This window comes from Rattus norvegicus, chromosome 8, assembly GCF_036323735.1.
Source record: "Rattus norvegicus strain BN/NHsdMcwi chromosome 8, GRCr8, whole genome shotgun sequence".
Taxonomy (NCBI): Eukaryota; Metazoa; Chordata; class Mammalia; order Rodentia; family Muridae; genus Rattus; species Rattus norvegicus.
In genome coordinates this window covers 86126609-86270787 of record NC_086026.1, presented here as the reverse complement: position 1 = coordinate 86270787, position 144179 = coordinate 86126609, and the positions used below count along the sequence as shown (strand labels likewise).

Genomic DNA, 144179 nt, shown 5'->3' with positions numbered 1-144179 from the left:
CTAAAGGTGGAGAGGTGACTTTGCTCTGAACCGGTAACATTCCAACTCTCATCCACGGTGGAGCTCCAACCCAATACTGTAGAGTCCTTCTTGTCAGGGTAGTTTGTTTGCTGTTATCGTCAGTTCACATTGCTTTGCTGACTGATGCAAGTCACTCTGAATGTTTGTGTTTATAAGCAATATCATTGGTGAATGTGAGGAATTTATAGAAGTCAATTTTGCTGAGCTGTGGAATGTGAGAAGCTCAATGTCCTACCCAAGACAGGCCAACTGATCAGCAAGTTTTCAAGGTGTTTTTCCCCCTTGCTTGTTTTGCTTTGTTTAATTCCACATGTTTAGATTACAGAAGCAACTATTCAGGAAGGGTCTGTCAGGAACCCCTAAAAATAATAACTATCCTGGCATGTAGAAAGGGGAGATTCTTATGTATAGTGTCACAAGACAGAAATAGTTCTGAGTGAAAGAAAAAAATAGCCGGCTCTAGTTGTAAGAATATAATTTCTATAATGAGGTAGGAATAGTTTAGACTGCTTGATAGTGATGGAAGATCATGAGTGTGAGGCACAAAGGAGTAATCAATCAACTACTCTGGTGATTTCCCTATGATTTATATATTTACATCACAGGAAGATGTATTAGAGCTAGGTGACGAGAGTCCCTCCTCACATTGATCCAGCACAAAGTCTGGCCATAAATTCCACAGACAGAGATGTCTCTGTTAGGCAGCATGATTGCAAAAGCAAGCTTAGCTATGGCCAGTCTTCCTGGTGCCCCGTCATCTTTCTTGTCATTGAATAGGAGAGACACGAAACCACCCGAGTGAGACCGTGAAGTTTTATAATGGATGGAGGCAATCAAGAATACAGGCAGCTGAGACAAGGAAGGAAGACGCTGGGACTCTATCTGCCAGACAATAAATATTTTCTTGTAATAAAAAAGTAATTTAAACTAATAGCATTTGAGAAAATGAGTAAAACATTAGTGTCCAGCCTCACCTATAACCACACATGTCTACTCTAGTCTAAAGCTCAACACACTTATGTTCCATCTATAGTCATTCCCTCAAAACTTGAAATATTATAACTATTACACCTCAATGATTTCAGCCAATAAATCAATCTAATTTCTTCCTCTTTACCTCTAGATCCTGGCCAACCACACTCAAATATAAAACTTTCCCTAAATTTCTCAGAAATGATTTATTATTTTGTATATTCTGCCCCCAAAAATGTTTTGAAAAATCCCTCTAGAACTAAGTTTATCCTATGAAATTCTAATTAATTTACTGTTTTTATTACTTCTTTGAGAAAAATGTGGAAGGAGTGTAAATTCATTGACAAATTCTTACAAATGATAAAAGATCTAAGTCAGAAGATGTGGTTTTGCACTCACTTAAATATATTGTACAGGAGTTCAAGAATCCATTTCTGAAGCTCTTGAAAAAAATTCAAGGCTAGCATCAAGGCTAAACATCTACGTTCAACATTTATCTATATCTTATAAATAATGAAATCTAATAATTTGTCACTTCATTTCCGATAGTTTGTTTGATACCAGCCACATGGAAGGTCTCACTGCTGCATATCAGAAAAGAATTCAACCCAATGGCTTTGTCTCCTTGAACTTTCATTCAATTAAAGACTGAAATGGTGAGACTGAATTCTCTGAGGCAGAGTGCTACTTTCAAAGCACATGCCCTAACATGGGGAATCCTCAAATGGAGGAGGAGGGGGAGGAGGAGGGGGAGGAGGAGGAAGAGGAGGAAAAGGGGGAGGAGGAGGAGGAAGAGGAGGAGGAGGGAGAGGAGGGAGAGGAGGAAGAGGAGGAGGAGGAGGAAGAGGAAGAGGAGGAGGAGGAGGAAGAGGAGGAGGAGGAAGAGGAGGAGGAGGAGGGAGAGGAGGAAGAGGAGGAGGAGGGAGAGGAGGAAGAGGAAGAGGAGGAGGAGGAAGAGGAGGAGGAGGAGGAGGTAAGGAAGGTTATAATGAAAATGGAAAGCATAAAACAGAAATACTACAGCTTGTAAGTAGTTCTTTCAATCTAAATAAAGTTAAATATAATTTTGCTATATCTGTGTAAGAGGTTCTGATTCTTCTTTTTCTTCTCAGTTCACTTGTTCAGGTTTCTACAAATTAAAAACTCATTTTGGAGGCAATGTAGGTTTTGTGGGTGGGCTTATGTTCCCCTCCCTCCACTAGAAATCCCACCAGGGTACAGGAAATGGTTGCTTCAGTGTCTATATCCTCAGTTGCTAGGAGTCTAAACTAGGGTCACCCGATAGACTCCCCATAGTCTCCAAGTCCCAAGTTTACAACTAGACCCCAAAATGCCCTCACCAATTTCTCTTCTCACTCCCAGCCCTCTCCTGACCTTCCCCACATCCCTTCCTGTCTCTATTCTCCTCCTCACCCCTTCTCCCACCCAATTCCCTTACTCCATCCACCTCCTGTGACTATTTTGTTTTTCCTTCTGGGTGAGATTCGTATCCATGCATCCTCCCTTAGGCCCTCCTTATGACTTAGTTTCTTTGGGTCTGTGGATTGTAGCATGGTTATCCAACTTTATGACTAACTTCTGATTACACGTAAGAACATACCATGCACGTCTTTCTGGGTCTGGGTTTCTTCACTCAGGATGATATTTTCCAGTTCCACTAATTTCCTTGCAAATTTCATGATGTCTTTGTTTTTAACAGCTGAATAGTATTCTACTGTGTAGATGTACCACATTTTCTTTATCCATTCTTCAGATGAGGGACATCTAGGTTGCTTCCAGTTTCTGGCTATTATGAATAAAGACTCTACCGACACAGTTTGAAGCGTCCTTGTGGGATGGTGGAGCTTCTTTTGGGTATATGCCCAGGAGTGGCATAGTTAAGTCATGGGGTACAACTATTCCCCATTTTCTGGAAAACAGCAAAATTGATTTCCAAAGTGGTTGTACGAGTTTGCACTCCCACCTGCAATGAAGGAACGTTTCCCTTGATAGCATGTGCTGTCTGTCACTTGAGCTTTTCATCTTAGCCACTGAGAAGGATGTAAGATCAAATCTCAGAGCCAGGTGGGACCTCAATCAGAGGTAGGAGGACATCAACCCACTCACAAAATCTTCAACTTAAAATGTGTCCTCCCGGGGCTGGGGATTTAGCTCAGTGGTAGAGCGCTTACCTAGGAAGCGCAAGGCCCTGGGTTCGGTCCCCAGCTCCGAAAAAAAGAACCAAAAAAAAAAAATGTGTCCTCCCTACAAAATGAGCAGGGATAAAGATGGCCCAGAAATTCAGGGAAAGGACAACCAATGACTGTCCCAACTTGAGACCCATACTATGGAAGAGAACCAGCCCCTGACACTATTAATGATACTCAGCTGTGCTTGCAGACAAGAACCTAGCAAAAATGTCTCCTGAGAGTCTTCATCCAGCAGCTGATGGAAACAGATACAGAGACCTACAGCCAAACATTAGTCAGAGCTTTGGAAGTTTTGTGGAACAGTGGGGGATGGGGATAGGACTGGGAGAGGAGGAGTCAAGGACACCATAAGAACACCTACAGAGTCAACTAACCTGGGCCCTGGGGACTCACAGAGACGGAACCATCAACCAAAGAGCATGCAGGGCTGGACCTAAGTCCCCTACACATTTGTAGTAGATGTGCAGCTCGGTCTTCATGTAGATCTTGTACCAATTGGAGCATAAGCTGTCTCTGGCTGGACTTCCTGGTTTGGCCTCATTGTGAGAGGGGGCACTTACTACTGCTGCGAATGGATGACCAGGGCAGGGTGGTACCAAAAGGGGGCTTCCCCTTCTCTGAGAAGAGGAGGCGGTAATGGGAGGAGAGATCTTTAAGGGTGGAGCTGGGAGGAGATGGGGAGAGGGAGAACTGTGATCAAAATGCAAAGTGAATAAATAAATTAACGAAGAAAAAAGAAATAAGAAATCCTGGGGTTTGTATATATTTCTATTCTGTGCTAATTCTCTATACTTATTCTCTATAAGTAGAGGCTTTCCCAAGCTGGCAGCTCTGGGTGAGCATTAAAAATGTGCTATTGAATCCATGTGAGAGCATTTAGATGTTTGCTTAACCAAGTGCTGGAAACTTTTCATGCAAGAACTATATTCTAAACTAACAGTCTCTAGATAGAACATATGAGGTACATAATTTGTTGATCTCAAGCAAGACAAAAAGGTTGATCTCCTTGTTCAAAAGCATTTCAAGAGGGGCAAACATCGTGTATTCACAGCAGCAACTGTGGGCACATCTGACTGCACAGACTATGTCCTTGTGTAAACACTTAACAAAAACTCAACAGAAATCAACAACTAATATAAAAGACAGTCTGAAGGACAACCAGTCCAGCAACCAGACCCTCAACAGTTTGTTTATATTAAATTAGGAAAACTGAGAACTTATTTCCAAGTAGGGTTCACAGATAAAATAAAGCAAACTCAGTTCAATTATTTTATGCATTTATTATATACATTATTTCATGCATTTAATGTAAGCATATTTCATGTAATATTTATGTTAAAAATATTCTGAAGCTATGTTAAAAACAATCTGAAATTCAAATGAAGTGAGGACGCCTGAATCTTGGTATATTTCTGAAAATTAACTGTAAATGTATATCATTTATAAAGATTTATATTAAGGTGCCTTGTGAGAAAATAGTCTTATTGAATGTGATGTGATAATTTTTATAGTGTTATTACTGAAAATATCATTCTTGCTACCAAGAACTGCTCTCTTAGAATCCAAGCACAAGAAAACTCTCTGATCTTATTTTTACATGTACTTATATCTCACCAGTGTGGTAATAATTGAGGCATTGGTCGTTCTTATATTTCTCTTTGCCTTGGCTTCTTAAATGGAACTGTAGAATGCATACTATATATATACATATATATATATATGCATAGATGTTTTGTGTAATATTGTTTACCTTATTTTTGGTTGTACATTTTTTATTATCTCTCAGTCACTTCCTATCTTCGTCTAAACATCTTCATGTGTATTTTGTTTTATATTTTCACTCCAACCTATTACCTTATAAATATTTTTCAGAGCAGCCTTTTTAGAGAGTGAAAATAATGAGCAATGTGCAAATCATCTCCCACCTGCCTGACAAATTTGCACGCCATCCGTAAGGTCAAGTTGCTTACTAACGCTAATGATCCCTACATTCAATAATTTAAACTTATTCAGACTAAAAGTAAATGCACAAAAATGCTATTATTAATCAAATTGAAATTTAAGGAAAGGACTTAGAACAAAACAAGGTGAATTTCATGGAGTCACTAACCACAAACAGAAGAGTAAACGCAACTTTTTAAAGAGGCTGTTACCATGAAGCCCAGGTGTCTGAATAGCATTTTAAATTTATAAAACAGAACCTGAATACACATATTCATCTAGTAAATGTTGTGGTAAATATCTTAAAAGGCAGAACCTTTTATCCTGCACTGGCGCAGGCACCAGCACTGTTGGACCAGAGGGCATTGCAGGGTACTTTTATCTTAGTGGCTCCATGCTGCCCCAAGTACTCTCAGACCCAGGCTGTCTGGGAGTCGTTCCAGCGTGGCACCTTGCCATGGTGGTCCCTAGAGTTAGTTCTGGCACTGGTGGGCCATATGGAACTAACCATAATTTATGTCTGGTTAGTATCTCTTCCGGTGGTTCTCTATCAGCCACGAGCTTTTTAGTTCCAGCTACAGTAAAATCAGAGCTCATGGGGCTTGGCTATCACAGCTCCCTGCCAAGGACTTTGCCCACACTCCCTGCAACCACCCCCTGATAATTAAGGTATAAACTCCCAGCTACCCAATGAAATCATGACTCAATAAACTGTAATTTAACAATAAGAATTATGTGTTAAATTCTCAATCCACAATATATCTACACAATAAACCCACAGCCAACTGATAACGATATAAGCCACCTACCTAGATAAGATAAACTGACCTACAGAAATTCATCCCTTAAGAAATATCCATAACAACCTGTATCTATGTAAAGATGCATGGCGATGGATCATTTACGTCTGTCTCCATGTTGCCTCCCCTTTTTCCTCTCCTTCTAAAACCTCTGTTCCCGCCTCCCTTCCTTCTTGTCCAATCACAGGCCTCATTTTATCTTGCGTCTGCCTTTACCTGCATAACGACCTCAACCTACAAGTGAATATTTTATTTAAAAATTGATGGTGTAAAGAAAAGCATATCAAATAAATGATGTAATTAAATTAAAGGCATTCAATATTGTAATAATTTTATTGTTGAGCATATAAAATTGTCTAAATTCAAAGCCTTGGGCTCATTTGTTATGTGAAACAAAAACAGCTCTTTGGGCCAAGTGATTTATTACCTTGTCTCAATAAGATTGGTGAAAATCATTAACTTTTTAATGGAGTTTTCCTTTATTTGTCTCCCTACAAGAGACAAATACTAACTTGCATATATTGACCCATTTATAACAAATACCGTGAACAAGTGTGTTCACTCATCAAGCACATTTTTTACAGTAATTAATACATTTTGTTAATTTCATTACTAAAGAATGTTACCATCTGAGAGGATGATACATAAAACTTCTCAAGGATAAAAATCAAACCTTCATTTTAAGTGAGATAATGGATATCTTGTCATAGAGTTGCAATATGTTAACGGAGTTTCAATACACCATTAATTACTGGTTAAGAAAATTTTAGCCATTAATACTTATTATTTTCAAATGCGTTAGAAGCAGAAAGGTTTTCTAGTTTCAATACACACAGTCAGGTTTTATAAAGTGAAGGCTTTCTTCTCCTTTTTTTTTTTTTTTTTTAGACGCATTCAAACCAGGGCAATGCTCACAACATTATTTCCAATAAGAGTAAGTCAGTTTCCTAGTTTCCTAGTTTACAGGTATTCTCCAAGGGAATTTCAGCTCACCTTCCAGAAATTCTGCTCTGTAAACACAAACTTTACTTTAAAAATCATGTTTTTACTGCAGAAACCAAGATGTTTCTGTACAAAAATCTTATAAATTAACAGTGTTTCAAATAAGATATTCTGATCAACTGTATAGATCCCTTCCTTACAAATAGTATTAAAGTGTATTAGCAATTTTATGTAAAATTCAATTTCTGCACATTTCTTCTTGAAAATATGGGAATTTTTTTTAAATTCTCTCCCATTACACAATGGCAAGGACCATATCCATCGTTCAAGCTAAGTGACAGATTTTTTTATTGGATACTTTTTAATTTACATTTCAAATGTTATCCCCTTTCCTGTCCGTAAATCCCCTATCCCATTCCCCTTCCCTCTTCTTCTATGAGGGTGTTCCCTACCCATCCAACCACCCCTTCCCGACCTGACATTCCCTTGCACTGGGGAGTTCAAGCCATGGCAGGGCTTCCCCTCCCATTGGTGCCCAACAAAGCCATCCTCTGCTACATATTGCAGCTGGAGCCATGGGTCTGTCCACTCTTTGGATGGTGGTTTAGTCCCTGAGAACTCTTGTTGGTTGGTATTGTTGCTCTTATGGTCTTGTAAACCCCTTCAGCTCCTTCAATCCTTTCTCCAATTCCTCCAACAGGGACCCTGTTCTCAGTTCAATGGTTTGCTGTTAGCATTCGCCTCTGTATTTGTCAGACTCTGGCAAAGCCTCTCTGGAGACAGCTATATCAGGCTCCTGTCAGCATGCACTTCTTGGCTTCATCAATATTGTCTAGTTTTGGTAGCTGTAGATAGATAGATAGATAGATAGATAGATAGATAGATAGATAGATAGATAGATAGATAATAGATAGAGAGAGATATAGATATATATAGATAGATATGGGCTGGATCCCCAGGTGGCCCAGGCTCTGAATGGCCATTCCTTCAGCCTCTACTCCAAACTTTGTCTCCATATCCCCTCCTATGAATATTTTTGTTCCCCCTTTTAAGGAGGACCAAAGTATCTGCACTTTGGTCATCCTTCTTGAGCTTCATGTGGTCTGTGGATTGTATCTTGGGTAATTTGAGCTTTTGGGCTAATATCCACTTATCAGTGATCATACTGTGTGTGTGTGTGTGCGTGTGTGTGCGTGTGTGTGTGTGTGTGTGTGTGTGTGTGTGTGTGTGTGTTTTGTGATTGGTTTACCTCACTCAACATGCTATTTTCTAGTTCCATCCATTTGCCTATGACTTTCATGAAGTCATTGTTTTTGATCACTGAGTAGCTGATAGCTCCATTGTGTAGATGTACCACATTTTCTGCATCCATTCCTCTGATGAAGGACATCTGGGTTCTTTCCAGCTTCTGACTGTTATAAATAAGGCTGCTATGAACATAGTGGAGCACGTGTCTTTATTATATATTGGAGCATCTTTTGGGCATATGTCCTGGAGTGGTATAGCTGGGTCCTCAGGTAATCCAATGTCCAATTTTCTGAGGAAACTCCAAACTGATTTCCAGAGTGGTTGCAACAGCTTACATCGCTAACCCTAACCCTAACAATGAAGGAGTGTTCTTCTTTCCCCACATCCTTGTCAGCATCTGTTGTCACCTGAATTGTTCATCTTAGCCATTCTGACTGGTGTGAGGTGGACTCTCAGGATTGTTTTTTGCATTTCCCTGATGACTAAGGATGCTGAACATTTCTTTAGGTGCTTTTCAGCCATTCTGTATTTCTCAGTTGAGAATTCTTTGTTTAGCTCTGTACCCCAATTTTTAATAGGATTATTTGGCTCCCTGGAGTTTAACTTCTTGAGTTATTTGTATATATTAGATATTAGCCCTCTATTGGTTGTAGGATTGGTAAAGATCTTTGCCTAATCATTTTTGTACATCCTATAGGGAACTGAAGTGAGTATCTGAAAGAAGTGTAGGTAAAAAAAGGGAGGGAGAGAGGAGAGGAGTGGGGGAGAGAAGGAGAAAGGGGTGGAGGGAAGGAGGAAGTGAGGGGAAGGAGGAGGAATGACAGGAGTGAGGAGGGGAGGAGGGAATAAAGGGGAGAGGAAGAGAGGGAAAGAGGAGAGAGGAAGGGGGAGGAGGAACTGAGGAAGAGAATGAGGGAGGAAGGGGAGGAAGGGAGGGAAGGAAGGAAGGAACAAAGAAAAAATATGGGACGAAGGTAGGAAAGAAGGAACCACTGTATGTGGTTCCCACTCTCAGCTGATCACTCCTACACCCTAAGATAGAAAGAACAGCATCCTGTTTTCTTAGCCTAGCCTTTTCATCCCTTTCTCAGCCAAGCAACACAAAGCTGCCAGGCCATTCGTCCAAAGCACTGCTTACATCATGTTTTTATTCTACCCTAGAACCTAAATGACTTCATAATCCTAACATGAACAAGTCCAAGCTACTCCCATCTGGCAGCGAAGAACCTTTGTGGGGTTTTGTTTTTTGTTTGGTTTATCTGTCATATTTACCTAATCATCTACTCCTCCCAAACACAGATCTCTAAAACCTTGATCTCATCCTTGACACTTTGTAACCCATCTCTTAGCAGTCGACACACTCTGTGGTCAGATCACACAAACCCAATCGGTTCATAACATGTCTCCTTCTACCCTGAAGTCAATACCTATCACAGCTTTTGAAACACTGATAGAGTTGCCTGACTGGCCCGACTGCTTCCACACTTGCCCTTAAATCATCTGAACGCCAGTTCAACACTGCATCAACCAGTAACCTGCTCTCTCAAATGCCTCTGCTATCTGCCTGTCTCATGTAGGGTAGAAGTACAATGGCTTTATCAGATACTGTATGGTATTATGTAATTAGGTCTCTTTCAAATCTAATTGTCTTTATCCCCTTACACCTTTCAGCTCTTTTTAGCCGCTTTGCACTAGCAACATTGGAATTTACCAGATGTGTTCAGTTACGGTGTCTAAAAATACAAATCATGTTCCTATATGAACCTCTGAAGCATGAAGAGAGAATTAGATGGAATCTTTTCTAATCAAAAAAAAAAAAAAAACCTGCATAGGGCTGGAGAGATGGCTCAGTGGTTAAGAGCACTGACTGCTCTTCCAGGGGTCCTGAGTTCAAATCTCAGCAACCACATGGTGGCTCACAACCATCTGTAATGGGATCCAATTCCCTCTTCTGGTGTGTTTGGTCCCTCTTATGTGTGTGAGTACAGCTACAGTGTACTCACATACATAAAATAAATGAATGATTAAAAAAACCTGCATATTTCCAAGGGGGGAAAAAGCATACACTCCTGTTTTGCAATAAGCAGAGATTAAAGGTTATTCTTACTGGTTTTGAAAAAATATATTTTAAGGTAGCCATATGTACCACTAATAAAGAACACAATATCAGAAATGTTGGTAAATTGACAATTTCTAAAGAGAAGCAGCTTAAGAATTTTAAAAAGAAAGTCCCTGAATTGTTTTTTGGTATAAGATTATCCAGTGTAAAATTTAGTAATATTTTATAAAGCATGACCCTTAAAGGTAGCCACCTCTTGCGTTTTTTTTCACAGTTAAATCGTTTTTATAACTAAGAAAAGTAAACTCTAAAGCAAGGGTTTTAACTAGTTAATAAAAAAGTTTACCTAAAACTACAAGGCCCAATATTCAATCTCTAGAAAAGTTCAATCAAAATAAATCAATTAATTAATTCAGCATTAAATGTGAAGCATGAGGAGGTAAGGACTAGTGTTATGGTCAATGGATTCTAGGTCAGCTGGGGAAGTATTAGATGCCAGATAATTATTCAGAGCAAACGGTAGAAAATGGAAATAGTGATTAGAAAATACATGTTTAGATTTACTAATTGTAGAGAGTTGATATTGGTAATGGCAAATTCAAGAGCAGTTACCTGAGGCATATTACAGGTTAAAATAAGGGTAAAAACAGAATTGGCATTCCCAGGATCCAGGAAGCTGAAATATCTTGTGATTTAAATCTGGATTAACCATAGTAGTCTTACAAACAGGAAAGGTGAATGATAAGTGTCCCACCTGTCTAAATTGACAGCACTGTTTGCGAGACCTAGGAAGTGGCTTTATTGAAGAACTCTGTCACTGGGGGTGGGGCTAAGAAGTTTCAAAGCCCTGTGTCATTTCTACTGTTCTCTCTCTGCTTCCTGCTTATGGTTTAAGATATAAGACCAGGATCCAAATAAAATTAGACCATCCTTACATTGATTTTTCTGAATTATATTGAGTGGATACAGAAGTTCATAAAACTCTGCATCTGCCCTGCCACCATGGACTTTAACCCTGTGGAACCATAAGCACAAATAAATTCTATTTTTTTTCCTTTTAAGTTCCTTTGGTTATGGTGTTTTATTACAGTAATATAAAATTGATTAATATGGGGGATGTTATTAAATAAGTGTTGGAAAGTTAATATACGTAGATACTGCACTGGCAAGAATTAAGAAGGAAATTAGGTATTAGCACGAAGGGATTAGAAGAGATGGATTTGAGAGCAATAGTGACTACAACACAGAAAGAAAACAGGTGCCCAAACCCTTCGTGTCTTTCATGAACTAATTTCTGTAACTGAATTACCAGAACCTTGAAAAATACTGATTAATATTTTGGTTAATTAAGTATTGATTAATTACTTTTTTAAAAGTCGCATTATAACATCCTACTTGGGTAAGAAAGATGAGTGAATAAATGTGTCGTCTTTTTAGATATGGAGGAAGTCAGTTTAATCATGCAGAAAGACACAGGGCACACAGTGATGGTGCAAATGGCTGTGAGACATCCATGAAAGTCAGCGAAGACAAGTCCTGAGTAAGAAACGGGTGGGAAAGAAAGCTTTCTGGACCGGATGTGAGGCATTCCTGAAGTCACAGTAATATCAGGTCCACTATGCACTGACTCTTCTGAAGATACCTAGTGGATAAAGGGTTCGTAAAACTGTTCAAAGTGCACTGGGAGTTTCAGTGGTAGAGTGTTTTCTAATTCTGTCCGTCGAGTTACATGATGATAAATCATGTCATAGGTAAGATTCCATGTGGTTAATATTTTTCTAGACATTCTGTTTGGACAGCCATGCAGAGCGTGTTCTGCTTGAGACAAAGTGGCTCTATCATGTTACACCAAGTTGTCTGCGTCATGTATGCATGTGTTTGAAGTTTAAAGCCATAGCTCTAGATGGAAAAAAAGTATCGGAAAACCAGAACACAGAGTGTACTTGCTGCTTTTTCTTTGTATTTATTCATAAGATTTACTCTAAGAACTTCAAACTGATAGTATTGTGATACTTTCTGAATGCTAAACCTCAGCTTTAAAATTAGACTTGTGTTATAATAAAATCATTTATACAGATGATTGATTATATTCTTGGTGAAGGTTTGTAGGAAAAAGTTGCTGAAAGTTTTGGCTAAATGGGTAACAATATATGATAACATTTACTTTTATCATATTTAAACAGAGAATAATGACACTGTGTCATGAGGTTATAATGAATGTTAAATGATTCCTGTAAACCTATAAAATACTCAATATATGTTAGCTACCATTATTAATTATTAGTTATATTAATTTTTTAAATATTAGTTATAAGAACTATTATACCTGCATGGTTGTTTTACTTCGAAACATCTTCTAAAGAAACAATACAGAGGGCCATAGTATAAGCATACAGGGAAATTTAACTGAACTCACAGAGGTAGAGAGTGGCCGAGAACTTGGATTTGGAACCTTGGAAGTCAACGGAACCAGAATGAGGAGGGCGTTCGGAACAGTCTTCCTACCTCTCTTGTGCATTGCTGCATATCTCATCTCAGTTTTTCATCTGTCTCATGATTCCTGCCTGACTATCCCTAAGGTGAAATGTTATTGTCACAGCCCCGGAATTTCCATGCTGTAGTATCTGTCACATGACACAACTAACGAGGTACTCTGTAAGAGAGACGTTCTCAGTTTCAATTTTAAGGTCTTAGAGTTTAATTTTGTTCAGTAATATTCTCCTGATCTAGTTCCACTGGGGGCAGGGGACATGGTTTTAAGCTGATTGCCATCCTTTTGACATAATACCTGTAACTGTTTCAGGAAAAAGGAATACTGCCGTATCTTCCTCCTGATTTCTCAGCAGTCTTTCTTTCCATAACTCTAAAGCCACCCTATCTATGACCTGTCTAATTTAGGCATAACAACAAACACAGTCAGAATCCTTTTACCTGGAGGAACTCTATCTTATTTTTGCAATAAGCCTATCCAGAGTCCACTCTTCTGTGGCCATACTTAAAGTGATCCCAGCTTTGGCTAAGCCTGTGCCAAGCACTTACATCTGTGTTTGGGGTTCACAGAGTGAAGTAAAAGTATGTCTCATGGCTGGTATTTCTTTTAGAAGTGTGTGAATAGATAAGGGTAACCCCACACTGGCGGAAGCACTGATAGACTGTTCTTCCTATCCATTGCAATATTTCAACCCCACAGTGCAGTGTCCAGTGTTTGTGTTTACATACTGAGTAGTTACTAAAGGTTTCCTCTGAACATTGGACAAGCACCACCCATGATAAGCTCAGTTCCATGGCAAAAGATAAGGTGTCAACATCATTTGTAGATGACACATCTGCTTATATGTGCCTGTGATCACATCCAGATGTGGTTCTCTATGATGTATTTATTCTCTTAGCTACTGAGAGTCCACCATGGATGTAGGTAGGGGAAATGGTAGCTATTGTGTGTCTGTTGTTTGTGCAGAGGTAAGAGGGGAGAGCCGAAAACACTTGTTTTAACCATTACATAAGTTATTTTCTACGAAAAGGAGCAGTTGGAATCTCCAGCCTGGCCACAGAGTAAATTCTAGCCCACATGTATGCTTTCAACTATTCTAAAAAGGGAATAACTCATGCCTTCTTTTCCCACACAGATATGTCTGAATGGAAGAAATGCCAGGATTCCTTCTGCGGAGCTATCTAATTACGTGCCTCATCTCCGTTTATGTGATTTGAATGAACTGGATGTTGAGTTAATGGTTCAGTAGTAATAGATACCTTTTTTTGTTACAGACTTGAGGGGTCTCGGACAGGTCAAGTAACCAGGGCTTTCCTTGTTTTTTCTTTCTGAGACTTTCACAATGTAATAATCTGGATTGTAAGTCTTGGATCAAAAGCAGTGAAACCCAATTGCTGTCTTTGCCAATAATGTCCTTTCCACCCTGCCAATCACTTCATGCCTCTCCTAACTGGCTTCCACTGGGGCAAAGACTGGTGACAGTTCTCTCTAACCTGTTGTGTAGCTTTCCAGTGGCTGGTCCTTTAAAATACCTGGACAGAGAATTATTGCTGTCAGGAGTAAATAGTAAGAAATATCTACATAAACTCTACGTCTTAACCTATATGGACATACCAGATTTTAAATATATATTTTTATTTTGGTTAACATATCATAATATTATTTAATGGAGGAAAATATACTACTTTAAAACATAGAGAGTATATGTACCTAACAAGTCAGAGTAATTTATATTTCCATCTCAATTATGATGAAAGTCTTAAAGCTCCTGGGTGATAGTTGCTCAGTATTATTAAATGCTATTATTAACTGGGTATCCCACTGTGTTGCACACTAAAATGTACTGCTTCAGTGTTTCGGTATCCATAATCTAATCTCCATCTATTTCTCTTCCCTCCCATTCTATGAGCCTCTAGTAGGCATCACTGTACTTTCAGACAGATCTTATGAGAGAAGGTTAGAAACATTTGTCTATCTGGGGATCCTTCCCGTACTTACATCCATTGCTCTGGGTGGCAATACACTGTTGCTTCCTGGAGCTGAGTGTCTTCTTCTTTCTGCATACGTACACCATTGCTTTATCCAGTCATCCACCGATGGGTGATTAGGTTGACTATGCATCTCACTTTTTGAAAATAATGTTGCAATAAATATGGGAATGTAGGCATCATTTTGTCTGGCTATTTATCAAGTCGTGGAATTGCTATGTTATTCAGTAGATCTATATAATTTTCTCTTTAAAATTATTTTACTTTTTAAATATTTCTTTAAAACAAAGGTATATCCCTTTGTGTTAGGAATAAAGAAACTGGAATGAGTGTGTAACCAGTTCCCATAATGAGCAAGTTTATTGTAGGCCACTCCCTGTCAGCTAGCCGGTAAATATTGTATCAACTGGTGGTACCAACTGATAATAGAAAGAAACCATACAAGTTATTTTCTTGACTAAGATATGATTTGTCTTAATCAATGACTTCCACTTCTTAAGAATTTTTAATGAGGAGAAAATGTCACCAGGGGAGAGCCAGAGTGGGAGGGAAACAGGAGGGATTTGTGTTGAGTCTCTCTGTCTTTAGGGACCATTTCGGACCAGGTAGATTTGTTGGCCTGGAGGCACTATTGTTTGAGGAGGGTACCAATCGCATCCTTAGTGGTAGTCAGCTTTGTTCATTTGAATTTTGGAGCAGTACAGCAGGGAAGGAGTCGAGCTGCTCCTGAAGGATGTGATCTGAGCTGCTGAGAGAGAAAGGTTGATTGATGCAAAGAAGGCTCAGTCCACTGTGTCAGTTCTGCATCCCAAAAATATGTTCAGAGTGGCAGGAAGAAGGATAAGTTAGATGGCTCATAGCTTGTTAGTTTCCTTTTAGAGGCCACCTGAATTGCTTTTAGGCATTTGGGAGTGCCTGTGTCTTGGTAACTGCTTCTAGGCTGACAGAAAGACAAAAAAGACAGTAGCCCTCAGAAAGACTTACAAAAGGTTCATCCAAGGGGCCGAGATAAAACTTAACAGTTGGAAAAGATCCAGAACATAAGTCAGGAGGTAATAACTGTGCGACTTTGTGGGGGAGCATTAAGACACAAAGTCACATGAGGAAAACTTTACATCGAGATTATCATGAGTCAATATATCCTAAAGTTAAATATATAATTACCATGAGGTCAGAGGTAATTGTACAACTGGCTGGACCCTGTACTGGAATTCTGTAAAAGACTGAGGTAATTGTAACCATCTGTTTGTTTACATCAGACTCCTGCATAAGGATCAGGCACTTGGAAGCTTTGTAGAAGTCAGTGAAAGTCAGCAGCCAAGCACTGAATCTGAACAGAAAGCATCTAAATGATATTTCTTGCTTTCATATATTATGAACTTCATATATTAGCTTTAAATATTTACAATACCAAGTATTATTTAATGCACAAAACAGAGGTAGCTCAAGTGAAACACAATATTGTTTAGAAATAATGTTTTAGGTTATTGTTTTTTAATTAGGACTGTCTCAATAGATCTATTTTAACACTGTGAGACCATTTGGTGGTAATTTTTATTGTAGAGGTCTTTTTGCTGCTTGATTATACTTATTTTACCTCATGGATTTAGAATACACACACACACACACACACACACACACACACACACACACACACACACACACGCGCGCGCGCGCGCACTGTAATTCACCGGTATTCTTATGAGCTGCCACCTTAGACTCCTGCACTGTGTTTTATCATCACAGTAAGATATTGTTCTCTTTCTCTTTTCAGTGAGCTGGCTTCTGTATTTCAGTAGGCCTCATTCTTACAACAGTTTCCTGGAGGCTGCTGAAAGCGAGCAAGGCATCATCATCCATTTATATGTGGTCCTCAAAATTACAAGTGAAGAAGGCATGTGATCTAAGTGCTAAGATACCGTGAGGATATAGCACAAACACTTGTGACCATATTGTGTCCAATATTCTCTGAAGCATGGAGAAATCTCCTTTTCTCTCTCCTGCATCTGCTAGGTTTTCCATGGGGACATGGAAGTCCTGCCTATTTCACCCAGCTCATTGGCTGCTAGCATCTTTACTGATGGATCAAGAACCAATCTCTGCTTGACACTTTATTTTTTCTTTTTCTTTTTTTCGGAGCTGCGGACCGAACCCAGGGCCTTGCGTTTGCTAGGCAAGTGCTCTACCACTGAGCTAAATCCCCAACCCCTCTGCTTGACACTTTTGAATCATTCGAGCACCCTAGTTTTCCATGTTTTTTCAAGTAAAACATGAAAGGTTAGGTCCATGCTGAACTCCATGAGTGGCAGTAAGATAAGCAAAGACTACAGTTTCTGGCTGCATTTCGCACAGGAGAAATGGGGAGATGTTGGGACTCTTAAGAAAAGCCTGTTTGTCAGACAGGATTAATCGAAGGCCCATTACATTCTCTGCTCATTTTCCCCTAGTGACCGTTATTCTGCCCCTTCTTCTTTCCTAGTCTCTTCATGTATGGATTCCCACCATCTTCTGTACTGTAGTTAGAGACCAAAGGATGGCAAGCACTGGATAGATAACAGTGGATAGCAGAAAGGATGACTTCTTCACGAGACAGAATTAAACTTTTCCTTATTCAGTGTCGTTCAAGACTACTAACTAAAACCGAACATAAGGGAGATTTTGCTCTCTCTCTCTCTCTCTCTCTCTCTCTCTCTCTCTCTCTGTCTCTCTCTCTCTCTCTCTCTCTCTCTCTCTCTCTGTGTGTGTGTGTGTGTGTGCTTGTGTGAAGTTATGAATATATTGCTTTACTTCTTTTGCGATGTGAGAGTTTAGATCTTTAGATGACCCAAAAGGCCACTACTATTCCCCCTCAAGGGCCACTGTTGCTCGGTTCTATACCGTCTTGAGACTCGTGATTCAGTTGGCAGGATTTTCCCCTCATAAAACACTGATTGCAAAGATTCCCTAACTCCTATTTTTACCCCGAAAGCTCCTCTGCCTGCGATGATAAACTTCTGCCAAATCCAATTCTAATTTTTCTGCTGATTGAACTTGGCCACAGATTGCAAATGGGTAACAATGGGGTGAGGAAGAAGCTTTTATTATCATGACTAACTGCACCCCTTCCTATTGCCAATCAAGAAATGGAACGTTCTTCATAAAGTAATGAAGAGACTTCTACTTTGGAGAATTAGTCTTTTATTGCTGTGATGAAACACCATGGTGAAAGGAACTTGGGGAGGAAAGGGTTTATTTGGCTTACACTTCCATATCGCAGTTCATCACTGAAGAAAATCAGAACAGGAACTCAAACAGGGCAGAAACCTGGAGGCAAGAGATGGTGCAGAGGCCATGGAGGAGTGCTTCTTACTGGTTTGCTTCCCCTGACTTGTTCAGTCTGATTTTTTGTAATAGTCCCCAGGACTACGATCTCAGGGGTGGTACTACCCACAATAGGCTGGACATCACCTGTCAATCACTAATTCTTTTTAACGCTCTACAGTCTTGCCTACAGCCTGATCTTATGGAGGCATTTTCTCACTTGACGTTTCCTCCTCCCACATGACAATAGCTTGTGTCAAGTGGACATAAAAAGAGCCAATAAAGGGAAGAAATGTTAGATGATTGTTTTGACACTGGAGTTTATTACTGAAGTTAGATGTAGAGAGAAGGACTGAGTTTGATAGCCGTGTAGTATTAGGATTCTCTATTAGGGTACTGTGTTGGTGTCACAATGTTTCCTGAATCTGCCTACTATGAATGATCTAATTCTTAGTTAATTCTCCTAACCAGATCTCAGATATTCCAAAGGTTTTTCTTATATACTTTCAATTCGGGTTCCAAGCAAGAAACTGAATTCCTGTAAAGCAACATGCTCCCACACATGCAGTTATTGTGATGCTTTCAATGTTGGTAATTAATCTGCCCAGGTCTCAAGACCCAACAGCAGGCTCACCAAAGACTTGTTTGTATTGTGGTAGGGAAGCATCATTTCTTTCTCTCTGGGGTGGGAAAGTCTGGACTTGCTCCTCACCTGGCGTAGCTGGTCTCTCTCACTCACTGAGGTTCTCTAACAACCTTTCAGATCATCAGCTGATACTAAAGTAGGTTAAAGCTAATGTTTTGGTTGAATCTGAGGTGTCCCCTTCTTGAGTGACATCTTCTGAATAGATGTGAACAAATATGTATTTATCCCAAATAAGATATCAGCAGCAGGTAAGAAATGAATTTCACCTGAGTCCACATTATTGATCCAAACAGTTTATTGAAACTACAGGCAGGGGCACCTTCTGAAGCTCTCTGTCCAACTTGTAGGCAACTCCAAGAAAATGTCTCCTCTTGTGTCAGGCATGGTGACACATGCCTTTAATCTCAGCACTCACAAGGCAGCAGCAGGTGGCTCTCAGTGAAGTAAAGGCAAACACGGTCTACAGGGTGAAATACATGCAGGCCATCCAGGCCTAGATAATTGGACTGTCTAGAAGGGGGGAGATCACTTCTCTTTCTTTCTAGCTGAAGTTTATGAGTGTCACCCTAGTCTCACAGCTTCCATTAGCTTTCCATTAGACACAGGAGCCACCTTCCTTCCTTTGTCTATGATTTCCAAGAAAGAATCTGATTGACTTGTGTCCAAGCAGATACCTTCCTTCAATTCATAGGTGGTGTTCTGTAAAAACCACACTAACCACAAAGATTTGCTCTGCAGCCCTCAACTACTTCTTTCATAAGCGAATGATTACATGCAATTAGCTGGCTAGTCCCACAGAGCACACAACATCTATTAGGACCTAAGGACACTTGGCCTGCCATACGTGAAAAATCTCAGACAATTCCAATTTTCGACTTTCTCCTCTTTCCAATCTTTGCTCTAATGCATGCATATAATCTGGTTTTGTGGTTCCCAACTCCCAGATTTAACGTGTCATTTTGGCTTTAAGCAAATTCTTTGTAACCTGCATTTATAAAACAGTGAAATCTATTGATAGTATATTTAACCTATGTCTATAATTTTGAAAAGTGCTATATCTCACATACATATACATATAATAACAGGATGACTGTTATTCATTAGCTTGTTGACAGTCAAGAGTTTTACATATTACTCCATATTGTTAAAAAAAAAACCTCTTGAAGTTGATTATTCATATTTATCCACAGAATGATAAAGAGTTAATGACTTCCTGAAAGTTTCATTTAATATTTTAGCACATATTTAAAGGGGGGACTTTTCAGAACATTTTAATAAAATAATAACAAATATTCTTCAAGTCAAACAATTAAAAGATTCACTGCTTTATATTAAATATCTTCCTAGTTTCACTCTAATTCTTGTCACTCCATCTAATTGCTTCATTATGGATTACACCAATAAATAGCGGCAGGATTCTAAAAGTGGTTTATCTGTACTATGAAAAATGTAAGCAATGTGATGTATTTGTGTGTTTGATCTCTTCCAGAGAGAGAAGACTGCATTCACAGGAACTAATGATTTAAGCTATTAAAAATAAATTATCATGATTTCTGTGGGCTTAATTAAGTCATTTTACCTTTTTCCTATAATAATTTGTTAATACTACTTAATCTTTTACAGATGTTTTACAGATCAAAAAAATAATTTCCCAGTGCCATATTATAAATATAAAAATTGGATGCAACTAAAACTAAAAAGTGTTTATTTTTTTTTCCCTAAAGAACTTTAGTGATGGGGGAAAACAAGAAAAGGCAGAAATCCTTTGTCTATATGCATACTTAATCCAACTTAATTGCATTTGATTCCATACCTTTCAGAAATATTTTGTACCGTATTTTTGAATTGTAAATGGTAATGTCGCTCAATGTTTACACAAATTTGAACAAACTTGCACAAATCAAGAAATCAGACAAGGATTAAATTCCTAGTGGTGTCATCTCAGGTTTTCTACTCTGCTGATTTTTCATCCTTACCCCAACCAAGCAGAATGCCTTGCCTATAGAAAATTCTCAATAATTTGCTGAATCAATATCACGTAATACTTTATGTAACAATTTAAATGTAAGAGATCCCCGAAGTGATTGTGACATTCATTTAAATAACCTTCCCAGAAGTCTCAGGATGAAGTGTAGTAACATTGTTAAACTTGTGTGGTGATTCACCCAGCAGTGGATTTTGCCAACACTGGTAGGAAATTTGCTTGCTAATCTCTCCCAAAGTATTTGTGATTTTGAAAAAAACAACATGTCTGTTTTTCCATTGTTAATACAACTCCTTTCTCTACTAATGGCTTTATCTGCCTGCCTACAAGGCATTGTCAGCACTTTTGTGCAAATAGTAACTGGGCCCTGGTAACAAACTGGAATAGCAATTTATTGCATATAGAAAGCTTTTTTAAAGGGTTTGTGTTTGTTGAAAACAAAATAATTAAAGCAGAAAATATTATTCAGAATATAATTTATTTCTTTCTCAATAAGCTTTGACTTACCTCTCCTATGGTTTCTTTCTGTTTTATTTACCTGTGTTTCATTGCTGTGATGACTGCTCCCTGGATTCTGATATTTTATCTGTACTTTTCTCAAAAAAAGTAAGTACTGTAGAGACAGAAAAATCTTAAATGCTGTTCTTCATCCCCCTGTGTCCTTAGCTCAATATAAGAAATCCATGAAGATGTGTCGAATGTGATAGTTTCGCTGATTTGGTATTAGATTTTAGACTGAGATTTATAGATCAGGTAAAGCTATTCATTAGACTTGCTCTTATTAGAAGTCTTCTTTTTGAAGCTCTCTAGTGGGGTTTCCAGACTTCTCAGTCAACCCTCGACTTTCTGAGTATAACTTGTTAAAGTCTAATTTTAGTTGTCTTCTATAATAACTGATTAGAAAAGAAACCAGGAGGAATTAATTATGAACAGTGTTTGCATGCAGAAATGTCCAAGGCCCTGTTCACTACCTGCAATTCCTTCTGCCTCTCACAATATTTTTTTGAGTGCTTACAGATTACAGAGGCTGTGCACTTTTGGCAGCTGGCACAGCCATGGCTGCTCTTCCCCTCCTTTTGCTCCAGCACAGAGTCAGACTCAGTCACAGTGGTCTCTCACTTCACTGGCTGGACATTCGTCTTTCTATTTCCCTTTATACTGCTGCCATGCTTCGGATGCTCTCTTCACTACAGATGGATATAAAGTTTGGTAACCCCTCCCCCTTTTTAAAGAATTTTTGCTGAAGGGTTTTAAATGTTGGAATATTCAGATTACTACCAGTAGACACTAGTTCATATTTTTCAGCTTGCAATTCAGATCCCTCACAACAAGACTCCCGTGTAACAGAAGTGGTAGTTTAGTATGTACTTACCACATACCTAAGGCCAGAAGGTTTTACATATACTATTTTTAATTCATTAATTCTCATCGTAATCTTAGGGAATAAGTAATATTGAGTGTGAGCAAACCATCTTTCTGAATTTGTCCATTGCATGGCCAAATTTGGTAATGGATTGATATAGTTCAGAATTTGTTTTTGTTTTCCTGTTTTGCTCTTAATTCTACCTCTTCAGGACCTGACCATGTGCCATCTGCATGGGCCACAGAGGTCTGTTCTTCATGAACCATCAACCTCAAAAAGCTATGTGAAGGTCTATGTGAAGATCTTTCAGTATCCCTTCCCTTTGTCCTTGATTTGAGTGAAGATGACCCCAGAGACTCATGCATTTAAATGCTTGGATCCCATTGTTTGGAAAGGATTAGGGCTGTGGCCTTGTTGGAGGAGGTATGCAGGTTGGAAGTTCCCCAAGACAGAACCAGTCTCTCTCCCCTCCCCTCCCCTCCCTTCCCCCTTCCCTTCCCCCCTCCCCCTTCACTTCTCCTCCCTTTCCCCTCCCCTCCCCTTCCCTTCCCCCCTTCTCTCCCTTCCTCTCCCTTCCCTCCCTGCCCCTCCTCTCCCTTCCCCTCCTCTGCTCTCCCCTCCTCCCCTCTGCTCCCCTCCCCTCTCCTTTTCCCCTGCCTGAAGATCAGAGGTAAGCTCTCACTAAAAGCTGCTGTTGCCTTGCTCCCTGGCATGACAGCCATGAACTCTAACCCTCTGGAACTGTAAGCCCCCAGTTAAAGGCTGCCTTTTATCAGTACTCTTGGTCATAATGTTATGTAATGGCAATAGAAAAGAGACGAAAACACCTACCTTGAAAGTTCTGCAGTCGCCAAGGCCAATTTTGTATATCTCCTATCCAATTAAAGATGGAGAACACTTGAAATGGAGCCACTATTTGTATTTCCCTGCTTTTAATTTTTTTGATAATTGATTTCCTTCCGTCTTTGTGAGTCTCTGGATTTATGCCTGTGTGCTTATTTAGTAAAACTGGACTCCCCACTGAATGACGGACCCATTTTAGTTTTTAGTCTGTATATTCTTGTTTTGAAAACAGGCTGTCTGCATTAGGTTTCTATTGCCCTGATAAACACCATGATGAAATATAAGTTGGGCAGGAACTGGTTTATTGGCTTATAGGTTACAGTCCACTGTAGGGGGAAGCCAAGGCAGAAACCTAGAGCAGAAAAAAGCAGAGAGCACAGAGGAACGCTGCGTTCTGGCTTCCTCTTCATGGCTTGTTGGACTATATTTCTCATATAACTCAAGACGACCTGCCCAGAGGTAACATCTCCCACAGGGCTGAGCTCTTCTACATCAGTCTTTAATCAAGAAAATATCAAAAGATTTTCCTACAGACAAACTAATGGAGGCATTTCCTCAGTTAAGTTTTGTTTACCCAGAAGACACTTATGTTAAGTTGACAAAAAAAAATCAAACAAACAACAACAAACATGTACCTCTGCTAAAAGAGTCTCAGTGTGCTTTCTCCATACACATGGGGTCTCCTCCCTAATAAGCAATGTAAAACAAAGTTGCATCTTTAAGGAGCACCTTGGCGCTTGCCATGTTTGCACAAGCTTGTAAGCCATTCTAGAGCAGAAACACTAAAGTCAACATTTCAAGGTTAGCCTTGGCTATAGGGAGTTCGAAGGGCTAGCTTGGGCTATATGAAACCCTGTCTCTAAACAAACCAACAATGAAAGTGGAGGGGGGAGGGAGAAAACTGACATCTTGGGGCTGAGAAGTAGCTAAGACCCTGGGTTCAATACCAACATGAGAAAAATCCGGAGTTGTATTTGAAGGCAGGGGACACATACTTGTCAGTGAGAACATAATTTGAGTAAAAGGCTAGTGTGCTGGGTCAATAAACAGACTGATATATATATATATGTATATATATATATATACATATATATATATGTGTGTGGTATACATACATATATAATACATATATATGCACATATATAACATATAATGTATGATATATGTAATATATAATATATTATATAACTATAATATAAATAAATAAAATATAAATATATAGACAAAAATAGCACAAACAAGAAAAAATTCAATGTGCTAAAGCAAGATAATTCTCTACATTCTTTTGAAGCAAAGAGACTAGAAGTCAGAGGTTAGGACCTATAACCCCTGATTTGTGCTAGAACCTGTTCTGACTTCGGCCTAGGTTGGCGTGCCTCACCTTTTTAGAGCATGTAAGTTTCCTCTTCCTGCCCAGTCCAGTTCATCAGTCCTAACCTAGCTCAAATTCTAACAGTTTAGTACTTTCCATAAAAGTGCTTTAAAGGTTAACTGCGTTTTGTGATAATGCAAGTGTCAATCTAGAAGCTGAAAGAGTGTTTGTCTTGGCCACAGACGTCATGCTCCTGAACTAGGTTGGCCACAGTGAAAAACTGTTTTTACTTTATGTGCGTGAGTATTTTGTCTGCATGTACATATGTACGTGTGTCATATTCATTCTTGCTGCCTGGAGAAGCCTTAGAGGGCACGGGATCCCCTCAGACTGGAGTTATGGATGGTTGTGAACTGCCTGTGGGTGCTGGGAATCAAACCCAGGTCTTCTGGAAGAGCAGCCACCACTCTTATGGTCAGAGCCACCTCTCCAGACTCAGGGGCTACAGTATTAACACTGTCTGAGACGGCTGGATCTTGACGGTTTCCTGAGTATACGGGTCACTCTTAACATGCATGATATTAATTGAAAGGGACAGAAATGAAATTTTACTGCTGCGCTTCTGTTAAAAATCGAATTGCAACTCTTCCCTAAGACTTCGAGGCGCCATCTAGCTGCTGGGTGGAGCTTCTCAGAGGACAGTTAGGTTAAATTCCTGTCTGCTAGCGTAACGAAGTATCATTGAGAGTGTCCTGGATTGGTTCTTGCCCATTGGATGGATCTCAAGTTGGGGCAGTCATCAGTGGCCATTATCTCAGATCCCACTCTACTTTGTCCTTGTACTTCTTGTAGGCAGGACACATTTTGGGTCCAAGGCTTTGTGGGTGGGCTGCTGTCTTTATCCTTCCGCTGGAAGTCCTGCCTGGCTACAGGAAGTGGCTCTTTCCTGCTAGGACTCTCAACTGGAGTTGCCCCCTTAGACCCTCTGAGGCCTCTCCCCATCTGAGGTCTCTGGCACATCTTAGAGATTGTCCCCATCCCCAAGCTGATTTTCTGTTTCTCTTCCCTGCTCTTCCTACACAATCCTCCTGCTCCCCTACTCCCCTCTCTCTCCCCTCTCCCACCCACTTCCTTCCATTCATAGCCTTGCGATAATCTATTTTGTTTCCTATTCTGAGAAAGATTAGCCGTCCTCCCTTGGGCTCTCTTGTTCTTTGTGTTCTTTGTCTGTTCTCTATGGCTAATATCCACTTTTAAGGGACTCCATAGCATGCATGACCTTTTCGGTCTGGGTTACTTCATTCAGGGAGAGATATGTTCTAGTTCCATCCATTTGCCTGCGAAGTTCATGATGTCCTTGTTTTAATGGCTGAGCGGTATTCCATTGTGTCGATATAACAGATTTACGATTGAGGGACCCGAAGAGGAGAGGGACTCCACAGGAAGACCAATGGAGTCATCTAGCCAGGAGTCTAGGGGGTCTCCCAGAGTATAAATTACCAACTTGAGTGAACAAGGCTGGGCCTAAGCCCTCTGTGCATACGTAGCTGATGAGCAGCCTGATCCCTCAAACAACGGGAGCAGGGGTTGTCCCTGAGTCTGATGCCTACCAGCCTGCTTGTGGATGCCACACTCTTATATGGACAGCCTTGTTTGGCCTCAGTGGGAGAGGATGTGCCTAGTCCTGCAGCAACTTAACGTGGGGGGTGGGGGGTGGGTAGGGTAGGGACGGGATGAGGGTGTGCATGAGGTGACACCTAGAAGGGGGCTTCCCTTCTAAGGGGGATGGGGGAGAGGACTTACTAGAGGGGGGATACTGGAAGGAGAGGAAGGGCTGATATTGGATTGTAGAGTGAATAAATAAATACATTTAATTTTAAAAAATCAAATTTCAGTCTCTGCTTCTTTCATTGTCCCCGGGAGTGAGCTGCTTGTATTGGTGCTTTCCTTCCAAGTAATCAAAACAGTCGAAAATCCATACCCAAGCTGATTTTTTTTTTTTTTAATTCTTCTTTCTTTCAACCTCTGTGTCTTTTTCAAACCGCCCATGGGTTTGGAAACCTGCGGGCTGTGGGTTGCGGGCTGCGGGACAGGAGGGTTCTAAGCCCAGTTGCAAAGCCTAGGACTCCCAAGTGCATCCTGGAGCCGAAGAGCCAGGCAGAAAGCACCCCTGTGAAGCTCAAAGGTCCACCTTCTTCCCAGGTGTGCTTGGCTTTTTCCGGGTCCCTGCTCCAGCGCGCAGGTGTCCGGACTTGCTCCCGCGTCCCAGCCCGGCGGGCGAGGAGGAAAAGAAAGAGTGCTGTGTGTAGGGCTGGGATTTTGAGTTCAGACAGGGCGCTGGCCTGTGTGCGCTGCTCTGTGTAGCGACTCGGAACCTGTTGTAACTCGCCGCCCCCTGGTGACACGCTCGGCACCGCCCGGGAGGTGCGGCCAGCTCCCGCCCGCGCAGGTGCGCCTCCCTCCTCCCGGCTTCCTGGGCGCCACCTTCGCAGCGGCGGCGGCGGCAGCGGAGGCAGTAGCTGCGGGTGAGTGGAGCGCGGGGACCGGACGCGGCCTGCAGAGCGCGGGGCTGCGCTCCAGGGCCCTTGGGACTTGGGGAGAGGGAGTTACAAAGTTTTGAAAGTGATGTCTCTGACTTTGGAGGTGCGGTCTAGAGGACAGGCGCCGCCCCCGGGATCGCTTGAGGAATTTCCTGCTGGCGAGAAGGACCCTCGGACAGGACTAGAAGGAAGAGGGTCTGGGGAGAGTGAGGAGAGAGGTTGGAAGTGTTGATCAGGGATACCAGGAAGCCCAGAGCTAGGCTGCAGAGAGCTCAAAGGCCAAGCAGAAGTTGAAGAGGAAGAGTTTTTTTTTTTTTTTTTTTTTTTTAAATAATCCACTTTCTTTCTGCTGGAAGAGTTTGGGTGCCTTGGGTCTGTGACCTCACTGAGCTCTCCAGATGATTCTGATCCCTTGGGAAACCGCTCCTATAGATTGTGACCTTAAGCACAGAGTGTGACTGCATGAAGGGGTTCCTGGAAGGGGTCTTGGAGACTTCAAGCCAGTTCTGTTTGATAGGTTTCCTGTGCGTGAGGGACAGGAGAGCTTGTGTTAGCTGCTAGATTCATGAGTGTGTAAAAAGACAATCGTGCGTTTTAAGGACAGACGGGAGGTTGTGGGAATGCTGGTGACCTGTTGGCTATGGTTAGTGTGATAAGGCTACAGATTACAAGGTCTCTCTGATCTAGAGGCGGAGACTAAATAAATACATACCAAGACATGCTGGTTGCAAGCAGTTGAAGCGAGATTATAATTTCTCACAGCCCATTTTCAGATTCAACCTACTAAAAGCATTCCAGGTTACTGGCAGGTCCCGCCCTTCTTTCCCTTTCTCATCCCAACAAGCCCAAGGGCCCAAGGACATCTGACTGATGCTGAATCAGCGCTGACAAGCCAGAGGGAAAGGAGGCAGATGATGAGAGGAGCTTGGGAGAGAAAGCAGTTTGGAGTTTTCCAAAGAACCAGTGGTGATTGCAAAGGAGAAGAGATCTGTCACTCTCCTACTTAGCTGTCACACTTAGTTCCAAGAAAGGTAGCTAGCTGTCCCTACACCATCAGATGGCTAATTCCACCCCTTTGCTTTAGAGGCAGGATATTAGGAGTGTTGTACTTCTACTAAGGGTGTTTAGTGCACCCTGCAGAGCCTGCCTGAGGGAATGGGTGGATCTCCTTCTTAAGCCTGGCAGGTGGAGACTGCAGCTGCTCAGAATTTACTGTGGGAAGGAGCTCAGTTGAATAGTTGGTGAAAGGGATTGCTTAGATGCAGAGACAGACCACACCCCTGGTGCTGACTCAGTGATGTCTCTGCGATTATGATTTTGACTTTACTTCATAACTGACAAGATTCTTGGGGTGGAATAAATAATATAGGTACATATGTATAATGATTACACTGTTAATTCCAATTATTAATTATATCGGTTAATTTTGAATTATAATTATTTTAAATATATTATAATTAATTATAGTAATTAATTATTAATGAATTACCTGCCTCTTTCTGCAGTTGTCACATGCCTTACAGTTTATAGTCACGCTTGTTCGAGAATACTTTTTTAAAGATATTTTATATTATTGGATTTGGGTGTGTGTGTGTGTGTGTGTGTGTGTGTGTGTGTGTGTGTGTGTGTGTGTTACAAAGTGTATGGAGAGAAAAGGACAACTCTGGGGAGGTAGTTCCCTCCCAATGTGGAATCCTGAATTAACCCGGGTAGTCAGACTTGCTGCACAAGGCTTTTGCTGGCAAAGACATATCTCAGCCCTTATTAGTATTTTCTCAAGCTGACTCTCTCACTGGGTTCAATTAGACTAAATCACAACAATTTATAACACACAACATTGTTCTACATTGTTCCAGAATACTGTGGTGAACCTGTGGTCTCAGTAAAGCAGAGGCCTCCAATGATCATAAACCCAGTTGTAGAATGCCTTTCAGAAAGGACCCACTTAGTTTCATTTGACTAATTGTTTGCAAAGTGACAAGCTATCCTTGTCTAGCTAGTTAGGTGAGTGTGCTTGTTTGCCCCTTTTGTAGCTTATGAGATGTTAATGTCTACAAATAATATCTCCTGACTGTAATGTCATTGTTAAATGTGAAGTGTACTTTTGTTCAGGTAAGGTCAATGTGTGAGTTGTGTTTTTGAGTTTTGTTGGTGACTATATCATTTGTAGGTCAGAATATATTCTCTCTTCAGCCCACAGTTCTAAACAGAAGACAAGACTTAAATATCCCAGGGATAAAGTTTTGTACAAATACCACTAAAATGACATTAAAATCAAAGTCAACATTTTTGTTTTTGAGAGTGTATCAGGGTTTCATAGGGAATGGAGAGAATGCCCTTCTTTATGAGAAGATGGTCACTGAATGAAGTGTCCCAGCCCCCACAAGTGGGGCACAGTTTGTAGGAAGGAAGGTACTGCCAGTCACAGTCAGCATGATTGCTGTGGTCACCTGAGACAGGAGTTGGTGAGATGGAGGGAGGCTCCAGTGGTGGGAGTATGTGTAGCAGCAGAGGGATGAGTTGTGAAGGATTGCATAAGGAAATCAGGAAGGCCAATATATAGAAGGAGACAAAATGGGGTTTGGGGAAGAAAAGGGGTTTTTGGTGACTGTGATTCTGTAGAATGTGAATGGGGTGAAATGATCTGTGTGTGTGTGTGTGTGTGTGTGTGTGTGTGTGTGTGTGTGGTGTAGTTGTATGTGGTGTGTGTGTGTGTGGTGTAGGTGTGTGTGTGGTATGTGTATGTATGTGGTATGTAGATATGTGTGTGGTATGTAGGTATGTGTGTGTGGTATAGGTGTGGTGTGTAGGTATGTGTGTGTGTGGTTGTGGTATGTGTGTGGTGTGTGTATGTGGTGTATGTGTGCAGTGTATATGTGTGTGTGGTGTATGTGTATGAGTGTAGTAGGTGTGTATGTGGTGTGTAGGTATGTGTGTATGTGTGGTGTGTATGTGGTGTGTAGGTATGTGTGGTGTGCGTGGTGTGTGTGTGTGTGTGTGTGTGTGTGTGTGTGTGTGTGTGGTGCCTGCTGCATTCTGCCTTGTGTGTTATATATTCAAGTGAAGGACAGTGTATGTTCAAGTGGAGGTAAATTTTAGGTATCTCCCTCTTAATTTGCAATTTATTTTTTCAGACAAGGTTTCTCACTTAACCTGAGGTTCACAAATTGTGCTAGGCTGCCCGACTCATAAGTTCCAAGGATCTAAAGTCCCAGCACTGGGATTTCAGGCACAGCACTACACCTGGCTTTTACTTTGCTGCTGAGAATCCCAACCTGGGACCTCAGTTTTGCTTGATGGCAGGGACTTCTCCCTAATCACTGGACAATCTTCATATTACCAGGTGGAAAGACACTAACAGAAGAGATAGTCACTGGACATGTCTATTCTGGGGAATTCTTTAATTACATGATTGTGGATGATTTGAAGAAAGTTTTCCTCTGGGGTCATCTAATAATCGTGTGACTTTTATTTTGTATTATTGTCTCATTGCCCTTAGAAGAAAGGTAAGATGTCCCCTGGGGTGCATGATCTTTATCGTCTGAGCTGTATACCCTATAATTTTTAGACTGCTCATCCCTGGTGAAAGTGAAATTGAAATCAATGATTAGCTTCTTTTGGATACTGGCATAGTGTCAAGTGTAGTCTCCTGTCCTGGCAGGAACCTATTTTCCGAGGTTTATACACACACACACACACACATGATGATGTCAAATGAGTAACATCTGGGCTCTTCATACTATCCATTCATTAAAATATCCATCACTCTTTTCCAAACGTGCTCTGTTCCCCCAGAGAACTGGAAACAAGACACCATTCTTGGACATCGGGAGGCTCCCAGTTGATAGACCTGAGAACGATGTTAAATACACACAGAAGAAGGCTTCAGGTCCTTGTGGATAGCGTATGGATTCCTTAGTCATTTGTTAAACTGAACATGAGCAGATCTGAGTTACTTAAAATTTGGATGGAGTACTTAATTCCACTGACTTTCAGGTTTTCCCACTGTTGTGAAATGTTTGTGCCAGGTGATAACTTCTTTATCCCACTCTGTCCTGAAATTTTCTGTGGTTGGTTCTCATTGTGAGCGCTCTAAGAGTTTTCGAACTCCCTCTCAGTGGAATATCTCTGGGAAGCCCACCATTTCTTCTCTTCTTGCTATATTTCCATTTCAAAAGGGTTTCGCTCTAATTAACATCAGGATGCATCTGTGATGGTGTAAAACTCACTCATTTGGGAAGGAAAGGGAATACTCACCCCGCCGAAGAGTGGCCTCCTCCCTCTCCCCAGTGGTTGTGATGGGATCTTCCACGTGGGGTTTTTATATGGGCTGTCAATTATATGCTCACACAAGTAATGATGACTTTAATTTTAACAGCACAATGCTCTGCCTAGTCACTCCAAATTGTCTAATCTGCCTCATTTAGCAGCTGTTCCTTGATGTTTTGAAAGAACTGTGTTTTCCTCAAATAAATATAATTTTTGATTTGTTGGCTAGAGAAATGTGTAGCATAGCTAAGTGGCTGTGTTCCCTGTGGTGTATGCTCAGTCCCTCCCCCCACCCCCTTCCTGGCTTTCCTTGCCATTTTCTGCTTCTACTGTTAAAAAAAAAAAGAAAAAAGAAAAAAACAAACGAGCTGGAAAACTGCCTCTTGTCTTTCTAGATTCTTTTATCCCTTTGTATTCTCTCTCCTCTTCTATACTTTTTCTTTTCTGTTTCTCTCATTTCTTTTCATCTACCCTATCTGGTATTTTTTTCCTCTTTGCTTCATCTGGGCACCTATTTATCTATCTATGCATTTCCTTTTTGATGGCTGTCTGCCATCTCTATCAGAAATTTTTACTTTAATAAACTCTAGGTTTCCAGAAATCTGTAACACTGTACAGAAGTCAAAAGCCAAGTGAGGTTTACAATGGATATTTTAGTGCCCAGTACCTATAATCTATTATAAAAAATTTTTTGACAGCCTCACTCCGAATGTTAAATAAACTATTTAACGGTATATTTCCAGCATTTTGCATCTTCAAAATGATTGCTTTCTCTCACAGCTGAAGGTATGACGATGGCCTTTGGTTTAGAATTAGGATGTTTTCCTTTGCTGTGGCCTGTTAATTCTCTCTACTTTAGTTGTACTTAACTGACGAGGTGAACATCACTAAAATATAGACTTTGGGTTTTTCCATTTCCCCACAATGTAGACGTTGGTCTTGCATGATAATACCCAGGTAATTGTGGAAGTAAGACAATGAAAGCAAAAGATAGCATAGAAACAACATGCCCAGCCTGCAGTCCAGTGTGCAGTGAGTTGAAATACTGGCCGTTTGATGGACGACGGTCTAGAATTATATGAATGATAAAGTATTTTGCATGCCAGTGTTTATGTGCAAGATGCCAGGCTATTCAAAGGCCATTTACTTAGGAACTAATGGCTGTTGATAGCTTCTGGGAAGGAAGAACCATTCTTTCTGGAATGTGTGGCTGCTGGTAGGTTTCCCATGCTCTGCCCCCATGCACTCGTAGATAGCACTAATTGGACTTAGTGGATTATCAAAAGAAAAGGAAAGCCAGAGGTCAAGAGGGGACATGTTGGAGATGATTTGGAGGGGGAGTTGGAGGTGGGAAATGGGGGGGAGTAGATCACATCGTCTTTCATTACATACATTTATGAAATTCTCAAGATAAAGGAAAAATAATGTGTATGTATTATAAGAGTCTGACAAATTGTAGGCAGAGATGTAAGGGCAGTTCATTTGTGTGTCTTGTTCAGTCTTCTTTGTAAAAAAAAAAAAAGCACAGTAGTAAAACAGCAATGAAGAAACTCAAAGTTGGAAGGAGGAAGCATCAGTCCATCCACCGGAAGTGTTATGAGAAGGGAGCTGATGGAGAGCTCTGTTCTTACAGCAGAGGTCCAGTTCTGAGGAACCAGTCACCTTGATTTAAATCAGAAACCAGGACTCAGTTCTGCTGTTCATATTAGATCTTCCAATAGCTTGACACCACATTCTTTGTGGAGTAGAGTCACTCTACATTGAGCATGTTAAATGTTGTGTGTCAAAGAGCTGCAATTAGAAATGCAAAAGAAATGAGTGAAACCTTTCCAAGGTCAAGTGGTACAAAAACGAGATTCCAAAATGTATGACCGGGAGCCTTGGGCATCCTAACTAGGTGTGTGTCCGTGCCATACACACATGAACTTGTTGCGAAGTCATAACTTTGAGGTGCAAATGAGTAAACAATAAAAGTAAGACTTTAAATATTTGCATAGAAACTGTAGGCACCTAGTCAAGCAGACAGCAAGGAGCCAGCACTAGAGAACTGGATGACCGTGCTGTCCCCTCCATCGCTGTCAGTCAGACCTGGGCCCTAAGATCAGATGAAAGTGAAGCAGACTCATTTCCTACTGTGGATGGTTTACATCCTGACGAGAGTCTATGAACACCAGCTTTGTTTCAGCATTATGTCCAAGGGTGGCACTGCTCTCTGGAACCCATAGGCCTAGACGTCCAAACCCAGCAACAGTCTGCACACTTAAAGATAATGCTTTGTTAACTAGCACTTATGTGTACAAGTAGACTCTAAGCAAAAGAAAGAAGCCAATAAGATTATTGAGAAAACAAGTCTGAAGTAGAAGAGGTGACTTTTCAGATTTTCATTGAAAGTATCTCGGGATAAAAGAAATTAAATACGTGAAATTATTTTTCTTTAGTTAAGGCACAGCTGCCTCAGTGAGCCAGATTAAAAGAGGGCCCTCAGGTCAGTGACTGAGGGAGGAGTAGACTCTGAGTGATAACCCTTTACATGCATGATTGTTCTCTCATGTTAAAGTCTTTCTATGGGAGATATGATATTAACATTTACACTTTTCTTAGCTTTCTAATTGCACAAATTTATCTTCATTGACGTAATTTCCACTAAATTTTGCCTATTTCAAGCTTCTTTTTAAGAGTCTGGGGGTGGGCTAGAGAAATAACTCAACAACAAAAGCACTGGCTGCTTTTCCAGAGTTTCAGGGTTCGGGTTCTAGCATCCATACAGTAGCTCACAATTGTCTGTAACTCTAGTTCCAGGAGATCCAGCACTCTCTTCTGAACTCTACATGCAACAGACACACATGCTGTACAGACATACATGCATGTAAAACACTCATACACATAACATAATGAAATAAAGACCTTAGAAAGAGCCTGCAGTTGCTTCTTTGGCTGTGCATTTTGACATGTCGTTTGCAAACTTTCGTTTCTTCATAGGTGAGGTGCACAGCTTTTGTTAAAATTACTTGAAACACCGTTTTAAGGTTCTTGGTAGGGAATATATTTGCTATGCCTCCTTAAATCATTTGTCTACAAATGCCAACATGTCCCCAGAACGACCTTTTGTTTCCTTAAGTAGATTCAAAAAGTGGGACAACAGTGCTCATGACACATGTCAAACATTTTGACAGCAAAGGCCACTTCTTGCCCGTGGTGTTTTGTCTAAATGTGTTGTAAGTTTGATGAAGTCTCTGGCATCTGGAGACTTGTAAAGGGTGTTGTAAAGTGAGGAGGAGAGCCAAGGCAAAACAAGATGGGAGATGCAAGGAACACTCCTCATTTCTCCTGTATAATTGCGCAGTGAATAGAATTATAAGTTGTTATGAACAGCCCTTATCTGAGACAGCTTTGCCAGCTCACCAGTAACACACACCCCTCAGAGGCTCTTAGACAGCTCCTGTCCTGGCGAGCTAATGCATGCCACAACTATTCCACACAGCGAGTGCTACTAAGTGAGTGAGGTGATAAAAGTAGGCATGGGATGAGGATGGGTCCCCTTTAAAACCAGTGGTCTAGGAGACCCCTCTTGGGAGATTGGTAAGAAAGCAGTATAAACAGGAAACATTCAAGGCTCATGAACAACTAATACAACAATGGTTGGGGGTGGAGGTAGAAGGGAGTAGACATTTATTGGATGTCTGGGAAAGTGTTCAGCAGAGGTAAGCCAAGCTCCTTCATCAATACTGACAACTAAGAAACAGGCCCCTCTGAGGATGAGCTGTGAGGGACTTCTATACCTTTCCCAGACCTGGCATCAGGGGTCAGGGTATGAGTCATCGGCTTTTGGAGAACTTTGGCATTCTTGGTTATCACTTTTTAAAAGTCATTTCCCTGTCCCTACAGTATCTTCAAGGAAAGGCTGTCCTTCTTCATCACCCTGTTCTCTCTTTTGCCTGTTTTCATTGGTGTGTGTGTGTGTGTGTGTGTGTGTGTGTGTGTGTGTGTGTGTGTGTGTGTAAGAGAGGGGAAGGGGGAGGGAGGGAAGGAGAGGGAGAGAGAGAGAGAGAGAGAGAGAGAGAGAGAGAGAGAGAGAGAGAGAGAGAGAGAGACTTCTCCACCCTCAAGTCTGGGTTCATAACTGGAGGATTGATTAATCGATATTAATTGATAACTTCACTTTGCTATTTCATCAAGTTGCAAAAGTCTTTTTTCTGTCTGACAGTTTCAGTGTATTTCGATTGCTTATGTTCGCTACCCGTGGCCTTCTGGCATTCTCCTTTCCCTCTGAACAAACCCCTGCCTACCTAGTATCCCGGGAACTACACCATTATAGACAGTGTCATTCCTTTCTCCAGCAACTGTCAATTGTCATACGATCCCGAGGAAGAAATGGGACTTAGTGGGCCACTGGTCTCTCAATAGTGGAAGAGTGGAGCCCCCCAATCCTGTGTAGATACCCATAGTTGCTATGTGTTCACGGCTGACAAACCATGCCAGTCTTCACAGTAGCTTTCAAATCACTCTACTCCGTCCTCTGACTCTTAAAGTCTTTCTGCCTCTGATGGGTGGTGTTCACTGGGCCTAGTACGTGGGTGAGAGGGAGGGGTGAGTAGTGATAGAGATGGGCTAGCCACTGAGCTTCCCTCGGTCTCTTCTTTGCACATCAATCAGGTTTCTGTATTGACCATCCTCTGCAGAAAGGACTCCTTCAGAATGAGGGATTTTCTGGTCTGTGAGTGTGCTCTTGTCCCTGCTGCACCAGCAGACATGCTCTGCCTGATTGTAACATCCTACAGCTATGCAAATCCTGCCCTCCCCCTCCGAACACTAGGCACAGCATCTTTAGCGCCATGAAAGCTAGCCTGTAGGAGGTTTCCAGCTCTGTTCCTTCTTAATTTCTCTGTGTCCTGTGGCTAAAGTGGAATCCAAACTCCATTCCAGTTTCCTCCAGTTTCATCTTAATGATATACCAAACAGCATAACTGTAATTAATTTTAATTCTCAGTCTTCCCGCTGAGATAGGTTTATATGGACACAAAACCCATTCAGGAAACAAGAAAAACGAGTCATGCTCCCATCTCATTGGCATCACTACTGGTGTTGAAAACACAGCTCAGAACCTTCGTTATGATTAACTTAAATGCACAAAAGCTGTTTGCGGAGTGACTAATGCAAATAAGAAATGGAAACACAGGGTTTCAGGAGAATCCCCCAAAGATAAGTGATATCTGTATTGCTTCCAGAAGGTTCCGCTGAAGCTAATACCTGCTCTTTGAGACCCCGAGTGCTCAGGGTGTTCTCCCTGTTCTTTTGGAAGTCATGTGCTTTGCGTTACCACAACACCTCCGCGTAATAGAAACAGTGGTGTGCTTGAATCTGAGCAAGTTCTGCATCAAGAATTTGAGTTTTAATTAGGCTGCAGTATTTTCTAATGCGTCATACCAGAGCTACTAAGGTAGTATACTCTTGTTGTGGTTGTTATTATTATCACTGTTATTGTTATTATGTCATTACCCAAGTATTTAACAGTTAGTAGTGAGCATTAAGAATTTTGCTAGACGGACAGTCGTCACCCTCACAAAGCACAGTGAAGAGAAGAGTTGGTCTATTGCTGACCTGTGGCCTGGGCCGGGAGCACTGTGACAACTCTGTGAGGGAGTTTCTGTTCTGTTCTTTCCTCCCCTCCCACCTTCCCTCCCTCCCTCCCTGGTTCCTGCCTTCTCTTCCTTTTTTCCTTTTATTCTTTTGGGGTTCACATATCCCATTAGCTTTTCCTTCTGAATACTCTGTACTGTTTGCACCACTGTATAAGGATTACTAAACAGTTTTTTCCCCTTTTTTATTGGATATTTTATGTATTTACATTTCAAATGTTATCCCCCTCCCCCTTTCTCATACTCCCCGCCCCCTCCCCCTGCTTCTATGAAGATGCTCCCACTCCTACCCACCCACTTCAATGCCCTGGCATTCCCCTACACTGGGGCATCAAGCCATCACAGGACCAAGGGCCTCTCCTCCCATTGATGCCAGATAAGGCCATCCTCTGCTACATGTGTGGCTGTAGCCATGGGTCCCTCCATGTGTACTCTTTGGTTGGTGGTTTAGTCCCTGGGAACTCTGTGGGGTCTGGTTGGTTGATGCTGTTATTCTTCCTATGGGGTTGAAAACCCCTTCAGCTCCTTCAGTCCTTTCTCTAACTCCTCCATTGCGGTCCCCATGCTCAGTCCAATGGTTAGCTGCAAGCATCCTCATCTGTATCAGTAAGGCTCTGGCAGAGCCTCTCAGGAGTCATCCATATAAGGCTTCTGTCAGCAAGCACTTCTTGGCATCAGCAATACTGACTGGGTTTGGTCCTGCATATGGGATGGATCCACAGGTGGGGCAGTCTCTGAATGGCCTTTCCCTCAGTCCCTGATCCATTCTTTGTCCCCGTATTTCCTCCTGTGAGTATTTTGTTCTCCCTTCTAAGAAGGACTGACTCAAACCTTCACAGAAGACCTAATACCAATACTAAACAGTTTGATGTGTAGAGTTCTGAATCACCAGTTGCCATCGGTTCAGTGCATGGATCAGCTAGGTCACTAAAGCTGAGAATAACTTCCAATGCACCTCTTTTAGAATTTATTTTTTTCTCCATGGCAAAATAGTATACATTCAGAAAGAGGTTTCACAAATTAAGCTCTTCTGTAGAAGAACCATTCACAGAAAAGCACCTCTGTGAGCTGGGTGTGCTGCTACAAGTCTTTAATTAGAATGGAGGAGGTAGCCAGCTGCTCATCAGCGGTTCCTAGATCACTGGGGGTGGGAGGCAGGGACTGGGGTAGGTGATGTCAGGTTTAGCTAAGGCTAAACAGCACATCTCCTCTGCCTTACAGCTATCAGCAGGCACCTTGCCAGGAATGTCTGTCAGTCTGAGGCAGGCTCCCAGGACAAAGGTACTTCTGGAAAGAAATGCTAACTCCCACAGGCCAGGTCGGTTTATCTCACCATCTCCAGCAGCTGGGCCTCATTGTTGTTTCTGGGATCTCTGCTCCTACTGGGAGAACAGTCCATCTGAATTTTTAAAGTAAACCCCTGATTCTTGGAGAATGTCAGGCACCCAGGAATTTAGAGGCCTCAGATGTCAAAGGGCTTCAGCTCATGTTTGGACTGTCTGGTGAACGCACCTAAGGAGTCCTTCCTGTGTACGTGCCTACGTGCGTACACGTGTTCCCCCATATAGGCTATTCCTTACTCACTTCCCACCGTCTTCTCAAATGCCTTAAGGTATGTGCCCTTTTCTGGGTGGTCCCAAATCTTTCTCCCTTCACAGCCTGCCACATTCTCTGGCAAGGATAAGCCTTGTCCCAGGGCTCACCCTCTGGCTCAGGACCCTCTACCTTATCCAACCCCTTTCACATGAGATTGGTCCTCAAAGACCAAATCAAAATGAAAATCTACTTCCAGTTTGGGAATCATTCATTTGTTGTTTTTTGTTTTTGTTTTTGTTTCTGTTTGTTTGTTGTTTTGTTTTTAAAACTTTTCTTCGATTATAATTTTACTCTCTTTCATACTCTTCAGTCCAATTATTATCTAGGATTAGTGCCGTGGCAAGCACTTCTGAATGTGATTAAAAGGAGTGTTTGTAGCTGTTGGCTTCTATGCTTTTTTTGTTGTTGTTATTTTTCATTTGGATGCTGTGATATTTGGTTAATATCCATAAAACACAACCAAACCGGAAGTGAAGCTTCTTCCTGGTTGGGAGGTGTTGACTTGCTAAGCACAGACAGGCCCCCTGGGCCAAGGAGTTCCTCTTCCCCTCTTTTCCTGTTCACCTCTCTGAGTATCTCTGCCCTTTGGCTGTTCCTAAATTGCATCATTGTGATAATCCGGTGTCAAATTTTTTAAGTTGATTTAAAAACTCTTATAAAAATCTAAAAGACCAGACCATACTAAGCAGTTTGGAAGGAGGGGGAAAACAGTAAGCATTTAGATAATTTGACTTTAAGCTACAGCATCCCAAAACTCTGAAACTGACATATAGATCCATGAAGAGATCCACGAAAGAGAAAAAGCAAACACGCAAACTCAGAAATAATGATCTTTTATGCAGTATGGAATTTTTCAATTGACAAATAAGCATTCTGTGCCTTGGCAAATATAATGGGAAACATGTCTTTTCAGTGAGCAGTCTCGAGACAAATGAATATGCATATGAGAAACAAATGCACTCTTACACTACGCAAGACGTTAATTCAAGATGAACTGCAGACCTAGAGTGTAGAAACGAAGGCTATCATCTGCTTAGACAATGTGTTCCACCCAGACCTAAAGCCCATTCTGTGTATTGCTACACACTTCCTCTCCTTTGATCCACTTCCCTTGTCCTTGGTGACCTTCAGTTTATACGGACGCCAGAGCGGCTCATGCAATGTGTTGGGTTTCTGATGCAGGACAAGTGGCTTAAGTGCATATTTAACCTACCAAAGCATCTTCCAGGTTCTCCCAACATCCCTCAGTCCCTTTCTGGACAGGAAGTAGCTGGCTCTACATGGAACTTTCCTGCCCAGAAGCTGTGCTTCCTCTCACCCAGTGACTCTTCACAATATAATTCGGTCATTTTGATTCTCTGTCTCTGTCTCTCTGTCTCTCTGTCTCTGTCTCTGTCTGTCTCTGTCTCTGTTTCTCTCTCTTTCGGGGTGTGTGTGTGTGTGTGTGTGTGTGTGTGTGTGGTGTGGTGTGTCTGTGTCTCTCTTTTTCTCTGTGTCTCTGTCTCTCTGTCTCTGTCTGTCTTTGTCTCTCTCTGTCTCTCTATCTCTCTGTCTCCCTCTCTCTCTCTCCCTCTGTGTGTGTCTCTCTCTGTGTCTCTCTCTGTGTGTCTCTGTCTCTCTCTCTGTCTCTCTCTCTGTCTCTCTCTGTCTCTCTCTGTCTCTCTCTCTCTCTCTCTTTCTGTATGTGATTTCTCTTTCTTCCCCCTTCTCTGCTTCCCTCTGCTCATTGACTTTACTGACGCCCTTCTGTGTGGTCAGTGAATTTTCCCAAGAGCTGCCTCCAATAAACCTTCCTCCATACTTTAATTTGGCTTGAATTGACTCATTTAAAAGACAAAAATTTTATTAGATGAGCAACTAACATTTCATTCTCTAATTTATATGGAAATATATAGAAGGGATCTTATAAAAAAATCCAATATTTATAAAATTCAAGGTAGTGGTAATCCACAAAACCATCACTTGGATTCTTCTGGCTGTAAATATTCTGTGCATTTGTAAAATGCTAGAGAAAGTTGCCGGCCTGGCAAAATGGCTAAGGTTTAGAAGCAGATGGCCTGGAATCTCATCTGAGGTCACAGGTTTAAGGCTGTTGGTCTAGATTACAGGCGTGCTGCATCCTGAACATTATGGACTGTGGAGAAGGAAACAGCTAGAAAAGGGATAACATAACATACCCATGGAGCAGCTTCACTGCACAACACACCCAGAGAACGGGGAGGATCCAGGTTCTACTCAAAGCTGGGCTCCAGGAGAACTCTACTCAAGGACAGTCCTGAGTTCTCACCTAGTCACTGAGTCAGTAGCCCCTCGCAGGTATAGGGAAATAGAAAAGAAAAGGCTTTGCTAAGAAAAAAGTGGAAAGTACCTCTTACAGATTTATTTTCTATTTAAAATTATTCACTGAATAAAACGATGAAATTTATTATGGGATTTTGCTTCCATGTATGCGTGTGTATACACATCCATATGTGTTTGCATGTGTATATGTGTGTATTTTCATAGAAAGTCTATTATTATTATTATTACCATTATTGTTATTAATTACTATACAAGATCTCACATCCAAAACTCTCCACAGGAGCTAGAATAGCTTTCAGGGAGTCTCAGTGACCTGCTAGTCTTCATCTCCCAGATGCTGAGACCATAAACACAGGTCATCTTGCCTAACATTTTTTAGCATCGGTTTCCAGACTGAACTCCAACTGGACTATCTCCCCATCCCCGACATTTTGCTTTCTTATTACATGAAATTTATTTCCTACATCAAAGCAGTATTTTATGGCAGGGAAAAAGGCGGGGCGTTGTATCTCATTTACTCTTTATGGAAATGCTCTGAGGAGCATTAAACTGTTAAATTTACCTATTTTCCTGGTGAGCACTTTGAGTCTTCAAGCCCTTACAACACCAAACTGAGGTCTCAGCAGAAGTCAGACCTAAGCCATGTTACTCACTGTCTCATCTATGCTTTTGCCTTTGGTCCCTACCCCAACTTGCTACTGCTAATGTTTATTATTTCATCCATGTCAGCACTTTTTTCTATTCAGTTGCAAATGTTCCATCACTATGTTTGTGTTTATCGATCCAAACATTTGCTTCACTTACGAAGGCCAGACCAAGAATGGGACACGTCAGCATAGCACAGCATACAATGGCATCAGAACGGTTATGTTCCGTTCATGGAGCTGGGGGAAATACCAAAAGTTGGCCAGTGGCAGTTCAGGAATAGTTTGGGACTTGGAAAAAGCTTGGCTTACCTTATTTTCATCCTAAGCATCAGGTAGAGAAATCATGTGTAATTGCTCATCTGACATAAGCTCCCTATACAAGAAGCTTGTTGCTATTCTTATGAATTATTTTGTGAAAATTCCTCAGAATGGGCTTCCAAATAATGTTTCTATTTTAATGTTATCAATATTGACTGGAATGTCCCCCAGTCCTCCCCCCATATCTGAAATCACTGTTAGATCAGGCATGGCAAACGTATTGAATAACAGCAAATATAAATACACCCTGAAATTATATTGATGTGAAAGTGATATTGCTACCCCGTCTTCTAATTTAAAAAGTTAAAGGAATTAAAAAATAATTAGTTATTGAGCAGCTGGAATTTGCTTTGAGGTTAATAAAGTGAATCTGAGATATTCTGGTTTGACCTTCCCATGACCTTAAAGAGATAAGGAATCGTGCTCACGGGGATGTCTGCTTTCGGCACCCATGGTGGAGTGGAGTCTGCGTGCAGTGGTGGCCTGTGCAGACTAGCCGCTTCATCCTAAGTGTAATGAAGCCTCTCTAAAATTCTAATGACAATGGATAGCAGGAGTAGATATTAACTTACACTTGACAACTTATTACTATAAGTTTGTAATTTAATTTTAGCATCTTGAATATCTTATCATTCTAAATTTCTACTAATCAAATTTGAAGGGAAACACAATCCTTATAAATAAAAATTTAAAGGTAGAAGGGTTATAAGATTACTTTTTATTTTCTGTTTATTTATTGAATAAAATAATATTGCTGGTGTTGGCCTGACAGAAAGATTGTCCCATGTGATTTTTCATTCAAGCAAAATATTTGTACAGAATTATATAATACCAGGAACCATGTTATATCTATTAATATAAACTTTCTCTAATTATAAGAAAATATTATTCAGTATTATACTTAGAATATGTTCATTGGCCTTAAGTTGCCAGAGGCATAAGTACTGATAGATGTACTTGTATTAATAGGTTTATATATTGATTATAAATAAACTTAAACATAAATGATTCTAAATTAAGCTAAATTGTTTTGCGATTGACTGGATTATGGTTAGATTCAGTCGGTAATTTGAATGTATGACTTTATCCAGCATTTTAGTCCATATAGATACTAATACACTTTCGAACCGCCTTGCAGAAATAGAGATAAAGTTGTCAAATCTCCTTACCTACAAGAGATGGGACAGTGTATTCAAGATTAAAAAGCACATGAGTTCATGGCCTTCCATTTCAGGGACAACCCTAACTTGAGGTCACCTTCGTGAGAGCGATGAAGAGCAGATGGACCACACTATGCTTCTTTCTGCGCTGTCTCACACCCTCTTCCTCGTTTAGCTATGCAGTGTTTTCCTAGGCCCTCCCTTCCAAATCTGAGTCCATACTTTACTGTGTTCTTCCTAACCGTGCATTTCCGTGGAGGTTTTAAGCGGTTTTATTTTACAGTTTATAGATCTTCATGGGTAGGACAGCATCTCAGAGCAGTACTATGGAAGTGAACACACGAGTGCCGTCTTCCCTTTCTGTCCATGTGTCTCTGTAGGAATTCTTCCTAGCGTGCTCCTGCAGACATCTGCATTTTCCTTATCCCTGTTTTCTCAGCCTACTTGAATGCCTACTTTCTTTTCACCCAATATGGCAGTCTTCATCAAAATGCTCCAGGAACCACAGAAAAGGATTAAGCCTTTGAACCTTTGAAAGATCAAGTCTGATTTCAACATTCATGTTATTCTGTATATTTTTGTTGAAAATTCATACCACTTATTCTGATCTTCATATAGTATATTCTGGTTTTCTCTCCCCCATTCTACCATATGCTCCCACCTCGCCAGCTATTCAACTTGTCTCTTTTTCTCTCTTTAGGGAAAAAAAGGGGGAACATAATGAAAAAAAAAAACCACAAGAAATGCACACACACACAATCAGAAATCATAATATACAAGCAAAAGACCAGTAAGATAAGAAGAAGTCCAAAACAAAGCCACATGAGACAAAATGTCTACCAGCATTCCTTTGAGTGGGTTTTCTGTTGGTCTTCTACTGGTTTTGGGGAATACCCTTAAGTGTGGTTAAGTGTGATGAGATTCCACTGGAGAAACCTTAAGTTTTCCTTTTCCAGGCAATGATCAGTTGGAGATAGCAACTTGGGTAAGGATGGACGATAATGGCCACTTCCTGCTCTCAGCACTGGGACCCTGTCTGTCTTATGTTTATGTGTGGACCTTGTGTATGCTGTCAGAGTCTCTGTGCGTTCCTCCGTGTGTCCGTGTGTCCGCCCACTTGTGTCTGCTGCCTTCCATCCCCTCTAGCTCTTGAAATCTTCCTTCCTTCCTCCTCTTGGGCAAAGTTCCCTGATCCCTGAAGGAAAGGATTGGATGGAGAAATCCACGTTAGAACTGGGTGTTCCAAGGTCTCTCGTGCTCTGTACATAGCTGTGAGTCTCTGTGTTGCTACCCATGTGACCCAGCAGGAAGACAACTCTGATGACGGCAGAGTGGGTTTCCCAGAACCACCTGCTAAGTCTGTCTCTCTGACTTATTTTATAGTTTACATTTGAAATTTCTGTGTACTTATCATAAATGACATTTCAAATTTGATATTTAGAGGGTTTTTTTTTTTTTTTTTGATGCATGGGCTTTCCTAGAATGGATCATTTCTCTAGCAGTGAATCCCAGAAGTCAGTTCAGATTTTCTGTCACACTGAGACTTAATTTTTCTTAACTCATTATTTCCATGTGAAAAGAATTCATGCTTCATAGCCATTTTAATTATTATTAATAAAACACTCTTTAGGTCTATGCAAAGAGCTACACCTAATTACTTTTGTTTCTCTAATAACCCTTTCTAAATGTTCAGGGAAACTCTAAAGACAGGCATCCTAAATCTGTAACTAAGCATAGATAGTCTTTTGTTTCAATATGCATTTGGGAAGTGATACTACTTTGCTATTCTGTTAAAACCTTGTGGCTTTTCCCTTCCCTTGTAAACACTTCTTGTAATAAAGCAGTGTCATTAGAGCCTATCTGAGTGTAGCTATTTCTAAACAAGGGTATAGAGTATATTGTTGTCCTAAGTCTTGTTTGTAATATCCAAACTCAGTACAAGTGGCCTTTGCACTTTCCCACAGTGGCCTCTCACATGGCATTTCACATTGACTATTAAATTAATCCCTCATATTTCACTTTCCAGACCAGTTTATAGGGCACTTTTGTTCCTTTATGACTAGCCTTTCATGTAGCATCATATTGTTCTTGTGATCACTGTCTGTCCTTTTAACCTATAAGACCTCTCGGTGCAGCAATTAATTTTGCACAATTGTAAAATTTTCATGTGCATAATAAAAACCAGAAACAAATGATGCTTTTAAAGAACTTTATGCAGTTTAGCCTCCAAATGGGTAACAGTCACCTATCATCAAGTATTATAAAGAGTCAAAAGTTAAACTTTAAGAGTTAAGAAAAAGGTACTCTCAAATCTAGATTTTTTTTTAATTAGGAAGTCGTTTACTACCACTTTTTACAATTAAGTGATAGCTAAGACTTCTCATACCACCACCAGGCACTTCTTTCTTCATGGAGGGGTTATCCAATGAGGACTGAAACTCAACAAGCCTTAGGAAACCATAGTTTAAACATTCATTTATTGTGTCATGTGAAAACAAACTTTATTTCTTTAAGTGTCATTTACCAAAAAGAATGTTTTGAATATTGAAAAAACTTAGGAGTTAGTAGGGTGTCTTGTTCATCTTTTCGTTGCTCTCACAAAATATCTGAACTAGAGTAATTCATAAAGACATGTATTTCCCTCACATTTCTGAAGGACAGAGAGCTTGGTTGCCCATTAGGGCCTCAAGCCTTGTCAGCTCTGAGGAAGGGAACCTATGGAAGGGGGAGGGTGTAGAAGGAGCAGCTGTGAAAGGTGGCCTGCCTTACAGCAACCCATTCTCATGGTGAAGAATTCAATTAAGTAGGAATTAAATTTATCTCCCTCCCTACATCCCTTAGCATTGGCTCAGTCTCCACAGAAAGTTTGTTCTTCCTTTCTTTGTTTGTTTTTGTTTTGGGGACAGGGCCTCTCTGTAGCTCTGGTCCTGCTGGAATTCACTCTGTAGACCAGATAATGACCTCAAACTCAACCTCTACTGGGATAAAAGACATGCACCACCACAGACCTGATGTAACAAAGGCTACACTTGAGAGTATCTTGGGACCTAATTACCGCTGACAGGCCCATCTCTTAAAGGTCCTCACGAACCTTAGGGGTTAGCCCTTCAACACTTGAAACTTGGAGGGGGACCATATTCAAACCACAGCCTTGCATTCTGTACCCTGTAGCTCCTTATGGTGGGTGTCAATTGTAGGATGCATAGAGGGAGCCTTGATCTCTCTTCCCATTAGATGCTAGTAGCCTCCCTTCCTGCAAGTGGTTTCATTTAAAAAAACTCTTTTCTATATTGTTCCCTGGTGCAAGTCTCTGTTAAATGGTGAACCTGAATGAAAAATGATCCGAAAAATAAAAGCAGATACTTACCATAATTGAGAAATGTATTAACATTTGCAATGTGTTCCTGGACCATAGCAGTAGATCGAGCCAATGTTAATTAAGTTGTAAAAGAAACACACTTTCTATCTCTATGTATAACCCTCATTCTGATAGTTGAGCTGAGACAGCTCTTAGTTATACCCAAATAGAAAGAGCATCTGCACAGTGATCCATCATAATAGCATCTGATGCAGGAGACTGTCTTTTATAGAGCTCAGTTGCTGGCTGCATCACAAAGCAAGGACCTAGGGATAATTCCTGTGCGCTAGCCTTGAGTTAAGGCCTTACTCAAGCCAAAGGGTCTCCAGGAAGCAGAAAGAGGAATGTCTTGTTTCTATCCCTTAACTCTGCCCTGAAGCTGAAGGCTGACAGTTGTACCCAGGGCTTTGCACAAACCCCTGAGCTGCTCCCAGCAGCAGCTGCTTCTTTGAGACAAGTTCTCACTGTGCCGCCTCATTTGACTTTAGATTCATGATCTGCCTGCCTTCTCCTCTTGAGCTCTAGAAATACAGACCTACATGAGCACGGTAATATGTTTTGTTGTTATTGTTTACTCCGTGATGTGATTAACCTGTACACTTTCAAGCTAGTTCCTTTGAAGAATTCCGAACCTAGGTTTGGGGACAGGATCAGTCTAGTAAATTGACAAAGGGAAGCTTCTCTCCATCTCTTTGTCTCTCTGTCTTTCTTTGTCTCTCTCTGTCTCTGTCTCTCTGTTTGCCTGTCTCTGTCTGTCTCTCTTTTTCTCGCTCTCTGTCTCTTTGTCTCTCTCTGTCTATGTCTCTCTCTGAGTCTCTGTGTGTCTCTCTGCCTGCCTCTCTCTCTCTCTCTCCCTCTCCTCACAGTGAAAGCCTCAATAGATGATGAATCTTCTGATCTCTGCTCATCAGCAGACTCTATTGTCTCTCCCCTCACAAGGTCTCTGTGTGTGTGGCAGGGTGAATGTCTCATGAGTATTGTGAGGAATGGTAATGGTTTCCAGGCTTGCCCTGTCACAGATTGAATTTGAATTGGAGTGGGAGGAAGACTGAAAAAGATCAGTTAGGTGCAGAATGTTAAAGTAGGTCAGAACTGCTGACAAATCAGCTTTGTAGTTCTCGTAACCCAGGATGCAGCTGTGTTGTGAGCCCCAGGATGGGTGTCAGGACTTCAAATTACCTAGAGGCCCCCACTCTGGCTGATATGAAGCCCCATCTCTTTCAGTGAAGCAGGGGACCAGGATTCAGATGTGACGCCTCCAGCTACAGCAGGACTATTTTTAACCTTCTTTTGGCTGAATTGCAGAAGTCTCCTGATCTCCACACCAGGCTCAATCTTATCTGCTTAGCTCAGTCCCTTCCTCCCAAAAGAAACCAGTTTTCCCGCATACCAGAGTTTTCTTCCCTGAGTCCTCAATACCCTCTTCATTTCTGGTATGTTCCTTTGCCTCGTCTGGAATAAAAGTATCTTCTGTAGCAGGATGACAGAAGAAGGCCTCCAACTCATGGCTGCCGAAGCTCATTTATTGTGCACAGATCTCTATTGGTTTTATTCTTAAACCAGTGAATATGGCGTGATTAATTAATGAGTGTGAATACTTACTCATTTGTCGCCTTGTAATACACGGCTTATGGCTCTGTTTAGAGTAATGACTGTCTTTCTACCCACTTCCACTAAATAGTAAATTCTCCGAAGACATGACACTTTTTGCCTTTTATATTTTATCCAGCATATTAGCGTATTTGTATTTATGGGTAGCCAGGCCTTAATCCTACTACAGTACTATTTTAATGTCAAAAATAGAACTGGCTTGTAGGAGTTCGTGCCTCATCAAGCACACTCTGTCCCCAGATTTAAGTTAAGTAGATGTCCTGTATCACTGGAGAAGACGAGGCCATTATGTCACGCGGAGTCCTCATTTAACTGACTGTGATGGGTATTGAGTTGCAGCTCTATTAATGGCATCTTGGATATGATTTGCGTCAGCTTGCGTCCATAGGCACTTAAAGGGTGGCGAATGCAAATGCTGTCAAGGTGATACGTGGTATGTATCCTAGGAATCTGCACGCAGAGTTCTAACTGACTTTCATTTTCTTATTCCACACTCAGGTACCACTTGCCTCTGCACAGATGAACATTTGAAAGCGCCCCCAACACCAGCAAGCATGGAGACTTCATCAATGCTTTCCTCACTAAATGATGAGTGCAGGTCTGACAACTATGTCGAGCCGCACTACAAGGAGTGGTACCGTGTGGCAGTTGATACTCTAATTGAACATGGGCTAGAAGCCTACCAAGAGTTCCTTGTCAAGGAGCGAGTCTCAGACTTCCTGGCTGAGGAAGAAATTAATTATATTTTGAAAAATGTCCAGAAGATTGCACAAAATACAGAACATGGCTCTGATAGTTCCTGTGATGACGGCTCGTCTTCAGGGACTTACTGGCCCATGCAGTCGGACGTGGAGGCTCCAAATCTTGATTTGGGATGGCCGTGTGTGATGCCCGGACTCTTAGGGAGCACCCATATAGACCTCCTCTTTCATCCACCCCGGGCACATCTACTTACAATAAAGGAAACTGTTCGGAAGATGATCAAAGACGCAAGAAAGGTAACAGTGTAGCAATATCGAAATGAAAAATATGAAATGTGGGGCAGTGCAGTGTGGTGTATGCTGGACAAAGTTCCCAAGTTAAGATTTTCAGGGTGTGGCTCATGCCTGTTATTTTCAGAAAATGTATTTACAGACATATATAGGAAGCTCACACTTTTTAACTCTTTTAAGATTTGTGTGCGTGCGTGAGTGTGTATGTGTGTGTGTATTTGTGAATGCACACACATGTACACATGTATGCAAGTGCTCCTAGAGACCAGAGAAGGTGTCAGATGTCCTGGAGCTAGAGTTACAGGTTGCTGTGAGCCTCTCAGTGTGGATACTAGGATCTAAACTTGGCTCCTCTGGAAGAGCAGCCAGTATTCTTAAATATCCAGCTATCTGTTTAGACTCTACCGTACCTTATGTGTATCTGAGACAGTAACAATAGGTCTCTACTGAAGGATGTATTATGGGAAATTTCCTTCCCTCATAATAGTCCCAAAAAATCTTTTGCTCTTGGACATGAAGGGGCATGGACTGGAATAAGATGACTTTTGAATGTATCTTTGTTTGCTGTAGAACCGAAAACATATTCTTGCTCTCAGAATGGTTCATGCTATTATGATGTAAACTAGAGTTCTACTTAGCTTTTTTCTGAATTATATATTAATAATATAAAATCAACATTAGGACTAGTTTTTCTGGTGAAGTTCTAAAGAAGCCATTTTGGGGCCTTCGTACTCTTTATCAAGTTCTTATATTGCCTTTAAAATCTTACAAAACTTATTTTAAAGTCCAAATAAAACTGCAGAAATATCCTTTTAGTCAATGAAAATTATTCCGAGGCTTTTGTGTCTTTTATCTGTTTTTGGGGGGCGGTTGTTTGTTTGGTTTTTTTTTTTTTATTTTTGGTTTTTGTTGTTGTTGTTTATTTTAAATAAGATGATCACCATGGAAGATGTTTTCACGACTCTGACATTTCTCAAGTTTAAAATATCTGGGCCAGTCTGGGCATGGTGGTTCATGTGTGTAATTGCTGTACTCAAAGAGAGAGCCAGCAGGACCTTGAGGCCATCTTTGGGGCCATCTTTGTCTATATAGTGAACTCTGGGCCAGAAAAAGTTAGTAAAACACTACCTCAAGGTTTAAAAAAAATAGAAAAAAACTGGACAAGAGTATGATTTTTACTTATTAGATCCATCCTGTACAGTAGAGGAATTCAGGACAGAAACACGCAAATGTGCTCTCCTTGATTCTCCATGTCAACAGGTCACCACAGCGCGCATGAAAGATACAGTTTTATGAAGTGTAAAAAAAATAAGGACGTCAGAGTCCTTAGTGGCATTACCATTTACAAGACACAAACAAAGGAGACACCATCGTCTTAGGTTCCTGCTGGATGTAGGCTTTGTGAAAGAAAGGCAACCCCCCTCCCCTTTGAATTCAGATGACAGCACTTTTAGGGGTGCTGACTCTGTGAGCAACTTTATGTTGTCCATAGTGCTTATCTGACACTAGACATTACTAAATAAAACACCAGCTATCAAATGAGGGCATAGTAGTGGGCCAAGCTTTTAGCGAATGAATTAAACAGCCAGTCAAAATTATTGAACTGGTATATTTTAAAAGCAACTCTCTTGTGCTGGGAACCAAATGATAGTTATATTTTATAAATCAACTGACAATGTAAAAAGCAGAATAGCAAGTGCCACTTACCAATTTTTGCTAATTTCTATCAGGGGACATAATAGGTCACATTGTTAAAAGAAAACCCAACTGTATCACAGTAGTTATATATGCATCAATGGGCCTCCTCCAACCTATGAGGAACCATAAACATAATGCAGGTAGGAGCACAATTTTTTTTTTAGCTAGTCCCCCATCATAGAAAATTAGTTTATGACCTTTTAATATATTACTCTTCCTAATGTATGTTTAATGAACCTCTGAAATAATATCTCTATCTGGAAATACTACTTGAATTAGAGCTTCCAGAAGAAATAAAACTATATACTATAAAACAAGGTTATATTCTGCTTCTTGTCCATACACTCAAAATGACATAAATTAAAAGCGTATCATCATATTATATACATGCTAAGGAGAATTATTTGATCTTATAAATTGCATATACTGCAGTTGAGTGTAAGTCCCAGAAGACAATGTTTGTTATTTCAGGAAATCAAATATTCTTATCTCTCTTCAGATGTAATGACTGTCAAGGTTTAATTGGCCGCATGCCCTAAGGGCTACTACATCTGGGGTACTGTATCTCAGTTTCAGGGTCAAAGCAGATATCAGTCAGTTATAGCACTACATATACATTATTCCCAAATTCTAAATACTGAGGCAGGAGTGTTATTAGGTTGAGATCAGCCTGGGTTCTCTAGTGTCATTACTGTCTCAAAAGGCCAACTGTACAATGAGAAAGAAAACACTAGAGAAGCTGGCACATAGATTTTTAAATGAGACTTGCGGTCTTCACGCCCGCCATCTGTACCCAGAAAGTCAGGTCCCGTTCTTACCCTTTACCTCCACAGACCCCGCTCATCAGTGATGAACTTTATGATTTGGATTGTTTTCAGAGGATTAATTTTCTTTATTATTAGCTCAGTATATTGTCATAACACTGCGTTGGGATGACTGTTTATCATAATATTCTTGAATAAGATAGATTTTTTTTTTTTGTGAGCAGAAACAAATTTCCTGCTTCAGAGGTTCTCAGGAGAGTCTTCCGGTAATCACCCCTGTAAACTTTTATAAAAATACAATGCTAAATAAATAAGGCCAGGACAAGGACAAGAGAGACAGAGTGTGATCCCAAAATAAGTTAAATCCATGTTCAGAACTCTGCTAGCATCTAAGCTAAGGCAGTTAAGAAAGTAAGTGCTTTGTTATGCAAAACTCATACATTGAGGAAGAGTGTGAATCCTGCTGCTGCTGTGTCCAGACAGCTGAGGGCTTTACTGGACAACAAGTTCACCTGCCCATTCTTGGACAAAGAGATGACACTTCCACTATATCTTGTCTATCTTTATTCAAAATAAATGTGGTGTGTGTGTGTGTGTGTGTGTGTGTGAGAGAGAGAGAGAGAGAGAGAGAGAGAGAGAGAGAGAGATTTACACATACCTTTTACATTTATTTTTATGCTTGGAATTAAAGCCAGGGTCTCACATGCACAGAGCATATACCATCTACCTGTGAATTATTGGTCCCAGAAAGATCCCTGGTTTTATTCTACTTGTTATACAATCTATGAATCAAGTTGCTTTTATAACTAGAATGTTATTTTTTAGCATTTAATTATCTAGGCATTGAAATTTTTATACATATAATTTTTGCCAGTTACTCCTTAGAAGTTGTTTTATGATCCCTTTTATGTATTTGCTTATTTTCTTCTCTTCTGAATTTTCAGTTTGGAAAAGCCAACTGTAGCTACTGTCACATATAGTCTCTAAAGTAATTTATTTCAACTTCCTAAACTCCTTTCTACGTTGTTCAGTGCTGTTTGCATTTGAACTGACTTCATAAGCTCTGATAGTGTCTAGCATGACTTTTCCCAGGCAATTACTAACATCTCAAGAGACATTCCCAAGATTACATATGCATATATGCTAATTACTGTGAACTCCTCTTAGGCGACACTCCTACTGATTACTTTAAAAAGTTACCTATTTCCTAGTTATTCTTTGGTTCATATTCAGGGAGTTGTTCCGTCTGATCGCATTGGATCTAAGCGCGTTCAGAATTCTGTTTGCGCCTCTACTTTCTGCTGGGTCTTCATGCTCTCACAGTACAGCTTATTTTGTGAAATGGAAATCTGACTCCTCAGAGTATGGAATCGGGAAGGCCCGTGAGCAGAAGTATAGTTTGAATTAGGGTGGAGTCATTTCTGCAGCAGCACATCCCTGTCCTTCAGGTCCCTGCTCCACCCTGAGTAGTCAGTGTTCCTGGGAGTGTTTGTTTAACCTTGTTGGTTGTTAGGAATACAGAAGAATGGTGCCCGTCAGTGGGCCCCTGGAATGCCGAGGGGAAGGTGAGCGGATAGATGATGGCTACTTTTCCTGGGAGTCAGCTGGTTGTAGAAAACTAGCACTAAACCAGTATCTTCATTATTTTGTACAGGATGTAAAGCAAGATCCTTTTGGTGCATTTTTAAAGTCTCCGATCCCTTCCTAAACCACTTGACAGTTCTCACCAGGGCAAGCTTATTACAATGTATCACTCTCCTGTCTGAGTTACTGCCTGATGTGAGTGAGCGAGCGTCATTGTGTCACAGAGTCACTCCCAGGTGCATCATTGTGCAAACATGTCTGTCTAGCTAAGAGATACTTAAGTATTTGTCACCACCGTCATTACACTAGAATCATCTCTCTCCTAGTGACCTCAGCCTTTATAAAGAATTTCCTCTCTATCTCATCTCTGTTCCGACTCTCAGTGTGAATCCTTCCATTGAAACTGACTCAAAATTAGTCCCTTCCTGGAAGGATATTTTGCTTCATCAGATTTAATGACGTCATTGTTCAGTGGCATGCAATTGAGTATCTTTTCCTGGGATGAGATACATTCAATGGTAGGGCATTATATTTGAGAATATGTGTGAGAGAAAAAGAGGAAGGGGAGGAAGGGAGAGACTTGAAGAAACTGAGAAGGAAAGAGAGGAGAGGGGTATAGATAGAGTGAGGGATATTAAGGAAGGGAGAACAGAAGAGGAGAGTGGGGAGGGGAAGAGAAAGAGGGGACATTGTTACAATAGTGCTGAGGACATGCTGGGCATGTAGCTTTGTGGTCTGCAGAGCCCTTGATAGCTACCACAGTTTGGGGGTTCACTTTCTAACAATCAAAAGCCAGTGAGTTTTATATTGACCTCAGCCTTTTGACTACTGATTTGTGTACCTGGGATACTTTTTTTTTATGCTAATCCCCTGGTGCTTTACTGCAAGATTAGGTGGCTTGTACTGTTACCAGTCCTTCCTCTGCTTGCTTCCTTCCCAACCACTAAGCCTGAGAGTGTGCTACCTTAGTTACTTAAGGGAGGTTCCTCTTGGAGAACTTTGCCATGGGGTGGTTTTGTGATTCATAGACTGACAGCACAGATAGATGGGCAAAGGTTCCCATCAGCTTTTTAATGGCTCTAATTTTGAAAAAAATACATTTTTGGGGGAAAATGCACCATGGGATGGGACACAGGCATAGAATCTCGGGATTGCCTTAAATCCCAGATCAGTTTGCTTTTACTTTTACTTGATATTGCAAATATTTCTTCTTAGTTTTTTGTTTTGTTTTTTGATTATGTTGTGTGTTTGTTTTTGTTGCTTCTTTTGTCTTGTTTTTGTGACATGGAAATGACCACACTTCAGGGGATGCCTGTGTGAACTATCTCCTGACAGGATGTTTTATGCATTTAGAATGACATGTGGTGCCAAGCAGTCCTCTCCCCTGGACTTTCAAGCAGTCCTCTCCCCTGGACTTTCGTTGCGTTGTTCCAAACTGCAATTTTGCCAGAAGTCACCAGCTTAGGTTTTGCATTGGTGATTTGGCATTTACACTTTCAAAATAAGAACAACCGTTAGCCAACCTCAGTGTTCAGTAAGAACACTTTGCTTGAAATATAAGCTGGGATCATTTGAGATAGGAAGATTGCTGGTATGTTTGAAGATTATGTTCACCACATTTGACATAGTACAACATAATGGCTTACAAATGGTAATACTAAGAGGTTTAAACTGACAACATACTGATTCAACCTAAGAATAATTGAATAATGTGTGGAGATCTTTTTTTTTTTATGCTTATCATACGTGTAAAGATATTTACCTGGGCGGAAAGCTGTAAGGATTTGGAGAAAAACATAAGATTTCTCTGCATCGGAAATGAAACTGAACTCAGAAGTAGTTAAGCAGAAAACCTTCTTGACTAGATCTTCACAAATGTGTCTAAGGTTCTAGATGAAAAAGAACTGCTTTTAAAATAACTCTCTGAAAGCCGTATTCATGATGGACTCATGGTCCTTGTGTGGAAAATTTTGTAGTCAGTAGGGGTCCCTTGAAATCTAGGAGCTCTAGTTTTCCTGGTGGATCTGTGACAGAACTACATACCAAGATTCACACTCTTAGCTTATCCCGTTACTTACAAAATGTTTAGAATTCAGTTTATAAGGCAATGGAGTATATGATCAAGGCCTACCAAAATCAGTCTTTTGTCTAATAATTACTTAATTGCTTTTGGACTACAGATATGGCGCAGTGGTAGAACATCTGTTTAGCTCCACATCTGCAAAATGGCCTTCCTCCAAAATTATATGTTAACACAGTGGTGCTGTCTTATGCTTTATGGAAACAAAATTTGGAATATATATGAAAATAATTGTTGTATGAGACCCTTCACGCTGACTAAACATCAAAAATCACCAGTAATTTAATTTTGGTGTTTTATTAGACAAATTCTAAAAATCATCCTTGAACTTATTTTTCAATGCATTTTGGCTGAAAACTGGCAATTGGAATGCAGGTCAAGGGTGAAGTGCTTGCCAAGTGTACTTGAGACTCCGAATTCAACTAACACTAAAATAAAACTAACTTAAAAATAATTGGTTTTATAAGGATCTTTCACAGTTGTCTGTACAGATAATTAAAGGGAATCTTTTTCCTCCCTAATAATGCACTGTTATGAATACTCGTGGATTTTACCATTGAGCTGCTTGGGACTCACATGGATGTGAGTTCTCCGACCACAGAAGAGGTTTTAAAAACCATTTTGCCTTAGTGGGTTACTAAAATGCCCTGTTTTACAATATAAGCTAGAGAGACGATTCATGTGGAGACTACACTGAGATATACAGCCATTCTCCTAGATTTCAAGGGACCCCTACTGACTACAAAATTTAGTTCTCTATGTTCTTGCAACTCAGAAGAAAAATGCCTCTTGTTTTGTGATTGTTTGTATTTGCTCATTTTATTTTCTGCCGTAGACTAAAATAAAGCCAGACTCTAAGTTACCTCTTGATTTGTGTGATGTTTCTTCTGACGACCTTTCTATGGTAGTTCCTCAGAATGGTAAGCAGTAATTGTCCTTATGAAATAGTATCATGAAAATGCCGAGTTTTCACAGGCCTAAGTAACAACTACACTTCATTTATTCGTTTAACATTTGCTGTTTTTAAGACACAGTTTCTCTGTGTAGCTCTGGCTGACTTTGGACCTCACTCTGTAGGCCAGGCTGGCCTCGAACTTGGAGATCCCCCTGCCTTTGCCACCTGAGGGCTGGAATTAAAGGTGTGTGCCATCACTACAACCACTTCTTATAGGAACACATTTCTAGCAGCCTTACAAAATTAGGTGATTTCATTACGATGATAGACAGACAGGCAGGCAGGCAGGCAGACAGACAGGCAGACAGACAGACAGGACAAAGAGGAAGGAGCAGGTGGCGTTCCACCAGGTAATGAAAGAACACGGACAAAGAAGAGATAACATTACCCTGGTTCTAGGCGTTCCCCATTTAAAACGCTATAGATTTGATAAGCTAAAGACCTTTGTAGACTGAGGCTTTTTATCAAAGGTTAACTTTCAGGCTGGGTATGGTAGAGCATACGTGTAATGGTAAGTAGAGGCCAAATATTAGCCCCGTCTCTAGTGTGAGTTCCAGACCAGCAGAGGCGACACGACTAGACGCTATTGCCCAAAACCACAACAACAGCAACACAAATAACCTTGTCACGTTTCTCAGTGCTACAGAAGCATTGCTTTACTTTGTCTGCTGTCTTCTCAACGAGCCTGAGTGACGTAGGTGTGCAAGGGAGCGTTGCTGGGATGAGGAATGTGCTACGTGGCATTTGTATTGCCGGATTCGGATTCTCAGCTTCATCATTCAGTGTATGCTTGCTTCCATGTCAGTTACTACAGTCCTTTAAGTAGTCACTCTGAAAATTCTAGAAACACCTGAGCTTTTACCATCAGGCGTGGAGAGGACCTGTTCTGAAAATTCAAAGTAGAGAACTATGGTATAGCTATGCGTGATAGCACACATCTTTAATCTTAGTACTCAGGAGGCCAAGGCATGTCAGGAACTCAGAAACCAAGTAGTGGACATGGTGAGTACCAGGCCATCCGGCGCTATTAAGACCTTTATCTCAAACATAAAAAAATAAGTAAAACCATTCAAAAATAGGTAAGAAAGAAAATTACAATACATAATTTATGTGATAACATGCCATTAACATAGATATTGGCGAGCATATTATTCTATAAATGTATATATTTAAGATTCACTCTTTAATTATTTTTCAGAATACTTATATCCTATATGGAAAAACACTGAAGTTAAGAGCAAATGAGATAAGAAAGCCAGTTGCTTGGTTGAGATAGCGAACACTGCTAACCTGAGAAAATTTCTTCCTCATTAGATAAATATGCAAACGAAAAGTATCTGGGGCCCGCAAATGAGTGTATCTTAATGCTGCTTGTAGGTCTAAAAACAGTGCTAATTCATTAAGCACTACGCACATGCCCATACTGTGAGTGATATAAAACCTTCACCTCTGCCATGTCTTATTTCTGATGTTCCATAATAAAATATAATAACACAGTACAACTTCTGCACAGTGATGTGATGACGTAATAGTGCAGAGCATCCTGGGTACGAGGGATAAGAGGTTCCCCATTGTGTGGAAATCTTAAAATCGCTGGTAATAAGGCTGTTTAGAAGGCCGCTGGCTTTTTACTACAGCGCAGCCGTGGCAATTGAGAACAGCATTAGTGAGAAGGAGTTACTGTCCTCTCTGTCCCTCTAGCCACTGGTCTCTCTCTCACTCATCAGCATCCCCAGGATCAAGGACAGTTCTGAGATGAGAGTCTCAAGGCAGGATCCCTTTAAGAATGAGGAAAGTCTCCTAAGTGTGCATAAATGTTTGGGGCTAAACAGTCACTGGCCCTTTGATGTTAAGAAGCTGAGAATTCGGCTTCCTTATCTCTTTTCACAAGGCAGAACTTTCCTTTAAACCTTACTAATTTCCTACTAATAATCATTTTGATTTTTGCCTCTTGGGTTCGGAGTGCGGGGAATATCCTAAACAGGCAAATAAACGTGACAGGCAAAAGCATTACCGTTTGGCTAAATATCATTCCGATATTCACGACTGAAAAGTCCATAATGGAAATCATCCGCAGCACGGGAGTCACATTTCAGCTCTCAGAAACGCTAGCACAGTTGATAGTGAGAGCAAACAGGAAGCTTCTGTTTTTACAAATGGGCAGGGAGAGCTAGAGAGAGTCCAAGGGTCCAAGTTAGCCAGCTATCAGTAACCCTAAGCACTCTGGGAGGTAGCCAGGCTCCCAGTTCTCCATCACTGTGCTTTGACTCCATTGAGGCTCGGCATGCGTAAGCCTTAAGATTCAGAAAAGGAACCTTTGATCACTGAGCCCCAGTAGTAAACTACTGGATTTTTTTCACGTTTTATTATTAGTTTTAGATTCATTTCATTCCGTGTGTGTGAGTGTGTTGCTGGCATGCATGTATGTGCATCATCTGAATGCTTATGAACAAGCATGTGGGTGCCAGGAACAGAACACAGGTCCTTCGCAAGAACTAAACCCTCTCTCCAGCCCTGTCCTTGGGACTTTTACTGGCTATGGTATAGGCCTTTGCAAGATGGTGCCTAGGCATCATCTGGCTGCGGGATCTACCAGAACATTACAGTTTACAGCTTAGTAATTGTGCCAGTGGCTGCTTGCTGTTTGTATGGAAGCTTTCATGTGTTTGTTTGTAAGCTCTCTGTTTTTGTTTTGTTTTGTTCCTTGTTTTATTTTTGTGGTTTTGTGTGTGTGTGTGTGTGTGTGTGTGTGTGTGTGTGTGTGTGTGTGTGTGTGTGTTTGCTTAGCTGTTAGTGATTTGGCTCAGTTTTCTTACATGCCTGGAAATGTGTAATGCTTTTGGGAACGTATGCTATGGGAAACATGAGGGATTTGGGAATTTAGAGAGGGCTTGACAGTTAGTACAGATCACCCCACTGTGGATAAGGATTGGGTTTGATGATGTCATCAGATAGTGGTCTATACCTTTTCACTGATCCCATGTGAATGCAATCCTTCTGAACGCTCATTAAAAGTCTGGGTCGTGGTGGCGCACATCTGTTATTTCATCATTTGGGAAGCAGGAAGATTTCTGTGAGTTCAATGCTAGCCTGGTCTACAGAGCAACTTCCGGGACAGCCAGTTATGCACAGGGAAATCCTGTCTCTAAAAAAATACAATACAAAACAAAACAGTCTACGTGTTTGCCAGGGTCTCCCTTTCCTTAGGAAAACTGTGACTCTGTCTTAGTTTCCTGCTGTTTATCCAAAGCCTTTTCAGGTTTTTGCCTTCTCAGCAGATCCCTTAGATCTCCAGCTTGCTCTGTGCTTGCCTGGGATCTGGTACACACCCTAATTTCCTAGGCACTGACTTCAAGTGGATTCTTTCTTCTCTGTGGTCAGGACTCCTGAGCTCTCTTTACTTTGGTAATTCTGAACTGACACTTTGTTTATCCTCTGAGATTGAGGGATATCTCTTGACCACAATGACTGTTAGACCTCAGTGTTTGCCCTGGGAACCAGCAAATGGGAGTCCGACATAGCAGGTGAAACGGATGGAATCTGCCTCGTCTGGATCTTGGTCCCACAAGCCCTGGCTGCCAATTTTATTCATTTTAAAAGTTGTTTTTCTGCACAGATCATTTTACTATCGGACAGCTGGTCTGATACAGACCATTATAGCTTACACCACATGTGAACTTAAGAAAAACATTTCTATTTTTGGTGTTATTAATGGGTTTAAAATACAAAAGTAAAATATCACTAGGAAAGATTCACAAGACAATTGTTTAAATTTATGTTCGTACTAAAATATAGATATTTCTCATCTGGGGAGTCATGAAATTTACATTCATTATACTCCCATGTTGAATGTAGATGGGAACCATTCTGCCTTTTGTCTTCCTCCTTCTATCTTGTGTCTGTGTGTCTGTCCATCTGTCTATCCACCTGCCTGTCTGTCTGTTTCTCTTTCTTTCTTTTCCTTTAAGTTAGGGTCTTGCTGTATAGCCTTTGCTGGTCTGGAGCTTACTATGTGAACCGAGCTGGCCTCAAACTCACAGGGAATGCACGCTGCCTCTGCCTTCCCAGTGCTGCAATCAAAGGGGTAGGGCTGCCTCTACTTTTCTAACATTTTCTTAGTGCGAGGCACATCAGGAAACACTATTTCCAAGGTCGTCTTAATGAAACTCTGTGAATCAAAACTGCCTATGACGTGCCCCTGCAGTTAAAGTGCCAGTGTTTAAAAGGGACGTTTGAATTTCTGGTCCTTGCTTCTAGAGTCTTAGAGAGCCAATCGGGTCCTTGAAACACACTGCAAATGTTTGACTCTGAGAAGCTTTACAGGGTTTGTGCACTTCCGAATCTAACGATTTATATTCATTCATTCATTCATTCATTCATTCATTCATTCATTGAGTATGTATGTGTGTGTGTGGGTGTCTGTATATGCATCAGTTTTGTGCAGAAGACTGAGGAGGTCAGAAGAGGGTTCTGGGTCCCATGGAACCGGATACAGGTGGTCTTTAACTGCCGTGTGGTTGTTGGGAACCAATCAAACCAAACCAGGAGCAATAAGGGCATAAGCTCATATAACCACGGAGCCGTCTCCCCAGCCCCATGCTTCTGCATCTAAGGCTAAAGTATATTTTCAAGTAATGCTATAAAATTAAGGAACCGTGTAAGATTTAGTAATGAAGTGTCCTGACATATGCATACATTTCACATTTAATCTGTTCATGTTAGACATGATTATTAAAAAGTACACAATCCCATCATTTTTAAAAAGTGTGAAAATCAAAATTTATGTCCACAAGTGAAACAAAATACCAGAATCTTATAACATCTTATTCATATAGTCTTTTTAAGAAATATTTTTTCTTTTGGGAAATTTGTATAAAAATTGTCATATTAACTTTTGGACTACCTATGGATTAATTTTTTTCTATTCACTTATCACATTAAAATTTAAAACCTGTTCATTAAGAGCCGAGCACATGCTCCTCTTTCCAGTCACACTTTTAAGTATTTATTTCAGCTGCTAACCTCCTGCTTTTAAAACCTCTGCAGCTCATTCCCAGAATGGAATATTGCTTTGTCTGCTGCCTCCCAACTGTTTTGTAAAATAGACTAATTTTGATTTAGTCAGAAGAGTTTTAGGATTTAGCAACATGGTTTCACATAGAGCGCAAAGCCACAGGTTTCCCTGGGCTGAGTGTCACACTATGCATATAGGTCTCCAGAGTTTAAGTTTTTAGAGTGCTGTCAAGAAATGGAGGCTCTTAACAATGTAACGTTGCAGAAACTGGGAGCCAAGGAGAGCACTCATCAGTGGCAGGTGTCCTCAGGCAATCGTTAAAATGTGGGGCCCCGGCTCTTCCGGTTTGTGAGGGTCAGGCTTGGAGACTTCTTTCCGGTGAGTAGAGCAGGGCACAAATGAGGGAGGCTTGGAGTACAAGGCATTATGATCCAGTTCACTCCTGCATTGCACTCTGGACGGATCCAGCAGCTACCTCGTGGTGTCACTGAGCAGCTCGTGCAGTGCTCCGTAGAACATGGAGCTGCGGTCACGTATCAGCTGCCGCGAGAATCATCTCATATCGGAAACAAAGTTTTCCTTCCCAGCAACTTCAGATGACTACGTCCTGGAGCCAACAGAGACTCTGAGCGAGCGCCTACCAGGTCTGCCCTCAGAGTCTTCATCCACCGGCACGATGAGATGACGATGCTAATGTTTTAAGTTTTATAGATAATTTGTCTTGCAATAAGAGATAGCAGATAAGGTACGTCTTCCAAGAAGTCTTGTCTTTCGTGGTGAGGTGATAAAATCCTGAGAATTCATGACTTTAATTACTTATTTTTATTATAGCCATAGTCTATTCATACTGTAGTAATTTTAACATAATTCATAATATGCTATATTAATATAACGACTTTACAACTGTAAGCTACCTAGTAAACCATGTAAATAACAGCATTTTAAAAGATGAGCAAAATTTTAGTTATCAGTTTCTTATTTTAATACCTTATATTTTAAAGTACTTGATGCTATAAAAGTTTATCATCATATCACAGCTAAACGCCATATATCTCATTCTCATAGATAAGACTATAAGTAGATATGTTATAGTATTACTAGTCCTTTCATATATGTGTTGTGTAGAGCCGGATTTTTCAATTAAACTTAAAGTCACAGAAATCACATTCCTCCTCTGGTATTCCACACAGCACAGTGTTTTCTGTCCCACTTTGTCACTTGTAGTCATCTCTAGAGACTTAAGTTTTAAATAGTGGAGAATCGTTCAGGACTTGTATTCAGCAGTGTGAATGTTACTTCAGTCGTGTATTAACTTGAGCCATGTAAATGTTGTATGTGGCATGACCAGCTGACTTACATGGCTTCCCAACTGTTCAATATCTGACATAGGAATAAAAATGTCATGAATTTGGAAGTGTAACCCTGACGTTTCTGGACCATGATCATCTGTTGATTTATGTAAAGTGACAACCCCACAGGTAAATTAGGGGAAGAAAATCAACTTCGTATAATTTTAACATATGTGTGTGCTGTCTGCCAAGAAGAATTTGCTCACACATGCCATGCTAGATGGAAAACTATAATCTGTTCTGTTCAGGTGTCATCTTTGAGAGGATTCACTTGAAATGATTTTAATTAAGAACCTAAGAAATAGAACTCTATGGGGGTTTGTTCTCAGCCATCTGGTGTTTAGTTTAATACCTTTGTGGTTTATTTTGCTGGAGTAGACTATGAAGCCTGTTCCTTAGGTGTTTTTATTTAATAAGTGGCTCAGGAAAGAGTAGCAAGTCCCTAGAAATCAGGATTAAAGTAAAAAATGATTTGTTTGGCCAGGATGTATTAGAAATGAGCAGATGCGAACTTGTTATGGTGCCTTTTAAAAGGAACTTCTTGCTCATACACATGAGTGAAACACCAATTCTAGGTAAGTTTACCTGATTATCTGTCTTAGGTCCACCCCCTACCTTCATTATATATCGGGGATGGTACTGTGAGCCTCAGTGAACATTTAAGTTCAAATATCAAATTGCTGTGGGACAGAAGTGTTATGCAAAAATAGAAGCTAACTCTCTGATTCCATAGGTTTAAATCAGCTATGGCTGCTGCCTTTAAAAATGTGCTTCGCTGTGTAGACCGTGACAGAGACGGGAAGTGAGGAAACACAAATGTCATCTGTGCTGGAAAGTTTTATGTCAACTTAAAACATCTACGTTCATCTAAGAGGAGAGAACCTCTACTGAATCAGCCTCAAACCTTATGCTTCCTTGAGATCAGGCTGTAGGCAAGCTTGTAGGGCATTTTCTTAAACAGGGATTGATAAGGGAGGGCCCAGTCCATTGTGGGAGGTGCCACTGTGGGCTGGTAGTCCTGGAGTCTATAAGAAAGCAGACTGAGCAAGTTATGAGGAGCAAGCCAGTAAGCAGCACTCCATGGCCTCTGCATCAGCTCCTGCCTCCAGATTTCTGCCATGTTTGAGCTCCTAACTTGACTTCCTTCAGTGATGACATGATAGGGAAGTGTAAGCCAAATAAACCCTTTCCTCCCCAAGTTGCTTTGTGGTCATGTTGATGGAACACCACCTTGGATATCACGATTAGCAATGTAAATCCTGATGAAGACAACATCCAAAGCTTCCTTAATGAGAGGAAGATTATAAAGAAATATTGCATAAATTATTACTCTTCAGCATATGGTGGAGTGAGGATGATTAAGCTGGAATAGTTGTGAACTGGGGACTGCAGAGTGATACGTCCATGATACTTTAAGTTTTCTCCATTCTTAGAAAGGTCCCATTATTCTCCTCCTTCTCTTTTGAGACTCATACATTCACGTTTATGTCTGCTTCTTCATATCCTTGGCTGGCTGTGTCAGTTTGTATTCTACTGTAATCTGTAGAAGTAGTGCGTGCTCGTGTGCTCAACACACTTGTTCCTTTGGGAAGTGTACAGCTACTCATTCTAAGAATAATCATCCAATGGTCGTGTTAAAAACTTCTGGTACTTCTGGTGTGTGTGTGTGTGTGTGTGTGTGTGTGTGTGTGTCTGTGTGTGTCTGTGTGTGTGTCTGTGTGTGTGTATGTGTGTGTTTGTGTGTGTGTTTGTGTGTGTGTCTGTGCATCTGTGTGTCTGTGTGTGTGTCTGTGTGTGTGTCTGTGTGTGTCTGTGTGTGTGTTTGTGTGTGTGTCTGTGCATCTGTGTGTCTGTGTGTGTATGTGTGTGTGTGTATGTGTGTGTTTGTGTGTCTGTGTGTGTCTGTGTGTGTGTATGTGTGTGTTTGTGCGTGTGTGTCTGTGTGTGTGTCTGTGCGTCTGTGTGTCTGTGTGTGTATGTGTCTGTGTGTGTTTGTGTGTGTCTGTGTGTGTTTGTGTGTGTCTTTGTGTATGTGTGTGTATGTGTGTGTGTGTCTGTGTTTGTATATGTGTCTGTGTGTGCATCTGTGTGTGTATATGTGTCTGTGTGTGTTTGTGTGTCTGTGTGTATGTGTGTGTGTGCGTCTGTGTGTGTGCATATGTGTCTGTGTGTGCGTGTGTATGTGTGTCTGTGTGTGTGCGTCTGTGTGTGTGTCTGTGTGTGTGCGTCTGTGTATGTGTGTGTGTCTGTGTGTGTGTATGTGTCTCTGTGTGTGTGTGTGTGTGTGTCTGTGTGTGTGTATGTGTGTATGTGTGTGTCTGTGTATGTTATGGATAATGGCTATTTCACTGAGGAAGGCCCAAGAATATATTGTCCGTCTCAAACATCTTACAACTGTCATTTTTGTAGTTCATTTACATGACTTCTGTTTGGTAGTTTCTAGATGTAGAACAGTACACAGTTACAAGCATTTTCCATTAAAGCTGACAGGATGAAAATGGAAAAATATTTTGTTACTTGAAGTCACATTTTTATTGCTGTCAGGAAAACTCACTAGGTTTGAGATTACACATGTCAGTCAAAGTCCTGGGAACTTGTTCAATACAAATCAATTTGCTGATTGAAAATAACTGAGCATCACAGCACTTCTAGGTTTTAGAGGTCAAAATAAGATAGCGGGAATTCAAAAGAGTGTGAAACCCATTTGACACAATGCTGACTATATTTTCCTGGAAGCCACTGTAGTTCATTACTGGGATCCTTTGTGTTGGTGTTATTATCACTGCCGCATCCTCTAAGTTATTTTACCTGAGACCCTTTAGGGAAATTGCTAATATCCAGCAGAGCTGGGACACTTTTCTGGCTGATTTTCTATTAGACTAGTATTGCTGTATCCAACGGCTTAACCTAATAGGGGAAAAACAAACACACAATATGATGTGCATGTGTAACCACACACATGCTATCTGAGTGGTGAATTCACAGATGGAGCACCTCCTTGGATATCACGATTAGTTACAGGTAGTCATAATCTCCTTGCTGATAACGAACATCTTCGCTTCTGTGGTTGTATGTTCTGGTATTTTAAATGTTACAAGCAAGGAAGCCAATAAATGAGATTAAGATTTCTACCATCCACTTATATGTTATTTTCTTCTCTAGAAACGGAGAGTGGGAACAGAGAACTCAAAAGAGTTTCTCAGAGTTTGACAGAAAGCCTGAAAACTGCTGGTGTCTGAGGGAAGACAAATAAGTAAACACCTGATTGTGTGTTTCCCTTTCGGGTGGAGTGTCTAACCTTTGGCAGATTTATTGTATGGGATTTCTTATCCTCTCTGTATTTGTCCCCCCGCCCCCAGAATAAGATACTATACCATTGAAAAAGAAATATAGGGTTGGGGATTTAGCTCAGCGGTAGAGCGCTTGCCTAGCAAGCACAAGGCCCTGGGTTCGGTCCCCAGCTCCGAAAAAAAGAAAAAGAAAAAGAAATATAAAAACTCAAAAATATCTAGAAGAAACAGTCCACATGCCAACCTCCTAAGTGCAGGTAGAGATTAGACAAGCATGAAATAGACAGATACAGCTCCATAACTACTTTGTAACCAGCAGCATTAGTAATAAAAGCAAAAAGTTATTAATTAAAAATGCACTGGAGTCAAAGAAAAGACACAAATAAAAAAAGACAGTTTCTAAATTATCATCACATACTTTTAACCTGCATTATCAGGTTAAAGATTTCAAAGACTATGAGAGTTGCTTTTGTTTGGTTATCTATAAATAACACTTGTCTATTTTACCTCCTCTGCTTAGGTTAGTGTTTCTTTTAAAGGCTGATAATATATTTCTCCCTTTTCTTCAGACAGTTTAGTGAATTTAAATAGGTACAATATATAGCTATACCTCTATATATTTAGCTAACTTAAATATATATTTATATTTACCATAGATTTATCTGTGTCCCCCTTGTACAGGAGACATTTGACATCCTTGATCCTGCCTGCATTACTGCTTTCTTGTGTTCTTCTCTTTCCAAGGTTTCTCTAGCTCAAACTGGATTCTCTGTGAGTCCTAGGGCAGTATATCAACAACTTCAACCCTAGAGAGTTATCACTACCTCTGATTATGTGCAAAATACCACTGGCCACTCCCTATGCTTCAGGGGAGTCAGAACCGGACAAAGCTGGTCTTCATAGCCAATTATCATGCACTGAGAATTCTGACTGGCCAGAAAGAATGAAGCACTGTCCACATCTCTGTTCAAGTCCAGTTCCTTCTATACATTCACACTGGAATGTTCCACGGACCCTAAACTTAACACATCTTCAACTGAGCTACTAACCTCTACCTCCTAACTAGAGATTGAATTTGTTTTCTCAGTAGGGTAATGTTATTACTATCTAACTACACATTCAAATTACTAACCATGAAGTCATTTGTTTAATGTTTTTTCTCTCTCCTTTATCTTCCCATAACCTCATGCAAAATTTTCTCAGAAGTAATTAATTCTATCACTCATGTACATCTAATTGGTTCTGTGTTCACAGCTCCTATCGGTGAAGTTAGATCCTGGACCCCAGTACTCCTAAAAAAAAGTAGGCTCATCTCACTGTCCTCAGGATACCACTTAAAAAACAAGTCTGGCAAAAATCAGAGAAGGGCGATTTATTTTATGTGGCCACACTAGGGCGAGGAATGAATATAGATGTTATTCTTTATCGATGTATACTGTTGCTCCTTGCTTGTTTTATTTCTTTCACAGTCCAGAAATTCTCAGGTGATTTTTGATAAGCCCTTGCTGTCAGGAAGTGCTCAAGGTGGGTGTCATGTTTTGAGCTTTATGACATATAAGCACAAAGTATAAGGACTTTTCACCCATTATCAAGTGGGTTCCCCTGTCTAGTACCACCAGCAGCACACAGAACCCCTGAGAAACATATTCTTGGACGCAGTCTTGGACTACCACACACCTTCAAAATCTAAAACCCTGTGGAGGATCACCAAGGCTGGCATCAGAGATCGGTATCTCAAATTCTTGAGAATCAAATGACATTAATTCAAAGTATTGTCCCCAACCAGTGGAGCTGACACCACCCAAAAACTTGTTAGAAACATGTAGCCTAGGCCGGCCCTGAACTTACTATGTAACCAACAATAGTTGTGAACTTTTTGTACTTCTCCCTCTTGAGTGCTGTGATTTTTTTTTTTTTTTTACCAGCTAGCTAGTGTTTATACAGGATTTTCACGAAATTTGGGACCAGTTGTGAGTCCCACTATAGCTGCACAGCAGGATCACGCTCCAAGCTTTTGAAATTGCTACTGCCTGTCCTCACCCTGACCATGAACAAGACTTCCAGGGGCCTCTTAGAGAGCTCTCAAAAGAATCCACTGTGGGACTCAGAGTTCGAACCAAGGGTCTCTTGCTACTGAACTTCAGTAAGGAAGTGTTTGAGGGAAGGGGTAACTGAGAGCCAGGATCATATGACACAAGAGTTCACTGGGGTGATCTGTATAGCCCTCCTGCAAGCAGCAGAATTGGTCAAGGATAGGAGACAGACTGTCACATGTCTATACAATCTAACATAGGAAACTCCAGCCATGGCTTGTAGTTGGCCATCTTCTTTCTGTACCCACTAATGGTAGAAGGAGCCAATGAACTGCCTGGTGCTAAAAATTCAAATTAGGAATGTACAGAATTATTACATTCATAATTTCATAGGCACCATTCTAATTGCAAAGGGAATACAAGATTGTTAACTCTGAACTCAAATCTGAGAGGTCATAGCCCAGGAAAGCTGATTCAGGTTGCCCCAAATGCAGTGTTCCAAAGTGGTTACAGTTTTGTTAGCTTTGTATCTTAATAGAACTAAGAAAGCCATAAACTAAAGTATTTAAAAGTGCATTAAAGAGTCAGATAGGCAAATGATAGCAGTGCAGAAAAGCTCCGATGTAGGCCTCAGGTATTAGCTGAATGTAATTTTAACTTTTGGATGACAGATGCTAGGGATCTGTCCGTACAGTCCAAAAAGAATTGTAGCCAATAATAGTGAGAGTTTTATGTCAGATACAAGAGGTGGACGACAAATGGGTATTCACTGAGCTAAATATGGCACAACAGAACAGTTGTTGCTCACTGGCTATGGACTTGTAACATTCTAGGTCTCCATAGTTGTAGAACTTCTAACTAGGCAACCAATCTTCTAAGACCTTTAACACAAAGCTTTTTACAATATGTATGAAGACATGAATGTAAATTACTGTTATAGTACGTCTACATTTATTGATGGGACTTTCCTTCAGTTATCTTTGTACACAAAGCACACAAGCGAGCAAGCGAGATGGCTTAATGATTAACAGCACGTGTTTCTTTCTCACGGGGTCAAGGTTTGGGTCCCATCCCCCACATCAAGTTTCTCACAACCACCTGTAACTCCTGCTCCAAAGGATCTAATGTCTCTGCCTCTCTGGGCACCTGCATGCATGTGATAAACAAACTCATGCAGGCATGCACATACACACATGCCGAAAAATGAATAAATCATTCTTTAAAAAGATTCTTGGAAACAAGAGCAAAGAGCCAATCTGGGTTTAGGCCAATGCCTTTCAGTGGAACGGAATGATGAAGGAAGGAGGGCGCCTTCCCAGCTTCATCTGACCCCAGCACATGACATGGGGGTCTCTGGGGATCTCTGTCAAACTGCTTCATCTCTTTGGACTCAGCGGGAAGACCAGTTGTAGTGTGGGCTTTGCTTGATGGGACTGTGCTCTTCCTCAAGATTACAGAGAGAGAGAGAGAGAGAGAGAGAGAGAGAGAGAGAGAGAGAGACAGAGAGAGACAGAGAGAGACAGAGAGACAGAGACAGAGACAGAGACAGAGAGACAGACAGAGAGATAGGGAGTGGGAGAAGGAGTATTATTGAAGGACAGTCATTAGTGTATCATTTATTTTATATCTATCAAGTATAAAATTACTGTTATGTTCACATACTTTCAGTGAATATTCCATCTTTGCTGTTAATTGTTGGTGACCAATGAGTTCGAAAGCTTTGCTACAGCTTCAAGAATGTCAGTGACGGAACGGGGGGAATGCATGCTTTCACACACACACACACACACACACACACACACACACACACAGCATATGCACATGTATGCATGTGCACACATGCATGAGCATCCAATTGCTATCGCCTGCCTTAGAGAGACCTAATAGACTCTTCAGAGACTCCATAGCACACAGCCGACGATGAGGTAATTGGAATATCTCCTTAAACAGGGAAGTGATGGATGCCTGCACAGATGGATGTGGTAGGCATTTCCTGCTTCCTACCGTGTGCTGCCAGTAAGAAAGGTTGGAGTATGTGATTGCTGAACTTCAAGAACCGTAACAAGAGCGTATGTAGCTAATAAGTACTTGCTGACATGGTAGGCTCAATATTGAATGCAACTACAGTTGTGTATTTGGACATTAAAAGGCAGCCATAGGTCAAAGTTTACATTTTTTCAATAGAACAAAACCATTCTTCGACACTGGAAAACTTTATTGACTTCATGGCCACCTTAGCTATTCTCCACCTATGGAGAAGAACAGGGCGTCTATCTACCCAGCCCAACTAGGGCTCTTGATTAATTTGAAAAGACCCTGAGGCTAAAGATAGGAGATATTTCAAAGTAGACTTTTATTGGCCCTAGTTTCAGCCTATCAACCTTGAATCCTGTTACCCACTCTCGGAATTCATTCTCCATGTGTGTGGCTACACTAGAACATCACTACCAGAGGGAACTCTAGTAAACACATGTGTTCATGTAAAATGTCAGTAAGTAAAATATCTAACTTAGCAACAGTATTCGTGTTTACAAATCTGCCTGTTATCTCCTTTTCAAAAGCTTGTCGTCAGTTATAATATGGCAGATAGAATTCAGTCTTATTCCCCATCATGTTAAAAAATTTTCTAATATGTAAACAATATGTAAATCAGTCAAATGTTGACAGAATCAAGCATTCTTAAGAGGTTGCGGTGACTCAGCAGTGTGGGATTCAGAAATGTTACGGAAAGGAATATGGGGGTTCTTCTTGAAGACAGCCTTGCTTTCTCTACTCATTCCTGTAAAACTGGAACAGAAAAGAAAACAAAAACAGCTCCTAACTGGCAGTGTGCCACAGAGATTCTAAGCCCTTCCTTGGCATGACCTGGAAGACAGTTGCATATTGAGCACGTAGGTGGTTTTTATTAGCCAGGTATATAGAGAAGTAATGAAGCTGAGTTTGTACTTTGAAAGATTGATATGCAACGGCAGGGATATTGTTTTATGACTAGTATATAACTTAAAGATTACAATTCTTTCCTTTAGCTTTGCTTTTCCTGAGCTGATTCTCTTCCCATCCCGGAATCTATTTACAGATAAAACCTTCTTTTGATTTTTATTCAGTTTGATTTTTTTTATGTATCTGAATCACTTTCAGAAGTAGCTTTTAATTTAACCACTAGAAAAGGAGTTGGATTTAAGAGCTTAGATGTATTACCTTTACCTCAGTGTTTTGTTTCCGATCAATGTCATGAGATTGACTCGAGAGACGTTGCTCATCTGAATACATCACCACAGACTGTCCAGATGCCATTTCAGTCTTCACCTCTGCTTTCACTAGAGTAAGTCTAACAGTTCTGCTCAGCTCCTTTTCTTCCTGGAAGGGTTCAGGTCCTTCCTTTGCTAATTTAAATTTAATGTTTTGAGAGTTTCTTATATAAATACTCTATTTGCATAACTTCTAACCTTTCATGACCCCAGCTCCTCCTGTGCCTTCCTACTCCTTGTCATTGTCATAAGTTCTTCTTCAACTATTGCTTATATCCATACCACATACAGCAATCTTGATAGATAGATAGATAGATAGATAGATAGATAGATAGATAGATAGATAGATAGATGATAGACAGATAGACAAACAGACAGACAGGCAGACAGTCGCTCATTTATACAAGAGTTTAGCACAGATTATATGGGATTAGAGAACCCGTCAGGGAATTTTTTCCCTAGAGAAAACTTACCCTCTTCCTCTCAGCAGCATTGGTCTCTTCATCTAGGGCTAGAGCCTTGTAAGCTTTCTCCATGCACATTTGCATTTTAACTGATGCCATTACCCAGGTCTTGCTTAGGTGACCATAATGTTGCTATGAGGGTAGCTCCCTGTTATTTCTAGATGATCCTATCTTGTTCCCAGTATCGAAGTCCTGCTCTTACAGTCTTCTCCTTTTCCCAGTATTCTCTGAGCCTTACTCCTGAGAGTTCACGTGACTTTGTATGTTTCACACCAGTTTCTGAAAGGGTAATTGGGAAATATGACAGCTTGTGATGCGGTCATTTTTCTGTTGAGGTTTTACACTATTATTCATTTTTTTAAAATAGCGACATGTATTGTTCTTCATCGGTTCTCTATGGGAGGGCTAGTCTTTATTTTATTATTTCTATTGTTGTAATATGTGTTATCTTAACCAAGGTGAAATCATCCTAATTAAAAATTATTTTTATCTAGGAGGGTTGTGACCCCTGCAGACTGATGCAGAAGAATTGCTATGAGTAGTCCAAATATAGCCTTGCTGAAGAATAGGATCCTGTGCAAAGAAAAAAAAAATTAAAAACATAAAAAAAATTTTTAAAAAATAAAAGAAAGGAAGAAAGAAAGAAAGAGAAAGAAAGAATGGATGGAAGGATCAGTAAGAAAACCCACACTGAGCGCGTGTTTTATTTACTCTACTTTTCTCCATTACTTTCTGCTCCTGTTCATTTCTCGTTCTTGCAGCATAAATTTCACTTTACACAATCCTTTTCAGTCAGGTTTCTCAGATGCTTTCTGTATATTCACACATGTTCTTCTCTGTGCAAATGTTAGACTGTTGCTTCATATGTTCATTCACCAGAAATGCCCACATGTTCTAAAATCACTCTGGACAAGCCTAGAGCATTTACGCCATCCACGCTCAGCCCTTATCTGTGGTGACTAGGGAGGGGCCCTTTATTATACTGGGAACTCTGCCAGACTGATTTTTTTTTTTCAGTCTACCAAGTTGAGACAGTTTTGATATACTTTAAGTCTCTTTTGTCCAACCCCAGGTAGTTTTAACTCTTTGTTTAGATTTTGGTCAATGACTGATTAAACAGTAGGTCATTTTTTTAAAAAAAATTACAAATGAAAGGCTGTTTCTTCTAAAACACTGTACAAACTGTTCATCCCCACAGATCTTCAGGAGTTTAGGAGGCACTGAAGGACCAAGGACGTGAGTGGACATGCAGTCAGTTATCAAAAAGTCTACCTTAGAATAAAGTCTGTTCAAAAGCAGGATATAAGGAACATCATTTTCAGTGAGCCCTGAGGTACACCGTAGACTAAATCCACCACTTCTTCCTTCCATTCAGGAGGACTGCTGTCCAGACATAAAGTGTTAGTCTAATGTAGATCATTGCTACCCTCAATGATAATATTTAAAATAAACACTTCTTTTCACATCTTTCCCTTGTCTCTAGCCCTGATCTCATACTTCTCACTCTGTCTGGCAAGCTCAGTACATACTTCAGGGTGGCCCTGCCTATGCCTAGTCTGGTTACCATTCTTCCTTCAGTGGATCACTGAATCGATTCTGAGAGTTCAGACATTAGAGGTCTGCAGTGTTATGACCCCTAGATCCACGAAGTCAAGAAGTTGTAAGAAGCTGGGTCTGGTTATGAATGCATGGCTCTTGGGAAAACCAAAGTTGACAAACTAGAATTGGATGACAGATAGGAAGAAATTTATGATCATGCAAAACAGCGAACAGTTGCAAAGAAAAGAAAATATCCGAAGGATTCCTAGATTCAAAAGCAGTGGTGTGAAGGCGGGGAGTAACCAGGCAGATGTGAGGAGTGGCAGCAGGCACCTGATAGTGACACACTGTTTCCTCAAGAGTAAAGTCCTTTCTGTTCTCTTCCAAGAGGGAGAGCTGACGAGAAGGGTGCTGGGTAACCAGGGAATGTTGACTTGCTGCAGGGAAAGGAAAACTATTGAGCTGATTAGAGCTACTCTTGACTTTCATGAATGCTCCTCAATAGCTTTCCTGTCAGCCAGGTGCTAGAGCACTCTAATGAAGTGAGGTCATCCGTGTGTTTCCGGTTGTGCTGTGGAGACATAAATAGAAACCTGGAACATTTTCAAACTGACAGATATTACATGTGTATATTTAAGGTGCCTAGGCATACATTGAAGCAAATGTTCATACACATAAAAGTTAAAAAAATCTCAAAAACAAAGTTATATAGTTTCAATGCACAATGGTTTAGGAAAATTAAAAAAAAAAATCTCCATTCCAAATGGAGAATAGGAGGGTGTGAGCAGAAGGAGCAAGACCAAAATCCAGCAGGGCAAACACTGAATTCCTACAGTCTCCAGCAACTGGAAGGAAGAATGGGATCCCTGAGTTCCAGAAGGCTTGGGTTATTCCTAGCCACCACCTCTAACTCCACACACAGCCTCTCTCTTGAGCCAGCTCCACTCCACACGTGCAGCTTTTCTTGGTAGACACCCTGCAATCCGGATGTCTCCAGCATCCCGAAGACTCGACTAAGTTCCACGTGTCGTGATCACAGCTTCCTAATTATCTTCTTAAGGCCAAAGTTTAATAGAGATTCCAATATATCTATACTTTGCCTGGCCTGGGAGACTATCTAGAATCGTAGTTTGGTGTTTATCTCCTACTGCCACAATTTTGCATCTTTTATAACTAAAAAAAACACTCAAAAAATACTGCAGGGGTGATGCTATCAACCTCTCTTGACAGTTTTGGACAGAGTCTGTGTACTTTGGGCCATAACTGTAGTGACTCAATATGTTGGTTGCCTGAATCAGAAAAAATCGGCTTCCTAAATGTTCGATCTTGATCAAGGAAAGTTTTAAACTACGTTCTGTATTTAGGCTCTCCTTTCAGATATATTTTTACTTTCAAACTGGAGTCCTTGTTGTGCTGTGTTTTGCTCTCAGGTAACTTTTCCTACTGTCCCCCATTTCCCCAGTGCAAAGCCGATCTCTTTAAATGGGAAAGTCTCTGTGAATCTTGGCCCTGTTTTCGGCAGCTGTGTGTCTGCAACTTTAACTTCGCCCTGCTCTATCCCTCCTCAAAATGAAAATGGAACTTTTTTTTTTAACCTTTCTGACACTCTTCTATATGGTAGACGTGAAGAAAAGTAACAAGTCATAACCATGCCCAACCCGAATACTGTCCTGTCTGGACACTTGTTCCAGTAAAGCCATTAGTTGATTAACTTAAATTTAAACTGTCTTTAACTTCATTCAATCACCCTCCATTCTGTAGTTTTCAAAGACTTTTGTCCTTGGAAACCCCACTAGAATGGCCCATTATGCTCTATTTTCAGAGCTTGAAGGCTGCCCTAGTCCAGTGTTCCAAGCTTTTGCACATTTACTCCACAAGCAAGTTCAAAGTGTTTATGAGCCTCATGGCCAGGTTTATCACAACTGCCCCATATCTGGCCCAATAGTCTATCTTAGTTCCTTTTCTCACTGCCTTTACCAATACCCGATGAGAAGCTTTATAAGAGAGGAACAGTTTATTTTGGTTCACAAGATACAGTACACTGTGGTGGGGAAGCATTGGGGCTAGAGTATGGGCAGATGCTCACATTGTACCCTAAATAGGGAAGTTCAGCAAGCAAGGAATGGATCCAAACTATGGAACGTCAAGGCCTCCCTCAGTGACTTCCTCCAGCAAGGCTCAACTTCCTAAAAAGGTTTCCCATCCTTTCTAGACACTGCCACTCCCTGGTGAATAAACATAGGAGTTTGTGGGAAAGAGTTCATATTCAGACTGCACCAGTATTAAATCGAGAGGAAAGGCATCTAGAATGTAGCAACTCTAAAAAGCAGTGAAAAACACTATTTTGTATGTTACTTTTAAATAGTCCATAGGTGAAAAATTTGGAGATCTCAGATTTGGATAGACATAATGCTCTGTGTTTTCTCTATAGTGAAAGTAGTAAAAAGGGTCAGAGAGATGTGGTTCAGACTACCTGCCAGGGGATCTGTCGCATTCATGCAGACATTCACACACACATACACACACACACACACACACACACGGAAAAACAACTTGATGTGCCATGAAATGGACAGCAGTGGGAGGCTGAAGAAGGGTAGGAGAAGGTGAGGAGGAGTAAACATCAATGTGTATCATACACATGTGTGAGAATATCATGATGAAACCTACTATTTTATGTAACATATGCTAAAATTATAACTAATTTTAAAAACCAAGGCTAACGGCTTTCCCCCTAATCCTGAGTAGCTCTAAGGACACATACCTATCTGGATCATAGATGGCTGAACTTTAACAGACTCAAAGCCAAGCTCGTTTCTCCCAGTGCTTAATCTGAATAGTTCTGACACCGACAGCTGCACAGTTGATTGACTTCTTACTCCAGCGATCTGTGCATTGTCTGGATGTGCATGCTCCTTGGAGGCCTCCTTCTCCCACTGACTGTCAAGATTTTACTATCTGGTTTTTAAAGATCACCGTTGCCTGTCACTTGCTCAGTCACTTGTCCACAACCATGTATGTTTCTCTACATCCTCTCCTCAGCCTCACCTCTACATCCTCTCCCAAGCCTCACATCCACATCCTTTCCTCAGCCTCACGTCTACATCCTCTCCTCAGCCTCACGTCCACATCCTCTCCTCAGCCTCACGTCCACATCCTCTCCTCAGCCTCACGTCTACATCCTCTCTTCAGCCTCATCTCTACATCCTCTCTTCAGCCTCACGTCCACATCCTCTCCTCAGCCTCACGTCCACATCCTCTCTTCAGCCTCATCTCTACATCCTCTCCTCAGCCTCACGTCTACATCCTCTCTTCAGCCTCATCTCTACATCCTCTCTTCAGCCTCACGTCTACATCCTCTCCTCAGCCTCACGTCCACATCCTCTCCTCAGCCTCACGTCTACATCCTCTCTTCAGCCTCACGTCTACATCCTCTCTTCAGCCTCATCTCTACATCCTCTCTTCAGCCTCACGTCTACATCCTCTCCTCAGCCTCACCTCTACATCCTCTCTTCAGCCTCACGTCTACATCCTCTCCTCAGCCTCACGTCCACATCCTCTCCTCAGCCTCACGTCTACATCCTCTTTTCAGCCTCATCTCTACATCCTCTCCTCAGCCTCACCTCTACATCCTCTCCCCAGCCTCACATCCACATCCTTTCCTCAGCCTCACGTCTACATCCTCTCCTCAGCCTCACGTCCACATCCTCTCCTCAGCCTCACGTCCACATCCTCTCCTCAGCCTCACGTCTACATCCTCTCTTCAGCCTCATCTCTACATCCTCTCTTCAGCCTCACGTCCACATCCTCTCCTCAGCCTCACGTCCACATCCTCTCTTCAGCCTCATCTCTACATCCTCTCCTCAGCCTCACGTCTACATCCTCTCTTCAGCCTCATCTCTACATCCTCTCTTCAGCCTCACGTCTACATCCTCTCCTCAGCCTCACGTCCACATCCTCTCCTCAGCCTCACGTCTACATCCTCTCTTCAGCCTCATCTCTACATCCTCTCTTCAGCCTCACGTCCACATCCTCTCCTCAGCCTCACGTCCACATCCTCTCTTCAGCCTCATCTCTACATCCTCTCCTCAGCCTCACGTCTACATCCTCTCTTCAGCCTCATCTCTACATCCTCTCTTCAGCCTCACGTCTACATCCTCTCCTCAGCCTCACGTCCACATCCTCTCCTCAGCCTCACGTCCACATCCTCTCTTCAGCCTCACGTCTACATCCTCTCTTCAGCCTCATCTCTACATCCTCTCTTCAGCCTCACGTCTACATCCTCTCCTCAGCCTCATCTCTACATCCTCTCTTCAGCCTCACGTCTACATCCTCTCCTCAGCCTCACGTCCACATCCTCTCCTCAGCCTCACGTCTACATCCTCTCTTCAGCCTCATCTCTACATCCTCTCCTCAGCCTCACCTCTACATCCTCTCCCCAGCCTCACATCCACATCCTTTCCTCAGCCTCACGTCTACATCCTCTCCTCAGCCTCACGTCCACATCCTCTCCTCAGCCTCACGTCCACATCCTCTCCTCAGCCTCACGTCCACATCCTCTCTTCAGCCTCATCTCTACATCCTCTCTTCAGCCTCACGTCCACATCCTCTCCTCAGCCTCACGTCCACATCCTCTCTTCAGCCTCATCTCTACATCCTCTCCTCAGCCTCACGTCTACATCCTCTCTTCAGCCTCATCTCTACATCCTCTCTTCAGCCTCACGTCTACATCCTCTCCTCAGCCTCATCTCTACATCCTCTCTTCAACCTCATGTCTACATCCTCTCCTCAGCCTCACGTCCACATCCTCTCCTCAGCCTCACGTCTACATCCTCTCCTCAGCCTCACGTCTACATCCTCTCTTCAGCCTCATCTCTACATCCTCTCTTCAGCCTCACGTCTACATCCTCTCCTCAGCCTCATCTCTACATCCTCTCTTCAGCCTCACGTCTACATCCTCTCCTCAGCCTCACGTCCACATCCTCTCCTCAGCCTCACGTCTACATCCTCTCTTCAGCCTCATCTCTACATCCTCTCTTCAGCTTCAGGTCTACATCCTCTCCTCAGCCTCACGTCCACATCCTCTCCTCAGCCTCACGTTTACATCCTCTCCCCAGCCTCATCTCTACATCCTCTCCTCAGCCTCATGTCCACATCCTCTCCTCAGCCTCATCTCTACATCTTCTCCTCAGCCTCACCTCTACATCCACTCTTCAGCCTCACGTCCACATCCTCTCCCCAGCCTCACGTCCACATCCTCTCCTCAGCCTCACGTCTACATCCTCTCCTCAGCCTCACGTCCACATCCTCTCTTCAGCCTCACATCTACATCCTCTCCTCAGCCTCATGTCCACATCCTCTCCTCAGCCTCACGTCTACATCCTCTCCTCAGCCTCACCTCTACATCCTCTCTTCAGCCTCACGTCCACATCCTCTCCCCAGCCTCACGTCCACATCCTCTCCTCAGCCTCATCTCTACATCCTCTCCTCAGCCTCACCTCTACATCCTCTCTTCAGCCTCACGTCCACATCCTCTCCCCAGCCTCACGTCCACATCCTCTCCCCAGCCTCACGTCTACATCCTCTCCTCAGCCTCACGTCTACATCCTCTCCTCAGCTTCACGTCTACATCCTCTCTTCAGCCTCATCTCTACATCCTCTCTTCAGCCTCATGTCTACATCCTCTCCCCAGCCTCACATCCACATCCTCTCCCCAGCCTCACGTCTACATCCTCTCCTCAGCCTCACATCCACATCCTCTCCTCAGCCTCACGTCTACATCCTCTCTTCAGCCTCATCTCTACATCCTCTCTTCAGCCTCACGTCCACATCCTCTCCTCAGCCTCACGTCTATATCCTCTCCCCAGCCTCATGTCCACATCCTCTCCTCAGCCTCACGTCTACATCCTCTCCTCAGCCTCATCTCTACATCCTCCCCTCAGCCTCACGTCTACATCCTCTCCCCAGCCTCACGTCCACATCCTCTCCTCAGCCTCACCTCTACATCCTCTCCTCAGCCTCACCTCTACATCCTCTCCTCAGCCTTACCTCTACATCCTCTCCTCAGCCTCACCTCTACATCCTCTCCTCAGCCTCATCTCTACATCCTCTCCTCAGCCTTATCTCTACATCCTCTCCTCAGCCTCATGTCCACATCCTCTCCTCAGCCTCACCTCTACATCCTCTCCTCAGCTCACCTCTACATCCTCTCTTCAGCCTCACGTCCACATCCTCTCCCCAGCCTCACGTCCACATCCTCTCCTCAGCCTCATCTCTACATCCTCTCCTCAGCCTCACCTCTACATCCTCTCTTCAGCCTCACGTCCACATCCTCTCCCCAGCCTCACGTCCACATCCTCTCCTCAGCCTCACGTCTACATCCTCTCCTCAGCCTCACGTCTACATCCTCTCTTCAGCTTCACGTCTACATCCTCTCTTCAGCCTCATCTCTACATCCTCTCTTCAGCCTCATGTCTACATCCTCTCTTCAGCCTCACATCCACATCCTCTCCCCAGCCTCACGTCTACATCCTCTCCTCAGCCTCACATCCACATCCTCTCCTCAGCCTCACGTCTACATCCTCTCTTCAGCCTCATCTCTACATCCTCTCTTCAGCCTCATCTCTACATCCTCTCCTCAGCCTTACCTCTACATCCTCTCCTCAGCCTCATGTCCACATCTTCTCCTCAGCCTCACCTCTACATCCTCTCCTCAGCTCACCTCTACATCCTCTCCTCAGCCTCACCTCTACATCCTCTCTTCAGCCTCACGTCCACATCCTCTCCCCAGCCTGGTGATGGGATCCGTGTCCTCTCTGCCTGCCTCTGCCCTTTGTGATATTGAAGCCCAGACATCCCTTTCCTTTGGGGCTTGTCTTCCTACTATGGAGGAACTTATCTGGTGGGAGGCACCAGCCAGAGAGTGAGAATTATATATTATTTAGACTTATTTAGCTTTACACTTATTTGTTTCCTTTTCTTTGCCCTCTTCCTGGTCAAGCAGCAGAGTTCTCTCCCAGGGCTTTGTTAATAATGCATGCACTTCTGTAGATGGGTTGTTTTTTTTTTTTTTTCATAAATGTCTCAACTATGAACGCTCTTAGAAAAGTTTGGATTTCTTCCAGAATGTCGAACAGCAGACTGTCCTGGGCCAATTAGGTTTAATGGTTAGTTCTGAGTATTTGCCACAGGCTTTGACTCATCTTTATCTGCAGACCGCATTCTTCACACTGCCGTGGAGGAAAGTCCTGACTACATGCGATCATTTCAGCAGTTTTTAATGAGAAGAAAATGTCTTATAACAATAAATACACATCATACACCATTATATAAAATGATTTTACCCAAATAAAAGTGAATGTATACCAAGATAAAAGCAAAAACCATTCTTTAAGAAATTAGAGATATGTTTCCCTCTTAAAAGTATTTTGCTCTTGATAGAATCTACATGAGAGGAAGGGAGGGGGAAGGACAGAGTGTGTGGTGAGTTTAGAAGTATGGTTTACGTTTTTCATGTCTTTAGAATGTTACTAGCACTTACATGGCTTTCTGGAGTTAGGAGAAATGCCTTGTCTTTTAAATGTGTGGTTTGCCTTCAATGTTAAAAATAAACAAAAAGCAATGTGACATAGTATTAGGTCTGTAACAGCGGTGAGAGTCTCTCTGAACTTTGTAATCACTTTATGAATGGAGGTGGAATCTTTTTTCTTACATGCTCATTAATTGTAATTTAGTTTAAAACTAAATTATTGAAAATGATCCAGCCCATTGGGTATTTAATTCTCCAGAGTTCTCAGGCTTACCTTGTATTTAGCAGCTGAATAATCTAAGCTGAAGGGTAGGTTTCTCCCCTCACTGCTTTACATTTCAATAATTCAAATAATTTTTCCTCTTTCCTGCCTTCTCAATGCTTTAAAGAATATCTATATACTGTCGTTGCACCTTCTGATTTATTTGCCAACAAAGTCTCAAATAACCTAAATTTCAGGCATATTATAATTGCCTCAAAAATTCTGCTTGACCAAATTGAGGTTTTAGAAAGAATAGATCTAGCTTCTGAAGTGGTATTTGTGAATATGTATGAAAATTGAAGTTATTCACCATTTGGGTTTTTCACTCAAATGTTAACTAAGTTCCCAAATTGCATTTTTTTTTATTGCTGAAGCAACCAGATTTGATTATTGCTGCAAGATAATTCTTGTCTAGATTTCCTTCTCCAGTCTGTCCTTATCATCTGCTCTCTTTAATAATCCGCCTCTGCCATTTTTGTGGCTGAACTGTGGCTCATCGTTGTTTATATGGATCATTTATTTCCCAATAACATAGATGTAGAATACCAATAGAGGGCAATGGATCTAGGCATACAATTTCTCTAATTGTTTTTAATGAAACAGTTTGATCTAATATAATGAAAACATTTGGAATGCATGTTATTTCACTTTTTCTCTTGGTATGGTTATTAATTGTAGAATAGGTAACAAACAAAAACAGCCTTTCAACCATAAACAGTTCTTATGAGCCAGTTTAAAGAAAGTAGTTCTACTTTATCATTTTCTCGGTGTGAAATACATTTCAGAGCTAGACAGTGAGATTTTAATTATAATCTTGAAGACCTGAGAGTAGAATACCTTCTAGCAGAGAACAAAACGCAGCTTTCATCTCAAGGCATTTGCTGTGTCCTGTGCCTGTGTACCTTTTACCTATAAAGTGACCATCGTTAAATACTCAAAATTCTTAAGAAACTGGAAATGGTATGAGGTATTCAGCTAATATTCTGTGTGGCGTGGAAAACCTTGTCCAGTTTAGTTTGATGGTCTCCTGAAAAGTGTTCCCTATATTTCCTAGCTTTGAAAACAACTGTCCCTTATCACCAGAGGCACACTGTCAAGGTGCAATCACGTGTGTCTTACGAAAGCTGACGCTGTGAACACAGGACAGGAGATAAGAGAGGAGTAAAGTAAAATACAGAGAAAATTAAGTGCACGTGTAGTTCTAGGAACTGATGCCTTATATAGCTATTCTCCTTGGGAAGAGGTGATATTTCTACCCTGCATCCCAGCAAAATCATCAGCATTTGGTATTTGTCAAGTATACTTACCTCAAAAGCTAGGTATATCTGAGCAAATGCAGTCTGGTCTTGGAAATGAATTATTACATAATCTAACATAAAAATTTTACACGGAAAGTTTTCACACAACTCTAAAATGATTTTTTAAGCTTTCTGCATTTAAATAATAACCTATTTATATATGTCACTTTAAATAATTTCTCACTGTAGTGCCATATTAATATACATGATTAATGAAATTTCAAATATTTGTTATATTCTTCCCACGTTGGTCACTATTTGAATAACTTTTCGTTTGTTTGTTCAGATTAAGGATTTAAAATAATGTTCATTACAATGGGTTTATTTTCTCCATAATAAGTTTCTTTTTAATATATCACCAGTGCAACTAAGCAACAAGCAATTAAGTAAAAAAAGTTTATTATTGTAAAAAATGGCTTCTAGTCTCTGAAAATAATCTGTTTTAACACATTAACTTACGTAGCTACTCTATGCCTTTTCTTCAAGTCTCATTGAAAAAAAATATAGTTAGTAGCCATGTTTATCAATTTTTATTCCAAATTTCAATTCCAAATCATGCTAAAATTTACAAAATTAAGTAAAATATAATATTAAAGAATATCGTTAGTAGATTACAAGTAGGTTCTTTCAGACTTCCTATGGGTTTGACAAATTTAATAATGAAATAAAAAGCAAAGTTTACAAAGCGATATATAAGGTTGGAACTGGAGTTCATGACCTCTGTGCTAGGGTGTTGCTGCTGAACGAAGGTGGCCTTGGCCATCTGGACACCTCGAAATATTAAAGTACAGTAATGGGTACAGGCTTTGAAGGGTCACAGGCATGTCATGGTTTAATGGTGGCACCAGTGATGGCTTTTGAGTGTGCAGACTCAGCTTTCTCCTTACGTTTCATGCCCCCAACTTTGGCTAAACATGGCTCTCCTTCTTTAGCACAGCACTTCTGAAAAGACGGCTTTAGCATTGTAGTTATTCAGCAACAGTCCTTACTTCTTAACGATTAAAACGATCCATTCGGACTGTTAGAGACAGACACGGGCATGCGCATCTTAACACATGATGTGCACATGATAATATCAAATTAAACCTAACATTGATTACTTCATCGTGATGGGAATATTAGAAATCCCTTCCTCTTGAGAATGTAGAGTACATAGTCACATCTGTAGTGACAGGACATGCAAGCGCAGTAGCAGTCCTCAGTCCTGGCTAAGCACAGCTTAATACCCACTGATCCTAGCTTCTCCATCTCTTCCTCTGCACCCCGAGGGGAGGGCAGCTCCCATTCCTCCCATTTCCAGGATGCCTGCTGCTCTAGACTCTGCATAGATTAGCTGCTTTTGGTGGCTGTGATGAAAGACCATGACCAAAACCAGTCTATAGAAGGAAGGGTTTGCCTTGGCTTGCTGTTTCTGAAGCAGTGGAGACGTGGAGGCAGCCAGCGGCAGCAGGAAGCTGAGACGTCCCATTTCTGCGCATACATAGGATACAGAAAGCCAGCTATAAGTGGGTCAAGGCTCTGGATTTTTAGTGTTCATCCCCAGTGACACATTTCCTCCAGCAAAGCTGTCTTCCCATAACCGCTGGAGACAATGCCACCAGCTGGGGATCAGGTGTCTGAGCAGATGGTGGTCATTTTTTATTTAAACCATTACACTGCCTATGAGTGAAACCCTGCAGTATTTTTGCCCTTTTGTCCCTGACTTACATACACTACTTCACATAGTGATCTCCAGTCCATTCATGTTTTATAAATAGGAGGATGTCATCTTTTTAGGGGCTAAGTAGTATTCCACTTTATATATGTACCAGCTTTTCTTTCTAACTTTATCAGTTATTGAACACTTAATTTGCACCATCCTAGGCTGTTATGAATAGTGTTACAATAAACATGGACGTACAAATTCCTGAGAAGCTGTTTTAGCTCTTCCTATGTGTGCATACCTGGTAGGAAGATTATTCAATGATGTGGGCTCCTGGTATTGGACTTAGGTCATCAGGTTAGGAGGCAAGCAACTTTGCCCACTGAGCCACCTCGCAAGCTCTGCTTTCACCTTTGTGGGTCTGGTGGTTGTTTTGCTTTCTAACTCAATGGATCCCATCTGTTGATGAGATAGAATCCTATGTGAGGAATGTCCATTAATATTTGAATCTGGATGGCCATGTCTTTGGAAAATATTCTTCTATAATTTTATTGAAAATACTTTCCAGGACCTTTGCATAAAATAAATCTCCTCCTCCTCCCCCTCCTCCTCCTCCTCCTCCTCTTCTTCCTTGTCCTTCTCTTTCCCTTCTTCCTTCCTCTTCTTCCTCCTCCCTTTTCCTCCTTTTCCTCTTTCTCCTCTTCATTTTCCTCCTCCTCCTCTTCCTCCTCTTCTTCCTTTCTCTTTTTCCTACTCTTTCTCCTCCTTCTCCTCTTCCTTTTCTTCTGTTCCTACAATCAAAGACTTGTTTCTTTCACATAGGTCCAAATTTCTCCTACATTTCACTCATATATTTTTAAATGTTCTCATTGGCTGAATGGCCCAGTTCCTCTGCTTTCTCTTCAAGCCCTGACATTTTGTTCTCTGCATGGTGTGTTCTGTTGGTGAGGCTTTTCACGGAGGTTTTCATTTCCTGTATCGTTTCAGCCGGGTTTTGCTTTAGCAGTTGTCTTTATTGTAATCTACTTTCACACCTTAAATGTGAGACTCCAAGTGACCATATCAGACTGATTGGGCTGTAAACAAGCCCAGGTTTATTGGGGAAGCTCTCAGGCAAGGTTCACTGGTCCCAGGGCATGGTGCAGAGAAGTCCCACAGGGGACCCAAGAGAGCCAGTTCTTACAGTTCTGGGCAAGGAGAAAGGTGACATGTCAGGCAAAAGCTGGCTCTTTTCCATATAAGGTCCTTGTTGGAGTGCGTGGTGGCTGGTTTCCAGGGGTCTGGCACCACAGGAATTCTGTTTTGGTGCCATCTGGGTTCAAGGGGGACTTTACAGTGTGGAAGGGGCTGTAGCCAACAGGAGCAGAGATCCCAGCCTAACAAAATTGACTTCCTTATTTTAGTCAGCCATTTGTTTTTGTTCTCTTGGAATATTTTATACTGTCTTTGATTTGATTGAATAGTTTTGTTATCGTTCATATGTAGTCTTTGAGCATTCTTTTAAGTTACTGTCATTTGACTCCATTACTCTGTGATTGGTGCATTTTGGGATGGTAGTTGTCTTGCTTATTATGTTGTCTTTGTTTCTGCATTAGGACTTTTGTGTTTGGAGTTAGCATTAACTGAGTCTTTCCCCCTTCACCTTCCTTCTTTCCTGCTCTTTTTTCTCACTTTTACCTTAATTCAAGTTACTCATTTTATTTTATTTTTTTTTTGTATTAGGGTTTCCAATGTTCAGGAGAGATCTAAGCCATGCATGGTAGGGCTAACATGTTGATTTCCTCTGTAAGAACTGGTATTTAGGTCTTTGGGGACCATCATTAATTTCCCCCTGAACCAGCAAATATCTGCAGTAACTGTGTCACTTTCCAGGGTTTGACACACATCTGGCACACCCAATTTTGTCACCCTGTAGTGTGGCTATCCACACCTGGATACCATACCCTAAGTCAACTCCAGTCTACTCATTTCCACGGCCCCTGCCTAATATTGTGGGTCCTATGTACTTAGGTGTATTGTCCTTGCTTAGATCTGGTTTGCCTCCTTATTCCTCAGCATTTGCCACTTTCTGTGGGTCCCCGTGCAGGTGGGCACCCCAACTTGGGTAAGAATTCACAGCACCTTTTGTTTCCATATGTTCTACCAAGTGTTCTGGGTCCCCATTCTCCTGGGAATCCTTGTTAGTTCTATAATTTAGTCATGTTTAATTTAATAAGGAACTCTACACTATTTTTCATAACAACCATACTGACTTACCTCCTCACCAAGAGTATGCAGTGGACAAGGGTTTCTTTTACTCCATAATCTTACTAGAATTTGTTATGATTCATATTTTGGTAGTAGCAATTTCTACTGGTGTGAAGAAATATCTCATTGTGGTTTTAATATACATTTCTTTGATCCATAGTAACAATGAAGAGGGTTTTTTTAAAGATTTATTTGTGCTTATGAGTACACTATTTGCTTGTATGCCTGTAAAACAAAGGAGACAGAAGAGGTCATCAGATCTCATTTCAGATGGTTTTGAACCACCATGTAGTTGCTGGCAATTGTAACCATGACCTCTGTAGGAGCAGCCATTTCTTTAACTGCTGAGCCATATCTCCAGTCCATGTTGAGTAGTTTTTATACCCATTAGCTTTTGCTATTTTATTGATACCTATTAACAATTTTGTATCTATTAAATATTTGTATTAACTTCATGTAAATTGTGCTCTATTCTGCTGCCTAATTTTAGATCATTCCGGGTCTAGCATGGCCTTGGTGGGAACAGAATGATATGGTTCCTGCCCCTGGGACAGGGCCACCAGAAGTGAGCTTCTATGAGTGTTGGTGGTTGCCTATGGGTATAAGGCTTGTTTGTGTAATAAACTTTATATTTTACATTCTTCCTTCAAGGAATGTCCTCCCTGTTAACCTTAATGACGTCATGATAATTAGAAACAGCACAAGTCCAGGAGTTGAGGGTGTGGCCTGTGTCTCAGCAAAATGGTAAACTCTATGGACCTTCAGAACAGCCCTTATGGCTGTGGAGAAAAACTCTAAAAACATGGATTCAAAAATATATAATTTCTTACCTATGCAAACTATAAGGATGCAATCTGAATTATGAGGGGTTTCATGAATCTAAAGGTACAAAGGCAGTTACACTATGAGTCAATGTGTCAGAAAGAAACTTAGGTAGGTGATAAAGAGTTTTAAGGAATGGTGATCTCAGGAGATCCCAGCAGCTAAGCTGTTTGTCTTTATGCTTACAAAAGCAGACAAATTTCTGAGTTCAGGGTCTGCCTGGGACAAAGCAAAGTTAGTCCCAGGTATGGTAGAAATGGTAATTTCAGGATGGGGTCCTACCCAGCTAGCTTAGCACCTGTGCTAAGGCCCGCAGAACTTGGAATTCTTTTTCAATGTTAAAAGCAAACCCAGGCTTGCTTGCTGTCCCCTAAGAATTAAAGTGCTGGGGCCATGGGATGCTGATTCACAGGATAATCAAAAGGAAACCTGGAGAAAATGACTGGATTGATATGTAAAATAAAAGACTGGACTCATGATCTTTAGGAGATGAGCTATCCAAAGAACTTTTTAGAATAGCAAGAGAGAACTGCTTGGAGAACTGTCCCAGCAGAACACAGAGAATGTTGCCTTGAGATTTCCTGAGAAAGCACATCAGAGAGAAAGAAAGCAGAACAGAAAGCTGTCTGGAGCAGAGCATAGGCCGCCAGCTTCAAACCGGCTTGTTTTCCCCACTCTCAGACATCTTTTCCTCAGAACCCCTCTCCAAGCCAAGGCTGGTTCTTGGCAACAGCCGGCAATCTGTCTTTCTGCTATTAAATTTTGGAGTCCCCTATCTGTTCTGGATGTCAGTTCCTCTTTAGATCTGTAGTTGAAAGGTACATTCTCCCATATTTTATATTAATTTTTCCATTCGATTGCTTTTATTGTACAAATGTTTTGTGGGTCTTTTGTTTTAATTTTTGTATTTTTGTCTTAGTGATACAATGTCCTTTATATTTAGAGAACTTAATTTTCACACATTGAAACAGGAGGACCAAGTCATATTCAGTATCTTGAAAACTTACTATTTAAAATTGATTTGTAGTTTGGGGTGTTGTCCAAAAATCTCTGGCTCCTTCTATGTTTCTGATTGATTCTGGCGTGCTTTTCTTCTGGAAGTATTCTACTTTGTGGTCTTCTGTTTAAGGTTTCTATCCAATTGTACTTGAATCTTGTGACTGGTGAGAGAGCTCTATTTATAGCACACCCCCTTGAGGCTCCTAGAGGTGCCTGGAGCACAGTCGCACAGTCGGGGCATTTTAATTGATTGATGTTTGGTACTGCGGAATCTGCTCTGGAGCTCCCTCCTCTCCGTTTCTGGCCCTCAAAGCTTGGCCTCTCTGAACATAGTTCCCTGTGAGGTTTTGTAAGGCAGACAGTGTCATCACACAGCTGGGTTATCCTAGTATAAAGTAGTTGGAGGGCCTTCGGGTCAGTTGTTTTCCCCTTTATTCCCTGATTTCTCTAAGGCCCCTGACACAGTTGCTTTGATAGCACATGCTAAGTTCAGTTTCCAGTCCAAGTTTCAGAAAATGTCAATTTGGGAGAAGTATGGAGAAATTAGAACATATGAAATGATTGAACTTTTAATTTTTTTTTTAAATAAAGGACTATGTGTCCTTTACAGCTTCATTTCGGCTCTCTTCTTCCTTTCCTCATAGTTCCTTTTCAAGTCCCTGTTGTTGTAAAAATATAAAAAAATATAAAGGCTGGCTTTTATCGCCCACTAGGTCTAGCACCTTAGTGCCCCAAGATATATGAATTCTCAGTCAGCAAAGCGTCTCACCTGCTTTGCTCCATCCCATATCATACTTCCGAAGGCCTCTCTCTGAGCCTGGCAGCAATCTCTCTACCTATCTAGTTCCCAAGGCAGGTTTCCATGCCAGAAACACACATCCCAGCTCTGCAGCAGCCCAGTGTCGCCAGCTGCCACATACTTTCCTACACTCAAACCATCACATAAAAGAACACACAATACAATAACCTTTGACCCAATTGATAAGATAACATACAAAGCCCAGTACACATCCATCCCTTAAGAACATTAATTATAACCCATAAACACACAGAGTGGAATCTTAACGTTAGCTTCCATTTTCTCTCCCCCGTGACTACTCTCTCTGTCCCTCCTGTCTCTCCTCTTTCTGTTCCAGTCTCCTCCTCTTCCTTCAAACTTTTCTCTCCACCTATCCTTCCTTCTTGTCCAGTGACAGGCCTCCTTCTATCCTGTACCTGCCCTCACCTGTATTTTACAAATTAAATGGAGAGAAGGTTCTGGTGAAGTCAACTGAGTCCTGAGTAGTGACTAGGCAGCTGTCTTTGGGGCAGAGGAATTAGCATCAAAATACAGATAACTCCAGGGCAAACCACAAGTCCCCAATAAGGTTATATTGCTTAAGTAAAATAAAGGCACAACCAAAAACCTTCATGCTTAGACCAAGCACTTTGAATCTGTTATTATGCAAAGAATGTGGGAAATCCTTCATTTCTCCCGAGTTGTCACACAGATGTAGTTTGTAAGCCATAGCTACTGCTAAACTGTTTGCTTTCCCTTCAGTTCTGTTGACTTTTATTATATATTATATATCTAAATTTTTCTCAATTTTGCTAAATAGTGATAGTTCAGACTTCTGTAGACTATGTAGAATGTGTCTTGCTAAGCTATTAAAGAGAAAAGAAATATGCTTCTCAGCATACCGTAAATCATTGGGACTATAGACATGGAACTTGGTTTGGGATATAGAAATCAAATTTGAGTGGTAAGCTCCTGAAATCTCTAGGATAACTTCATTTCTGTGCCCAGTCTGTGAGAATGAAGCTCCCATTCTATCATATTTCATGACAGAAGCCCTGTTTGCATTGTTTTAGTCAACATTGTCAGGAGTAGAAAAGAGTTGCTGCAATGTGGAATTGTAGAAGTTAATGCACGTAAGATCTCCTCTAGTTTAACTGACTTAGAGAGTCATTTTGGTGACTTCTCCAAGATCATTTAATTTATGGCAAATCTAAGTGGTTGACATACACTTACAGTCTATTAGTTCCTACTTAAGCTGCGCAGGAGTAAGGGCCACAGACATTTGTTCACCATATCAGCTTCATTTTGCTTTTGGAAACCCATTAGCTCATTATTTTTGACAGCTTTTTACAAACTTAGGAATTTATATCCCTTAAGTGATCATTTCCCTGGATTTCTAGTACTCGGCTCTTCGAAGTTTTCAGTTGTGTTCCATTTTATTCTGAATACTTTTTAAAAAAGTCACATTAATCTTTTTATCTTTATAAATTATTTTATCTCTTATGTCAGAAAAAAAAATACATCCTCCTGTCTCTCCTTAGGTGAATACCAGGGAAGCCAGACTCCCTTTAAATGAAGCATTTTGACAATGGTAGCAACTCAATGAATGCAGACCATTAACCCAGGTCCAGATGTGTGTTACCAAGTAACTAGGTCCTTTGCAAGCATGTTGCTAGCAGGTTATCCAGGGGACACAAGACAAAACTTAGCAGAAAATCCTGGCAGGGAGAAGCATTTTTTTTTCTGAAGAAATTCAAGCATTTACCTTCAGCGTCATAGTGAACTCTTTTTCTTTCCAATGTACTTCCAAGTTTCCATTTTTTCTAATTTTATTCTGCTGATTTATACTACGTATGTGTGGTGGTTTGAATGAAAATGGCCCCAAGAGGCTGATATGTATGAATGCTTCTTCTCCAGTTAAGGAAACTACTTGGGAAGGATTGGGAGGTGTGGCCTTGTTTGTGTTACTGGGTATGGATTTGAGGCTTGAAAAGCCCGTGCAAGGTCTGGTTTGGCTTTCTGTGCATCTGCTGCCCATGGATCAGGATGTAAATCACTCAGGCACTGCTCCAGTGCCATGCCTGTCTGACTTCCACCAAAAAAATGTAAGCATACCCCAGATTAAATGCTTTTTCCATAAGAGTTGCCTTGGTCATGGTGTCTCTTCACAGCAATAGAACAGTAACTAAGATGCAATGCTTCTGCCTTCCTGCTTATAAAGATAAATATTGTGATGTCATCTGGTGGGCTTTACAATCCCCCATCACATGAATCTGTAGAATATATGTATATTATTACTACCAGATACTCTTTCCTGGTAGGCTAAATTGACCAGATATTCTCTTTTTAGGTTTTTTATTATATTTCATATCAAATCTAAATATAACATATACTTCATTGTCTCTTTTGTTGTTGTTGTTGTTGTTAAATGTAGTCATTGTGGTCATTTTCGACAGCTCGGTGACTAAGTGTACACAGTACTTTCAGGTCAGGTTGACATACGTCATTTCTGATCAGTGTTCCGTGCCAAGACTAATCCCGTACAGAACAACTCGTTTTATCCTGCCTTTCACAGCAGAGTTGAAGCTTTGTGGGTCTCATATAAACGCTCACTCAAACACTGAGTGAGGTTAGAGAAAGCAGATACCTAGGATGCTGCCAGACTTGGTCAGCGCCAGATAAACGTGTTGAAGATGTGTAATCTAGTGAACGGTGTCTTGATTTAGTCTGTTATCTGTCACACAAGAAAGACTGGCATGTGTTCTATCTTTGCTGTGATTGAATCATTCACTGGCTGAGTGACTTTAATCACTTTTGCAAACAAAACCCTACGGTATGGGCTTTTGATCACTTTCAAAGTCTAAAATAACTTGTTACGTGAGGGACTTTGATAAATTAAAATGGCTTCATGTATACTGGTTAAGAAATATCATTTTGGACAGTAGTGTTTCTTTATTTAAACTTTCTTCCTACATAAAAAGTGCTGCCAGATTATGTCAGGAGCATATTTTATAATTTTTTCATAAAACGTGAATTTTTAAAAACTTTATTATTGATATTCATCAAATCCCTCACTAAAAGCAGTAATTAAATTAACACTTGTAGATGTGATCTGAAGCCATCACATACTCAGTGTTCTGCCTAAATGTTGTATAGGGGTAAATAAAATGATTTCATTCTTCCATGACTGACTCTTCCTCAAGACGTCCACATGGACAGCTTCACTTTGTGTAACTCGCACACTACCTCTGGGATCCCTGTTCTGAGCCTGTCACACAACTCCTCTGTCAGGAAACCCTGATCCCTTATACCTCGTGATCCACTGTCCCTCAAACAGTGTCTTCCTGTACGTTCATGCAGGATTTAGAAGGGTGGGGACTGTGGTCCTACTGCCCATCGCGTTGTAAGCTGTCAGGAAGTGTGTTGGCACTCTTAGTGCTAAGTCAACCAAGCGATTTTCTTTTTCTTCAAACTTGATTTTACTCTCAGGATATGTGGACATCTGCTTCCCAGAAATAGGCAGCCCATATGCCTTCGATTTAGTGGACTGTTCTTTAGGGCATATCTCTCTTAGTCACGTTGACCTTTGACTGTTTTGTTTCTTGTTGATTTTGTTACTTTTGTTAGTTTTCCCAAATGCTGTCTGTTATGCTAGTTTTAAGTGCATAGCTATATTGCTCTGTTCTTATCTCCTCCATTTTGGTCTTCCATTTCTGTTCCAGTCTTTCAACACCTTCATTGAGAAAGCATAAATTCCTCCCATGGTGTCTTTCTTTCTTCAGTCGGTCATCTTTTGTAAGCCAGAATATCAGCACCTTCATTCTTACAATTTCTACAATTCCATTTTTCACTGGATGCCTTCTAAGAAAAAGTTCAAAACTCCCCTACTGTCTTTGGTTTATAACCAGCTCTGGAGACCATATTAGGATCTGCCTTTAATTGCAGATTTGACTGAGATATAGATTCCCACATATGCTGATGTGAAGGTTGCCTAAGTTATAGAAATGCACACACTATATTTTTATTTGTATATATTATCATGTATTTTTAAATGATATGGGAATTTATGCATTTCTGTGTGATAGATTTAATTGCTTTCTATTTTCTTTGATTTCTACCAAAGCTAAGTAGTTTCTTGATCTTTATTAATTTTCTCAAACCGTCCCCATATTTTTGTCTTTAACAGGTGGTTGCTATAGTGATGGATGTTTTTACTGATGTGGATATTTTCAAAGAAATAGTAGAGGCATCCACTCGAGGAATATCCGTATACATTTTACTTGATGAGTCCAATTTTAATCATTTTCTAACAATGACTGAAAAACAGGGTTGTCAAATTCAGCGTCTCAGGGTAAGAATTCACTTTTTTTTCCTCACGTACTTTTGCTTACCATTTTCATTCTTGTCAAATTTGAGTCATGTTAAGACAAATTAGTCAAAAATATTTACAATGAAGAAGAGAAAATAGTGGAGAGAGGGCAATGTTCGGAGGGGTGGAAGCCCTGTTTATCCTGTCATGTGCTTCTGCATAGAGGATGCCTTTGCACTTTTATGGTTTTGCCGCCAGGAATAGTTAGTGATTCCATTTCATGGTCGCATGAAACGCCTGGCAGGTGACTCCACAATTAGGTATGTGTGGCTTTGTCTAAGCGTTATTAACATAGTGTTTTCAGTTTACATTTGACTTGTGGAAGAATCGCCAAGCTATTCTAATCTGAAAGTGTTGCTCACACTGAAATCTTCTATCATTTACAAATCCATTTGGTGTCAGCAGAAAACCTATGTCCATTGAAGCTGTGTTAAAGTAGAATTGTGAAATGTTTCTCTTTCTTGAGTATTTAATTTTAGGGAAATATTTGCAGATTTCTTTCATGAATATTTTGGGCGTTTTAAAACCCTGTTTCAAATCAGTGTCTTTGGTGTATTTTACATTGTTATTTACTTTTTTATTACTTAGGAGTGGAATGTCCCACTCCTAAGATATAATTTTACTTTGTGTTTCCATTTAATTGCAGAACATTCGTGTACGGACAGTAAAAGGCCAAGATTATCTTTCAAAAACAGGAGCAAAATTCCATGGAAAAATGGAACAGAAATTTTTGTTAGTTGACTGCCAGAAAGTGATGTATGGTTCTTACAGGTAAGAATATTGTTCTAAGCGTTTTCCATCCACTGAAATAAGTTATTATTTTGAGATGTTAGCAGAATAAACTTAGCTGTATCTTAAAAGGAAGGAAAAAGGAGGCTGGAGGGACGGGGTGCTCAGCAGTTCAGAACGTTTGTTACTTTTACAGAGGACCTAAATTTGGTTCCAAGCACTCACCTCGTAAGGCTCACAACCATTAACTCTAGCCCAGGGAGGATCAGCCCTCTTCTGGTCCCTTCTAGAACTGTATTCATCTTTATAAACCCATACGCAGATATATGCACATAATTATTCATTGTTTTTTATATCCCTTTTACAACTTGAAAACTGATTCAGAATCTATAATGTGTCGATCTGTAGACTGGCACCTTGCTAACATCCCCGGGTACCCAGGCTGCTCGTGGGACCATGGGCAGTCTTGCTAACATCTCTGTGGTACCCAGGCTGCTCGTGGGACTGTGGGCAGTCTTGCTAACATCTCTGTGGTACCCAGGCTGCTCGTGGGACCATGGGCAGTCTTGCTAACATCCCCGGGTACCCAGGCTGCCCGTGGGACCATGGGCAGTCTTGTAGCTTGGTTTCAGGTTCTTCACCAAAACAGTAAGGGAGTTGGTTAACATGTGAGGTGCTTTGCAACTCTCTAATGGCAAAAGGGGACTAAATCCTACAAAGGTAATGTATAATATGAATTTAGAAATGGTCATTTAAGCCAGTATTGGTAATGTATTCCTCATCCTTCAGTATGCAGGAGGATGGCTATGAGTTCAATGCTAGCACTAGCTACCTAGTGAGGACAAGTTCAGTTAGAATTATAGCAAGATCCTGTCTCAGATACCAAGAGAAGGGCTTGAGTGTTGACTTAACCTGTAAAGGCCTTTATTGCTAATCCAATGCTTTGAGTTTGACTAATACCCCTGTGGTGGAAGGTGAAAATCAACGCTCACAAGATATCCTCTGGCATCCACATCCACACTGTGGCATACACGTACATACACATGCACACAACAAAAATAAGTGAACAAAGTGTAAAAAAAATTAAATATTAGATGCCTATAGAAATGAATCAATTTGTTAAAAAAATTGCTCAAAAAAGTTTAGAAGTTTAGCACTTTGAGGAGCTCAATAGAAGATCTTCCTTAGGATTGATCAGTATCTGAGAAAGCCAGAACTACAACCCCATCTGGTCAGGCTGATCAAGAGTATAAACATTGCCAAGTAATTGCTCAACAATGTCCAAAAATGCATTATTCCCGAGTGTAATACATAGTAAATCTGTATAAACAGGTGAATTAAAAACTCTAATCCTTCTAAAGCCAAGGTCGCTAAGGTACTACAGGCCTGTCATAGAAGACATGGGGATGGCTCCAGAGAGCTGTGGATGTGAACAGGCCAGTATAGATGAGCCTTCGCCTTTTGATGAGTATAAATATCAACAAGAAATAGTAGCTTAAAGTGGCCCAACTTGTACTTTCTGTAGTTTATATAAAATTAGCACCATCGTGGAACAAACTACATGGAATTCTGTGTAATTACATACCCCAAACAATCATATTGGCTATTATTATAAGACTTTTGTTTGTTATTTTCTGCTTGTGTTTTCTGTAGATTCAGTAAGCCTTCCTCCCTCCCTCCCTCCCTCCTTTGTAGCTGTTTGGAGTTCCAAATGAAAACTTGTTAAGAGCAGAAATTACAACTAGTACTTGAAATTAATGGGTCATTTTAAAGTCTCATTATATATGTATTTATTTCTTCAGACACACTTACTTTTAGAGGGGTTTTAATTGAATTTTTAATTAAGATTGAGTTTACTTAATGTATACGTCGTGTTCCCGATCTAAGCACATCACAATTGCTTTGTGACTTGATATTGAACATTGTATTCAATACAGAATTTAGTTCGTTTGTTGCTGCCATTAGGACTTGATAGTTAAATGATGTCATGGCTGGAGGTGAGCTACTATGGTGGATATGGAATTTTAAAAAGTACCTCAATTAAGAAAATAAAAGAATAACCAGAACCAAACAAAGCCAAATCTACAAGGCCTCCCTAACCCCAGGCCATGGGAGGAGTAGAGGACAATATGGAATTTCTAGGAGGAAAGAGTAGTATGGTACATCTAAACCTTTTCTACTAATTCCATTCTCTGTGTTATTAAAAGATCATTTTAAATTATATATATATACATATATATATTGTAAGTCATTGTTACTTTTATCTTTTTTTTGTATCATTTACTGTACAAAGAACTTTAACATAGTAGTACCTTCAAGTATGTACATTGAACATGTCCTGTCTGCTTCCTTACTTTCCCTTTCATCATTCCTCGCCATTCCTATTCATCTCCTTAAATGATTTCCTTATTATTTTTTTGAGATTTTAATAAAATAACTTCATTTCTCCCACCCCTTCCTCCTTCCAAATCCACACTCTTCCTGATTCCCCCTCAAATTCATGGCTTCTTTTTAAAAATTAGTTGTTGTTACATATTTACGTGTGTGTGTGTGTGTGTGTGTGTGTGTGTGTTGCACTTGTTTTGTTTTCTGATTTGTTTTGAGACATCATATCTCATCAGCCTGAAGTCATCTTGTGAGTGAGTGGATTACAGTGGATTGCACAGATTTTTCAGCATATGAATGACTTTTCCAAATGTCCAGTTACCAACTGTCAATGTGTTACACTCAATCCAGGCTAACAGGGCCCAAGACAGAAACACAGTCCATATTTCTGTGTCATTGATCCACATTTTCCTAAATCCCACTTTCTTTTGTTTTTCTTTATGTGTCTCTTTCTGAATTGCTTATTTATGGCTCAACTTGAGATAGATTTTTTTTTTCGAATTCTCCTCATACCATTGGTTTCTCTCCACCATTATCAGAAAGGATATTTTGATAATTCAAGCCTTCCTTTCCTCATGAAGAATTACTTTTGGTTTAAAGATGGTCTGTCCGGGAGGCATTGATGTAGACACTGAGCAGAATGTGCATTCTGCTTTGCTGGACGTTCTGAATGTTTGATATTCCTGTTGTTTCACGGTGTTTTTCAACTGCCTATTTACAAATCCATTACTGAGAGTAGCTGCTGTTATGTTCAAGTCACTTTCTAATTTCTGTCCTTTTTTGCTTAATATACTTCAAAGACCTGGTACATAAATACAGTTGTTATAAATGATGATTTTTACTCATTAATTATGAATGAGTATTATTGTGATTTCGACAAACTTTATTAAAATTGACCTTTGGATCATCATATGATGTCTTGTCTTTGATAAATTCTCAGACTTTAAAGTCTGTTTTCTCTGCTACCATGATGGCTTTTATCTTAGGCATCAACTTTAAGATAGTCTCCTTTTTTTTTCCAACTTGTATCTGTCCTTAGATCTAAAGTGGGTCATGAATACAGACAGTGCTTGGGCCTGGAATTTTTATCCATTCCTTTTACTTATGTGTGTCAGTTGGAGAGTTAGAAGAAATTCTTAGCGAGAAGTTTCTGTTTTCAGGGCAGGCTGGAATTCCTTTCCACCGGCTTTTTCTTTCGTTTGGTTGACATTTCTGGAGGGATCTGTCTGTATTCTCTTCTCCTTTATTTTCTCGTGTCCTGTAGATGTTGTCTTTTTGCTTCCTTTTATTTTGAGACAGGACTTCAACTTGTAATCTAAGCTGCCTAGAAGTCATGAAAATACTTCTTTCTCATCCTCCCAGTACTAAGGCTTGCAAGCATGTCTTACCAGCTCAAGTGGAGCATGGTATCGTAAGCTACGAGGCTTCCATGCTGCATTATGATTGGCATTCAACTCATACAAACATCTTCTTTTAAAGTTCTCACTTCACCAGTAGTTTGTAGTTTGGATTCTTTTCATTCATTGTCGGTGTGTGTGTGTGTGTGTGTGTGTGTGTGTGTGTGTGTGTGTGTGTGTCTGTGTGTGTGTGTGTGTCTGTGTGTGTGTCTGTGTGTGTGTCTGTGTGTGTGTCTGTGTGGTACGTGTGTGTATCTGTGGCCTTCCTTGTTCTAATTCCTATGTTCTAAACATAAGAAAGAAAACGAAACAAATATCTGCAATGACAGAATTCATGGAACCTTAATGTATTGCCTGCCAATATAAACATTTCTAACTAACTTTTAGATTTCTTGCTTTAAAAAAATAATCTACTCACTTTATCTTTTTTTAATCAAATACTTTAATTGTCTTCAGAGCACCATACCTGGGGATATAGATCTCGACAAGCTGTACAGGGTACCTGAGATAAAAATTTTCTTTAATGAACAGCGGAGCTGGTTAACAAAATCAAAGTAGACTATTAGGCATCATTTAGTAACAGGAGATATTGAGAGACTCTGGGACTAAGGTGATGAATGGTCAGATAAGTACTTTGAATACAATGGCTGCAAAGTTTTAAGAGGATGTGAGTCAAAGACTCACAAGGAGGACAGTATTACCAGGAAAGAGCAACTGCAAGGATCTGGGGACAGAAGGGGGACAGTGTATGATTGAACATCTTAGCATCCTAGGCGAGCAGTAAGCTATCCAGGAAGAAACAGAAAAACAAGCTGGGTTTGGTGGTACTCACTAGTAACCCTAGTATTCAAGAGATGGAGGCAATAAGATCCCATGGCCATCCTGGGGAAAAAGCATATAGGAGCCTTCTCTAAGACCAAGCAAGGATTTGAATTTTATGTGAGGTAAGTTAGAAAGTCCTATCTTGGAATATGATACAAGCAGTCTTTATTGACTTCTATGATCTGTCCATTGACAAGTATGGAAATGAAGATGCTAAGATTCAAATTAGCTTGTAACACAATGACTTGGGTGACATGGAATTGTGAGAATTTTTAGAATCAGTGTCAGAAGAACCTGTTAATTTCTGTTAGTTCTAGGAACCAGAATATTCAGAGGCACTTCCTTGCTTTGTGTGGACCGGAAGGATACTTGGAAAAGTAATTTATCTAAGATAGAAGTAGAAAGAGTGTTGTGTGGATGGATTCCCTAAAACTGTGCTTGAATCACTGTCTCGAATAAGACCAAAACAAAGACAGGTCTGGGGAAGAATGAAGATGGGAAGAAGACTCACAAGCTGCATGCAGAAGTCTGGTGGGGCTGGTTAACGTCACAAGCAGACACTGGACATTGATCTACAGACACAGGGGGGCTCAGGACTGGCAGTGCAGCCTGCACCTCATGCCTCATAGATGACACAGTTCACACATAGTGACAGAGCAGCCCAGGATTCCTTCCACGCTGCTCCCAGGTGTCATATAGGTCCATTCAGTCACCTTTGAAACATTCAACTGAATACCTCACTGTAACCTGCAATTTTATAACAGGATTTTAAAGAAAACTTTTTGTAGTTGTCCTGTATTCTCAGTTTCCTAAACTCAACTCTTAGGGCTTATTGTATTTCATAACCTTAGGGGTTATACTTTATTCTAACATTTTACTGTTAATAGTAAATTCAGTCCCTGATCTTTCAAGTGTGTCCTACAAACAACCATTAAAAAAGTGATCCCTGAACATTTCTTTATCTTATGATTTATCTGAATTTGGAGACAAATTCCTAATCATCCAATTTTTCGGTTTAGCTTTCAAACTTACGTACATTCTTCCCAAATCCCCCATACCACTTCTTTATTTTAGGTAAGCATGATCTGATGTGTTCTTGTGTGTGTGTGTGTGTGTGTGTGTGTGTGTGTGCGCGCGCGCGCGCGCGCGTGCGCACGTGCACATGAGCGCACACATCTGTCTTGTCTGTGTCTGTCTGTCTGAGTGACTGACTATACTGTGGCAGTTACCGCTTCCTCTGCTGTTCATTGTGTCTAACAAAGCTCCTGTTCATAATCTTGACTCCCGCTTTCTCTGGGGAATTCTGCGTACCTGCTAATTTAACACATATTTGTTGCTTCCTGTTTCCGACTTTGCCTTATCCATAGCTTCAGTTTGATTGAAAAACTTTTTTTTTTTACTTTATTTTTATTTCTCCACTTCTGTCAGCATGCCCAGAAAATTTACTTAACTTTTGATTTCCATTTCATTTCTCTTAATTACATCATCCTGCTGGCCACATATTCACATAAATGTCTTTACATTCCATGAGATGTAGCATAAAAACTTGAGCATATCAGAATGATAAATTCCCAAGTTATAATGTCACTTGTGATATTAAGTCTTACTCAGCACACCTAAGAAATGTTTATATTTCTATTTGGTTTTCCTATATAAATAGAACATTCATTCAGTAGAGAGAGTGTCTCACTTTGTTTTCCAATAAATTCCATTGTGACATACATATTCTTTAATATAAAAATATTAACAATTTATTTTTCCAGTCAGTGACTCTATTTAATTTATGTGTTCAAAAGTTAAATTCAAATATTAGTGTGAAATTTCAAGATTTCACTCACATCAAAAATTACATAGGAAAGGGCTTGAAAGTTGTATAAAATATTGTGAAATCATTACAGACTTTAATTTCATAGAAGTTGCGTAAGATGTTCAGAGATCTTGATTGGCACCTTAAATATCATGTTTTATGAGGAGCATATAATCTTGTGTAGACTGAATATGGTGAAGTCCATCCATGACTGACTGAGGAGGCAGCCCACAGTTGCTCTCTTTATAGCTCTCTGCATGCAAATTACACTAAATAACCCACAGGTGTAAGAGTCTGAAGGAACAGGAGGCTCGAACTGCATGCAATAACACAGGTTCTCTGTACATTATGACATGTTAGGGCATTAGCGATGCTAACCGTGTCTTCAATTTGGACACGAGGAAAGTAAACACAGCATCATATGGCTACAGTTTTGCAGCCAGCCAAGTATCTCATATTTCACTCTAACCCTGCTGGGTTGGAATAGGTGAATTATAATGTTTTTAACTCCATAATATCTTGGCAGATGTAGATACAAAATATATGACCACTTTTCTTTCAGCTTTTGGAATATAGTATAAAATTTTTTTAATAGACTTAGAACCGGAAGCCAAGTTGCTTTGTTATTTAAGATGTGTGTGTGTGTGTGTGTGTGTGTGTGTGTGTGTGTGTGTGTGTTTATTAGAAGCATGTAGTTATTAAAACATTCTAAATATTCTAACCAAGAAAAACAAGCATGCTCATTTTCTAGTCATTTTTAAATGACATTTTCAGTTGAAGTCTATAATGTCATTAATCTCTGACCAAAATTAAATTTCTCCTGTTCGTTTTGTTTTCAGTTACATGTGGTCATTTGAAAAAGCTCATCTCAGCATGGTTCAGATAATCACAGGACACCTTGTAGAGTTATTTGATGAAGAATTTCGAACACTCTATGCCAGGTCCAGTGTCCCAAGTTGTTTTGCTCAAGAAGAATCAACGAGGGTGAAGCCGGGCAAAGCCTTATGGGAGAATGGCATTTACCAGCGATCCATTTCTTCATTAGCTTCTGTTTCCAGCCAGAGAAACCTTTTTGGCAGACAAGACCAAATTCATAAACTAGATTCTAGTTACTTCAAAGGCAGAGGGATATATCCCCTAAATGAACAGGACAAACACGGCATGAGAAACCATGGCTACAAGCCTCATTTTGTTCCAAACTTCAATGGTCCGAGTGCAATCCGTCACTTCCAACCCAGTCAGATCAATGAAAACTGGAAGAGGCATAGTTATGCTGGGGAACAATCGGAAACAACCCCGTACCTGCTGCTCAACAGAGCTATGAATCGGACCAATAATGCCCCTGGACGCTGGAGAAGGCCTTCAGATAGTCTCAGTGTGGCATCCTCCTTACGGGGAGGACAGGGAAGCCAGCAAAACATACCTGCTCAGAGTTTTGCTGATAGGCTCGCCCAGAGAAAAACAACAAATCTTGCAGAGAGGAATTCAAATGTACGCAGGTCATTTAACGGGACAGATAATCATATCCGCTTTATACAACAACGGATGCCAACTCTGGAGAATACCACGAAGTCTTTCCTGCGGAGCTGGAGAATTGAATCGTACTTAAACGATAATTCAGAAGCCCCACCTGATTCAAATGGCTCCACCCTGGGTGACAGATTTGAAGGCTACGACAACCCTGAGACCGTGAAAGCCAATGCGGTCTATACTCATTCAAGGCTCCGCTCCTCCTTTGTGTTTAAACCAACTTTACCGGAACAAAAAGAAGTCAATAGCTGTACAACTGGCTCCTCAAATTCCACCATCATCGGTTCTCAAGGAAGGGATACACCCAAGGAGCTCCCAGAGAGCTCCACAAATGCTCCTCCACCCCTGACAGAAAAGCCCTTGCCGGAATCAATCCCCAAGCTCCCAACACAGTCAGAGGAACCAAAAACGCACAGCTTGCGGGTTCCCGAAAAGCAACCGGAAGTCTTAAACCAAAGAACCAACGGCCGAGCGGAACTAAACAACTGTATTTATACAAAACTGTGCGTCAATAAGCCAATGGAGAACGCAAAAAATCAGCCAAGCGACAATCTGCTCAAAAGGCGGAGTTTCCCGTCCTTCGACCACTCAAAAGTCAACTTGGATCACGGAAATAGCAAGAATTATGTTTATAGTACCCTTACCAGAAATCGCATTCGGCAACCAGAAAAACCCAAGGAGGATGTGCTGAAGAGTTCTAAGAGCTTGCACAATGTGACCCACAGCACGGATGAAGACGACGACGAGGTTACTAAGAGAGACCCTCCAAGTGCCTCTGCCAAGTCTATTTCCATCGCTGCTTTGCTGGACGTGAATAAGGAAGAACCCAACAAAGAACTCAATTCTAAAAAGGAAGGCAAAGCCTCCCCGAGTTTTCTGAAAAAGGGGTCTCAGAAATTAAGGTCCTTACTTAGTCTCACCCCAGAGAAGAGAGAGAACCTAGCTAAAAACAAGGCGCCGGCGTTTTACAGAATGTGTAGTAGCTCCGACACTTTGGTTTCTGAGGGTGAAGAGAATCAAAAGCCCAAAAAATCCGAGCCCAAAGGTGACGCATCTCCTAGAAGAAAGCGTTCCTCTTTGTCGAATTCTCAAGGCAGCATCCACAAGAGCAAGGAGGACATAGCAGTTAGCACATCTCCGGGAATAAGTTCCCAAGTAGAGGAAACTAGAATAGCCCCCTCTCCAAGGCCCGCTGAGAGGAGACTTTCAGAGAGAGCTGGAGACGCCTCTGCCCCAAGATTTAATACCGAACAGATCCAATACCGTGATTCCAAGGAGATCAACGCAGTCATGACCCCTGCCAGACGGCCAACCTCTTCTCCGGTGCTAAAACCCAGTGAGCTTCTGAGATCCCATTCAACCAACCAGCGCGTTTACAGTCGATTCGAGCCGTTTTGTAAGATCGAGAGCTCGATTCAGCCAGCGAGCAGCGTTACACATGTCAACCGCCCGGAAGTCAAATCCACAACCATGGGCAGCTACGGCAGGTCCAGCCCGATGCTGAATTATAAGACTGGTGCTTATCAATCCTACTCCCCAAATGAGAACAAGTTCCGGGGATTTATGCAAAAGTTTGGGAACTTCATACACAAAAACAAGTGAAATACTTCCATTTCAAATTGTAATTGAAATATACAGTGAATGTGGCTGTACACATTTGCCCAAAGAACACTCTGCACACTTTTTTAGACCATGCCAAGAGTGTTCTGTATGAGAACTGGAGAAATACATAACAGTATACAGAAAAGTTATTGTTTTGTGCTCAAACCAGTTGCACTTGGTTACTCCACAAAGCGCTATCCCAGTCAACATATTAAAAATTTTTTAAATAGCAATAGATGGGATTCATTATTTCCTATCTATTAAAAATCTTGTGTTTGATTAGAAGAAACCTCAGTGGAGAGACTCCATTTGGATTTTATTATTCACCCCAAACTCTTCATTAAAAAAAACAGTTCATATTAATTAACACTGGTGCTTTTTATATACCTTTATAAATTTTTTTTCATATTTTCAGAGACATAAGAAAACAGAACAAAAAGCCTTTTTTGTTGATATATTCTGTAGGATAACTTAATATGTCTGTTGTCTTATCATCTTTCCTACGCAGCACTGTACAAAGAGTGCCGTTTAAATTCTGTAGGCCAGCGTGCTTACTGGGCCTGCAGTGTGTTTTGCACTTACGTACATGAGCCTTAAGCATCAGCCTTGTATAGTGCAGACACACACAGGCTTCATTTTCTAACCTGTAGAAACCGTGCAGTGTACTGCTTTGCCCTGGCCATCTTTTTTTCAGTCATCTCTTAATTAAAATTTAAAGTAAGTGACCAGCCTGTGGGAGTTCCCCCTGCTCCCTTCCATATATAAACCCCCTAAAGCCGCAAAATTCTGCCCACGAGTGTGTTAGATTGACACGCCAAAGTGGAGATGTGCTGTTTGGAAATTGTTTACGTTTTTAAAGTTCGGGTTGGATGTGGTGTGGTGACACTGTTTCATGAGGGTTGGATAGTGGCAGTGAGAACCTGGCCCAGTCTGTCATTGTCACACAGCCAGCCTGTGTGGAAGCACTTCCACACTTTGGTGTGATGGCTCTGTTCAGGTTGTAAGACACCCTTGGCCATTCATAAAGGAACAAAAAATGCTTCCTGTTCGCGGCCGAAGCTTTCACACGAACTTGTATTATGCACAGCATGTAGAATCCAGGAAGCCAAAGACGGTGTGAGAGCCATGGGGTGCTTTAAAAAAGTGTGATTGCTCTACAGAACACTGCATTGTTAATTTTTAAAAAGCAGTATTCAGTTGATACTCTGAAGTGTCATTGTCTGTGTTGTTGAAATCATTTACACTAAGAGAATCCTGATAGGCGAGGCTGTGGAGTGGAACAGCTAACGTTTCCTGCATACTTAACTATAAGCAGGTCATGCCCTACAAACTTACATTCTCTCATGTGTCTGTGATAACACTGACACTGTTATGTATGAATTATTGAGATTTCAGTTGAGATAGGAGACTGGTAGATAATGTTCCAAGTCACATATCTAAAAGCAATAGATCTAACACTACTGCGTTCTGTATGACATTAGCATTCTGTCCTGATTGGCCCAATGCCTGCTCTATTAAAAATGAAGAAACCATCTACTTCCTAACTAGGAATCAACCAGGAAAAGTTTAATTGAATGTCACCAGATAACAAGGACCCATGGGACCAAGTGATTGGGGTAGGTAAAGTTAGAACAGTAAGGGGAGATTGAGTTCTGATGTACTTATGCAGGGCCAGTTTTAATTGCTTTGTAGCCATTTTGACCTGACCTGTGACAGTGAGAGAGGAAGAGAGAGGTAAGCAGGAGGAGTCACAGCATTTGGGCTTTGAAGAAGAAAAGACCCTGGAGGGAAAGCCAGTTGGGGAAAGGAGCCCAATGTTAAACACTTACAATGACCTTAGGGAGGACATCTACTTAAGTAAAACTACACCTCACAGAAGTTGTGTACTTTTCAAGACCTGCGTAGCACTCAATGCTGTAGGCTGAGTTTCAGCTCAAGCCCGGGTTATAGAACAACATCCATGCCTGGCTGACTCCTCGTCTGCTTTGCTTTGTGAACCTCCTTGTGAAGTGATAAATCCCCTTGCTCTCTTGCCCCTCCTCGCCTTATAACCTGCAGAAATACGGCAGCAGTACCTACATAAAAGGAATATCTCATGAATAAGAGTGTAGAACAGATGTTCATTCTTACATCATTCCAAAAGTAGCTTCATAACCTAGTAATTGAGGAAAATGCCAAGCTCTGTGATTCTGGTCTGAGCCTATTGGAAATAGAAGTGTGATGAACCTGACCACATTAATAATAGTATAAAATATTCATCACGAGAATGGAGCCAACCTTGACTTTAAAACAAGCTTTTAGAATGTACGCTTTCTCATAGTCAGACCAGAGGTTCATATGCAAAAGTTTAGTGCCACCTAATACAATTCCTATAATTTCTGGAAATATGGTTAACTTGGAGAAACATTTCTTTTAAATTGTCACTGGGCTCTTCTTTGAGTAGCGGGGAGTGGAGGGTGCTTCATTTCATCAGGCTATTGGGTAATATAGGCTTTTTCACGAGAAATTTCTGCACAGCCTCTTTGATTTTGTTCTTACTAATGCCTTCCTCTGGAAGCTCCCTACGTCTGAATGTGTACATAGTTTCCCAAAATGGTCTTCATTGGGAAACTCTCCTTGGTTAAGACTGAGAAAATAGAATACTTCAAAAACATAATAACCATTGTCACAGTTTTAACTAGATACTGCCCAAGTTTGGGGGATATAATTTCAAACAATGTTTTTTGGGTTTTTTTTCCCCTCTCTTTTACTTCCCATGTCGATATTGATGGAAAGATGTTACATAGATGTATTTTGATATTAAACTTTGGCAATATGCCATTTCCCTCTCAGGGGCTGTCATTTCTAAGCAGAAACCCAAGGAAATAGTGTGATTTCTAAGTGGTTCTTGACAGGTGACATTGGAATAGCACAAAAGATGGTTACCCTTATAAATTTATCTCCTGCTAGTCATGGCTTAGCCAGACCTGGCCCTGGTGAGTTGATGTGTGGATACTTTTTGTCAGTCTTCTGTCTGTGGAGACTGACAGGGCCTGAAGGTTGGAGCACTCAGTTTCCCTTTACTCAAGAACTATCTTTGTGCCACTATTATTCCAATGGTATTTTTGCCTTGTGAATATCTGTTGTCTCTTAATGTGCCTTTTGCTAATGGGTTTAAAGTGGAATCATTGCGTTATAATAACTAAGCTCGTGATTAATGTGGGATTATGTTTAAAAATTACAATTTCAGTTGGGTTCTTATGTATTTAAAACAAAAGTGGTAAAATTTATAAGCAAATCAACTTGTCAACTTTTTATGTATATTCAATATTACAGAGGAATATTCTTCCAAATTAACTTTTTGGTTAATAAATAAATATTAAATAATTTTGTACAAACACTATATTGTTGAGGGTTTTTTTTAGCACTATACCTTAGATTTTCTCACTCAAGTACCCCGTTAGCAATTATAACCAGAGATTTAAATGATAATTTATTAAAAATATTTCTTAGGGTCCAAGGAGATGGATTAGTGGGTAAAGCACTTGCTACACAATGTGAGGCCCAGAGTCTAGATACCCATTGCCCTCATAAAAGCCACAAGGGTGCAGTGGCATATGTGTAAGCCTAATATAGGAGGAAAAGGATCAGGGAGGGCTCCACAGTCAAGCTGAGTAGCTATGTGTGATCAGGAGCTCTAGACTGAACTGAAGGGCCTGCTTCAGGAAGTAAAGCAGAGAGTGATCTATGGACACACAGTGTCAACTTCTCGCCTCCATGTGCACCTGCATACATCCTCCCATGTGCACATACATGTCTACACACATGAACTCACATATACACATGACAATGACAGTAAAGCTTTAAAATGTCTAAAATGCCTTTGATAAAGACACTATCCCATCTGTATCTGTCTTGGATCCTCAGTTGAAGAATTGTTCACTTTATACATTGATTTGCTCAACACTGGGTTGTCTGTACATGTGCCATTGAACATGCAGCCAAGAGTCCTATGGTCCAGCATTTGCAGCACACATTTTCTATAGGTATAACTGTTTCTATACACTAAAGTAGCCATGTGCACTTATAGCCCTCAGTACTGAAGATGCTTTAAATATTTGTAGCCTGGTCACTAGAGGCTAGCCCAGGAGTCTAAGTGCACTAAGATACTCTCATAGTTATGAAATGCCCCAAATGCACTGTGAAAGTATATCTCCATGGCTACAAGCTACTCGATTCATCTCCTTTGTTTCCATTTCTGCTGTAAGAGTTACTTTAAGTGATTGTTTTTCTGTAGATTCAGGAAATTTCTTAAGAGAAATTTGTGTAGCTTACTTTTACATAAGCTGTTAACATTTGGGCTTTGGATAGAATATTCTACAGATATAGTTGTGTCACAGCATCAAAAAAGCTAATCTGAAAATTATTTAAAATTCATAGAAGGAAAAAACTGACATATCAGATTACAAGGTAGTTGAAGTATATGGATTAAGTTAGAAGTTTGGGGCTGTCAAAGGTAAATGCTATTTGAAGTTCCTAATGATAAAGAGACATTCCTAATAAATGCCAAGGCTAAAGGAACCCCACTTACTTAGCAGCAAAGACATCCTGGCTTTAACTTGGGACACAAACTCAAGGTCATTTCAAATAGGCTGGACTGCTTTGCAGAGTCTAACCAAATCTATGTCTGGAAGCAGCCGTAGATCACAAGTTTTGTGGTGTGGTGTCTCCCTTTCCCTGTCGGTGGCCTACAGAGTACCTTACCATAACAAACACCGGAACCGAGGGTGAAGGATCTATGGTGGCACTGGCTCATTCTCCCCACGTTCAGTTGTTCAGTGAGGCGTCTGGGCGTTTCGGTCAGCAATAGGCTAGGCCTTGCTGTCCGCTTTTGGAAAGCAACCTATTGTCTTGGCAACAGATTGGGTTGTTTGGGGATTTCCAAGAGACTCCTTTTGCAAATAGCTCAATTGGATGCAACCCAGTACCAGTACTGGAAACTTCCTTTGGTGACTGGAGATGGGACTCCATCTCTCTCATTATTTGGAGGCTTCACTAGGATTGTCTTAATGTCTTTTAGGAAGTTTCCACTGTAATCGTTTTCTATACCCCCTCCCCCACTGAGCCTCAATTCTAGCTGTCTTAGTTGTCTTTCCTTGCATTTCCTCTTTCAACCACATCTTTCTTTTCCCTTCCCCTCCTGACATGATTTTCCCCTTTCCATCTCCTTTACCCCAAGTCCACTCCTAAAATCTATCTTATTTCCTCCTCTCAGGGAGATCCACGATTTCCCCCATCCCCACTCCCAGTCCCTTCCTGTATACCTTACCTCTCTGGGTCTATAGATCGTATCTTGATTATCATTTATTTATTCTGCTATACTCAAATTAGTACCTTATTCAGCCACTATCAGAGAAACTCCTCCTGCTGCAGATGAGAACAAGTACAAAGACCCCCATCCAGATATTAAACACACAGACACACATAGAGGGGTGAGGGAAGGAGAGGGAGGGAGAGAGAAACAGAGACAGAGAGGGGGGAGGGAGAGGGAGGGAAAGAGGGAGGAAGACAAAGGGAGGGGAGATGGAAAAAAGGAGGGAGGGAGAGAGAGGGAGACAGACAGAGAGCGGAGAACTTGGAACAGTTCTAAATGGAATGCCTCCATCAAACCCTGACCTTCAGAGCCCAGGGAACCATGTGGAAGAACAGGCATAAAGAGTGTGGGAGCCAGAGGGGATAGATACCAGCAGGACAAGGCCCTCTAAGTCAACTGAGCAAAGCTCCTATGAACGCACAGAGGCTAGGGCAAGCGCAAGGCATACAAGGGTCTGCCACAGGTCCTCTGTTTATTTTATAGCTTTCAGTTTAGTATTTTTATGAGACTCCTGAGTGTGTGAACAAGTGGGTTTCTCATCCTTTTGCCTCCTCTTGGACTTTTTTTTCTTCTGTTGGTTTGCCTTTAAAACATTGGGGGTCTTTTGTTTTGTTTGCTTGGTTGTTTTGTTTTGTTTTTTTCTTTTCCCATGAATGATAAGTCACAGGAAAGCAAATGCCAGAAACTGTCTAAAATAGATAGCAGACCATAGGCAGTGTACCATGGCGCGTGCTGCTCTTTCCCTGTCCTGTGTAGAGGCTGTGAACCTGATAAGCAATCCTTAAATTACATCTACCTCCTGTCATGAGCTGAGAAGAATGCTCAGGAATCTGACAGATCACCAGCCTCAAAAATGCCGTACCTCTGTTTAGTTAACACAAAGTTTTGTTTTGTTTTAAGGTGTGACAACCAGGCTCTGTTATAGTATGCATTAGTTACAAACACAGTTTTGGCTCCATATTGACTCATCCAAATTCTTGTAAGGTACCTTCTAGCACGAGTTCATCTCTTAAGATGCAGAGCCACCTACAAGCCAGGTTTTACAGCTTGCCCGATTGTTCTCTTTCCTGACCTAGACATCATCTTGGTCTTCCTATGTTAGTATAGTAAATTAAGCATTTAATTTAATATGCATATTATTAAATTGCCACACATGTATCAAACAGTATCTTTCACATTATAGAATTTAGTATTCAGGGCAGTTAGGACACTTTAATGAAAATAATGTCAACACATAAGGATGATACAAAAAGAAGAGACTATACCTGTTTACTATTTACTTTTTATGCCTCTTGATTTTACAATAATCCTTATAATGTCACCCTAAATCTGTAAAGTTTGCCTCTATCTTAACAGAATGTGGTTTTTCACTATTTTACACTTTAATTTGATCAGTTAACCTGGATTTGAGGCTCCCACTAAATTGAAAGTAAATGATCTGGGTGGCTGAGGATGATTGCACAGTGTTCAACTTTAGCATTAATCTGGATAAAACAATGTGGGGTTTTTGCAGTTGACACTGTCCCAGAATGCCTAACTTGTGGGATAAAAGATACAATACTGTTAATAAATAAAACTATCTAGAAATGAAGATTGTCATTGAATTAAAAATTAGAAAAAAATAGTCTAAACAACAAAATCCAAGGAATGAATTTGGACACCAAAAGAACCCATAGAAGCCAAAGGTTCTCTGTAGTCACGAAGTTGAAGAATAATGAGAATGTGAAAATAGACAGAGCGGCACAAAGGGAACAATCGCAGACTAGTACACCCAAAACAGAGGGTAGGAACAAGATACACTCTACAGATTCATATTTTGTAAGGTTACAAAAATTCTTTTAATGATATAGTTTGTTTACTTGAATCAATTTTATCAAAGTAATTTTCTGTTCACATATATGGTTTTGAGGAAAATATAATGTCAAGTATTGTCCTTCATGGGTCACTTTAGTATTATTCATGACCTACCTTGTTCTTTGTCCCTTAAGATCAAGTCTACCAAAATCATCTCAACTTACTTTATGACAAGAGTCATCAAGGGGATGTTTGAAAATCTATGAGCTTTGGAGATGGCTAGTCTTTAATATAGATTATAGACAACTCATACTGTAGGATTTGTCAGTTCAGAGATTAATGTATGAATTATCCCACTCTATAGGCTAATGTTTAAGAAGAACCTGAATCAATGGACATTTCAGACTTTAAGGAAAAATAAAAGGAGAGAATGGATTGAAAAATCAGATCCCTCACAAATTCCCCCCCTATTAACCTGTCAGTGAAACTGCCATGCTGGACAGTCTTTCCCTCTCTGACATTTCATGTTACTTTGAAACAATTTCAGGGGTACCATCTGCATTTATTATGTGTCTCTCAACTCTAAAGACTTCCTCTAATAAACTTACAGTACAATTATATCATGGTGTCATAAAAAGAACATTTATTTTGTTGGTTTATGATCACTATCCATAATATACTTAAGAGAGATGTCCCTGAAATTAGTTGTGGGAATTGCCTTGACTTTAGCCATGCAGAATGTCTAACGAGCTCTTGACAAAATGTAGAATAGCAGCATGGCCTGCTCTGAACCTAGAATCCTCTTTTCTTCCCACAGCAAATAAATAAATAAAAAAAAAAACAAATGTATCTTCCAAACGTCTTTAAGTGCTATTTATTTACTTCTTTTATATGGGTGTTTCCCCTGCATGTATGTCTGTGCATCATACGCGTACCTGAAAAAGCCAAGAGGGTAAGGATGCCCCGAACTGAAGTTAGAGATGGCTATGAGCTTCCATGTCGGTGCTGCAAATATAACCTAGGTCTTCCACAAGAGCAGCCAGTGCTCTTACACAGAGCCATTGTCTACAGTCCTCTTCCAGGTCCTTTCACAAGTGTGCATACCTTAGGCCAATGGCCACCAATGGATTTCCCATCTTTGCTATGCGTCATGATGCTGGTTTCCTGGTGCAACTGTTCTGTACATTGCATAGAAGTCACTTGTTTGTCCACTGGCATTAAATGTTTATTATTTGGTAGACACATATGGGGTACCCAGTTGCTCCCTTTCAGCAGCCAGACAACTAGAATGCCTCGCGAACAATCCAGTGAAGGTACCATGTGCAGAGAAGACATACAAGAGAAGGTACTCCAGGCAGGCAGAAGGCATTCAAGTACGAACGATGCTGGTGCAACGAAGAGTTTGTGGTTTGCCTGTGGCATTTATGGAAATGGGAAGAAGGAGAAATTTGTTAGAAAAGAGGTTTTGAGGTAAAAATTGAGGGACTGTATGCCCTAAGCCAGAGTTTACACTTCATCTTGAAAGCCCTCAGGAATCTTTGACAGCTTTTATGTATGGAACAGCCTTCGCATTTGGGAAGGCACACTAAATCTCAGAAGTGAGGTTACTATTAGCTGGGTAGTAAATGCAGGGACTTAGGGCCTACTAGGAAACTGGTGCAGAACTGCAGTATCTCAAGGCTTTTCTAAAGGATAATGAAATAACACATTCATATTGTAAGAAGACTTTGAGTGAAAGTCTTAACTATTGCAGAATTGGAATAACATTGATAACTATATTTGTCCATCACTTTTATTCATACTGGCATATAATAATCGTAAATATTTATTGTGATATTTCAACTTGTGTCAACGTCTCAGGGTGAGTAGAGTTGAAAACAATGATACGTGGGTATTGTATAATCATCTTCTTTGGCAGGGAATAGGGAGGCAAAGATTAAAATAGAGGCAGAAGGAACATCCATTCAGAGCCTGCCCCACATGTGGCCCATACATATACAGCCACCCAATTAGACAAGATGGATGAAGCAAAGAAGTGCAGGCCGACAGGAATCAGATGTAGATCTCTCCTGAGAGACACAGCCAGAATACAGCAAATACATAGGTGAAGGCCAGCAGCAAACCACTGAACTGAGAATGGGACCCCCGTTGAAGGAATCAGAGAAAGGACTAGAAGAGCTTGAAGGGGCTTGAGACCCCATATGAACAACAATGCCAACCAACCAGAGCTTCCAGGGACTAAGCTACTACCCAAAGACTATACATGGACTGACCCTGGGCTCCAACCTCATAGGTAGCAATGAATATCCTAGTAAGAGCACCAGTGGAAGGGGAAGCCCTGGGTCCTGCCAAGACTGAACCCCCAGTGAAAGTGATTGTTGGGGGGAGGGCAGTAATGGGGGGAGGATGGGGAGGGGAACACCCATATCAAAGGGGAGGGGGAGGGGTTAGGGGGATGTTGGCCTGGAAACCGGGAAAGGAAATAACATTCGAAATGTAAATAAGAAATACTAAAGTTAATAAAGAACAAAAGGAAAAAAAGAAAAAAAAAGAAAAACTGCAATAATAAACAATAATAATGTGGCTCTCAAAAAAAGGATATTATTTCAGTTATTTCAAAGACTTTTAACTTTGAAAACTGCACGAGGTTCTTACTTGATCTAGGGCACATAGTGAATGAGATTAGCTGTCTCTTTTTGGAGGTGACAAAGTTACCAATCTAGGAGTTTCAGAGACATTCAGTTGTCATTGATCACTAATGGTGTAGACCTAGAGCTTGGGTGAAAGGCAGGACAGGTGTGGAAGTAATCTTTATTGAAGCACATATACGAAATGAGAAATTACACTGACTAAATGTGCAGGAAGAGCAAAAAAGTGAAATAAAAATGTGCGAACAGATAGAAGAGTTAATGGTGGATTTTCCAGCTGCATGCTTTCCACATGCATACATATAATACATCAATCCTCTCTGGCTGCCTTGCAAGATGGGAGCTCATATTCAAAGGTGCTGTGGTTTCAGAGATGATCTTCTTATCGAGTGTTATTTTCTGATAATATAATATATTTCAAAATAGAGTCAGATTTGCAAAAAGTACCTGCAACAGAATTAGGTAAAATGATCTTGGATGTAGAAATAGAACTCAAAGTGCTTCTGTTATATTCTAAAGAAAATATATTTACCCTTGTTGAGATAAGAAGAAGACAGAACTTAGAGCACTGGAAGTTATTGGGAGGCCATAAGAAATGATCCAAAGCAGAATTCAACATTTGAAAATTCCAACAAAAAATGAGTCTCTCAAACCTGGCAAGTGACTCTGCATGACCTGCTGGGCTTACTCACATCTTGGACTCAGAGGTGGACCTTGGGAAGGAACCACTCTATAAAGCATTTCTGTCTCCTGTGATCCCCTGATTATAAAGTGTATGACACAGTAGTACCCTTCACCCCTGTTCCTGTCAAGGACAGAATGAAAATAAGCACCTGAACCAGAAGTGGGTGCTCTCTACTTCCTTCCTGCCCATCTCTACTTCATTCTCCTTTCCCCTCAACCACCTAAACATCCAGTTTTCTTGGCCTAACCAGTAGTTCCTTCTCTCTCTCTCTCTCTCTCTCTCTCTCTCTCTCTCTCTCTCTCTCTCTTTCTCTCTCTCTCTCTCTGTCTCTCTCTGTGTGTCTCTCTCTGTCTCTTATTTGTTTACAAATATTTACTCATTTGATCTTTTGTAGAAATCAGAAGAAATATGAGAAAAAATTCTTCTCCAGAAACAAATATAGGAGCCCTGTATTGTAGATTGTAGACTGATTACCTTGAGTATACCTGACTAATTAAGATCACTTTCAGACACTAGAGTAAGACTGAAGTAGAATTTACTGAAGTGTAAAAGTAGGACAAACATGACAATGTGTAAATTACTCTCTAATTTAGTTGAAGGAATAACACAGAGGAACTAGTAGTATTTGGAAAATGGATCTCACTTAATCTCTCTAGTTCTTGGCTCTCTGGTTGCTTAACTGATGCGCCAAATTCTCCATTAGTGAAGACCAGAGGCTCTAGCCCTGGAATATAGAGTTTAGACATACATCTAAACTACTTGGAGAGCACAGTAATCATAAATTTCCATGTCTGGGCCCCAAGGGTGTGATGCCCGTTCTGAGTTAGAAAGTCTGCAGTGAAACCCAAGAATTTGTGTCTTAGTAAATTCCTGGATGATACTCACAGGTAACCTCAACATTTAAATTTAAAAACTACTAAGTACCAAACCATTTATTGATGCTAAGAAAATTAGCCTTAATAATTCCAGGAAAATGTGTGTTACTATAGTAAATGTTGAAATTATAGCATGTAACTGGAATAGATTTTGTAATTTCACAATAAAATAAAATGTGTTTCTTTGAAATGACGTCTCTCCTTTTCAATATCCTATAATGTCTGCATTTTCACACACTTGCATACACATAATATTAGCTTTCTTTTGCTAATGAGAGGTAATGTTCTCAATCATCTCTCTCTTTCTGACCTCTCTCCTCCTATCGTTCTCTCTGACTTCTAACAATGTTTTATGAAGTAGCCTATATGCCGGCCAAAATACATTCAAAGATGAATCAGCTCTCACTGGGTCAATTGACTGTGATTCTAAATATAATTGTTACTGCCTTAACCACCAGCCCTATTCAGGCCTAATTTATCATCATAAATTAGAATGAAGAGCCATATCTACCTCTTTATATCACCCAAATTTATTTCAAGCATGTACGATACACAATATAGGTCTGATTCTCATCACAGTGTCCTGGGATATGATAAATGTGTAATAAATATGGAGATGGAAAAGAGCATTCCAGGGTGCCACAAGTACCCTGGACTGGTGAGTTAAGACTCGATATCCTTCATGCCCCTTTGTTCTGATGGCTACATTGTTTTCACAAGCCTAACCACTCTACTTTACTCTGAAGTCCCCTTTGGCTTATATATTTTCCTCAAATCAATAAATATGTGCTTAAATAAAATTCTCTTCTTAGCCTTTTGTGGCCATGTATCTTAACATACTGTAAAAAAAAATCCTGCCAGGCACAGCAGCACCTGCCATAATCCTAACACTCAGGAGGCAGAGGCAGAGGCAGAGGCAGAGGCAGAGGCAGAGGCAGAGGCAGAGGCAGAGGCAGAGGCAGAGGCAGAGGCAGAGGCAGAGGCAGAGGCAGAGGCAGAGGCAGAGGCAGAGGCAGAGGCAGAGGCAGAGGCAGAGGCAGAGGCAGAGGCAGAGGCAGAGGCAGAGGCAGATCTCTGTGAGTTTAAGGAAAACCTGGCATACATAGTGAGTTCCAGGATAGCCCTGGTTACATGGTGAAACTGTGTTTCAAAAAAAAGAGAAAAAGAAAGGAAGAAAGAAAGAAAGAAAGAAAGAAAGAAAGAAAGAAAGAAAGGAAGGAAGGAAGGAAAGAAAGGAAGGAAAGAAAGAAGGAAGGAAAGAAAGAAAGAAAGAAAGGTAGAAAGAAAAGAAAGGGAGAAAAAAAGAAAAGAAAGAAAGAAAGGAAGGAAGGAAGGAAGAAAAGAAGGAAGGAAGAAAGAAAGGAAGGAAGAAAAAATAGAAGAAAGAAAAACATGGATCAATAACAGAGCTCTCAGAGAGGAGACAGACTGAACAGCTGTATAATTTTTTAAGCTATTATATTTGAATTTAAAAGACAACAATGGGAAATTAAAATCACATTATATATTCATTTAATAGTAAATGTAGAAATGAATATCAGGTATAAAATGGTTTCTCTCAAAGCATGATTCTGACAATGTAATGTTTTCAATCATTTGTTGGATCAAATATTTCTGCCAGAATTTCTGGCTTCCCCAAACCAGGAATGAATTTCTTTCATATTGGCGATTTACTGCAAGTATAATTTTGAATAATCATTTGTAATTATTACTTGGACATAGTCCCTACACCTTTCATCCAATTCTAGCATATGGTCTGTGCTTTTGAAGTTAGATTAGGAGTAGACATGTTTATAATATGGGAGTTGGCAACTCTTCTACTTGGAACAGGACCAGAAATCCCCTGTGCCACACAGATGTCAGCTAAACAAAACACTCTCCTAATGTCAGCAGCTTACTGTTCTATAGAAGTGCTAAGAGTCACATGTCCCAAACCATTCTGCAGGGGTCAAGAGAGAAAATGTGACCTGCAGACCACTGAAATGCTTTACTTTCCATTTCACAGGATTTCAAAACAAAACTGAAGAAAAAGGCCATAGTTGTTAAAATATGGTCTTGATGCACTGCTAATAAGATGTGAATAATATATTTTACTAACTAGTTGATTATATATTCTTGGGTGGGTTCAAGAAATATCTAAGCTGTGCCATCATCTATAATGGAAATCAACAATATTTTCTGATTCAATGTATTTTGGGTTTCTAGTTCAGAGTCTGCAGCAAACTATTAAAGTTTCATAGAAAAAAAATCAACCATGGATGTGAGCAAACTTTCCTATGTCCTAATAAAGTCTATTTATCCTATAATTTGATGTTCATATAGCTTTTACATCTTTCTGGCCCTGTAACCTTTTAACCTAGCAATACAGTGAGGTCTTTTCATCATTGAAAACCTTCCCTGACATATTTCCCCTCTAGCTATTATCCTTTCTCTGCTCTGCTCATTTAAATTGCCCAAGTAACATCTGTATCAGCCAAGTTTACTGATGAGAATCACACTAGAAGGTAGGAAATGCCCCTTCATGTATCAAAAACTGAACAAAGGCCCAGCATTGGCATCCAAGTGCCAAGCAGCAAGCCTTTGAAATTTTACCACATTTCTCTGTAGGATTTCATATTCAAGTGGCACTGTTTATGGCTCTTAAATAAAGCTCCAAAATAGAGAAATGAAATGTGGTGATTTCAAATAAAGATGCTGGCATGTGTTTTCTAAGGGTCTGAGTTGTATGAAATATAATTTACTGCTTTGCTAACAAGGGAAGAAATTGCCCCCCATCCCATGTGTACTTCAGATTTAAGTGAGTCAACCATTTTCTTTTAAATTTCTACATTTCCAACAGACAGCGCTCTATTTCTTTAACTTCCCTCCCTGCCTCTCCTCCCTGACAATAAGCTTAAAAGGGTAGGGATCCTTCTGGAAAACACTTCCATTAATTCAGTTCCCAAAGCCCAAGAGAGCTCCAGGCCTCCCCAAGTAGAGTTCCTTGTCAGCTAACTCTGGACTCTCTACTCTCTGATACCTCAGGCTGAAATAAGGAGGGTCATAAGTTTGAAACATCCTGGGCATTTACACCTCTCCCATAACAATGTTCCTCATGTACTATAAGTCACACTCTAATACGTAAGTTCTAGGGATGAATGGACCGCCTTGGTGAAGAAGAAGTGCAGAGAGTGGGCTTCCCTCCAGTAGAGGTAGGAGTAGACATGAGCTACTGATTGATATTAAAGAAAATGACTAGACGTTCCAGAAGAGCAGAGTAGAGGGAGCTAAAGTCCTTATGCATATCTTACTCATGAACCATATTTGAACTTCATTATCTGGCAGTTGCCAAGGGTTGGATATTGATTTCTCAGTGTGTGAGTGACTGTGTGATTTAGCCATCAGAACACCAAAGCCAACACAAGTCTGACAAGGTATCAAGGACATTCCCCAGTGGCTTGGTGTCTCCGTCCTCTATAGTTTATGCCACCTCTAAATAGTCTTCTCCCTAATAAACTCACCAATAAGTCACTACATTGAAAACTGTACCATTCCAGTCCAATCATTACTTAGTAACACCATTTGCTGATGATAAATAGCTTGCAAAGTATAAGCCTTTGGGGGGCTGTCATTTTATATAGAAAGCAAAGTCCAAGGATAGCTTTCAATCATACTGCAATTCAGAATGAGTCTGAGCCTCCTTTGGGGAAGTAGCTTGAGGTTGAATTAGACCCTCTTTGCTAAGAACTAGGAAACTCCATCTATAGTAACGTATTTGAGAAGAAATGACTGAGCTTTATAGCTGGTCCCTAGGTGTCTTAAGACTCAGAATTCCAAATGCCAGTGATCACACTGAAAAAAAAATTCAATTTAGTGTCCTGTGCAGAGCAGTAAGGGTTATTCACATCTAGATATTCAAGCCCAAAACCCATCCAAGTATCTTTGTGATAAATGAATTCAGAATTAGTTCTGGGCAGAAACTGTTACAATGATTCAATCTACTGGGGATCAAACATGTTAACCTCGAAAATGGAGCATCAAATATAAAGAATGGAAATTGACTTTTGGCCCAGATTTGGTACAGATTTGGATTTCCAGTGCTTAACAGGCCATTCTGCTTCCCTGGGTTGTAACAGTAAATTTGCACTGGTAGAACAGGTCTTGATTAGTTCTGGAGAGGAGGAGCACTGTGAGCAATGGCCCTCACACTGCAAACACTGTGCGAAAGACTCCCATCTGTTCCAGTCGTGCTCTCTCAGCAACTTCATGGTACTGCCTCTCATTATAGCACACTTCATAGTTACCGAGAATGAGGAGAAGATAGCATCTACAGATACACCATGATGGTGGCCCTAGCCAGGGCAATAGCTCCTAGGAATTGTGAAAGTCCAGATGAATCTGAATACTGGCACTGTCCTTAGCCTTCAGGATTTGGAAACTTCAATTGAGTCCAGCTGACTTACCTTCTCCCGGTTTACCAAAAACAGACACTGACCATAACAATCCAAAGGAACAAAAATGTCCTGTCCTATCTTGTAGCAAGGAGTGGGGTTGACTGCAAATAGGCTGTATCTGTTTTAACACTTCCCAGTTTTTGTGAAGTTGGAAGAAAATTTACTATGCATAATGGAGCAGAGACTAGGCAAAATATTATATTTGTTAAGATGGTACGGTGCTCAGCCCACACAGACCACCTCCACTGTGTCCCTGGGGCTATAGTCCAAGAGAAAATGGTCTAGTCCAAATGGAAACGGTGACAAACACTGAAGGTCGTTCAATAGCTTCTCTTTGGTAAAAATGCTGTCTGGGCAGATGTGGCATGACCAGTAAAGAAATTTGGCACAAACAGACACTTTTGAATCAACACAATTTTAAAAAAGAACACTCAAATTTTCACCAAGCATGGCCATTGGATTTTACCTTTCTGATATTTTTGTTGGAAAATTATTAAGATGGTATTGGAAGGGCCAGACAGAACATATACATCAAAATATCAGGAAACAGATGTTCAGATTGGCGTGGTTGGTTGTTGATGAATGGCAATAATGTTATTTTTCTTTTTTATTATTTCTAAGAGTTGGTTGGACATTTTAACTTAATCAAAATTCATTATTCTCCTTTGCGTTATTTTTATTTATATATAATAATATTTTCCTTCAAGAGTAGATGCTAAAATTAAACTAACCAAAGGCACCCTCGGTCCAAGGTCTCCATCCCTCTGTGGACCTGTTCTGTCCCCCTGCCTCACTCTCAAGAACTATGGAGATCATGTCCTCTTATAAAATCCCTTTATTTGTCATTTTCCCACAAGTCCTTCTTATGTTAAAGGCAAATCTGTGCCTCTTACCCATAATTCTCTGCCTGCTCAGAAATGACTTGGGACTGAGCAATGCCAAGACTGTGTGTGGAGGACATTTTACTAGCTCTGGTCAGACATGACACCTCTTGATACCTCGTCTAAGATTAAGTATACATAGTAATAATTTCCATTCTGTACATTTTCACTGATCGTTAAATGAAATACAAATAAAAAGGCTTGGAATAGCTTCAGGCTTAAATGAAAAGATCAATAAGTGGCAACTAATATCTCAGCTGAATTTCATTTTGTTGCTTTTGTCCAACAACCTATGAAAGCAGGAACTGGTTTCTCATCCTTTGAATATAGACGATGCTGACAGCATTTTCATTATAGGATTGTAAGTATGAAATTCCAGGAGAAAAGAGGGAACATTAAAACGAAGATAGAGCTGTGTGTGGTGAGAGAGGAGTATGCTCTGTAACAAACAGCCTGAAGGCAACACCACCATTATCAAAGGAAGCAACAACTGAGTTGTGCACAGTAGGACTTCATGAAAGGATGATCTTCTCTGGGTGACTATTTTAACAAGGTTCCGCAGACTCAATCCCACACTCAGTGTCTATGATTCATTGTGTCAATAAGTTAGTCAAGCTCTAACTCACACCACTCCACTGGCTTACCCTTGATGAGAAGGAAGGAGGGGGCGGCACTCATTCTGTCAGGCACATCGTACGTGTACAGAACATAATAAGGACGGGAAGCTTGGCAAGCATCTTCTAAGAAGAAATGAATGTAATTTTGTGTTCCTGGGACAAAAACTATTTTATCAATTCAAGGCAGCCTTGTATCTCACTTCCTCCCCGACTCTTTGTTAAAACAAAATTGAAATATGAAAGAACAAGGAGTCCCCATCTTGTACTCCATGTACAGGAAGTTATAGTTAATAATTTACATTTTGTTGGAAATTGTACCAGAAAAAGAAAAACAAATTATTTTGACATTATTACGTGAAACACACATAAGTGGAACTACTAAAGAAAGAGCAAATATGTAACTAACATCTGATGGTGATCTCTGTGTTGCTTGTGTGAATGTCTTTTTCTATATCATGTAACCAGCAATTAAAATGCATTTTATTATAACAATTAACAAAGTCTTGGTTTTTAACAGGCATGCGTCTCCTAACAAATATGTTTGTTACCCATTTTCTCTAGTAAATTAAAAACCAAGGAGAGACACAGACTCTATATTTTAATAGCACAATATAAAGACAGAAGCACATTATTCTATTGGGGAAGCACATTTAAAACATTCTCCTTACTGGCCGTTTTCCCATTCCAAAAAAAGCAATTAGTTTCCAAAGACAGAGACAATTGTTTCCTTGGAAAACAGAACAATTTTAAAGTATCATTTGCCATTAATTTTAAAAAATTCCTTCCTGTTCGTAGTTTGCATTTGATCATTATAATTAAGTATCTAAAAATCAATCAGGGAAACTATATTGCTCAAGGTGAAATCCTAAGTTAATAAATCTGTGATTCTCAAATTGAGGCATGACAGAGAGAAAAAGAGAGGGAGAGGGAGAGAGACAGACAGAGATAGAGACAGGCATGGACAGAGAAAGAGAGAGAGAGAGAGAGAGAGAGAGAGAGAGAGAGAGAGAGAGAGAGAGAGCGCAAGTGTTTCTCATATAAAGAGTCAAAAGCAGCTTTCTTACCCTCTATTGCCCAATGTGAGCTTTAATAAAATACATTTTTTCCTTTTGTATCTTATTTGACAGTAAAGTGTTACCTCCTTTTCCTACATAAAGTAAAAATCATTATTTTATGAAGTTTTCCAATAGTTGAAATAGAATTGTAAACCAAGCTAAATTTTCCAAAAGACAAATTAGTTATTTTCACAAATATGCCAAAATCCCTTCACATTAAAAACTATGTTCCATTGCATGGGGAAGGAATTTTAAAATTAGATCTGTTGTTTACAAATTCTTTTCTTAAAGCCATGCACATATAAAATTAAAGAGACATCAAAATTATTTGAGTAGAAAGGATTTTTACTTTGGATGAGGAGGATATGGGAAAGCTATGTCGAACTCTTTTATCAGTCAACAATGAAGAACCTACTCCATAAATTCTGTATGTAGACTTAGGATTTAAACAGCATGATTTTGTCAATGACCCAGTATTCTGTTCTGAGTGGGCTCAGGTTGACCTGAACTACAAGAAAGAATCCCATCAATGTACTGTACAAAGCAGAGACCGGGGCAATAGAGGCAGAAACTGAGGATGCAGGGGCAAAGGAGACAGAGCAGAGGAAGCAGAGTGGCAGGGTTGTGTGGTTGAAAGGAAATATCACCTTGCAGCAAGAATTTGACATGCTCAGATTGCCAACTGCTGCTTTCTCAACTGTTCACCAGAGCTTAGCAGTCTCTATGACTCTTTAAGACTCAGTTTCTACTTTGAACTCATTCCTGTGCTAGTCTTAGTCCTGATACCACTTGCTTGGTATGTTTATTTCTCTGTGCTTTATAAAAACCACTGTCAAGAGTGATATGGACAAGCTCAATCAAGTATATGCTCTGCTTGTCCACAGCCACAGAAACTTTCAATGTTGCAATGTGATTTCTGGTTGCTAAATCAGGCCCCTTCAGTGATGGAACAGGTATACCCCAGGGCCTTATCTTTTTATTCTTAGGAACCATCAGCTAAGCCAGGGACAGCATTCCATTTCATGATAAGGTTGGTCATGTCCTTACCTTGTTTCTTACTGAGATCCCTGTAAACATCCCCATATCCACCTCTGTTAAATATGTGTCGCATTCACCACACAGGTATTGTTACAGTAATCTTGGTGAATGCCTGACCTTTATGTTCTACTCTCCGTGGTTGCTCTGAAAAAGACACAAATTGAGCTCAAACCTCCTGTTAGGGCTGACATCACTGTGCAGATCCCTTTAACTGCTGTAGCAAATGAGGGCGGGCACATCAGACAAGGGAAGGAAAAAATACCTTCAAATCCCTAAAACCTATTTTCCACATGAAGAGACTTTTATCCAGAGGACTCTTTAAGAGCATTTAGACACCTCTGATAAAGCACTGAGAAACAGCCTAGGGATTAGAGAGGATGGAAATGGGCAAGTCCAGACTCTTAATAAAAATGATATCACTTAAGACAAGTTCTTGGTTAAAAGACCCAGTACAACTCGAAAGAGCAATCCTCTTTGCAGAAACTTATGGTGATTCCATCCTTATGGCTTGAGCATAAGGTATGGAGGTACATGTCAAAAAAATCATGAATATAGACCTGCCACAGGGGTGTATTGACTTTAATTCCTATGGCTCTCGGCAAGATAAAACTTGCCCTGGTGATGCGTCCACCTCCAGCCTGTTCCAGGATTGGTTGGATGTGCATCAATTCTGAACACAGGGCTCCTGGGGCTCTCTTAGGAATAGAAGTGGCATAGAGAATATCTTTGCAGCTGTTTTGATGCCAAGGCTGGACTGTGGGGCTAGTGAACTCTTCCCAAAGTATAGATAATTCCTGACTTCTCCATGTCTTCATTTGTCACATTCTGTAAATTTTCACTATCTGTCTGTCTGTCTGTCTTCCTTTCTCCCTCCCTCCTCCTTCCCTCCCTCCCTCTACCTCCTCCCCTTCTCTTTCTTTCCTTATATTCATCCCTCTGTCTCCCTCTTTCCTTCCCTTTTTTCTGTTCTTTCCCTCCTCTTTCGTTTCATTTTTGAACTTGGGCCCTTGTACCTGCTAGGCAAGCTCTCCACACCTAATCTTTCTCTCCTCCTCAGACTTCTGCTGGTTTTAATTGTAGGCCTTTCCATTTACATTTCTGATGAATGGAACTACTTTATGATGCTCATGGCAATATAATAAAATCGGCAAACCTAAGACTGTCTTTAGAAAGGAGATAAGAGCAGTAGAAGTGTAGCCTTATCTACCATCCTTTGTTTAAGTACCACGCCCGTCCTGAAGGGGTTCCTAAGAGGCTCGTTCTTTGCTGATCCCCAAAGCTCACAGTTTTTTTTAACTTTTCATCCTTAGACAAAAGAAGCTAATCATAGAGTGAGGGCCTCAGGGCTTCTGGAAGTTCTATGAGAATGTCCTCTAGTAAATATCTTTCCTCACAGCTCATTAGCATTTTAGGTCTCTGTTCTGCTTACTTCCCATTTTTCTAAATCTTATTAACATCATTTAAACAGAGGCCCCTAAGGTTACCCTGAAGCTGTCAGGGCAGTAGTAGCTTATTCTGAAGTTGAGGGTGTCAGGAGTTCAGGGGTCAGAAAGGAAGCAGGCTTCAGCGGCAATGCGAGTGGGGAGTGACCTCATTAGGTCAGGAAGGTTGAAAGTCTCATCACATTGTGGCCTAAGGACATCAACCTTGCCACCTCTCCAGCAGTCAAGATGTCAAAAGTATTAAAATCTTGTCCTGATTTAAGTTTTAGTCCCTTAACAATTTGCTATAAATAAGCCCTTTATTTCCCTGAGTTTGGGAAATAAATTTAGCACAGCTGCCTCTCTGTTCAGCTATATTTTCATGAATGTGTAAGGAGTATCACAAACTATAAGACAGTGTGAAAGAGATATTATTTATCAACAACCACATGACAGGTGTTTTCTACATACACATTATTAAATTTAATGATGCTATTGTAAGGGTCTGGCATAAATGAAGACATTCTTTTTTTTCATTTATTTATTTTTATTGGATAGTTTATGTATTTACATTTCAAATGTTATCCCCTTTTTGGTTCCCCCTCTCCCATCCTCACTTCCCCTATTTCTATGAGGATGCTCCCCCTCCCACCCATTCACTCCCACCTCAACACCTTGGCATTCCCCTACACTGGAGAAACTAGCCCTCACAGGACCAAGGGCTTCTCCTCCTATTGATGCCAGACAATGCCATCCTCTGCTACATATGTGGCTGGAACCAGGGGTCCCTCCATGTGTACTCATTGGTTGGTGGTTTAGTCCCTGGGAGCTCTGGGGGGGGGGTCTGGTTGGGTGATATTGCTGTTCTTCCTATGAGATTACAACCCCTTCAGCTCATTCAATCCTTTCTCTAACTCCTCTATTGGGGTCCCTGTGCTCAATCTTATGGTTAGCTGCAAGCATCCTCATCTGTATCAGTAAGGCTTTGGCAGAGCCTTTCAGGAGACATCCATATCAGGCTCCTGTCAGCAAGCACTTCTTGGCATCAGCAATAGTTACTGGGTTTGGTGGCTACATATGGGATGGATCCCTAGGTGGGGCAGTCTCTGGATAGCCTTTCCTTCAATCTCTGCTCCACTCTTTGTCTCTGTATTTCCTCCCATGAGTATTTTGTTCCTCCTTCTAAAAAGGACTGAAGCATCCACATTTTGGTCTTTCTTCTTCTTGAGCTTCATATGGTCTGAGGATTGTATCTAGGGTATTCAAAGCTTTGGGGCTAATATCCACTTATCAGTGAATGCAAAGAGACACTGTGCCTCTCAATCAAATGATCAGACTATTGAAACAACATACTCCAAAGGAATGGGAATTACCCCAAGAATCTAGTGATGGGAGAAGGAGATAGTATATGTTAGAGGCATAACTTGTCTCCAAAGATTGCAATCAATTGTAATAATTTCAGACCATCTTGTAGAATGAGACTGAAGTCCATGGGTCAAAGACAGGTGGGACCGCACCTTAACCAGGACTGCTAAGATGTGCAAACCTTGGCCCGCTATTTAAATTTGATCTCACTTCATAACCCTGAGGGATTTGCTGGGTCTTTGTGTCCCTCCTTCCAAAGTGGCCACTGATTAAATATTTTTCTGCTTTCTACTTTTCGTTTGGTTTTTTTAATTGGTTTATTTCAGGGAGTGCCATAACCAATTGGAGACTCTCTTATTCAATAACACTATCATAAACATAAAAATGAAAATGATATTCTTATTCTTAGGTTTAAATGAATAAAATATTGCAATACAAAGTGTTGTACAAAATTGCAATTACATGTTACCATTCAAAGTATAACCTACAAGCTGCATTTAGCCACAGGAAGTGAAAACAGCACCCACTCTTTTACATTTACTTCAAATGGCAAGGAAGCCAATAAATGCCAATTGTCCAGGCTTAGACTTATTTCCTATGGAGTTCATTTTCTTGGGATCCTATACGTCCACTCTCACAACACACTCACTTCTGTTCCATACAGTGGGCTAGCAGGACACACACACACACACACACACACACACACACACACACACACACTTATACATTATATTTATACAACTGTCTGACCACAACTAGATGTCTCTGACATGAATGTGTTTCTTAGGAAGTTCTGATCTCTGTATGGGAGCAGGTCCAGTCCATCCAACCTGCTCAAAAGCAGAACTTCTTGTGGTTGGGGTAAATTTGTATTTCTGGCCCTTTCAGCTTTCTCCTTAATCTACAGGTAAATTCTTTTTTTTTTTTTTTTTTTTTTTGGAGCTGGGGACCGAACCCAGGGCCTTGTGCTTGCTAGGCAAATGCTCTACCACTGAGCTAAATCCCCAATCCCCATACAGGTAAATTCTTAATGTATCTTTGTACAGCAAATGAGCCATGCAAGTCACAGCTGACCAAAAATTCTTGGAGGATGTTATGACTATAAAGCAGTGAATGCCTGGCTGTTTAGTTAAGAGAAAAAAATTTAAGATTTATTTATTTATTTTATTTATACAAGTACACTGTAGCTGTCTTCAGACACACCAGAAGAGGGCATCAGGTCCCCATTACAGATGGTTGTGAGCCACCATGTGGTTGCTGGGAACTGAACTCAAGACCTCTGGAAGAGCAGTCAGTGCTCTTAACCACTGAGCCATCTCTTCAGCCCATTAAGAGGAAATTTAAACCTTACAAGAAACCTATACTGTTGAAACCTTGGATCATTTCACTGAATTCATCATGAAGATTAAGATAAATAAGTAATCTTCAAGAAAAGTAAAAAAAATTGGTATCTCGGGAAAGAAATGTAGCATTTACGATTTTTCTAATTGCATTTTGTTACTGTGATAAAACACTGGTCAAAGCAGAGGATTTATTTGGCTTACATGTTCAGGTCACAGTCCACCACTGAGGGATGTCAAGGCAGAACCTCAAGGCGGGAATCTAGAGGCAGGAACTGTGGAGAGTGCTGCTTGCTGGTTCACTTTCTATCTTGCTCAGTCCCCTCCTTACCTGGCTTTCTTATACACCTAGGACCGGCTGCCCAAGAAATAATAGCGCCAGCATTTGTCTGGGCCCCTCTACATCAATTAAGAAAAGATGACCTCTCACAGATATGCCAACAGATCATGCTGATAAAGACAGGTATTCAAATAACCCTCAAATAAAGTAAAATGAAATATAAAATGGTGATTCCAAGCTGTGTCCATTTGACTCAGATATTCAATTTGACAGCTAATGCTATCGAGGGCAATTACTATCATATACTGTTGATAACTGAGAAATGTGAATTTCAGAGAGCTTTTTGGTGTGTAAATTCTATTTGAGTTGTATTTAGATATTAGTTTTACATCTTTATTTCGGTTAGAATAAAATAGCTGCAAAAGTCTAATACAGTCTTCTTAGTTATGATAATAGATTTAGGTTTTTTTCTTTTTAAATATGAAGCTTCACTTATAGACCTCCCATTTGGAAGAGTAGTCATGCTTATAAATGAAATGTATCACTATATATAACTCTGTGATTTGGGACGGGATTGAATAAAGTTCACAATGTCAGAGTGGCTCATTCTGCAGCAGTCAGAACAAAACAAAAAACAAAACAGTATTCCCAAGGAAAAGAGCATTTTCTATCAGCTTAGTGTCACAGGATCAAGCTTAGGAGATTACTCAGCCTCTTTGTTTAGGAGGACTTTTGGAATTAGTTCCTACAAGTAGGCCTGGAAACCATGTCAAGCAGTTTGTACAAATTGAATACGAGAATTGACTAGAGTATATTACTATGCAATTTAGCAACAAAAGGTGTGCTAAGGAATATTTGTAACCCAGAGCAGAACTTTTTTTTTTTTATAAGAAACAAGAGTCTCCTGGGATAAGGGGTTGTTCAAAGTATCTAATCATTCATTGTACCAAAGTTTCTCACTTACTTATTTTTCAAAATTAAATAAAGAAATCATACTAAAGAGTAAATCCGTAACTCCCTTAATAAGGTTAGCATCTCTAATTGTTCTAGTTGATCTTAGCAATTTCTAAGAATACTTATGCTGCCATATTTGTTATGCAATTTTACTCCTTATATTTTAAAGATAAACTTTGGAAAGGAAACAAGAAAGTTGGCTCTGCCTCTGGGATGTTCTTTAATCCTTTGCAACCGTTACTATTGCTTCTGAGCTAAGTACCACAATATTAGATTTAGGAAGATACTGAGAGGATCATGAGGTGTATGGTCTAACTGCATCTCGGCAGCTTCTCCGGGACCTAGAATCTGTTCTGTAGTTGCCTCCAGTGTGACAGAACATTCCCTCTGCATTAAGTGAAGTAGTTGGCTGCTTCTCATCTGTGATAGGATTAGTGAAGGTGTTGAAAGGTATCTTCTAGATTGTCACTACTGTCCAAACCAATAAGCTACTACTGTGCGTTAATTAACACTACCTTGGAACAAATTGTTTTCTGTAAGAGAATTTCCAATGACTTGAACACATTTCTATAAACAGTGGCTTATAAATGTGGAGCATTTTGACAAATGACAGAATTAAGAGATATTTGAAATCATCAATATCATTGAAGACAGAATGTACCTGTGGCCTCAGAAATTGGTAGTCAAGAATATTTTAAATTCTATCCTCTCAAGAATGTATGACAAAAATCCTTGTTCCCAGTATCACTGACCTTGTTAAAACTGATGCAATTCAAGAAACTTTTGCCTGAAGGAAAGCAAAACAGCAACAAAAAAAGTGAAGGAGGGCTGGGCGTACAGCTCAGCAACAGAGCGCTTAGCATATGTAATACCGAAGTTAGATTCCAATGCCACAAAGTAAGTTAAAAGTATTTGTAACGCTACCCAACATGGAAACACTATGGATGTTAATATTAACATGTACATGTTAATGTTAACATGTATAAATTGTATAATATTAAAATTGTTTTAAGGTATTTATCTTTCTGTTTCTTCATAATTAGCTTTCAGAAGAGTGTCTCCTTACTTTTTTCATTCTTTCCTTCCTTCCCTTCTTCTCCATTTTCTCCTCCATCTTCCCCTCCTCCTTTCTTCTTTATTTCTATTTCTTCTTCGTTTTTTGTAGGCCCTCATGCTAGCTCTAAAACCAATCGTTGTAATATCAATTCCTATGATAACATCAATTGTTTTCAGAGTCTACATATGAGACCAAGTAAGTCTTGTCTTTCTATACGTGATATACATCCTTTAACATAATGATGACCAATTCCAGCCATGTGGTCACAAATAAGATAATTGATTCTATTTATTGTTCTCTAAGAACAATAGCCAAATGCTTACACATTCTACTTTTTCCTCCCCCTTCATCGCTTAATGAATACTTAAATCGTTTCTATTACTTGGCTATTGTGCATAGTGTTTCAATGAACAGAGGCCCAGGTATCTCTTCACCACACTTATTTACTTAGATATATACTCAGAGCAGAAATTGTTGAATCACATGGCAGTACTGCTTTCAATAAATGGTATTTTAAGCTTTTGGCATTTTGCTACGTGTCAGTATTTCTCCTAAACTCCTGGGCTCATATGACCTTCCTGCCTTAGTCTCTACCAACTAGAATAGCAATTATACACCATCAAAATTAGCTATAATTGTTTGAAGAATTTTTATATTGCTTTCCATATGGCTTTATTACTTCACAAATCCAACGATAGCATGCAAGAATTTCTCTTTCTCCATATCCCTTGTGGTACTTACCTTTTTCTTCTTGGTGATGCTGTTTTTCATATAGAATTTCATGTACCACGATGACCTTACTTATTACTTATTTATTAACTGATGACTAGTGATGTTAAACACTTTATCTTACACTATTTGGACATTTGAATGTCTTCTTTGAAAAATATCTGTCTTTGTATTTTACGTATTTTTAAACCAGATATTTAGAAATATTACTTAGGATTGAGGTTTTATAACGTATATGCATTATTATACAGTTGTATGTCTTTTATGCACCATACAGATATTATGGATATCAACTCTATGTCACATATACAGTTCATCAATGTTTTCCCATTCTATAGGTTATCTCTGAACTCAGTTGATTTTACCCTTTGAGATGCAGAAGCATTTTGGAATGATGCAATTCTATTCATTTTTTGCATTTGTTTCTTGCTTGTACTGTAGGGTCTTATCCAAATATTACTGCCTATCCCAGTATAACACAGCATTTTTGCTATGTTTTGTTTTATTAATTTCTGAATTTCAGGTCTTATATTTGTATCTTTAACATATTTGAGTGGACATTCTAAAAGATGAGAATCCAGCTTCATTCCATAAATGAATCCAATTTTCTCGACATGTTCTAAGAATAGGTAGGCATTTTTAAACTTGTAAGGTTCAAAGCCGAGTCAGATGGATGACTGCTTTTCTTTGGTAGTGTGTATAACACCTTCCCAGTGCTATGAAAGCTAGCCAGTAGAGATGAAAACTCCAAAATGCACCAACTTGATTTCTATATTCTGTGACTCGATGTCTTAGTTACTCTTCTACTTCTGTGAATAGGCATCATAACCAAGGCAATTGTTAAGAAAGAATGCATTTAATTGGGATCTTTCTACAATTCAAAAGATTTAGTCTATGATCCCCAAGGAAGGAAGCATATAGACCTAGTACTGGAACAATAGCTGAGAGATTTACGTCCTAGTCTACAGGCAGCAGGTAGACAAACACTGGGCCTGGCATGGGCTTTTGAAAACTCAAAGCCCATCCCCACTAACACACCTCCTCCAACAAAGGCCACACCTCCTCAACAAGGCTACAGCTCCTAATCCTTTCCAACTAGTTCCACCAATTGGCAAACAAACATTCAAACATACAGACAGATGGATGTTGTAGTGTCTTCCACAGTTAAGTCTAACCATCAAGTTCTAGTGAGCATAGAAGAATTAGCAATAGATAGTAATACTTGAAGGTCTATGAGACTTTACTGACCAACAAATCCAAAAGTGCTAACCCATTCCTGCCACTGAGATTTTCACTTGTTAGCCTGTGGTGCCTAGTAGAGACATTGTTATCCCATTTTGGGTACTCTACCTTTATAGAAAATTATATCATTGTGTGTGTGTGTGTGTGTGTGTGTGTGTGTGTGTGTTTGATTTTATTCTCTTAATATATACATATACATTCTGTAAACCATTTTCTGTTTTGATGACCTAAACTTTGTAGAGTATATTGAAGCTATGCTAACATTGGTTCCTACTTCATTTGTCTTTCTCAAAATCTAGGGTACACAACAATTTGAGACATCTTGTGGGTCCATATAAGTTTTAGGATTTTTTTCCCCAAAGGCTTATTAATGAAGGGATTTAATCTGTAGACTTCTTTGCATAATGTAGATATTTTAATGAGACTCTTTCTTCCAAATTATTTTTAAAATTAATTTTATTTTATATGTACTTGTGTTTTGCCTGATGTATGTCTATGAACCACATGTGTATCTTATGCCTGTAGAGGCCCAAAGAGGGCACTGGATCTCCTGGAGCTGCAATTAACCAATGGGTGATTGGAACTGAATCCCATATATGGGTGTTGGGAATCGAATGCCAGTCCTCTGGAACTGCAGTCAGTGCTCTGAATGCTGTGTCTCATCCAACACAGGTTTGTCTATTTTATCATTTTAAACTAATGTTCCTTGCATTTCTGATCTTTCATTTTTAATCTCTATCATTTATTTCATTTATATATAATCTGATCCTTATTATTTAGTTCTGTAAATTCATTTTGAAGTTCTTTGTTATTAATTTTCTAGTTTCTTAAAACCTACTCCTGTTTATTATTTGAGATCTTTCCACTTTTTGAGGTCAGTGTTGATTCTTTCAAATTTTTGCATAGAGTCCATATGCCTTAATTGCATAAGTATTGGCTTTGGTATAATTTAAGGAATTTAATTTCCTTCTTCATGTTCTTCCTCCATTGATTTTATGATTATTATTTTATTATTCTGTATATGGGAGTTCTCTTTATCTGTCTATCTTTTCACTAAATCCTTGAAGTGAACTTGAGACCCAGAAGAGGGTACCCCTGGGACTAGAGTTTCAGACAGTTGAGAGCTGTCATGTGAATGCTGGGACTTTAACTCAGGTCTTCTAGAAGAGCAGTCAGTGCTCTTAACCCCTGAGCTATTTCTCCATCCTCCAGCATTTAATTTTACTTGAATTTAATTTTAGTTAAACGAATGCCACCTACTTTTATAGTTTCTTTTTTTTTTTAATATTTTTTTATTAACTTGAGTATTTCTTATATACATTTCGAGTGTTATTCCCTTTCCCGGTTTCCGGGCAAACATCCCCCTCCCCCCTCCCCTTCCTTATGGGTGTTCCCCTCCCAACCCTCCCCCCATTGCCGCCCTCCCCCCATAGACTAGTTCACTGGGGGTTCAGTCTTAGCAGGACCCAGGGCTTCCCCTTCCACTGGTGCTCTTACTAGGATATTCATTGCTACCTATGGGGTCAGAGTCCAGGGTCAGTGCATGTATAGTCTTTAGGTAGTGGCTTAGTCCCTGGAAGCTCTGGTTGCTTGGCATTGTTGTACTTTTGGGGTCTCGAGTCCCTTCAAGCTCTTCCAGTTCTTTCTCTGATTCCTTCAATAGGGGACCTATTCTCAGTTCAGTGGTTTGCTGCTGGCATTCGCCTCTATATTTGCTGTATTCTGGCTGTGTCTCTCAGGAGCGATCTACATCCGGCTCCTGTCGGTCTGCACTTCTTTGCTTCATCCATCTTGTCTAATTGGGTGGCTGTATATGTATGGGCCACATGTGGGGCAGGCTCTGAATGGGTGTTCCTTCAGTCTCTGTTTTAATCTTTGCCTCTCCCTTCCCTGCCAAGGGTATTCTTTTTCCTCATTTAAAGAAGGAGTGAAGCATTCACATTTTGATCATCCGTCTTGAGTTTCGTTTGTTCTAGGGATCTAGGGTAATTCAAGCATTTGGGCTAATAGCCACTTATCAATGAGTGCATACCATGTATGTCTTTCTGTGATTGGGTTAGCTCACTCAGGATGATATTTTCCAGTTCCAACCATTTGCCTACGAATTTCATAAACTCGTTGTTTTTGATAGCTGAGTAATATTCCATTGTGTAGATGTACCACATTTTCTGTATCCATTCCTCTGTTGAAGGGCATCTGGGTTCTTTCCAGTTTCTGGCTATTATAAATAAGGCTGCGATGAACATAGTGGAGCACGTGTCTCTTTTATATGTTGAGGCATCTTTTGGGTATATGCCCAAGAGAGGTATGGCTGGATCCTCAGGCAGTTCAATGTCCAATTTTCTGAGGAACCTCCAGACTGATTTCCAGAATGGTTTTACCAGTCTGCAATCCCACCAACAATGGAGGAGTGTTCCTCTTTCTCCACATCCTCGCCAGCATCTGCTGTCACCTGAGTTTTTGATCTTAGCCATTCTCACTGGTGTGAGGTGAAATCTCAGGGTTGTTTTGATTTGCATTTCCCTTATGACTAAAGATGTTGAACATTTCTTTAGGTGTTTCTCAGCCATTCGGCATTCCTCAGCTGTGAATTCTTTGTTTAGCTCTGAACCCCATTTTTTAATAGGGTTATTTGTTTCCCTGCGGTCTAACTTCTTGAGTTCTTTGTATATTTTGGATATAAGGCCTCTATCTGTTGTAGGATTGGTAAAGATCTTTTCCCAATCTGTTGGTTGCCGTTTTGTCCTAACCACAGTGTCCTTTGCCTTACAGAAGCTTTGCAGTTTTATGAGATCCCATTTGTCGATTCTTGATCTTAGAGCATAAGCCATTGGTGTTTTGTTCAGGAAATTTTTTCCAGTGCCCATGTGTTCCAGATGCTTCCCTAGTTTTTCTTCTATTAGTTTGAGTGTGTCTGGTTTGATGTGGAGGTCCTTGATCCACTTGGACTTAAGCTTTGTACAGGGTGATAAGCATGGATCGATCTGCATTCTTCTACATGTTGCCCTCCAGTTGAACCAGCACCATTTGCTGAAAATGCTATCTTTTTTCCATTGGATGGTTTTGGCTCCTTTGTCAAAAATCAAGTGACCATAGGTGTGTGGGTTCATTTCTGGGTCTTCAATTCTATTCCATTGGTCTATCTGTCTGTCTCTGTACCAATACCATGCAGTTTTTATCACTATTGCTCTGTAATACTGCTTGAGTTCAGGGATAGTGATTCCCCCTGAAGTCCTTTTATTGTTGAGGATAGTTTTAGCTATCCTGGGTTTTTTGTTATTCCAGATGAATTTGCAAATTGTTCTGTCTAACTCTTTGAAGAATTGGATTGGTATTTTGATGGGGATTGCATTGAATCTGTAGATTGCTTTTGGTAAGATGGCCATTTTTACTATATTAATCCTGCCAATCCATGAGCATGGGAGATCTTTCCATCTTCTGAGGTCTTCTTCAATTTCTTTCCTCAGTGTCTTGAAGTTCTTATTGTACAGATCTTTTACTTGCTTGGTTAAAGTCACACCGAGGTACTTTATATTATTTGGGTCTATTATGAAGGGTGTCGTTTCCCTAATTTCTTTCTCGGCTTGTTTCTCTTTTGTATAGAGGAAGGCAACTGATTTATTTGAGTTAATTTTATACCCAGCCACTTTGCTGAAGTTGTTTATCAGCTTTAGTAGTTCTCTGGTGGAACTTTTGGGATCACTTAAATATACTATCATGTCATCTGCAAATAGTGATATTTTGACCTCTTCTTTTCCGATCTGTATCCCTTTGATCTCCTTTTGTTGTCTGATTGCTCTGGCTAGAACTTCAAGAACTATATTGAATAAGTAGGGAGAGAGTGGGCAGCCTTGTCTAGTCCCTGATTTTAGTGGGATTGCTTCAAGTTTCTCTCCATTTAGTTTAATGTTAGCAACTGGTTTGCTGTATATGGCTTTTACTATGTTTAGGTATGGGCCTTGAATTCCTATTCTTTCCAGGACTTTTATCATGAAGGGGTGTTGAATTTTGTCAAATGCTTTCTCAGCATCTAATGAAATGATCATGTGGTTCTGTTCTTTCAGTTTGTTTATATAATGGATCACATTGATGGTTTTCCGTATATTAAACCATCCCTGCATGCCTGGGATGAAGCCTACTTGATCATGGTGGATGATTGTTTTGATGTGCTCTTGAATTCGGTTTGCCAGAATTTTATTGAGTATTTTTGCGTCGATATTCATAAGGGAAATTGGTCTGAAGTTCTCTTTCTTTGTTGTGTCTTTGTGTGGTTTAGGTATAAGAGTAATTGTGGCTTCGTAGAAGGAATTCGGTAGGGCTCCATCTGTTTCAATTTTGTGGAATAGTTTGGATAATATTGGTATGAGGTCTTCTATGAAGGTTTGATAGAATTCTGCACTAAACCCGTCTGGACCTGGGCTCTTTTTGGTTGGGAGACCTTTAATGACTGCTTCTATTTCCTTAGGAGTTATGGGGTTGTTTAACTGGTTTATCTGTTCCTGATTTAACTTCGATACCTGGTATCTGTCTAGGAAATTGTCCATTTCCTGAAGATTTTCAAATTTTGTTGAATATAGGTTTTTATAGTAAGATCTGATGATTTTTTGAATTTCCTCCGAATCTGTAGTTATGTCTCCCTTTTCATTTCTGATTTTGTTAATTTGGACACACTCTCTGTGTCCTCTCGTTAGTCTGGCTAAGGGTTTATCTATCTTGTTGATTTTCTCAAAGAACCAACTTTTGGTTCTGTTGATTCTTTCTATGGTCCTTTTTGTTTCTACTTGGTTGATTTCAGCTCTGAGTTTGATTATTTCCTGCCTTCTACTCCTCCTGGGTGTATTTGCTTCTTTTTGTTCTAGAGCTTTTAGGTGTGCTGTCAAGCTGCTGACATATGCTCTTTCCTGTTTCTTTCTGCAGGCACTCAGCGCTATGAGTTTTCCTCTTAGCACAGCTTTCATTGTGTCCCATAAGTTTGAGTATGTTGTATCTTCATTTTCATTAAATTCTAAAAAGTTTTTAATTTCTTTCTTTATTTCTTCCTTGACCAGGTTATCATTGAGTAGAGCATTGTTCAGTTTCCACGTATATGTGGGCATTCTTCCCTTATTGTTATTGAAGACCAGTTTTAGGCCGTGGTGGTCCGATAGCACGCATGGGATTATTTCTATCTTTCTGTACCTGTTGAGGCCCGTTTTTTGACCAATTATATGGTCAATTTTGGAGAAAGTACCATGAGGAGCTGAGAAGAAGGTATATCCTCTTGCTTTAGGATAGAATGTTCTATAAATATCCGTTAAGTCCATTTGGCTCATGACTTCTCTTAGTCTGTCGACATCACTGTTTAATTTCTGTTTCCATGATCTTTCCATTGATGAGAGTGGGGTGTTGAAATCTCCCACTATTATTGTGTGAGGTGCAATGTGTGTTTTGAGCTTTAGTAAGGTTTCTTTTACGTATGTAGGTGCCCTTGTATTTGGGGCATAGATATTTAGGATTGAGAGTTCATCTTGGTGGATTTTTCCTTTGATGAATATGAAGTGTCCTTCCTTATCTTTTTTGATGACTTTTAGTTGGAAATTGATTTTATTTGATATTAGAATGGCTACTCCAGCTTGCTTCTTCTGACCATTTGCTTGGAAAGTTGTTTTCCAGCCTTTCACTCTGAGGTAGTGTCTGTCTTTGTCTCTGAGGTGTGTTTCCTGTAGGCAGCAGAATGCAGGGTCCCCGTTGCGTATCCAGTTTGTTAATCTATGTCTTTTTATTGGGGAGTTGAGGCCATTGATATTGAGAGATATTAAGGAATAGTGATTATTGTTTCCCTTTATATTCATATTTGGATGTGAGGTTATGTTTGTGTGCTTTCATTCTCTTTGTTTTGTTGCCAAGACGATTAGTTTCTTGCTTCTTCTAGGGTATAGCTTGCCTCCTTATGTTGGGCTTTACCATTTATTATCCTTTGTAGTGCTGGATTTGTAGAAAGATATTGTGTAAATTTGGTTTTGTCATGGAATATCTTGGTTTCTCCATCAATGTTAATTGAGAGTTTTGCTGGATACAGTAACCTGGGCTGGCATTTGTGTTCTCTTAGGGTCTGTATAACATCAGTCCAGGATCTTCTGGCCTTTATAGTTTCTGGCGAGAAGTCTGGTGTGATTCTGATAGGTCTCCCTTTATATGTTACTTGACCTTTTTCCCTTACTGCTTTTAATATTCTTTCTTTATTTTGCGCGTTTGGTGTTTTGACAATTATGTGACGGGAGGTGTTTCTTTTCTGGTCCAATCTATTTGGAGTTCTGTAGGCTTCTTGTATGTCTATGGGTATCTCTTTTTTTAGGTTAGGGAAGTTTTCTTCTATGATTTTGTTGAAGATATTTACTGGTCCTTTGAGCTGGGAGTCTTCACTCTCTTCTATACCTATTATCCTTAGGTTTGATCTTCTCATTGAGTCCTGGATTTCTTGTATGTTTTGGACCAGTAGCTTTTTCCGCTTTACATTATCTTTGACAGTTGAATCAATGATTTCTATGGAATCTTCTGCTCCTGAGATTCTCTCTTCCATCTCTTGTATTCTGTTGGTGAAGCTTGTATCTACAGCTCCTTGTCTCTTCTTTTGGTTTTCTATATCCAGGGTTGTTTCCATGTGTTCTTTCTTGATTGCTTCTATTTCCATTTTTAATTCCTTCAACTGTTTGATTGTGTTTTCCTGGAATTCTTTCAGGGATTTTTGCGATTCCTCTCTGTAGGCTTTTACTTGTTTATTAATGTTTTCCTGTGCTTCCCTAAGTGTGTTCATGTCTTTCTTGAAGTCCTCCAGCATCATGATCAAATATGATTTTGAAACTAGATCTTGCTTTTCTGGTGTGTTTGGATATTCCATGTTTGTTTTGGTGGGAGAATTGGGCTCCGATGATGGCATGTAGTCTTGGTTTCTGTTGCTTGGGTTCCTGCGCTTGCCTCTCGCCATCAGATTATCTCTAGTGTTACTTTGTTCTGCTGTTTCTGACAGTGGCTAGACTGTCCTATAAGCCTGTGTGTCAGGAGTGCTGTAGACCTGTTTTTCTCTCTTTCAGTCAGTTATGGGGACAGAGTGTTCTGCTTTCGGGCATGTAGTTTTTCCTCTCTACAGGTCTTCAGCTGTTCCTGTGGGCCTGTGTCTTGAGTTCACCAGGCAGCTTTCTTGCAGCAGAAAATTTGGTCTTACCTGTAGTCCCGAGGCTCAGGTTTGCTCGTGGGGTGCTGCCCAGGGGCTCTCTGCAGCGGCAGCAACCAGGAAGACCTGTGCCGCCCCTTCCGGGAGCTTCAGTGCACCAGGGTTCCAGATGGTCTTTGGCTTTTTCCTCTGGCGTCAGAGATGTGTGTGCAGGGAGCAGTCTCTTCTGGTTTCCCAGGCTTGTCCGCCTCTCTGAAGGTTTAGCTCTCCCTCCCACGGGATTTGGGTGCAGAGAACTGTTTATCCGGTCTGTTTCTTTCAGGTTCCGGCGGTGTCTCAGGCGCAGAAGTCCTGCCGCTCCTGGGCCCTCCCCCACGGGAGCCCAGAGGCCTTATACAGTTTCCTCTTGGGCCAGGGATGTGGGCAGGGGTGAGCAGTGTTGGTGGTCTCTTCCGCTCTGCAGCCTCAGGAGTGCCCACCTGACCAGGCGGTTGGGTCTCTCTCTCACCGGGTCTGGGAGCAGAGAGCTGCTGCGGGCCGGGATCCGCGGGTCACTTTTATAGTTTCTAAATCACTTGTCATCTACTAGTTTTATTGCATAGAGGTTAGAAATGATAGCCATCCAACATTATTTCACTTCTCTAAAGCTTGTTGACATTAGTTTTATGATTTGTCATATCTATTCCACAGAGTCTTTATAAGCTAAGAATATGCATTTTGTGGTACTTGGATGAGGCAGCTTGTAATTGCTTATTAGGGCTATTTCGTTTACAGTTTTTTGATCTCCCTGCTTCATTGTTGATTTTTGTCTGTGTAATTTGTTTGTTTCTGACATTTCAATATTGAAATCACCCAATACTTTTGGGTTTTGGCGTCCTCCTTTCCATCTATGTCTATTAGTATCTGGTTGCTCAGATATTGAGCATATGCATAATTGGAATTACTTCCTTCCACACAATTAGAGTTTTATGATTTCGTAGTGATGTTCCTTGCTTCTTTTTACTTTTTTATGATTTCCTTTCCATTGTATATATATATGAAAAGATGTATATTTTTGTTTTTCTACTGATTTAGTTTTATAAAAATTATCCCATCCCTCTCCTTGAAAGTCTAAGTGTTTCCTGTAAGTGAAGTAATTTTCTTTTAACGGTTTATAATTATACAAATTTTAATCCATTCAATTATTTTATTTCTTTTCATTAAAGAATGAATTCACTTAACAAAAGAATAGAACTTTCTGTAAGCATACTTCCAATATTTGATAGTTTAATTGAAGTTTATGTTTTAATTGAATATGATTCCATACATTTATTTTAGATTCACTTACTAAATTATTAATTTTAAAATTGTTTGAATTTATTCTGGGGAGCATCTTAGGAGGAAAAGAGAGTATGTCTAAAATATTCTGTATGGGAAAAACGGTTGATGTTTGTTTTATTTTTTTATTCTCTCTCTTACACTTATTTTTTTATGATGAAATAATGCACTTTAGCTGTGTACTTTGATTCTTTCTTTATTAAATTAGGTTTGTTTATTATCAGATTTTACTTTATGGTAAGTATGAGGCTTACAAAAACATCTTTTTATTACCATAGGCTACCTTGATATGATAGCAGTCTAATATCATACAGATAAGAAAAAAGAATGAAAAAGCCTTTACACATACCAACAATATAAATACGGAGAAAGAGATCTTGGACACACACCGAGTCACGATAGTATCAAAGACAAGAAAATATCTTGGTATCATCCTAGCCAAGGAGGTAAAAGACCTCTACAGTGAAAACTGTAAATCTCTGAGGAAAGTGCCGAGGAAGATACTAGAAATTAGAAAGGCTGCCTCCCCAGAAGGAACGCCCAGTCAGAGCCTGCCCCACACGTGGCCCATACATATACAGCCACCCAATTAGACAAGATGGATGAAGCAAAGAAGTGCAGGCCGACAGGAACCGGATGTAGATCTCTCCTGAGAGACACAGCCAGAATACAGCAAATACATAGGCGAAGGCCAGCAGCAAACCACTGAACTGAGAACGGGACCCCCGTTGAAGGAATCAGAGAAAGGACTAGAAGAGCTTGAAGGGGCTCGAGACCCCATATGAACAACAACGCCAACCAACCAGAGCTTCCAGGGACTAAGCTACTACCCAAAGACTACACATGGACTGACCCTGGGCTCCAACCTCATAGGTAGCAATGAATAGCCTAGTAAGAGCACCAGTGGAAGGGGAAGCCCTTGGTCCTGCCAAGACTGAATCCCCAGTGAACGTGATTGTTGGGGGGGAGGGCGGTAAAGGGGGGAAGATGGGGAAGGGAACACCCATAGAGAAGGGGAGGTGGAGGGGCCAGGGGGATGTTGGCCTGGAAACCAGGAAAGGGAATAACAATCAAAATGTAAATAAGAAATACTCAAGTTAATAAAGAAAAAAAAAAAAAAGAAATGCCTCCCATTACATGTATTGGTAGACTTAATACTGTGAAAAAGACCATTCTGTGAAAAATCTATTTACAGATCCAATGAAAAATTCATTCAAAATACCCACAGCACTCTTAATAGAAACAGAAAAAAAAATCCTAAAATTCATATAGAACTGCAAAGGCCCCAGGTAGCCAAAACAATATTGAACAAAAGGACAAATGCTTCAATGATTACAGATTTCAGGAAGAATTGTTGAACTCTTGATATCAAAACAGTGTGGTATTGGCACAAAATCAGACATTCAGACATGTAGACCAATGGAACAAAATATTAGTACAGCTCCTAACAAGCTCCATCTCAAAGGTGACCAAGATGCCAAAGACACATGGTGGATATAACAACAGCATTGGCCACAGAGAGTGCCAGGACTCAGAATGTCCACATGCAGAGAAGCATGTCCCATCTCTATCACTGTGCACATAAATAGCTCTAATGGACCAAACACTTAAACATGAAATCTGACAAACTGAAACTGCTAAAACGAAGCCAAATCTAACATAAATAAAAAGACAAATGGTGGAGGGATTGCCATTCCAGATTTCAAGATAACCTTTGTGAAAGACAGGTTGGCAAGGACTTTCTCAAGAATGTCCTCTTTGCTCCAAAATTGAGACCATTGTCGACAGGCAGAACCTCATAAAACTAGAGCTGCTGTACACAACTAAGGAAACAATTAATTGAGTAAGGAACTCACTCTCCCTCAGAATGAAGGAGAATCTCTGCTGTCTACATACACATCTGACAGAGGATTAATATCTACAACATACAAAGAACTCAAAAGAAAACAGTCCAATTAATAATTGGACCTAAGTAAGCCCTGAACAATTCCAACAGCACCTGAGACCTTAATGTAAATGGGGGAAATCTCCTCAGGCCCCACACCTAAGTAAACAGCTACAAGCAATTAGCTATTGCTAAGAAAGGGAAAATCAATCTTCCCTGGGGATGAGCCCTCTGATTGGTTATTCAATACCAAGTGGCCAGCTATAGAATCATGCTGTCAACACTGACTAGACTCAGCAGGTTATATTTAGAAGGTAATTTGTCAATATATAGTAGATATGCTAGTTAAAGAAGAGGTCTCCGTGAGAGTTGAAGAGGGCCATGGAAAGGTTAGAAAAGAAACGTGGCATCATTATATTTAAATTAGAGAAAATATAATATGGAAAAAATGCTTAAGTTTTTTCTTATCCCCTTATACACGCCCTTTATGATTACATAATCTATAGCACTGTGTTTAGAGTCTTCGTTTATTAAATTAGATTTGTTTATGATCAGATTTTATGTTATGGTAAGCAGGAGGCTTACAAAATGTATCTTTTTATTATGACAAGCTTCTCTGAAATGATAACAGTCTGATATGATTATAAAGAGAACATAAACAGAGTGTAAGAAAATTCTCAGAGAATTCTGAACTTGTACTCTATTCCTTCTGATGTTTGATCCTTCCTTGCTAATCCTGTTAACATCCTATTATATTTATCTACATATGTTCTTATTATTTTCTTTCTTCATACTAAAGGGATGAGTTTATATCACATGATTACAGTATAAAACACTGTATACTTGTATAGCTAACATTATGTTTATTTCACTCAATGATTATTCATTAACCTCTTCCTTCTCTCTCATCAATTTGCCTTGGCATTTCATTAAGGACATGTCTGTATATAATGTAGGAAATATCTTGTAGATTTGATTACATTAAGTCTTTCTAAAAAACATTTATCATAGCTAGAAAACATATCCTGTTATCCCTTTTGTAGGTTTGGAAATACTCTATTATTATTTCTTTAAACAAGTCTTCTACACTTTGACTCTTTTAAAATCTCCCTTCAAATACATCAAGTCAATTGTCATTTTTCTATCACTGTGATAAAGTACCATGACCAAAACAACTTGCACAAGGAAGAACTTATTTGGATTTATGGTTCCGGAGTGGTAAGAGTCTATGACAATCACAGCAGGGAAGTGTGGCTTCAGGCAAGCCTGATGGCAGGATTTGGAAGCCAAGAGCTGAGGGCTTATATCCTGAACCACAGACAAGAAACAGAGAGAGGAAATTGCAAATGGTGTGAGATTTTGAAACCTCAAAGTCTGCTTCAGTGACACACCTCCTCAGCTTCCCAAACAGTGACACCAACTGGGGACCAAGTATGTCATTCAAACCTGTAAGTCACCATTTATTTGATACTATTTATGAAGATAAACTTTCTTTCTTTCTCTTCTTTCTTGTTCTTCTTTTCTTCTCTAACTACATATTTTAAGTTCCCTCTGTTTCACCTACTCTGGTATTTTGTGCTTTTTGTTGTGTTTTCAATTTCTCTTAATACATATCTCAGTTCAAGAATTTTTTTAGTTTTTCTTTTTTAATTGCTTACCTTTCTTTGCTAATTTTCTGAAAAATAAGGTCTTTTCTCTGTGTTTGCTTGAAGATCCTTGAAGGGTTTTTATTTGACAAATGTTTAAAAATTTCCCTATGAAAATTCTCAGTATTAATTATATCTGGTCAATATTGGCAGCTGGTAAAATTCGGTTGGTGAGCTCATGTTGGTATGTGGCACCATTTTCACATTGGAAGACTAGGAATTAGACAGTTTTCTTACTGTGTGTGTGTGTGTGTGTGTGTGTGTGTGTGTGTGTGTGCATTTATGTGGGTGTATGGGTGTGTATTTGAGGGTATGTTTGTGTGAGTGTGTAGGTGTGAATGTGGGTATGTATGTGAGTGTGTGTTTCCATGGGTATGTTTGTGAGGGTATGGGTGGGTGGGTGTGTTTGTGTGGATACATATATGTATGTTTGTGTGTTTGTGTGGGTGTGCACATGTGTATACACAATTTCAGAAACTCTAAGTAATCTGCTTATTTTCTATGAACACACAGTTCTTTCATTTATTTGGAGACTGGACATTGCCCAATTTAGCTTTTCTAACAATCTATTATCATTGTGTTATTACAAATTGAGCACTGTAAATGATCAAAATCCCATATTTTCCTGGTTTTGGCTCATAATGAAGGAAGGCAGAACCAATAAAGAGTAACTCCTATTCATAAGCCTTTCACTGAAATTAGGGTAGACCAGATGTCCTTTTGCAATCAGTGCAGCATAGTCAGGCATTAAGAATCTGTCTGCCCCTGGGAAGAGTCATCAGAGATAGATCCTCCCTAAATTGTTATGCCTGCCAACTCCATCAACTTGTGTCATACTCTTAGCTCATGCCTAACGAAGACCTAGCACTATGGTAGGGCTACTACCCATGTCTGTTGTTTTCATGGTGTTAGAAGATATAATGCTGGCTAAATTAGAAGTCTAATAGACTGGGGATACGTGTCATGTATTAGCATCTAGTCTGTTCCAGAGGCTGTGTAGATAGACCTGTTTCCTGGCTGGTTTTGTGTCAACTTGATGCAAGCTGGAGTTACCACAGAGAAAGGAGCCTCCCATGAGTAACTGCCTCCATGAGATCAAACTGTAAGGCATTTTCTCAATTAGTGATCAAGGGTGAGGGGGCCCATTGTGGGAGGTGCCATCCCTGTGCTGGCAGTCCTGTGTTCTATAAGAAAGCAAGCTGAGCAAGCCAGGGGAAGCAGTCTACTAAGCAGCATCACTCCATGGCCTCTGTATCAGCTCCTGCCTCCAGGTTTCTACCAAGTGTGAGTTCCTGTCCTGACTTCCATGGTGATGAATAGCAATGTAGAAGTAAGGTGAATAAACCCTTTCCACCCCAACTTGCTTCTTGGTCATGATGTTTTGTGCAGGAATAGAAGCCCTAACTAAGACAGCCTGGGAATGAAGACCATTATCATTCTTGACTGACTATATCCTCTAGAAAACTCTCCATTACTGGATCACAGACACAATTTACTTAACATATAAAAAGTACTCCTATCCATAGTATACCCTGTAAATTTTAATAAACATATACCCTGTGCACTGTTCAAGTCAGACTAAGCATGTATTTGTGGTGAAATGTTCAAATTCTTTTCTTACTACTTCCTTGAAGTAATAGTACCTAGTCATT

The 144179-nt window shown here is 40.4% G+C and overlaps 1 protein-coding gene across 1 annotated transcript; it reads left to right on the top strand.

Annotated features, from left to right (window-relative positions):
• Positions 1 to 26565: 26565 nt before the first annotated feature.
• Positions 26566 to 103010, top strand: Fam83b (family with sequence similarity 83, member B). Its single transcript, NM_001108169.1, has 5 exons — positions 26566 to 26624; positions 48034 to 48533; positions 92308 to 92472; positions 93137 to 93261; positions 100470 to 103010. Exons 2-5 carry the CDS (start codon positions 48090 to 48092, stop codon positions 102760 to 102762), a joined length of 3027 nt encoding a protein of 1008 aa, NP_001101639.1. The 5' UTR covers positions 26566 to 26624; positions 48034 to 48089; the 3' UTR covers positions 102763 to 103010.
• Positions 103011 to 144179: the final 41169 nt, after the last annotated feature.

Coding starts and splice junctions, on each gene's coding strand:
- Fam83b (NM_001108169.1), top strand. CDS start 48,090: ATGGAGACTTCATCAATGCTTTCCTCACTAAATGATGAGTGCAGGTCT. Junction 48,534..92,307: donor TGATCAAAGACGCAAGAAAG/GTAACAGTGTAG, acceptor TGTCTTTAACAG/GTGGTTGCTATAGTGATGGA. Junction 92,473..93,136: donor GTCAAATTCAGCGTCTCAGG/GTAAGAATTCAC, acceptor ATTTAATTGCAG/AACATTCGTGTACGGACAGT.